General features: G+C 39.9%; 1 protein-coding gene across 3 annotated transcripts; it reads right to left on the bottom strand.

Moving 5' to 3' along the window:
- Nucleotides 1–47,186: 47,186 nt before the first annotated feature.
- Nucleotides 47,187–111,393, bottom strand: SFXN1 (sideroflexin 1). 3 transcript variants are annotated; one of them, XM_077137687.1, is made up of 12 exons: nt 111,305–111,337; nt 110,711–110,821; nt 88,499–88,671; nt 78,707–78,877; nt 71,279–71,377; nt 69,324–69,399; nt 68,655–68,740; nt 67,588–67,715; nt 64,754–64,803; nt 54,965–55,014; nt 54,395–54,442; nt 47,187–49,931 (listed from the first exon to the last, which is right to left on the bottom strand). In XM_077137687.1, the coding sequence occupies exons 2-12, from the start codon at nt 110,714–110,716 to the stop codon at nt 49,835–49,837; spliced, it is 984 nt and encodes a 327-aa protein (XP_076993802.1). In that variant the 5' UTR covers nt 110,717–110,821; nt 111,305–111,337; the 3' UTR covers nt 47,187–49,834. The 3 variants fall into 3 exon arrangements, 2 of the variants coding, with proteins under 2 accessions (XP_076993802.1, XP_076993803.1); XR_013166345.1 differs by lacking the exon at nt 47,187–49,931 and adding an exon at nt 55,888–55,958 and having other exon boundaries at nt 54,399–54,442; nt 111,305–111,338; XM_077137688.1 differs by lacking the exon at nt 110,711–110,821 and having other exon boundaries at nt 111,305–111,393.
- Between the last annotated feature and the right edge of the window lie 32,786 nt (nt 111,394–144,179).

Genomic DNA, 144,179 nt, shown 5'->3' with positions numbered 1-144,179 from the left:
CTCACACATAAGTTAAAGTTTTAAAATATGAAATACCATCTATTTTCAACACCCTGCAATATTGAGATTCCTTTGTTCTTCCTCATGCAAAAACATTTTTTAATTTGTACATTTAGTCACTATCATTGTACACTCTAGGCATTCCTAGATAACATCATCTGAGTCTTTATCATCTATCTTTCCTTCTGGTTTCATTTGTGCCCCCAGCCCTCCTTCCTCTATCATTCTCACATTCAGCTTTATTCAGTGTACTAACGTTATTGTACTACAGTTAGGTGGTATTGTGCTATCCATTTCTGAAATTTTACAATCAGTCCTGTTGCACAATCTGTTTCCCTTCAACTCCAATTACCCATTCTCTACCTTATTTCTATCTACTGATGGTCTCTGTTCTTAACTGAAATTCTCCAAGTTCATTCATCAATGTTAATTCATATCAGTGAGACCATATAGCATTTGTCTTTTTATTTCTGGCTAATATCACTCAGCATAATGTCCTCAAGGTCCATCCATGTTGTTACATATTTCACAACTTTATTCTGTCCTACAACTGCATAACATTCCATTGTATGTATATACCACAGCTTGTTTAGCCACTCATCTGTTGATGGACATTTTGGCTGTTTCCACCTCTTCTCAATTGTAAATAATGCTGCTATAAACATTTGTATGCAAATGTATATTCATTTTCTTGCCCTCATGTCCTCTGAGTAGATATCTAGCAGTGGTATTGCCAGATCATATGGCAATTCTGTACTTAGCTTCCTGAGGAACCGCCAAACTGCCTTCCACAGTGGTCATACCATTTGACATTCCCACCAACAGTGAATAAGTGTGCCTCTTTCTCCGCATCTTCTCCAGCACTAGTCATTTTCTGTTTTATTGATAATGGCCATTCTTGTGGGTGGGAGATGATATCTCATTGGGGTTTTGATTTGCATTTCCCTAATAGAAAGGGAAGTTGAGCATCTTTTCACGTGCCTTTTGGTCATTTGTATTTCCTCTTCTGAGAAGTGTCTGTTCATGTCTTTTGCCCATTTTGTAACTGGGTTGTTTGTCTTTTTGTTGTTGAGTTGAACAATCTCTTTATATAGTCTAGATACTAGACCCTTATCTGATATATCATTTCCAAATATTGTCTCCCATTGTATAGGCTGTTTTTTTTTTTTTAACTTTCTTGACAAAGTTCTTTGATGCACAAAAGTGTTTAATTTTGAGGAGTCCCCGTTATCCATTTCTTTCTTCAATGCTTGTGTTTTGGATGTAAAATTTAGGAAACCACCTTCTATTTTAAGATTTATAAGATATTTCCCTACATTTTCTTCTAAAATTTTTACGGTCTTAGACCTGATGTTTAGGTCTTTGATCCATTTTGAGTTAATTTTTGTATAGGGTGTGAGATATGGATCCTCTTTCATTCTTTTGCATGTGGATATCCAGTTCTCTAGGCACCATTTATTGAAGAGACTATTTTGTCCCAGGTGAGTTGGCTTGACCGCTTTATCAAAGATCAGTTGTCTAAAGGGGAGAGGGTCTGTATCTGAACACTCTATTTGATTCTATTGGTCAGTATTTCTAGCTTTATGGCAGTACCATGCTGTTTTGACCACTGTAGTTTCATAATATGTCTTAAAGTCAGGTGGTGCAAGACCGCCAACTTCATTTTTCTTTCTCAAGATATTTTTAGTGATTTTGGGCACCCTGCCCTTCCAGATAAATTTGGTTTTTGGTTTTTCTATTTCTGAAAAGTAATTTCTTGAGATTTTAATTGGTATTATGTTGACTCTACAAATCAATTTAGATAAAAGTAACATTTTAACTATATAGAGTCTTCCAATACATGAACATGGTATGCCCTTCCATTTATTTAGGTCTTCTGTGATTTCTTTTAGCAAGTTCTTGTAGTTTTCTTTGTATAGGTCTTTTGTATCCTTAGTTAAATTTATTTCTAAATATTTTATTCCTTTGGTTGCAATTGTAAATGGATTTTTTTCTTGATTTCCCCCTCAGATTGCTCATTATTAGTGTATAGAAGCACTACAGATTTTTGAGTGTTGATCTTGTAACCTGCCATTTTTCTGTACTCACTTATTAGCTCTACTAGTTTTGCTGTAGATTTTCCGGGATTTTGGACCTATAGTTCCATATCGTCTACAAACAGTGAGAGTTTTACTTCTTCCTTTCTAATTTTGATGACTTGTATTTCTTTTTCTTGTCTAATTGCTCTGGCTAGAACTTCCAACACAATGTTGAATAACAATGGTGATAGTGGACATCCTTGTCTTGTTCCTGATCTTAGGGGGAAAGTTTGTAGTTTTTCTCCATTGAGGATGATGCTAGCTGTGTGTTTTTCATATATTCCCTTTATCATGCTGAGGGAATATTTTTTGAAATGTTTTCAGCAAGAAAGGATGTGAATTTTGTCAAATGCCTTTTCTGCATCACTCGAGATGATCATGTGGTTTTTTCTGCTTTGATTTGTTGATATGGTGCATTACATTAATTGATTTTCTTATGTTGCACCATCTGTGCTCATTTGAAAGGATGTTTTAATTCTAATCCAATTTTGTAAAGGCAGCCATTTCTTCTAATACCTATTCATCACTGTAAGTTTGAAATTATAATTAGATCATCTCCCTGGAGATGAGACTCAATCAAAAGTAGTCGTTAAACTGGATTCGGTGGGGATGTGTCTCCACACATTTGGGTGGGTCTTGATTAGTTTACTGGAATCCTATAAAAGAGGAAACATTTTGGAGAGTGGGGGAGAATCTGAGAGAGTGGAGAATTCCACAACACCATGAAGCTGAGATTCCACCAGTCAGTGACTTTTGGAGATGAAGAAGGAAACTCCCTCCCAGGGAGCTGGAGAGGAAGCTAGGATATGATGCTGTGTTTGCCATGTGCCCTTCTAACCAAGAAAGAAACCCTGACTGTGTTTGCCATGTGCCTTACCAGATGAGAGAGAAAACCTGACTGTGTTCACCATGCACCTTTCCACTTGAGAGAGAAACCCTGAATTTCATCGGCCTTCTCAAACCAAGGTATCTTTCCCAGCATGCCTTAGATTGGACATTTCTATAAACTTGTTTTAATTGGGACATATTCTTGGCCTTAGAACTGTAAACTAGCAACTAATTGAATTCCCCTTTTTAAAATCCATTCCGTTTCTGTTATATTGCATTCCAGTAGCTTGCAAACTAAAACACCACCCTTGCATATCTGGGATGAATCCTACTTGGTCATGGTATATAATTCTTTTAATGTGCTGCTGCATTCGATTTGCAAGAATTTTATTGAGGATTTTTGCATCTATATTCATTAGAGAGATTGGTCTGTAATTTTATTTTCTTGTAGTATCTTTGTCTGGTTTTGGTATGAGGGTGATTTGGGCATCATAGAATGACTTTGGTAGGTTTCCCTCCTCTTTAATTTTTTTGAAGAGTTTGAGCAAGATTGGTACTAATTCTTTCTTGAATGTTTGGTAGAATTCACATGTGAAGCCACCTGGTCCTGAACTTTACTTTTTTAGGAGATTTTTAAAGACTAATTCAATTTCTTTACTTGTGATTGGTTTGTGAGGCCATCTATTTCTTCTCAAGTCAATGTTGGTTGTTCATGCCTTTCTAGGAAGTTGTCCATTTCATCTACATTGTCTAGTTTATTAGCATAAAGTTGTTCATAGTATCCTCTCATTACCTCCTTTATTTCCACAGGGTCAGTGTTATGTCTCCTCTTCCATTTCTGATTTTATTTATTTGCATCCTCTCTTGTCTTCTTTTTATCAACCTTGCTAAGGGACCATCAATCTTACTGATTTTCTCATAGAACCAACTTTTAGTTTTGTTGATTTTCTCGATTGTTTTCTTTTTCTAAATTGCATTTATTTCTGCTCTAATTTTTATTATTTCTTTCCTTTTGCTTGCTTTGTGGTTAGTTTGTTGTTCTTTCTCTAGTTCTTGAAAGAGAACAGTTAATTCCTTGATTTTTGCTCTTTCTTCTTTTTTGATATAGGGATTTAGGGCAATAAATTTCCCTCTTAGCACTGCCTTTGCTGCATCCATTAATTTTGATATGTCATGTTTTCATTTTCATTTGCCTCAAGATATTTACTGATTTCTCCTGTAATTTCTTCCTTGATTCACTGGTTGTTTAAGAGTGTGTTGTTGAGCTTCCATATATTTGTGAATTTTCTGGCCCTCTGCCCATTATTGATTTCCAACTTCATTTCTTTATGATCCAAGAAAGTGTTTTGTATGATCTCAGTTTTTTTAAATTTATTGAGACTTGCTTTGTGACCCAGCATATGGTCTATTCTTGAGAATGATCCATGAGCACTTGAGAAAAAGGTATAGCCTGCTGTTGTGTGGTGTAATATTCTATAAATGTCTGTTAAGTCTAGTTCACTTGTTGTGCTATTCAAATTCTCTGTCTCTTTATTGATCCTCTGACTGGATGTTCTGTCCATTGATGAGAGTGGGGAATTGAAGTCTCCAGCTCTTCTGGTAGATGTGTCTATTTCTCTTTTCAGTGTTTGCCTCATGTATTTTGGAGCACTCTGCATAAATATTTATGATTGTTATGTCTTCTTGTTGAATTGTTCCTTTTATTAATACATAGTGTCCTTCTTTGTCTCTTTTAACTGTTTTACACTTGAAGTCTAATTTGTTGGATCTTGGTATAGCTACTCTTGCTCTTTTTTGATTGTTGTTTGCAAGAAATATCTTTTCCCAACCTTTCACTTTCAATCCATTTTTGTCCTTGGGTCTAAAATGTGTCTCCTGTAGACAGTATATAGATGGGTTCTGTTTTTTAATCCATTCTGCCAGTCTATGTTACTCCATTAACGTTTAGTGTTATTACTGTAAGAGAAGTACTTTCTTCTACCATTTTGTCCTTTGGATTTTACATGTCATATATAATTTTTCTTCTTTTTTACCTTTACTGATAGTCTTCATTTCTACACTCTTATCCACACCTCTCTCTTCTGTCTTTTTGTATCTGTCTCTAGTGCTCCCTTTAGTATTTCTTGCAAAGCCGGTCTCTTGATCACAAATGCCCTCAGTGATTTTTTTGTCTGAAAATGTTTTAGTTTCTCCCTCATTTCTGAAGGACAGTTTTGCAGGATATAATGGTAGTTTTTTTTTTAGTATCTTAAATATATAGTACCAGTGTCTTCTCGCCTCCACGGTTTCTGCTGAGAAATCTATGCATAGTTTTATTGGACTTCCCTTGTATGTGATGGATTGTTTTTCTCTTGGTGCTTTCAAAATTCTCATGCTCTTTGACATCTGATATTCTGTTTAGTAAGTGTCTTGGAGTACATCTATTTGGATCTATTCTGTTTGGGGTATGCTGCACTTCTTGGATCTGTAATTTGAAGTCTTTCATAAGAGTTGGGAAATTTTCAGTGATGATTTCCTCCATTAATTTTTCCCCTCTTTTTCCCTTCTCATCTCCTTCTGGGACACCCACAACATGTATATTCATGTGCTTCATGTTGTCATTCAGTTCCCTGAGTCCCTGCTCATATTTTTCCATTCTTTTCCCTGTATTTTCTTTTATAGCATTTTTTTTTTTTTTTTGGCATGGGCAGGCACTGGGAATCGAACCCAGGTCTCTGGCATGGCAGGCAAGAACTCTACCTGCTGAGCCACCATGGCCTGCCTTATATTTTCTTTTGCTTGTTGGATTTCAGATGTCCCATCCTCCAGTTCACTGATCCTATCTTCTGCCTCTTGAAATCTAACATTGTAGGTTTCCATTGTTTTGTTTTGTTTTTCATCTTTTCTACTGTGCCTTTTATTCCCATAAGTTCAGTGATTTGTTTTTTAAGACTTTCATTTCTTCTTTTGTTCATCCCTTGCCTTCTTTATATTCTCCCTCAATTCATTGATTTGATTTTTGATGACGTTTTCCATGTCTGTTCGAACATCCTGAATTAATTGTTTCAACCCCTGTATCTCATTTGAAATGTTGGTTTGTTCCTTTGACTGGGCCATAGCTTCAATTTTCTTGTATAGTTCATTATTTTTTGTTGGTGTCTAGACATTTAATTTCTTTAATTAATTTATTCTGGAGTTTGTTTTCACTTTTTTTACTAAGATTTTCTTGCTGGATAACTCTGTTGTCTATCTGTTCTTTGACATTCAGTTTAGCTTATTCTAGACTCTAGCTTAGGTTTTGTTTAACAGGTCAGAATTTTTCAGTCCTTGTTTTCTTATTTCTTGCCCTGCCTGTATGGTGCCTTTTTTTTCCCCTTAGGCCAGTCAGATTTTCTCAGGCTTCCTCTCAGGAGGAAAGAGTTACCTGCGTCAGTTTTCCTTGAGGGTGAGACCCAGCAGATTAAAAGGCTTTCCTATGAAGCCTCTGGACTCTGTGTTTTTCTTATCCTGCCCAATGCCTGGCACTCGTCTGCCTGTGGGTCCCACCAGCATAAAGTGATGCAGTGCCTCTAACTTCAGCAGACTCTCCCTGCTGGGGGCATGGTTGAGAGGAGGGGAGGTTGAGTCTGGCTTGAAGTGCTTCAGTTTTCCAGACCCTGGGGTCTGAATTCCTTTGGGGAAGGATTCCACCTGAGCTGGGCCCCACCCCTCTCTTGGGGAAGGCACAGCCTCCAGACAAACTCTCATACAAGCTTAATTCTGCCCATGCCTGGGGCAGTTGGAGCCTGAGAGGCCTTGCAGTTTTATCCAAAGAGCACTCAAGCCGTAGAAACACAACCACAAAAAAGAAAAGAAAAAAAATCCTTTTCAGAGCAGGACCCCTGTTCCTCAGATTTGCCAATCAAGAGCTTAAGTTGATATGTTGCTCTGTGTATCTCCAGGTTCTATGTGCTCCCTCCTTTCCTTCAGGGCCCAGACCCTTTTATGTGTTTAGTACTGTCTGATCCTAAACACCTCTTTTTTTTTTTTTTCTTTTTCTGTCAGCCCTGCCCACTCTGCACTGGGGCAAAAACCAGAACCTCAGCTTTTACTTTGGTTGAGCTAGGGCTTTTTTTTAGTAGTCAGAATTTTTAAATTAATTCCACAACTGGAGCTTTGTTGGGCTCAGCCCCTTGCTGCTAGTAAAATCTCTTTCCTTTCTTCTCTGGGAAGCAGCCTGTCGGGGAGGGGCACTGGCCTCCACAGCTTGGGGGACTATGGTTCTGGGTAGGATCGCAGCTGGTCCACCTTATCCAGACTGGTGTCCATTGTGTGTCCGGTCACTTATGTGGCCCCAACAGTTGGTCTGTACAGTTCCTGGCTATTTACTAGTTGCTCTGAAGGACGAACTAAATCCCACACCTCATTAAGCCACCATCTTCCAGAATGGCTTTTTAAAAGGGGAAATCTACTAAGTTGCAAGTTTACAGTTCTTTTCTCTTTTTTTGTTTGCATGGGCAGGCACTGGGAAACAAACCCAGGTCTCCAGCATGGCAGGTGAGAACTCTGCCTACTAAGCCAACCGTGGCCCACCCAAGTTTTCAGTCTAAGACTGTGAAAATGTCCAAATTAAGGCACCAACATGAAGTAACCTTCACTCAAGAAAGGCTGATGAATTTCGGGGTTTCTCTCTTAGTGAGAAGACACATGACAATGTCTGCTAGCTTTCTTTCCAGTCTTCTTGCTTCATGGAGCTCCCCCAGGGGGTGTTTTCCTTCTTCACCTCCAAAGGTCTCTGGCTTTGTGGACTCTGTTGGTTCTGCTTGCTCCCAAGCTTTTTCCAAAATGTTTTCCTCTTAAAGGGTGCCCAGTTGCTTGGTCAAGCAAACCCTTGTCCAGTAAGCAACCCCACTTTGAATGGGTGGAGACACATCTCCATGGAAACCATCTAATCAAAAGTTAAACCACCCAAAATTGGGTGGGTCACATGTCCATGGAAATAATAAAAAAGATGCCACCCAGAAATACTGAATGAGGATTAAAGGACATGGCTTTTCTGGGGTACAGAACAGATTTAAACTGTCACACAAGCTTTACCTGGTTTGCCCCTTTTGGAATCTCAGCCAAGAGTCTTTCATGGCCTATAGAAATCATAACCAAAATTCCTTATGTCATACACTAGGTATAGAGGACCTTTCTTCCCTCACAAACTCTCCCTCCAAGGGAGATCTTTCCTCCATGATCAGATCACAGTTCCATGGTCAGCCTCCTACATAAGCCTATGTACCCTGAACACCCACATTTAATCTCCCTTGCTGAGAAATTCCATTAAACTCCAAACTTGTATTTCCAACATGAACATGGCTACTTGGATGTCTAACAGATACCTACAAAGTAACACGTCCAAAACGTGTATCTGGGTTCCTATTCCCTTGCCCCCCAGAATAACCGTTTTCTCTCCTATCTCATTAAATGGTCTCACTATCCACCCTTTAGCTTAAGTTAAAGGTGACAGATATCATCTGTCAGACAGTTGTTATCTGTCTACTTTGTTCTCTCTGTATCCATCTGTGAGAGTTAAAGTTCATATGTGAACTTGTCTAAGTTATGGTGTCCAGTTGTTTGGTCAAGCAAACCCTTGTCTGATTGGGAGTTGCATCTACAATCAGTTGATTGCATCTATCATCAGCAAAGGAGATTGTCTTCAGCAACATGGGGTGTCTCTTCATCTAATTGGTTGGAGGTCTTAAAAGCCAGAACTGAGGATTTCAGAGATCAGAATTTGGACTCAACTTCAACATTGGTTCTTGCTGGAATTTCCAATCAGCCAGTTTTGCCTGGGAAGGCAGACTAAGGACTTTGGCCTTAACTTTGTTAGAATTTTTGGCTTATATCCTACCCTATGGAGTTTGGACTTGTCAGCCCCCATACTCATGTGAGCTAATTCCTTGCAATAAATTTTCTACATGTACCTATGTACACACACACACACACACACATCCTATTGGTTCTGGAGAGCACTGAATTGGGTATACACCACCCAATTTCAATCCTTCCTCATGTCCTATTGTTTCCACTTACCCCACCCTATACCACCTGCAACTAGATTTTGAGCCCATCATTTTCTTTCCATCTTGAGTCCACTTAGAATAAGGTAGCTTCTTCTACCTATGCCCTACTACAGCTTCTTAACTCCAGTCTTAGACTTCACTCCCTACAGACCTCTCCCCTCACCACTGCCCTGCTTAAAACCCTTCCAAGGTATCACCCTTGGGATACAATACAAATTGCCCCCCAAGGCCTGGAACATCCTGCTCAATTTAGCCCCTTCCCACCTCCCTGTCTTCACTTCCTCTCCTTCTTCCCTCATATTTGCCCTCAGCAGACTGGGCTTCCAGTTCCTTGAGCCCCTGGTGCCCCTCAGGGGCTTTGCACTGGAAGTTCCCTCTGCCTGGGGTGGGGTGTTTTTCTCCCCCACCTTTATCTGGTGGCCCCTCTCTGAATTAGGTCTCAGGTCTGAGGCCAATTCCTTAGTGAGGCACCGACTCCTCTGCCTCCACTCCAGGAAATCTTCATTTCAATCTATATTTCTGCGGGTATGAACCCACTGAAGATATTATTTTTAGTTGAGGTGTGGCCCAACTGAATGTAGGTGGGGTTTACTCCATTTTACAGGAGGCCTGTCATGGTCAGGTTCATGTGTCAACTTGGCCAGGTGGTGGTGCCCCGTCATCTGGTTGGGCAAGTGCTGGCCTGTCTGATGGTGTGAGGACATTTCTTGAATTTAAATCACGACCACGTTGGCTACATCCACAGCTGATTGCATTTGTAATCAACTAAGGGAAGTGTCTACCACAATGAGTAACACAATCTAATCACCAGAAGGCTTTTGAGGGGGATTCAGAAGAGACCACCACTCTTCCAGCTTCAGCCAGCCTCTTCTCAGAGTTCATTGAGGACCTTCATTGGAGCTGCCAACTTTGCAGACTGCCCTACAGACCTTGGACTCTACATCCCCGCAGTTACATGAGACTTTTATAAATTTCATATTTACAGATATCTCCTGCTGATTCTGTTTCTCTAGAGAAGCCTAACTAATACAAGGCCCTATAAAGAGAAGAAACCAAAACCAGAGAAAGACACAGGGAGAAGCCAGAAGTCAGTGGAAACTGGACAAGCAGACACAAGGAAAGAGAGATCTGCCATGTGAGGCATGGATGGAAGCCAAGGAACCCAAGGGGTTGAAGCAAGCTGTACCAGAAATGCTGAAAACTCCCAGAGAAGGCAGACCTTGCTGATATCTAGGTTTATGACTTCTTTTAGCCTTAAAACCATGTGGATATGTGTGTATGTGCAGGGAATTAGGTGAGGCCATGGAGTTTCATCTTATATACTTCTTAAAGTGAGCTCCATTTGATGCCCATTTGATGTCTGGTTTCCCTCTGTAACATCCCTCTGAAGGTTTTTCATCCCCCTTGTGATTTCCTGAGATGGGAACTCTGTCTTTGGACATCTAAGATGTTTAGAAAGTTTTTATTCCTTTTGAGTTGGGCTGTGGTGGGTCATTCAAGGCAGAGGCATGTATAAAAGCAAAAGGAAGGAAAACACATCGCTTGTCGCTGAAGAGCGAGTGACATAAAGCAGCTGGAGCTTTGTGTTTTTTTTTTAATATTTGTATAGAGAAATCATCACACACATTTAGTCCATACGTGGTGTACAATCAGTGGCTCACAATATCATCACATTGTTGTATATTCTTCACCATGATCATTTTTAGAACATTTGCATCACTCCAGAAAAAGAAATAAAATGAAAAAAAAAGAATTCATACATTCCATAACCCTTATCCCTCCTTCTCATTGACACTTAGTATTTACCCATTTTTTTTACCCTTTATACACCCCATTATTTATTTATTTTTTATTCCCATTAATTTTTTACTCATTTGTCCACACTCTGGATAAAAGGAAGTGTCAGACAAAAGGTTTCCACAATCACACAGTCACACTATAAAAGCTATATAGTTATGCAATTTGTCTTCAAGTCCCAAGCCTATTGGAACACAGCTCAACAGTTTCAGGTACTTCCTTCCAGCCACTTCAATGCACCATAAACTAAAAAGAATATCTGTGTAATGCATAAAAATAACCTCCAGGATAACCTCCCAATTCTGTTTGAAATCTCTCATCCACTGAAATTTTATTTTGTCTCATTTCTCTCTTTCCCCTTTTGGTCAAGAAGGCTTTCTCAGTCCCATGATGCTGGGTCCTGGCTCATACCCAGGAGTCAGGTCCCCATTGCCAGAGAGATTTACACCCCTGGGAGTCATGTCCCACTTAGGGAGGAGGGCAGTTTGTTCACCTGCCAAGTTGGCTTAGAGAAAGAGACCACATCTGAGCAACAAAAGAGGTTCTCTGTGGGGTGACTCATAGGCATAATTATAAGTAAGCTTAGCTTCTCCTGTGCAGGAATAGGATTGATAAGGACAAACCTCAAGATTGAGGGCTCAGCCTATTAAATTAGTAATCCCCAGTGCTTGCGAGAATATCAGGAATTCCCCAGGTGGGGAAATTTAATATTTCCATATTTTTTTCCAGTTCACCAAGGGGACCTTGCAAATACTTTTTTATTCTCTGCCCAAATTACTCTGGAATATATCAGGACATCACACTAATTTGCACAAGCCAACAAGATCTCATACTCTATTCAAGCGTCCATGTAATTATGGTATTCAAGTAAACTGGCCATTCAACTCAAGTTAGATAATGTTCTACCCAAAATATAAATTTTGCACCAAATAAACAAATCTCCCTTTGGTCTCACAAAAAGGTTGAAGTTTGAAAATACGAGCCATTATCATCTGTCATGGTTAGGGACAGGTGTCAACTTGGCCAAGTTGTGGTACCTGTTCATCTGATTGGGCAAGCGCTGGCCTGTCTGTTGCAATGAGGACATTTCATAGGATTAGGTCATGATCACATCAGCTACATCCACAGCTGATTCCATTTGTAATCAGCCAAAGGGGAGTGTCTTCTGCAATTAGTGATGCTAAATGCAATCATGGGAAGCCTTTTAAAGAGGACTCAGAGGAGACAGGTCCCATTCCTGCTTTGGCTGGTGAGCTTTTCCTGTGGAGTTCATCCAGGCCATCCATCGGAGTCATCGGCTTCGCAGCCTGCCCTGTGGATTTTGGACTCTGCGTTCCTATGGTCACGTGAGACACTTTCATAAATTTTATATTTGCAAGTGTTCCCTGTTGATTCTGTTTCTCTAGAGAACCCTAACTAATACATCATCCTTTACCCAGTATTCTCACTTACCTTAGTCTTATCCAGATCAGCTTCATTCATATCTTTGGTGGATGTTTGATCACTTTTTCAGCTTTTTAAACAGTTGTTGAATGGGGTAATGCTGACTTTCATAGCTTCAGTGCTCTAGCTCTGAGTCTCAGGAATCACGTAAATACCTGAAGTTTCAGGGAACAACCTGGTTATATACAAATAGCCGCTGGGTTTTTTGTTTTTTTCAGATTTTTTTTAAACTTTTTTTTACTAATTAAAAAAATTAAACAAAACATTAAGATATCATTCCATTCTACATATACAATCAGTAATTCTTAATATCATCACATAGTTGCATATTCATCATTTCTTAGAACATTTGCATCGATTTAGAAAAAGAAATAAAAAGACAACAGAAAAAGAAATAAAATGATAACAGAGGAAAAAAAAGATTATACATACCGTACCCCTTACCCCTCACTTTCATTTACCACTAGCATTTCAAACTAAATTTACTTTAACATTTGTTCCCCCTATTATTTGTTTTTATTCCATATGTTCTACTCTTCTGTTGATATAGTAGCTAAAAGGAGCATCAGACACAAGGTTTTCACATTCGCAGAGTCTCATTGTGAAAGCTATATCATTGTTCAATCATCATCAAGAAACATGGCTGCTGGAACACAGCTCTACATTTTCAGGCAGTTCCCTCCAGCCTCTCCATTACATCTTGAACAACAAGGTGATATCTACTTAATGCATAAGAATAACCTCCAGGATAACCTCTCAACTCTGTTTGGAATCTTTCAGCCATTGACACTTAGTCTCATTTCACTCTTCCCCCTTTGGTCGAGAAGTTTCTCTCAATCCCTTGATGTTAATTCTCAGCTCATTCTAGGGTTTTTCTCAGTCCCTTGATGCTGAGTCTCAGCTTATTCCAGGATCTCTGTCCCATGTTGCCAGGAAGGTCCACACCCCTGGGAGTCATGTTCCACGCAGAGAGGGGGAGGGTGGTGAGACTTCTCGTCATGTTGGCTGGAGAGAGAGGCCACATCTGAGCAACAAAAGAGGCTCTCTTGGGGGTGACTCTTAGGCCTGAATTTTAAGTAGGCTTGACCTATCCTTTGTGAGGTTAAGTTTCATATGAACAACCCCCAAGACTAGGGGCTCAGCCTATAGCTTTGGTTGTCCACACTGCTTGTGAGAATATCAAAAATTCAACTTGGGGAAGTTGAATTTCTCCCCACTCTCACCATTCCCTGAAGGGGGCTTGCAAATACTTTTCCAGTCACTGATCAAATCATTCTGGGATTCATCGGGGCATCACTCTGGACAAACCAACAAAATCTCATGTCCTACCTGAGATTCCAAGCACTTATGACATTCAATCAAACTATCTACATGAGTTATATTAGGAAATGCTCTAGTCAAAATATAAATTTTGTAACAAATAAACATTTTTTTGCTTTAGTCTCATGCATAAGGTGACATTTTAAAGTATTAATTATCATCTATTTTCAGCACCCTGCAATAATGACATTCCTTTGTTCTTCCTCATGCAAAAACATTTTTAAAGTTTGTACATTGTACATTTCACTATTATTATACACTCTAGGCATTCCTTGATTATACCATCTCGATCTTTACCATCTATCTTTCTTTCTGATTTCATTTATGTCCCCAGTCCTCCTCCCTCTATCATTCTCACATGCAGGTTCATTCAGTGTTTTAACATAATTACATTACAGTTAGGTAATATTGTGCTGTCCATTTCTGAGTTTTTATATTCAGTCCTGTTGCACAATCTGTATCCCTTCAGCTCCAATTACCCAATATCTCACCCTATTTCTATCTCCTGATGGTCTCTGTTACCAAGGAGATATTCCAAGTTTATTCACTAATGTCAGTTCACATCAGTGAGACCATACAGTATTTGTCCTTTTGTTTCTGGCTAATCACACTCAGCGTAATGTCCTTAAGGTCCATTCATGTTGTTACATACTTCATAACTTTATTCTGTCTTACAGCTGCATAATATTCCATCTTATGCAAATGTCACAGTTTGTTTAGTCAACTGTCTGTTGATGGACATTTTGGCTGTTTCCATCTCTTGGTAATTGTTAATAATGCTGCTATAAACATTGGTGTGTAAATGTCCATTTGTGTCCTTGGCCTTGTGTCCTTTGAGTAGAGACGGCATATAGATGGGTCCTGTTTTTTAATCCATTCTTCCAGAGTATGTCTTTTGATTAGAGAGTTTAATCCATTAACATTCAGTGTTATTACTGCATGGGTAGTACTTTCTTCTACTATTTTGCCTTCTGGATTTTATATGTCACATCTAATTTTCCTTCTTTTTACCTTTACTCATAGTCTTCCTTTCTGCACTCTTCTCCACACCTCTCTCTTCTGTCTTCGTATCTGTCTCTAGTGCTCCCTTTAGTATTTCTTGCAGAGCTGGCATCTTGGTCACAAATTCTCTCAGTGATTTTTTGTCTGAAAATGTTTTAATTTCTCCCTCATTTTTGAAGGACAATTTTGCTGGATATAGAATTCTTGGTTGGCAGTTTTTCTCTTTTAATAATTTAAATATATTATCCCACTGTCTTCTCGCCTGCATGGTTTCTGCTGAGAGATCTGCGCATAGTCTTATTGGGCTGCCCTTGTATTGATGGATTGCTTTTCTCTTGCTGCTTTCAAGATCCTCTCTTTCTCTTTGACCTCTGACATTCTGATTATTAAATGTCTTGGAGTATGTCTATTTGGATCTATTCTCTTTGGGGTACGCTGCACTTCTTGGATCTGTAATTTTAAGTCTTTCATAAGAGTTGGGAAATTTTCAGTGATAATTTCCTCCATTAGTTTTTCTCCTCCTTTTCCCTTCTCTTCTCCTTCTGGGACACCCACAACATGTATATTCATGCGCTTCATATTGTCTTTCAATTCCCTGAGTCCCTGCTCATATTTTCCATTTTTTTCCTATAGTTTCTGTTTCTTATTGGATTTCAGATGTTCCATCCTCCAGTTTTGAAATCCTATGTTCTGTCTCTCAAAATCTACCATTGTAGGTTTCCATTGTTTTTTTCATCTCTTCTACTGTGTCTTTCATTCCCATAAGTTCTGTGATTTGTTTTTTCAGACTTTCAGTTTCTTCTTTTTGTTCTTTCCTTGCCTTCTTTATATCCTCCCTCAATTCATTGATTTGGTTTTTGATGAGGTTTTCCATGTCTGTTTGTACATTCTGAATCAGTTGTTTCAGCTCCTGTATGTCATTTGAATTTTTGGTTTGTTCCTTTGACTGGGCCATATCTTCAATTTTCCTAGTGTGATTTGTTATCTTTTGCTGGCATCTAGGCATTTAGTTACCTTAATTAGTTTATTCTGGAGATTGCTTTCACTTCTTTTATCTAGGGTTTTCTTGCTGGATGAATTTGTTGTCTATCTGTTCTTTGACATTCCATTCAGCTTTATCTGGACCTTTAGCTTAAGTTTTGTTTAACAGAGGAGAATTTTTCACTTCCTGTTTTCTTGTTTCTTGCCCTGTTTGTGTGGTGCCTTCCTCCCCCACCCCACACTTAGGAGGGTTACTTAGATATTATAGACCCCAGCCAGATTTTCCGAGACCAAACTGGCCTCCTATCAGGAGGAAAGAGTCACCTGCGTTGGTTTTCCCTGAAGGTGAGACCCAGCAGGTTGAAAGACTTTCCTGTGAAGTCTCTGGACTCTGTTTTTCTTATCCTGCCCTGTGTGTGGCGCTTGTCTGACTGCAGGTCCCACTAGCATAAGATGATGCGGTACCTTTAACTTTGGCAGACTCTCCCTGCTGGGGGCGTGGTGGAGACGGAGGAGAGGTTGTAGGCTGGTTTTAATGGCTTCAAATTACCAAGCCCTGGGGTCTGAATTCCTTAATGGAGGGATTCTACCTGAATTGGGCTTCACCCCTTCCCTTGGGGAAGGCACAGGCTCCAGACAAGCCCCCAAAAGAGCTCACTTCTGCCTATGCCTGGGGCTGTTGCAGCCTGAAAAGCCTTGCCCCTGTATCCAGAGGCAGTCAAGCCTTTGTAGATACACAGCCACAAAAACCTGTTTCCTTCTTTTTTTCCCCCTTTTTCTGTCAATCCTGCCCCCTTGGCTCCGGGGCAAAAATGAGCAACCTCCACTTTGATCGGGTTCACCTAAGTTGGGGACCTATTTTTAGTAGTCAGAATTTGTTAATTAGTTCCACAATTGGCGTTTGATTGTGCCCAGTCCCTGCTGCTGGTAAAGTCCTTTTCTTTCCCCTCTGGGGAGCGGCCTGTGGGGGAGGGGCACTGGCCGCCACAGCTTTGGGAACTCATGGTTTTAGGGGGTGCTCACAGCCGGTCCAGCTGGTCCAGACTGGGGTATGCTGTGTGTCTGGTCACTGACATGGCCCCAGGAGCTGTTCTGTACTGTTTCTGGTTATTTAGTAGGTGTTCTGGAGGACGAACTAAAATGCACATGTCGTTAAGCCGCCATCTTGACCTGGAAGTCCCTAGCAGCTGGGTTTTGACTATAGGAAGGTGTGGACATAGCTTCAAAGCTGAAATTGCAGGTTGAAGTCAAATCAGAGAGGTCTTGGATGCCAAAAGGTAGAGTTTAGATGTTGAGACCATACACTGAGGACCTGAAAATTTTATAGTAGAGAACATTTTACTCTGCATAAACAAGGTATGATTACTGTTTGGCATGGCTTGACCCTAGGCTCAGTTTCTTTCTCTTCACTTCCTCAGCATTTACTCTACTACCAGGCCTCATGTCACAAAGCAGCTGCAATAGTTTCAGCCCCTCCACCTTCTCTTCCATTACCATCCTATGTGGAAAGTGCTGCAGTATATTTCTTTTTAATTTTATTTTTAAAATATGTCTCCCTACATATATATGTATTTCTATATCTATACATGCTCACACACAGGCACAAATATGCATATCATAGGGAATTTTGTCCACAACTTTTTGTGGAGGGGTTGTGGTGGTGCATGGACTGGGAATCTGGGAATCGAACCCCAGTCTCCCACATGGCAGGAGAGAATTCTACCACTGAACTACCTGTGCATTCCTTGCATTATATTTCTTAAAGTCACAGAAAAGATCTAAGTTTATTTCATTGGCTCTAGTGAAGTCAGGTACCCATTTTTGGCCCAATCATCCTATTAACAGAGTGTGATGTGCTTATTGGCTGTCTTCAAGTCTCATGTCCATTACCAGAAGCAAGAGTGGAGCCATCTCCGGAGGGAACGAAGATGCTGACAGTCGAGGGTTGTCCCCCAGAAGGAGACAGAGGAATCATTTTAGAATCATTTACAACCTCTGCTGAGAACTGCTCCACTCTTAGCTGCACTTTGGGTGAGACACTTTCCAGGGATTTTCTTTAACTCTCTAAACTTCCAATTTCCTCATCTGTAAAACAGAAAAAATAATAAGCCCATGAAGGACTTTGAGAAGATTAAGTTGATGGTGGATAATTGATGCAATTTTTTGCTTCTCCAGCTGGTCATAACATTGACACAGAAGTACAATGTTTAAAGTGTTTTGTTTGCATTTGTTGAACACCTCATGGTCCTTTTTGTTTTTTCAAAACAGATAGATATTCAGCATGTTTTAAAATTCCTCTTTTAAGAAACACCTTCATCAAAGGAAAAAAGAAAAAAAGAAATGACAAAGAAGACCAGGAATTCAGTGGCTTTTTACTTCTGCTACATCAGTCACTGCTCCCTTTTTGGGTGAGGGCCCCTCACGGAAAAGAAAAAGAAAAAGAAAAAAAAGCTTTCGCCCATGACTCAAATTAACCCCTTCGATGACCCTACTTTCTTTCTCCTGAATTGATATCTCTGGGTGCCACATTTTTTAGCCTTTTAAAAAACTGCTAGAAATGATTAGAAAGAGGAACAAAAGGGATTGAAGGCTGTGAAAGGTAAAGTCTCCACACATTTGAATTCAATCTCCTTTTTTATGATGCAAATATGCGCCCTTTGATTCTGCCTTCAATTTATGACTAAATGGAGACTCTTACGGTAAATGGGGCACAGATGCAGAACTAAAGTTTCATTTCCCAAGTCCCCTTTCCTCAGAAGCCAAACAGCTGTCTCCCCACAGCCCAGATTTTCTCACCAATGTGGTCTGTATTCCCGGGAGAGGCAATAATTTTTTGAAATATTGTTCCTGCCTACCAGCTGAAAACAAAAGCAAAGTGCACATCCTCTGTTTCCCTGAAGCTGACTCCATTACCCAGATTCAAATCTGGGTGGTGTTTCCTGTCTGATAAAGGAAATAAGGGCTCTCCTTTCTTCTGAGGGCTTCCTTTGTATGAACCAGGCACAGAGCCAAGCTTTCTCTAAGCCTGATCTCATTTTATCCAACACTGCACAAGGTGGAGGAAATACATTATCTTACTTTGCAGATGAAGAATCTGGTATTTGCCCAGGTGGAGTCCCTCAGCTAGCGGGTAAACACCAGATCCAGGATTAAACCAGAGGTGGGTTTAGAGAGTCACAGCTACTACAGGACATGTGCAGAATCTCATTGGGGCTTCAGGACAGGGACCCAAACCCAGTTATTGTGTCATTCTAGACTCCCAGCTTCCAGAAGCAGAGCCAAACATGAGGACTGATACAACGTGCTCAAAGCAAAACATGGGGGCCGATACAATGTGTTCAAAGCAAAAAGAATAATTTATGAATGAATGAAAATGATTGGAATCCAGAGAGGTTGGCAGCTTTAGCCTTGTGAAAAAAAAAAGGGTCTGGGTCTCTCTTTTGCTTCTGTCCATTGGGGGCAGGCACATTGACCTCTCTGGGCTGCAGGGAGAGTTACGTCAAACAGCCAGCCTGTTTGGGGAGACATACATTTATTAGCCAAACCAGGACAACTGAGACTGGTGATGCCAAGTCAACCTGAATGCGTTTTGGTTCTAAGTGTGTAGGTTGTTACCCTGGATTCCCCAAGAGCAGAAGAGAAATCCTTCAGGGGAGGACACTTGGGAAGCATGTAGAAAGGTCATCAAATCAGCCAAACTGGTGCTCTCGTCAAATCTCTGGACAGTTTCATAGATTATTGCTGTTTTCAGTTTAATCCAAGAAAGGTGGAGGTGATTGATGCCAGAATCTTGTTTTCTGTATCTTCCTGCCAATGTGGGACAGAAATCCTGGGATGAGCTGGGACGCAGCATCAAGGGATTGAGAAAACCTTCTTGACCAAAAGGGGGAAGAGAGAAATGAGACAAAAAAAAAAAAAAAAAAAAAGGTTCAGTGGCTGAGAAACTTCAAACAGAGTCGAGAGGTTATCCTGGAGGTTATTCTAATGTACTATATAGATATCCCTTTTTAGTTTATGGTGTATTGGAGTGGCTGAAGGAAAATACCTGTAACTGTTGAAATGAGTTCCAGCAGCCTTCATTCTTGAAGATAGTTGTATAACAATATGGTTTTTTTTAAAAAAAATTTATTAATAAAACCAATCAACATACAATATGAACATTCTTAACCTGTGAACATTCCATACTTGGTGTGTAATCAATGGCTCACAATATCATCATATAGTTGTATATGCATCACCATGATCACATGATCATTTCTCAGAACATTTACATCACTCCAGAAAAAGAAATAAAAAGAAAAAGGAAAAAACTCATACATACCATACCCCTTAACCCCCCTCTCATTGACCCCTAGTATTTCTCTCTACCTAATTTATTTTTTATTATTTTTATTGACCCCCATTGTTTATTTATTTTTAATCCATATTTTTTACTCATCTGTCCATATCATTGATAAAAGGAGCATCAGAACAAGATTTTCACAATCACACAGTCACTTTGTGAAAGCTCTATCATTATACAATCATCTTCAAGAAACACAACCACTGGAACACAGCTCAACAGTTTCAGCTATTTCCCTTTAGCCTCTCTAATACACCTTAAACTAAAAAAGGGTTTTTATATAATGCGTAAGAATAATCTCCAGGCTAACCCCTTGACTGTGCTTGAAATCTCTCAGCCACTAACACTTTATTTTGTCTCATTTCTCTCTTCACCCTTTAAATTGAGAAGGTTTTCTCAATCTTTTGCTGCTGGGGATTGCAGCTCATTCTAGGATTTCTGTTCCATGTTGCCAGGAAGGTCCACACCCCTGGGAGTCATGTACCATGTAGAGAGGAGGAGAGCAGTGAGTTTGCTTGTCAAGTTGGCTTAGAGAGAGAGGCCACATCTGAGCAACAAAACAGGATCTTTGGTGGTGACTCTTAAGCCTACATATATATTTTTTAATTTATGAAACATAACCACATACAAACACAAACATTCTTACCATATTTTACTTGTCTGTTGATAAGGTAGATAAAAGGAGCATCAGACACAAGGTTTTCACAATCACACAGTCACATTGTGAAAGCTATACCATTATGCAATCATCTTCAAGAAAACATGGCTACTGGAGCACAGCTCTACAGTTTGAGGCGCTTCCCTCCAGCCTCTCCATTACGTCTTAACTAAACAGGTGATATCTATTTAATGCTTAAGAATAACCCCCAAGATAACCTCTCAATTCTGTTTGGAATCTCTTAGCCATTGACACTTTATTTTGTCTCATTTCAATTTTCCCCCTTTTGGTTGAGAAGGTTTTCTCAATCCCTTGATGCTGAGTTCCAGCTCATTCTAGGATTTCTGTCCCACATTGCCAGGAAGGTCCACACCCCTGGGAGTCATGTCCCACGTAGACAGGGGGAGGGCAGTGAGTTTGCTTGTTGTGTTGGCTGAGAGAAAGAGAGGCCACATCTGAGCAACAGCAGAAGGTCTCTTGGGGGTGACTGTTAGGCCTAAATATAAGTAGGCTTAGCCTATCCTTTGTGGGGATAAGTTTCATGTGAAAAAACCTCAAGACCGAGGGCTCGGCCTATTGATTTTGTTAACCTCACTGCTTGCGAGAATATCAGGCCTTCTCTAAATGGGGAAGTTGAATTTTCCCCCTTTTTCACTATTCCCCCAAGGGGACTTTGCAAATACTTTTTTATCCACTGTTCAAATCACTCTGGGATTTATTGGTGCATCACACTGAACAAACCTACAAAATCTCATGCCCTTCTCAAGGTTCCATGCACTTATGGTGTTCAATTAACCTGTCCATATAAGTTATATTAGGAAACGCCCTAGTCAAAATATAAACTTTGTTCCAAATAAACATTTTTTGCTTTAGTCTCACACATAAGTTAAAGTTTTAAAATATGTATTACCATCTATTTTTAACACCCTGCAATATTGACATTCCTTTGTTCTTCCTCAAGCAAAAACATTTTTTGATTTGTACATTTAGTCACTATCATTGTACACTCTAGGCATTCCTAGATTGTACCATCTCAGTCTTTATTGTCTATCTTTCCTTCTAATTTCATTTGTGCTCCCAGCCCTCCTCACTCTATCATTCTCACATTCAGCTTCATTCGGCATACTAATGTTATTGTTTTACAGTTAGGTAGTATTGTGCTATCCATTTCTGAAATTTTACAATCAGTCTTGTTGCACAATCTCTGTCCCTTCAGCTCCAATTACCCAATCTGGACCCTATTTCTATCTCCTGATGTTCTCTGTTGTTAACTGAAATTCTCCAAGTCCATTCATTGATGTTAGTTCATATCAGTGAGACCATACAGTATTTGTCCTTTTGTTTCTGGCTAATCTCACTCCGCATAATGTCTCAAGGTCCATCCATGTTGCTACATGCTTCATGACTTTATTCTGTCTTACAGCTGCGTAATATTCCATCATATGTATATACCACAGCTTGCCTAGCCACTCTTCAGTTGATGGACATTTGGGCTGTTTCAATCTCTTGGCAACTGTAAATAATGATGCTATAAACATTGGTGTGCAAATGTCCATTTTTGTCCTTGCCCTCATGTCCTCTGAATAGATACCTAGCAATGGTATTGCCAGATCACATGGCAATTCTATACTTAGCTTCCTGAGTGTGCCCATCTGAGTCTGTGGTGGACCCCAGAAAAGCCATGCCCTTTAATCCTCATTCAATATTGCTGTGTGGGAGCATTTTTTATTGTTTCCCTGAAGATGTGACCCATCCAATTGTGGGTGGTAACTTTTTTTTTATTATTAATTAACAGAAAAAAAGAAATTAACCCAACATTTAGAAATCATACCATTCTACATATGCAATCATTAATTCTTAACATCATCACATAGATGCATGATCATCGTTTCTTAGTACATTTGCATCGGTTTAGAAGAACTAGCAACACAACCGAAAAAGATATAGAATGTTAATATAGAGAGAAAAATAAAAGTAATAATAGTAAAAACAAAACAAAACAAAACAAAAACCTATAGCTCGGATGCAGCTTCATTCAGTGTTTTAACATGATGACTTTACAAGTAGGTATTATTGTGCTGTCCATTTTTGAGTTTCTGTATCTAGTCCTGTTGCACAGTCTGTATCCCTTCGGCTCCAATTACCCATTATCTTACCCTGTTTCTAACACCTGCTGGTCTCTGTTACCAATGACATATTCCAAGTTTATTCTCGAGTGTCGATTCACATCATTGGGACCATACAGTATTTGTCTTTTAGTTTTTGGCTAGACTCACTCAGCATAATGTTCTCTAGGTCCATCCATGTTATTACATGCTTCATAAGTTTATTCTGTCTTAAAGCTGCATAATATTCCATCGTATGTATATACCACAGTTTGTTTAGCCACTCGTCTGTTGATGGACATTTTGGCTGTTTCCATCTCTTTGCAATTGTAAATAACGCTGCTATAAACATTGGTGTGCAAATGTCCGTTTGAGTTTTTGCCCTTAATTCCTTTCAGTAGATTCCCAGCAATGGTATTGCTGGGTCGTATGGCAATTCTATATTCAGCTTTTTGAGGAACCGCCAAACTGCCTTCCACAGTGGTTGCACCATTTGACATTCCCACCAACAGTGGATAAGTGTGCCTCTTTCCGCATCCTCTCCAGCACTTGCCATTTTCTGTTTTGTTGATAATGGCCATTCTGGTGGGTGTGAGATGATATCTCATTGTGGTTTTGATTTGCATTTCTCTAATGGCCAGGGACATTGAGCATCTCTTCATGTGCCTTTTGGCCATTTGTATTTCCTCTTCTGAGAGGTGTTTGTTCAAGTCTTCTCCCCATTTCGTAATTGGGTTGGCTGTCTTTTTGTTGTTGAGTTGAACAATCTCTTTATAAATTCTGGATACTAGACCTTTATCTGATATATCATTTCCAAATATTGTCTCCCATTGTGTAGGCTGTCTTTCTACTTTCCTGATGAAGTTCTTTGATGCACAAAAGTGTTAAATTTTGAGGAGTTCCCATTTATTTATTTCCTTCTTCAGTGCTCTTGCTTTAGGTTTAATGTCCATAAAACCGCCTCCAATTGTAAGATTCATAAGATATCTCCCTACATTTTCCTCTAACTGTTTTATGGTCTTAGACCTAATGTTTAGATCTTTGATCCATTTTGAGTTAACTTTTGTATGGGGTGTGAGAGATGGGTCTTCTTTCATTCTTTTGCATATGGATATCCAGTTCTCTAGGCACCATTTATTGAAGAGACTGTTCTGTCCAAGGTGAGTTGGCTTGACTGCCTTATCAAATGTCCATAGATGAGAGGGTCTATATCTGAGCACTCTATTCGATTCCATTGGTTGATATATCTATCTTTATGCCAATACCATGCTGTTTTGACCACTGTGGCTTCATAATATGCCTTAAAGTCTGGCAGCATGAGACCTCCAGCTCTGTTTTTTTCCCTCAAGATACTTTTAGCAATTCGGGGCACCCTGCCCTTCCAGATAAATTTGCTTATTGGTTTTTCTATTTCTGAAAAATAAGTTGTTGGGATTTTGATTGGTATTGCACTGAATCTGTAAATCAATTTAGGTAGGATTGACATCTTAACTATATTTAGTCTTCCAATCCATGAACACGGTATGCCCTTCCATCTATTTAGGTCTTCTATGATTTCTTTTAACAGTTTTTTGTAGTTTTCTTTGTATAGGTCTTTTGTCTCTTTAGTTAAATTTATTCCTAGGTATTTCATTCTTTTAGTTGCAATTGTAAATGGGATTCGTTTCTTGATTTCCCCCTCAGCTTGTTCATTACTAGTGTATAGAAATGCTATAGATTTTTGAATGTTGATCTTGTAACCTGCTACTTTGCTGTACTCATTTATTAGCTCTAGTAGTTTTGTTGTGGATTTTTCTGGGTTTTCGATGTATAGTATCATATCGTCTGCAAACAGTGATAGTTTTACTTCTTCCTTTCCAATTTTGATGCCTTGTATTTTCTTTTTCTTGTCTAATTGCTCTGGCTAGAACCTCCAACACAATGTTGAATAATAGTGGTGATAGTGGACATCCTTGTCTTGTTCCTGATCTTAGGGGGAAAGTTTTCAATTTTTCCCCATTGAGGATGATATTAGCTGTGGGTTTTTCATATATTCCCTCTATCATTTTAAGGAAGTTCCCTTGTATTCCTATCTTTTGAAGTGTTTTCAACAGGAAAGGATGTTGAATCTTGTCAAATGCCTTCTCTGCATCAATTGAGATGATCATGTGATTTTTCTGCTTTGATTTGTTGATATGGTGTATTACATTAATTGATTTTCTTATGTTGAACCATCCTTGCATACCTGGGATGAATCCTACTTGGTCATGATGTATAATTCTTTTAATGTGTTGTTGGATACGATTTGCTAGAATTTTATTGAGGATTTTTGCATCTATATTCATTAGAGAGATTGGCCTGTAGTTTTCTTTTTTTGTAATACCTTTGCCTGGTTTTGGTATGAGGGTGATGTTGGCTTCATAGAATGAATTAGGCAGCTTTCCCTCCACTTCAATTTTTTTGAAGAGTTTGAGGAGAGTTGGTACTAATTCTTTCTGGAATGTTTGATAGAATTCACATGTGAAGCCGTCTGGTCATGGACTTTTCTTTTTAGGAAGCTTTTGAATGACTAATTCAATTTCTTGTGATTGGTTTGTTGAGGTCATCTATGTCTTCTTGAGTCAAAGTTGGTTGTTCATGTCTTTCCAGGAACTCGTCCATTTCATCTAAATTGTTGTATTTATTAGCGTAAAGTTGTTCATAGTATCCTGTTATTACCTCCTTTATTTCTGTGAGGTCAGTAGTTATGTCTCCTCTTCCATTTCTGATCTTATTTATTTGCATCCTCTCTCTTCTTCTTTTTGTCAATCTTGCTAAGGGCCCATCAATCTTATTGATTTTCTCATAGAACCAACTTCTGGTCTTATTGATTTTCTCTATTGTTTTCATGTTTTCAATTTCATTTATTTCTGCTCTAATCGTTGTTATTTCTTTCCTTTTGCTTGCTTTGGGGTTAGTTTGCTGTTCTTTCTCCAGTTCTTCCAAGTGCACAGTTAATTCCTGAATTTTTGCCTTTTCTTCTTTTCTGATATAGGCATTTAGGGCAATAAATTTCCCTCTTAGCACTGCCTTTGCTGCATCCCATAAGTTTTGATATGTTGTGTTTTCATTTTCATTCGCCTCGAAGTATTTACTAAATTCTCTTGCAATTTCTTCTTTGACCCACTCGTTGTTTAAGAGTGTGTTGTTGAGCCTCCACGTATTTGTGAATTTTCTGGCACTCCACCTATTGTTGATTTCCAACTTCATTCCTTTATGATCTGAAAAAGTGTTGTGTATGATTTCAATCTTTTTAAATTTGTTAAGACTTGCTTTGTGACCCAGCATATGGTCTATCTTTGAGAATGATCCATGAGCACTTGAGAAAAAGGTGTATCCTGTTGTTGTGGGATGTAATGTCCTATAAATGTCTGTTAAGTATAGCTCCTTTATAGTAATATTCAGATTCTCTATTTCTTTATTGATCCTCTGTCTAGATGTTCTGTCCATTGATGAGAGTGGTGAATTGAAGTCTCCAACTATTATGGTATATGAGTCTATTTCCCTTTTCAGTAATTGCAGTGTATTCTTCACGTATTTTGGGGCATTCTGGTTTGGTGCGTAAATATTTATGATTGTTATGTCTTCTTGTTTAATTGTTCCTTTTATTAGTATATAGTGTCCTTCTTTGTCTCTTTTAACTGTTTTACATTTGAAGTCTAATTTGTTGGATATTAGTATAGCCACTCCTGCTCTTTTCTGGTTGTTATTTGCATGAAATATCTTTTCCCAACCTTTCACTTTCAACCTATGCTTATTTTTGGGTCTAAGATGTGTTTCCTGTAGACAGCATATAGAAGGATCCTGTTTTTTAATCCATTCTGCCAGTCTATGCCTTTTGATTGAGGAATTCAGTCCATTAACATTTAGTGTTATTACTGTTTGGATAATATTTTCCTCTACCATTTTGCCTTTTGTATTATATATATCATATCTGATTTTCCTTCTTTCTACACTCTTCTCCATACCTCTCTCTTCTGTCTTTTCGTATCTGACTCTAGTGCTCCCTTCAGTATTTCTTGCAGAGCTGGTCTCTTGGTCACATTCTCTCAGTGACTTTTTGTCTGAAAATGTTTTAATTTCTCCCTCATTTTTGAAGGACGATTTTGCTGGATATAGGAGTCTTGGTTGGCAGTTTTTCTCTTTTAGTAATTTAAATATATCATCCCACTGTCTTCTAGCTTCCATGGTTTCTGCTGAGAAATCTACACATAGTCTTATTGGGTTTCCCTTGTATGTGATGGATTGTTTTTCTCTTGCTGCTTTCAAGATCCTCTCTTTCTCTTTGACCTCTGACATTCTAACTAGTAAGTGTCTTGGAGAACGCCTATTTGGGTCTAATCTCTTTGGGGTGCGCTGCAATTCTTGGATCTGTAATTTTAGGTCTTTCATAAGAGTTGGGAAATTTTCAGTGATAATTTCTTCCATTAGTTTTTCTCCTCCTTTTCCCTTCTCTTCTCCTTCTGGGACACCCACAACACGTATATTTGTGTGGTTCGTATTGTCCTTGAGTTCCCTGATACCCTGTTCAGATTTTTCCATTCTTTTCCCGATAGTTTCTCTTTCTTTTTGGAATTCAGATGTTCCATCCTCCAAATCACTAAATCTATCTTCTGTCTCTTTAAATCTATCATTGTAGGTATCCATTGTTTTTTCCATCTTTTCTACTTATCCTTCACTTCCATAAGTTCTGTGATTTGTTTTTTCAGTTTTTCTATTTCTTCTTTTTGTTCAGCCCATGTCTTCTTCATGTCCTCCCTGAATTTATCGATTTCATTTTTGAAGAGGTTTTCCATTTCTGTTCGTATATTCAGGATTAGTTGTCTCAGCTCCTGTATCTCATTTGAACTATTGGTTTGTTCCTTTGACTGGGCCATATTCTCAATCTTCTGAGCATGGACCATTATTTTCTGCTGGCGTCTGGGCATTTAGTCAGATTTCCCTGGGTGTCGGACCCAACAAGGTTGTAAGATTTTTCTGTGAAATCTCTGGGTTCTGTTTTTCTTATCCTGCCCAGTAGGTGGCGCTTGTGGCACACGTTTGTCTCACGTATTTGGAAGGGATCCCCCCAGTCACCGTTCTCCGCGGCCTGGGGATTTTCGATCCAATTCTCTCAGTTGGTCCGGGGGGCCGCGCGTGGTGGGGGCGTCAGCCGCCGCAGCTTGAGGGGACCCTGTGGCTCCTTTATTAATTCCCTGTTGGTGTTTGGTTGGATCCAGTCCCTGCCACTGTCGGAAATTCCCTCCTCTCCCTGGAGGGGTGTCAGTCGCCGGCCGCAGCGGGCCCGGGGAATTCGCCACCGGACCAGGAAGCCGCCCGTGGGGGAGGGGCGTTGGTCACTGGCTGCCGCGGCCTGGGGAATTCCCCACCGGACCAGGAAGCCGCCTGCGGGGGAGGGCCACCGCGGCTTGGGTAGCCCTCTGATCCGAGACTCATAGCCGGTCCAGGAAGCCGCCCGCAAAAGAGGGGCGCCGGCCGCCACGGCTTGGGAAACTTGCCTCTCCGAGACTCTCAGCCAGCCCGGGAAGGAGGGAGGGAGGAGCTCCGGCCGCCAGCTGCCGCAGCTCGGGGAATCGCATGCCACTCAGGGATCTCACCGCAGCAGAGTCTTGCAGTCAGACTAGCCAGTCCAGACTGGGGTACGCTGTGTGTCCATTCCCTGTTGTGGCCCCGGGAGCTGTTCTGCACTGTTTCTGTTCATGTAGTAGTTGCTCTGGAGGAGGAACTAAGATGCACGTACCTTACTAAGCCACCATCTTGGCCCCGCCTCCGTGGGTGGTAACTTTTGATTAGGTGATTTCCATGGAGGTTTGTCTCCACCCACTGAAGGTGAAGTTGCTTACTGGAATCCTTTAAAAGAGGAAACATTTTGGAGAGAGTTCCTTTTTGGTAGAGCCATGAGAAAGCCAACAGATGCTGCCATGTTCACCATGTGCCCTTCCAGCTGAGAGAGAAACGTTGAATGTCATCGGCCTTCTTGAACCAAGGTTTCTTCCCTGGATGCCTTAAATTGGACATTTCTATAGACTTGTTTTAATTGAGACATTTTCTCAGCCTTAGAACTATAAACTAACAACTTAGTAAATTCCCCTTTTTAAAAGCTATTCTGTTTCTGGTATATTGCATTCTAGCAGCTAGCAAACTAGAACACTGAGGAACTGCCAAACTACCTTCCACAGTGGCTGTAGCATTTTACATTCCTACCAACAGTGGATAAGTGTGCCACTTTCTCCACATCTTCTCCAGCACTTGTTGTTTTCTTTTTTATTGATAATGGCCATTCTGGTGGGTAGGAGATGATATCTCATTGGGGTTTTGATTTGCAATTCCCTAATAGAAAGGGAAGTTGAGCATCTTTTCATGTGCCTTTTGGCCATTTGTCTTTCCTCTTCTGAGAAGTGTCTGTTCATGTCTTCTGCCCATTTTGTAATTGGGTTGTTTGTCTTTCTGTTGTTGAATTGAACAATCTCTTTATATATTCTGGATACTAGACCCTTATCTGATATATTGTTTTCAAATATTGTCTCCCATAGTGTAGGCTGTGTTTTTACTTTCCTGACAAAGTTTTTTGATGCACAAAAAACAAAGTTTTTTGATGTTTAATTTTGAGGAGTTCCCATTAATCTATTTCTTTCTTCAATGCTTGTACTTTGAGTGTAAGATCTAGGAAACTACCTCCTATTATAAGATTTATAAGATATTTCCCTACATTATCTTCTAAAAGTTTTATGGTCTTAGATCTAATGTTTAGGTCTTTGATCCATTTTCAGTTAATTTTTGTGTAGAGTGTTAGATATGGATCCTCTTTCATTCTTTTGCATGTGGATATCCAGTTTTCTAGGCACCATTTATTGAAGAGACTGTTTTGTCCCAGGTGAGTTGGCTCGACTGCCTTATCAAAGATCAATTGCCCATAGGTGAGAGGGTTTATATCTGAATACTCTATTCAACTCCATTGGTCAATATATCTATCTTTATGGCAGTACCATGCTGTTTTGGCCACTGTAGTTTCATAATATGCCTTAAAGTCAGGTAGTGTGAGACCTCCAACTTCATTTTTCTTTCTCAGGATATTTTTAGCTATTTAGGGCACCTTGTCCTTCCAGTTAAATTTGGTTATTGGTTTTTCTATTTCTGAAAAGTACGCTTTCAGGATTTTAACTGGTATTGCATTGAATCGATAAATCAATTTGGGTAGAATTAACATCTTAATCATATTTAGTCTTCCAATCCATGAACATGGTATGCCCTTCCATTTAGGTCTTCTGTGATTTCCTTTAGCAATTTCTTGTAGTTTTCTTTGTATAGGTCTTTTGTGTCCTTAGTTAAATTTATTCCCAATTATTTTATTCTTTTGGTTGTAATTGTAGATGGAATTTTTTTCTTGATTTCCTCCTCAGATTGTTCATTATACTTTATAGAAACACTGCAGATTTTTGAATGTTGATCTTGTAACCTGCCACTTTGCTGTAGTCATTTATTAGCTCTAGTAGTTTTGCTGTGCATTTTTTAGGGTTTTCGACATATAGTATCATATCATCTGCAAATGGTGAGAATTTTACGTCTTCCTTTCTAATTTTGATGCCTTGTATTTCTTTTTCTTGTCTAATTCATCTGGCTAGAACTTCCGAAACAATGTTGAATAACAGTGGTGATAGTGGACATCCTTGTCTTGTTCCTGATCTTAGGAGGAAAGTTTTCAGTGTTTCTCTATTGAGAATGATGTTAGCTGTGGGTGTGGGTTTTTCATATATTCCTTTTATCATGTTGAGGAAGTTCCCTTCTATTCCTATCCTTTGAAGTATTTTCAACAAGAAAGGATGTTGAATTTTGTCAAAGGCCTTTTCTGCATCAATCGAGATGATCTCGTGGTTCTCTGCTTTGTTTTGTTGATATGGTGTATGACATTAATTGATTTTCTTATGATGAACCATCCTTGCCTACCTGGGATGAATCCTACTTGGTCATGGTGTGTAATTCCTTTAATGTGCCGCTGGATTCGATTTGCAAGAATTTTGTTGAGGATTTTTACATCTATATTCATTAGAGAGATTGGTCTATAATTATCTTTTCTTGTAGTACCCTTTCCTGGCTTTGGTATGAAGGTGATGTTTGCTTCATAGAATGAGTTAGGTAGGCTTCCCTCCTCTTCAATTTTTGAAGAGTTTGAGCAAGATTAATAATATGGTTTTTACAATGTGATTGTGTGATTGTGAAAACCTTGTATCTGATGCTCATTTTATCCACGGTATGGACAGATGAGTAACAAATATGGATGGAGAATGAACAAATAATAAGGGGGACAAAGGTTAAAATAAATTGGGTAGATGGAAATACTAGTGGTCAATGAGAAGGAGGGGTAAGGGGTATGGTATGTATGAGTTTTTTCTTTTTTTCATTTTATGTCTTTTCCTGGAGTGATGCAAATGTTCTATAAGTGATCATGGTGAAGAATGCACAACTATGTGATGACATTATGAACTATTGATCATACACCATCTATGGACTATATGTGTATGAAGATTTCTCAATAAAAAATATATATTTAAAATTTATATATTATAATATATATATAAAAGTCAAGTCCCCAAGGTGGGACTACCAATGAAACTCTACTAAAGGAAAGCCCTTAAGTTTAGTTCTTACCGGCGAATTTATAACCAGATTACCGGGAAACATTATTAGAAAATCAGACAGATCCCAGGAAAAAAGAGCCTTTTATTCCCACCACTAAATCTGGAGGAAATTAGAGTCTAGAAAACATCCAGGTGAGAGGACAGAGCGTGAGTGTGCTGAAGAGCCACTTTTCCCCTTTGCAGGGAGGGGTGTGGCCCTGATCTCTCAGCCCAGTCCTGGATTCCTCCTCCCACTGGCTGTGGGTGTTCCACCGAGTCACATAATCTTTCTGCTCCTCAGTTTCCCATTCCAGGCAATGGGGATGATCATGCTTCCCACTCGTAAGATTGCCAGAGGGGACTCAATGGTGTCAACCAAGAAATAACAAGCTAAGCTGTGAGGAAACAAAGGCATTTACATGGGGTCTTGGCATTGCAGTTTGGGGCCCACAAGATTCATTAGATAGTTAAGTGAGTTGTTTATTTGGCAGTTTAGCTAAATGGTGTCCAGATGTCCTTAAGGTTTTCAGGAACGCTGCTGCTTGAGGCTCTCCATACTGCTGCATTTGGTGATATGTGGCTGAGACCTGCCTAGGAATAACCTCCAGAATGACTTCCAGACTCTCTGAAATCTCTTACCCACAGAAACTCTTATTTTGCTTTATTTTAACCATGGCAATATACGGAGACCATTTAGTGCAGTGCCTGGTACACAGTAAGTGCTCAATAAATGTAGCAGAGTGAGAGGCTGGTTGGACATAATGCCTGTGAGAGAGAGATAGAGGAAGAAGCAGATTGGGCTGAGAAAACCTTCAGACTGCAGAATAGACCTGGTATCTGATCAAAGCAACATGATGTTTCAAAGCAAAGATTGGTTTTTAGAAGGATCCCCCATAGGCTGAAATGGCCAGGCCCGTGAACCCCTATCACTTTGGGGGACTGCGGGAACAGTATGGCCTCGGCTGGAACTCCAACATGGATCCTGAAGTTTCTCACAGCAAGAGGTGGGCATCTGCCTGCTCTTCTTGTAGCTGGAAGGTGAGTTCTTTCCTGAAGGGAGGTTGGGGCACACACCTCCAAAGATGCCCATGGAGTTTCCTCATAAATGCACGAGGGGCTGACCTCAGTCAGGTCTGCAACTTCCAGAGAGACAGTGTCTTTCTTCTAGTCTCTATGCAGCTTTTGGCAAACCCCACCTGTGTTAGGCCCTTAGGACCCCATGGGCATAACAAATGACCACAAGGGCTGCTTAGAACCCCAGGAATTTATTGTCTCCTAGTTCTGGAGGCTAGAAGTTGGCAAGGTTGGGCTCTGTCTGAAGCCCGTAGGGGAGAAATCTTCCTTGTGTCTTCTTTGCTTCTGGTGGTTTGCCCGCAATCCTTGTTCCTGGAATGAAAACTAGTACTGCCTTTTAGGACAGCAGTCCATTTGCTAGCTGTGTGGCTTGGGGAGAGAGATTTAACCTCTCTGGGCCTCAGTTTCATTGCATGCAAAATGAAGATAATAAGAATTATAGGGTTGATGAGAAAATTAAATGGGATAATAAATGTGATGTGCTCTTAATGCCCGGCACATCAAAACAAGCTTTAAATAGTTAGCTATCATCATCAGCATCACAATTTTAAATGCTCACATCCCACGACCTAGCTCATCTCAGTTCTAGTAATCTTTCATTCAGAAGCTACAGCACAAGAATATAAAGCTACATATAAGGATATTCATGATGGCAGTTTTCTCTTAGAAATAGCAAAAACATGGAGTAACTGAAAGGCACATCAATAGGGGAATGATAAACTATAGGAATCAATATCTTGGAATTCTATGAAGCTATTAACAGGAATGAGGAAGGCCCATATAGTGCCTTGGAAAATATTCATGTTATAGCTTTAAAGGGTAAAAGGAGGTTGTAGCACCATATATAATAGGATTCTATTTTCATAGGCAAAATAAATCCAATTGCATTTGCAGGCATGTGTTTGCGTAAGCATATAAAAGGTCAGAACGAACACATACCCAGGTGTATGTCGTGGTTCCCCCTGGGAGACGGTGGTGTGGAGGGTGGGATTAGGGGAGGAGAAGAGGAAAGCTACTTGAATGGCATCCTACTTTATCTTATGAGCATGCATTCTTTCTGTAATAAAATAAAGAGCTTTTTAAGCAAAGCAAGTTCAGATCAGGGAGCGTGGGATATGAAGTAAAGCAGAGGGAGGAGGAGAAGTGCAAGGCACAGCCGGGACCGAGCTAGGATGGGAACGAATGGAGGAGGCAGGTACGTGTGTCCAGAATAGAGCCCATTGCAGGTCTCTGAACACTGCATCCTTCAGATTGCAGATTCCATTCATACCAGAACTTTTCAGAGCCACGTTCTCCAGAAACAGAAGCATCTGTTTGTGTACAGCTCTGTTCCACGTTCCTTCTCCCAGGCCCGCCTCCATGGAGTCGTGGCTGTGGTTACCTTGAGGTGGGAGGCAGGTGGAAGGGAGCCCCTATGCAGGATGTGATGGGTAGTCGGTGCCAAAGTTAGTTGCTCAGGCTCGGTCTCAGCTGCCTGATCTTAGACAAGTTACTTACACATTGTGCCTCAATCTCACCTGCAAAACGGGGATAACTATAGTAGTTATTTCATAGGGGTGCTGTGAGAGTAAATGAGGTGGTGTCTGGAGCAAAATAACTGCTTGATAAATGACAGCCATCACTATCTGTAAGTTGGGGCACCTGGGAGTTTGGGTGGATTTAAATGAGATAATACACATCAGTACTGTTAGCTGGGTGCTGGGCATGGGCACCATTAGAGTGCTTCAGAGCACTACTACATCTCTAGAGCAGCGGTTCTCAACCCTGTCTACACCTCAGAATTGCCTTGGGAGCTTGCAATGCAGATTCCAGAGCTGCCCCCAGTCAGTGCTGTGCGAATGGTTTGGATGGAACCTGAGCAATGGGGTTTTTGAAATGCTCCCCTGCTGATTCTGGAACGCAGCCAGGAATGAGAAACCTGGCTCTAATTCACAACGAGACCCACCCCCGATGGCTGGGTCCTCCCACTTTTAAGTTTGGTGTCTTCACTTTGCTGCTCACTCCGCCAGCTCTCTCTCTCCCACTCTCAGCTCCCAGACTTAGAAAATGCTGCGGACACCCAGTCCAGGCAGTTTTTTTGGGACATGAGCTCCTCTTATTCCAGTGTGATGCTCTGCAGATATTTAGCATCTTGGGACTCCTTTGTTTCCACCCTCCCATCCCCCACCGTCCAGACTTTGCCTCTCAAAGGGGCACCGTGGAAGCCGAGGTTCACTAGGGAAATGGGATACAGTTCTAACTTTTCTCCTGGTTGCAGCATCCTTTTCTTCCTCCTCAGATCCTTACTGCTGAACTTTTCGGTGTGATTTGGGTGGGAAGAAAGCTTTCTGCTTGGTCAAGCATTCTCCCCGGGGACTGGGGTGGGGTGGGGGTGGGGGGAGAGGGCTGCTGTGCCAATGGGGGACCCGGGAAGGTGTCAATTACCAGCCTGCACCTGAGCGTCCCTCCGACCCACCCCGAAAGCCATCCAGTGTTTACACACTTCTCCTGCTTCACCCCATGCAACTTCGCTCAGGAAATGGGTTCCCAGCATCCTCCTTCCTATCGTCTGAACCAAAAATTATTATTCAGCATTCACATCACATGGTCGGATCCTCAACAGAGTAGATGTTTACATTTCTATTTTTAGAGTTTTAAAAATTGTGCTCTGATGCTACTATCTTCCCTGGAGATTGCACATTATTTGAATAATCAGAATAAAACACCTATTTTTATTTTAGAAAAAGGAGGAATAAGAGGGCAGAACTTGTTGATTGCAATCAAACATGATGAAAATGACTGATTGGCCCCTGGAAACCAGCTGAGAAGATTCTCCTGGACTACTAATTTTTGCTGAGCATACTGGAAAGAGTCTTTTTCCATTTGGATGTTACAGCAGAGAAATAAAAGGATAAAGTAAGGGAGGGATTGAATGTCAACTTAGGATTCTCCATTTGTCCGTTTTAATTTTCACCACAGTAAAATTAAAGGTAGGTTTCATTGTCCCCATTTTACTGATGAGAAAACTGAGGCTCAGAGAGGGAAACCAGCTTGTCTCATTTCACCAAAAGAGCAAGTGGCAGGCAGAGCTAGGATTTGACCCTATTTCCTCTCTGCACAAAACCCTTCACAGTGCCTCTTGCTTTCGGGGTGAAGCCCATGCTCCTTCTTTGGCCACTGACGAACCCTTACGATTTGGTGTCCTTCCTTCTGGGCCGGCCTTCCCCTTAGAAGCTCTGGTGTCCTTCCTGCCTGTTTCATCTTCCCATGGAGTAATTCTGGCTCATCCTCTGGTGTCAGCTGTGGCATCACCTTGTAAAGCCCTCCTGGACTCCCTGCTCCGTCTAGTGTCATTGATCGCCCCGAGAAAAAGGGCCGGGTCTCCTTCACCCTTGTCCCACATTCTGCACCCCCTCCCTTCACACACCCCGAACCAGGTGCTCTGTACAATGCACCCCCAAATAAAATGCAGATGAAACGGATGCATCCTTTTCCTCCTGTCTGATGCCAAAAGCAGGGCATGTTTCCAGGTTGCTGCTGCTGGGGAGGTCACTCTCTCCCTTAGCTTCCTCCGCCCTCTTTCAGCCTTTGCCTCCAAAAGCCACAGATCCACGGTCACTGGCTCACAGTCCACGGCGCGGTGCGCCACCTGCCGGTAGCTCTCGGGAGCGCCGGCTCCAGCCGAGCAATCTTGCGGGCAATGCTGACCCCTGGCGTCGCCTTGCAGCACTGCGGCTGTCTCAGAAACCAGAACCTGTCTCAGTCTGACTACGATCCTGTGAGGCAGGTATCATTTTCATCATTTCCAGGTGGGGAGCTGGACTCCAAGGAAGACTCGATGATGATTGGCTCAGGATCTATGGCCTGTAAACGGGGATGCTGAGAGTCAGGCCCTGGACTACCTGCTTGTAAGGCTGAGCTGGGTGACTGCCCATGTCTTTGGGAAGGAAGGACTAAAAATGTCTCATTACTCAATGGCACTGAATTTGACTTTCTTTTGTTTATAAAACAAGTGCATTTAGAAGCTCCGAGAAACAGAATATTGTAAAGAAAATAGTGATTACCTGTAAGCCTGGAGAAAGCAACTGCTAATCATTTTTTTATTCATTAAAAAAAAATTAACACAACATTAAGAAATCATTCCATTCTACATATGCAATCAGTGATTCTTAACATCATCACATAGATTATGATCATCATTTCTTAGTACATTTTCATCGATTTAGAAAAAGAAATAGCAAGACAACAGAAAAAGAAATAAAATGATAATATAGAGAAAAAAATAAAAAAAATACAAAAAATATATTAAAAAACAGAAAAAAACATACAAAAAAACTATAGCTCAGATGCAGCTTCATTCAGTGTTTTAACATAATTACATTACAATTAGGTATTATTGTGCTGTCCATTTTTGAGTTTTTGTGTCTAGTCCTGTTGCACAGTCTGTATCCCATCAGCTCCAATTACCCATTATCTTACCCTATTTCTAACTCCTGCTGGTCTCTGTTACCAATGACATATTCCAAGTTTATTTTCAAATGTCGGTTCACATCAGTGGGACCATACAGTATTTGTCCTTTAGTTTTTCGCTAGTCTCACTCAGCATAATGTTCTCTAGGTCCATCCATGTTATTACATGCTTCATAAGTTTATCCTGTCTTAAAGCTGCATAATATTCCATCGTATGTATATACCACAGTTTGTTTAGCCACTCATCTGTTGATGGACATTTTGGCTGTTTCCATCTCTTTGCAATTGTAAATAATGCTGCTATAAAAATTGGTGTGCAAATGTCCGTTTGTGTCTTTGCCCTTAAGTCCTTTGAGTAGATACCTAGAAATGGTATTGCTGGGTCGTATGGCAATTCTATATTCAATTTTTTGAGGAACTGCCAAACTGCCTTCCACAGTGGTTGCACCATTTGACATTCCCACCAACAGCGGATAAGTGTGCCTCTTTCTCTGCATCCTCTCCAGCACTTGTCATTTTCTGTTTTGTTGATAATGGCCATTCTTGTGGGTGTGAGATGATATCTCATTGTGGTTTTGATTTGCATTTCTCTAATGGCCAGGGACATTGAGCATCTCTTCATGTGCCTTTTGGCCATTTGTATTTCCTCTTCTGAGAGGCGTCTGTTCAAGTCTTTTTCCCATTTTGTAATTGGGTTGGCTGTCTTTTTGTTGTTGAGTTGAACCATCTCTTTATAAATTCTGGATACTAGACCTTTATCTGATATGTCGTTTCCAAATATTGTCTCCCACTGTGTAAGCTGTCTTTCTACTTTCTTGATGAAGTTCTTTGATGCAAAAAAGTGTTTAATTTTGAGGAGCTCCCATTTCTTTCTTTCTTTCTTCAGTACTCTTGCTTTAGGTTTAAGGTCCATAAAACCGCCTCCAATTGTAAGATTCATAAGATATCTCCCTACATTTTCCTCTAACTGTTTTATGGTCTTAGACCTGATGTTTAGATCTTTGATCCATTTTGAGTTAACTTTTGTATAGGGTGTGAGATACGGGTCCTCTTTCATTCTTTTGCATATGGATATCCAGTTCTGTAGGCACCATTTATTGAAGAGACTGTTCTGTCCCAGATGAGTTGGCTTGACTGCCTTATCAAAGATCAAATGTCCATAGATGTGAGGGTCTATATCTGAGCACTCTATTCGATTCCATTGGTCGATATATCTATCTTTATGCCAGTACCATGCTGTTTTGACCACTGTGGCTTCATAATATGCCTTAAAGTCCAGCAGCGCGAGACCTCCAGCTTCACTGTTTTTCCTCAAGATACTTTTAGCAATTTGGGGCACCCTGCTCTTCCAGATAAATTTGCTTATTGGTTTTTCATTTCTGAAAAATAAGTTGTTGGGATTTTGATTGGTATTGTGTTGAATCTGTAAATCAATTTAGGTAGAATTGATATCTTAACTATATTTAGCCTTCCAATCCATGAACACGGTATGCCCTTCCATCTATTTAGGTCTTCTGTGATTTCTTTTAACAGTTTTTTGTAGTTTTCTTTGTATAGGTCTTTTGTCTCTTTAGTTAAATTTATTCCTAGGTATTTTATTCTTTTAGTTGCAATTGTAAATGGAATTCGTTTCTTGATTTCCCCCTCAGCTTGTTCATTGCTAGTGTATAGAAACACTACAGATTTTTGAATGTTGATCTTGTAACCTGCTACTTTGCTGTACTCATTTATTAGCTCTAGTAGTTTTGTTGTGGATTTTTCTGGGTTTTCGACGTATAGTATCATATCGTCTGCAAACAGTGATAGTTTTACTTCTTCCTTTCCAATTTTGATGCCTTGTATTTTCATTTTCTTGTCTAATTGCTCTGGCTAGAACCTCCAACACGATGTTGAATAATAGTGGTGATAGTGGACATCCTTGTCTTGTTCCTGATCTTAGGGGGAAAGTTTTCAATTTTTCCCCATTGAGGATGATATTAGCTGTGGGTTTTTCATATATTCCCTCTATCATTTTAAGGAAGTTCCCTTGTATTCCTTTCCTTTGAAGTGTTTTCAACAGGAAAGGATGTTGAATCTTGTCAAATGCCTTCTCTGCATCAATTGAGATGATCATGTGATTTTTCTGCTTTGATTTGTTGATATGGTGTATTACATTAATTGATTTTCTTATGTTGAACCATCCTTGCATACCTGGGATGAATCCTACTTGGTCATGAAGTGTAATTCTTTTAATGTGTTGTTGGATTCGATTTGCTAGAATTTTGTTGAGGATTTTTGCATCTATATTCATTAGAGAGATTGGTCTATAGTTTTCTTTTTTTGTAATATCTTTGCCTGGTTTTGGTATGAGGGTGATGTTGGCTTCATAGAATGAATTAGGTAGCTTTCCCTCCACTTCAATTTTTTTGAAGAGTTTGAGCAGAGTTGGTACTAATTCTTTCTGGAATGTTTGGTAGAATTCACATGTGAAGCTGTCTGGTCCTGGACTTTTCTTTTTGGGAAGCTTTTGAATGACTGATTCAATTTCTTTACTTGTGATTGGTTTGTTGAGGTCATCTATTTCTTCTTGAGTCAAAGTTGGTTGTTCATGCCTTTCTAGGAACTTGTCCATTTCATCTAAATTGTTGTATTTATTAGCGTAAAGTTGTTCATAGTATCCTGTTATTACCTCCTTTATTTCTGTGAGGTCAGTAGTTATGTCTCCTCTTCCATTTCTGATCTTATTTATTTGCATCCTCTCTCTTCTTCTTTTTGTCAATCTTGCTAAGGGTCCATCAATCTTATTGATTTTCTTATAGAACCAACTTCTGGTCTTATTGATTTTCTCTATTGTTTTCATGTTTTCAATTTCATTTATTTCTGCTCTAATCTTTGTTATTTCTTTCCTTTTGCTTGCTTTGGGGTTAGTTTGCTGTTCTTTCTCCAGTTCTTCCAAGTGGACAGTTAATTCCTGAATTTTTGCCATTTCTTCTTTTCTGATATAAGCATTTAGGGCAAGAAATTTCCCTCTTAGCACTGCCTTTGCTGCGTCCCATAGGTTTTGATATGTTGTGTTTTCATTTACATTCGCCTCGAGATATTTACTAATTTCTCTTGCAATATTTTCCTTGACCCACTCATTGTTTAAGAGTGTGTTGTTGAGCCTCCACGTATTTGTGAATTTTCTGGCACTTCGCCTATTATTGATTTCCAACTTCATTCCTTTATATCCGAGAAAGTGTTGTGTATGATTTCAATCTTTTTAAATTTGTTGAGACTTGCTTTGTGACCCAGCATATGGTCTATCTTTGAGAATGATCCATGAGCACTTGAGAAAAAGGTGTATCCTGCTGTTGTGGGATGTAATGTCCTATAAATGTCTGTTAAGTCTAGCTCATTTATAGTAATATTCAAATTCTCTGTTTCTTTATTGATCCTCTGTCTAGATGTTCTGTCCATTGATGAGAGTGGGGAATTGAAGTCTCCAACTATTATGGTAGATATGTCTATTTCCCTTTTCAGTAATTGCAGTGTATTCCTCACATATTTTGGGGCATTCTGGTTTGGTGCATAAATATTTATGATTGTTATGTCTTCTTATTTAATTGTTCCTTTTATTAGTAGATAGTGTCCTTCTTTGTCTCTTTTAACTGTTTTACATTTGAAGTCTAATTTGTTGGATATTAGTATAGCTACTCCTGCTCTTTTCTGGTTGTTATTTGCATGAAATATCTTTTCCCAACCTTTCACTTTCAACCTATGTTTATCTTTAGGTCTAAGATGTGTTTCCTGTAGACAGCATATAGAAGGATCCTGTTTTTTAATCCATTCTGCCAGTCTATGCCTTTTGATTGAGGAATTCAGTCCATTAACATTTAGTGTTTTTACTGTTTGGATAATATTTTCCTCTACCATTTTGCCTTTTGTATTATATATATCATATCTGATTTTCCTTCTTTCTACACTCTTCTCCATACCTCTCTCTTCTGTCTTTTCGTATCTGACTCTAGTGCTCCCTTTAGTATTTCTTGCAGAGCTGGTCTCTTGGTCACATTCTCTCAGTGACTTTTTGTCTGAAAATGTTTTAATTTCTCCCTCATTTTTGAAGGACAATTTTGCTGGATATAGAAATCTTGGTTGGCAGTTTTTCTCTTTTAGTAATTTAAATATATCATCCCACTGTCTTCTTGTCTCCATGGTTTCTGCTGAGAAATCTACACATAGTCTTATTGGGTTTCCCTTGTATGTGATGGATTGTTTTTCTCTTGCTGCTTTCAAGATCCTCTCTTTCTCTTTGACCTCTGACATTCTAACTAGTAAGTGTCTTGGAGAATGCCTATTTGGATCTATTCTCTTTGGGGTGCGCTGCACTTCTTGGATCTGTAATTTTAGGTCTTTCATAAGAGTTGGGAAATTTTCAGTGATAATTTCTTCCATTAGTTTTTTCTCCTCCTTTTCCCTTCTCTTCTCCTTCTGGGACACCCACAACACGTATATTTGTGCGCTTCATATTATCATTCAATTCCCTGAGCCCCTGCTCAAATTTTTCCATTCTTTTCCCTATAGTTTCTGTTTCTTTTTGGATTTCAGATGTTCCATCCTCAAGTTCACTAATTCTAGCCTCTGTCTCTTGAAATCTACCATTGTATATTTCCATTGTTTTTTCATCTCTTCTACTGTATCTTTCATTCCCATCAGTTCTGTGATTTGTTTTTTCAGATTTTCTATTTCTTCTTTTTGTTCATCCCATGCCTTCTTCATGTCCTCCCTCAATTTATTGATTTGGTTTTTGAAGAGGTTTTCCATTTCTGTTCATATATTCAGAATTAGTTGTCTCAGCTCCTGTATCTCATTTGAGCTATTGGTTGTTCCTTTGACTGGGCCATATCTTCAATTTTCTTGGTGTGATTTGTTATTTTTTGCTGGCATCTGGGCATTTAATCAGATTTCCCTGAGTGTGAGACCCAGCAGGTTGAAAGACTTTCCTGTGAAGTCTCTGGGCTCTGTTTTTCTTATCCTGCCCAGTATGTGGTGCTTGTCTGTCTGTGGGTCCCACCAGCAAAAATGTCGTGGCTCCTTAACTTTGGAAGACTCTTGCTGCTGGGTGTGTGGTGGAGACAGAGGAAAGGTTGTAGGTTGGTTTTAATGACTTCAAATTGTGAAGTCCTGGAATCTGAATTCCTTGAGAGAGGGATTCTACCTGAGTTGCATTTCACCCCTCCCGCAGGGAAGGTTCAGGTGGTAGAGAGCCCTGAAAGCAGGCCGCCTCTGCGTTCGTGGCAGTCGCAACCTGTGTAATCCCAGTGCTGAACCCAGAGGCAACCAAGCTTCCGCAGAAACAGCCGCAGAAGGCTCTGTTTTGCCCCCTTTCCTCTTTTTTCAGTTATCCCAATAGGCGACTTCTGCCTTGATCAGTTTTGCCTGAGCTGAGGGCCTATTTTTAGTAGTCAGAAGTTGTTCATTAATGCCACTATTGGTGTTAGTTTGGACTCAGTCTCTACTACTGTTGGAGACTCTTTCCTTTCCCTCCGGGAAGTCGCCTGTAGGGGAGGGGCGCCAGCCGCTTGGGGAACCGCTGATCCGAGGCTCCCAGCCGCCCGGGAAGCCACGCATGGGGGAGGGGCGCCAGCCACTGCGGCTTGGAGAACCACTGATCTGAGGCTCCCAGCCGGCCCGGGAAGCCGCATGTGTGGGAGGGGCTCCGGTCGCCGGCCGCCGCGGCTTGGGGAACTGCCGATCCGTGTCTCTCAGCCAGACCGGGATGGAGGGAGGGAGGGGGGCCGGCCGCCAGCCGCCGCGGCCCGGGGAAGCGCGCACCGCTCAGGGACCTCACCGCAGCGGAGTCTCGTAGCCGGTCCAGCCGTTCCAGACTGGGGTACACTGTGTGTTTGGTCTCTGTCGTGGCTCCGGGAGCTGTTCTGTACTGTTTCTAGTTATTTAATAGTTGTTCTGGAGGAGGAGCTAAGATGCGCACACCTTACTAAGCCGCCATCTTCTCCGACTCACTGTTAATCATTTTGTATATCTTCTCCTAATGTGTCTTTTATGTATATTAATGCATTTATTATTACAAATTTCAGATTATAAGGGACATACGTTTCTTAAAATAACTTTTCTGTTCTGAATTCAGAAGCAGAAGAAAATCTGGAAAATCAAAGCTGTGTAAAGGAGACAATTTAAAAATCACCTTTAGTCCGCCAGCCAATTCTGTTCTTATTTGTGATAATTGACTGTTACCTATATCTATCTATCTATCTATATTTTTTGAAAGTATCGAAATAAAAAATATAGAAAAAATTTCCAAGGCAAAGATTGTTTTCGTATATCCTGAATTACCCCATAATAGTGCATATTTAAGCTTTTTCTTTTTCCCCTGCCCAGAAATCTCTCGCCATCTTCGGGAAACACCCTCTCCCCCAATTCCCTCCCTCAGTCCCACTCCCCCCATCTCACCCCTATCCTACAGCTTCCATGGCTGTAGCCATGATTCTTGTGAATCTAAATACATCCATCCATGGGGTTAGTTCTCAGACCTGGCCTTGATTTAAAGGAGGCCTATGCTTTGTAAATTTGGATGGATCCAGTCAAACAATCCGGCAGAGAAATTGTAGCAATTTGCACTCCCACCAAGAAATCAGGAGACTGCTTGTTGCCAGTAGGATCACCGAAGATTGTCACTGAACTTGGTTCCTGGGATCACACATCTTAGATTTAGCTAAATTATATTGCATGCATACTGTGCTAGGTATCTGGCAAAGGGTTGTCCATGAATCTAACTCACTGAATCCTTATAGTAAGACCCAGTGAGGGAAGTGGTATGATCTTCATTTTGCAGATGAGGCAACGGAACTTTGGAGAAGTTAGTCTGTTTCAATTTAGGCGCTGGGCTGAATTCAAGCCTGGAAGGTCTGACTTTGGCACTCATTCTTACCAGCAGTTCTCAAACTCACATGCTCATCGGAACCACTTGATGAGCTTGTTTAAAGTTGGCTGGGAACTCTGCCCGTAAACTCACCGCCTTCCCCCCTATGTGGGACATGACTCCCAGGGATGAGCCTGGCCTTGACCTCATGGGATTGAGAAAGCCTTCTTGACCAAAAGAGGAAAGAGAAATGAAACAAAAAGTTTCAGTGGTTGAGAGATTTCAAATACAGTCAAGAGGTCATTCTGGAAGTTATTCTTATATGTTATGTAAATATCCCTTATTAGTTTTTAGTGTATGACACTAGCTAGAAGAAAATACCTGAAACTGTTGAACAGTAACCCAGTAGCCTTGATTCTTGAACATGGCTGTATAATTATATAGCTTTTATGCTGACTGTGTGATTGTGAAAACCTTCTAACACTCCCTTTATCCAGTGTATGGACAGATGAGTAAGAAAATAAAGACAAAAAGAAATAATATTTGGGGGAGTGAGGGAGTATGGGATGTGTTTGGGTGTTCTTTTTTATTTTTATTTATTTGAGTCATGAAAATGTTAAAAAATTGTGGTGATGAATGTACAACTATATGATGATACTGTGAACCATTGATTGTATACTTTGGATGATTATATGGTATGTGAATACATCTCAATGACATTGCATTAACAAAAAAGTTGGCTGTGTCCCACCCCCAGAGTTTTGATTTGGTAAGTCTGAGGTAGACCTGAGAATTTGCATGTTTGCAAGTTCACAGTGATGCTGATCAGCTGCTCCAGAGACCACACCTTGAGAATCATTGCTCCTAACTATTTCTCTAATCATAGGACCTAGCTGGAAATGACCTTGCTGATCTACCTTTGACCTTGGCTGAATCCTCATTTGGACTCCTTGTGATCTATGAACCTTGAACGTATGAATGGGGGATACAGGTGAATAGAACCTCTTTCCATGGTCCTGTTGAATGCCTCAAGTAAGCTTTGTGGCTCTGGCAAGTGATATCATTTCTTCAAGACTCAATTTCCCCACCTTTAAAGGGCAATGATGTCTCCAAGGAGCCTGGGGATGGTGGGGCGGGGGTGTGTGTGTGGCAGAATTACAAAGAATACTGTATGCCAAGAAACTCTTTAAAAATCATAAAATGCTATCCAAAACTCAGTCACAGTTCTTCCTATTGCTTCAGAAGCTGGGAGGTACAGTGCTTTGGAATTGGCCGGGCCTGGACCAAGATTGTGGTTTGGTCACTGTGTGACCCTAGGCAGACCAGTCCACTTCTCTGAGCCTCCGGTTCCTTCTCTTTAAAAAAAAAATGGAAGCATTATGGGCTCCTTGACCCCATGTGTACTGCCCCAGGCACTTTTTCTATTCCAGAAGCTCCCTGAGGCAGTGGTGCCTAAGACAGGGGACCCCGAGTGCCTCCCCTCAGCGAGGAAAGGGCTCACTCCAGAACATTCTAGAACAATAGTGACAAGTTGGTTGTTCATGGTCACTTCCCCTCCAAATTCCCAGGGAAGCCCCAGAACATTCTAGAACAATAGTGACAAGTTGGTTGCTCACGGTCACTTCCCCTCCAAATTCCCAGGGAAGCCCCAGAACATTCTAGAACAATAGTGACAAGTTGGTTGCTCACGGTTACTTCCCCTCCAAATTCCCAGGGAAGCCCTAGAACATTCTAGAACAATGGTGACAAGTTGGTTGCTCACGGTCACTTCCCCTCCAAATTCCCAGGGAAGCCCCAGAACATTCTAGAACAATGGTGACAAGTTGCTTGCTCACAGTCACTTCCCCTCCAGATTCCCAGGGATCATGTCCATTTCCAGCTCAGTCTCCAGAAAATATCATAGTCCCATTTCTGTCCATATCCTAGGGATGGTCTCTTCATGACACAAAATGGATTATTTTCAACCACTAGACGGGATATGGGGAAAATTTTCAGATTCCTGGAGAACAACCCAGTTTGAACCCAATGGTCTCCATGGACCCTTAGCTGGTTCTGGTGCCCACAGTTTAGGTGCTGGAAATATGGCAATGGCCAAATAGAGTCCCTGTCCTCTTGAGCTTGTTCCTGAGTATGCCGACACGCGACCCTGATGCTTTTTTGGAATCTGGTGAGGGGAAAATCTTCATAAGCTGATCTCAGATGGACCCAACGAAGCCTACTGAGCTCTGGAAACACCGGAGATACAGCGGCGGCAAGCACTTCACAGGTCTGATGGGGAGCGGCATCTCCAGAGGCTCCTGTTTCGTGCACGTTCTGCCTCAGTGAGTCTGGGGAGTGCCCTGAGAATTTGCATCTCTAACAAGCTCCATGCTGCTGGTCCAGGACACATGGAGGAGCTGCCGTTGAAATGAGGGCTAAACTCTCATCATGAAATGCATCTTAGCTTTGCTCAGCTTTCCTGGAAATTAGGAAGATGCAGGGGCAGACGCAGCCGTATTAGAGAACAATTAGAGCTGTCTACGCTTTTGGACAGAGCTGTGGGGTTGGGGTCAGATCTGGGTTCCCCAATAGTGCTAAGTGATGGGGAGCTGCCCTGAGTGACCCTTCAGGTGGCAAAGGTCCAGCTTTCTCACACCCGGGTCTCCGGCACGGCAGGTGAGAAGTCTGCCACTGAGCCACCATCCCACCGCCCAGCCACAGACATTTTTAAGGGGTGGATGCACGTGTCTCCACTTGACCATTTTAATCCAATATTTGTAGTTAAATTGTGGACTATCTGGGGCAGATGAATGATGAACAATGACATGCTGGCGTTTTGAATGCATGTCCGGTGTCTCTAGGACAAACAGATGTTTCCTATGTGCTGGGCTACATGCTAATGGGGAATACGGGGATTAACTTGTTTAAGTGCAGATTCAATTATTTTCCCTAAATGTCAGCCAAAACAAACAAAAAAAGCAACAAAGCTGAAGGTCACAGAGAACGTTCCCAGCCCAAAGGCAGATATTTTCTATGCAGGTACAACCAGCCTCGGTTATGGCCCTAATGCCCACACCCTTGACTTTGAATGGATTTAAATGGTTTAAGTGATCTCGTACATCTTAATTTGAAGTTACTACTGGAACAAAACAGATGCAGAGACATGAACAAGTTGGTTCAAACGCTCAGTTCTTTATTAAGTCTGGGAATCAGGCATTCTCCAGTCTTGGGTTAATTTAGACTTTTCTCTGTGAACTACGGCAAGAGCTGGTCCTGTTTTAAAATCTCATAAACAATATAAAAGCAGATTTGTCACACCCTGAAGTTCGATTTTATTAGTTGTTAGGGTAGGTGGTGGAACCACATGTGCCCCCTGTGCTCATCGTAAATGTTTCTGGAATGACACTCCCGTGGGGCTGGGGGGGTCTCTCTGTGTATGGTATTTCAGGAAGTGGAGGGAGACCAATGGCCAAAGCGAGAAATATATTTCTTGCTGAAGGCATAATATAAAATGATCTCTTCCTTAGGAGTTACTGATGGCACCAAAGTTATTAAGGTTGAATGGGACGTGCCATCGACTATGACATAAAACTGCATTTATCCTTTACATACAAATAAAAGAGAGAATTTAATTTCAGTCTGAGTTTATTTAACACTCCATCAGGTGAACTGAAATAATACATTGACTCCAACACACTGGCAAGACACTGTGCTAACACTGAGATAAAAACTGCCAGTCTGTGAATACTTACAACCAGAATACTTTAGGTCATCTTAATAGAAATATTCATGACTATTTACTTTTACAAGCGTATTGCACTTCGTGGGGATGTTTCCACAGAAAAGGTATTTCTAAACCATCAGCCAAGATTGCCAATCTTGGTTCATTTGTTCTTTTTTTTATAAACCATGATTAAACGGTACAGTTGATATTCCTATATAAAAGCATTAAGAGTCTGAAGCTTTAATAAACCATCCTTAAAAAGATACATCTCCAGGTTCATTATCCCCCCTTCTAACTCTGCTTTGGTTATATCTTTCTGGTGTGCATAAAATATTAGTTAGCTCATCGATTTTTTAACCAGTCGTCAACCTTTGGTTAAAGGTTCTGAAACGGAGCTTCAGGGTAACTGGAGGTAAGAATTCTGATGGGGTAAGTGAGAAAACTCAAGGGCTTGGAGTGCTGCTTTTATTTATTTATTTATTTATTTATTTGCTAAAAGTGCCCTTTTAGCACCTCATGGAGATCTGCCTCAAATTTCAGGCTTCTATCACTTTTTAAAGAGAAGCACCTATGGCCACAAAATCCGTTCAGAACATCATGGGGAAACCATCTTGCTTTCAACGGTTTATGACAGAAAATTCTAAATGAAAAAATTCTGGCAGCATATAAAGGCAGGCTCAAGTCACCCAAAGCTTCAGATCCATTAATCCTTTCAGAGAAAAGAGAAACACGGACACAAGGCACACCATTTTTTCTTTATGAGGAAATTCAGTCTGGTCACATTGTCAGGAAAAAATCTGTCAAAACTAAATAGTTTTCTACATTTCTTCACTTACAGGTCTCTGAATGATAGTGAGCTATACTCCATGAAACAAAAACCCTGTATATCACTCTGAGTATTTACTTGACACCTAATCTCTCTGTGCTATTACACGAATTATATGTGAAATGACAGATGATGTAAACAGTGATACATGGATTCATTATTTTCAAACACAGTAATATACAATATTCAAGTAAGATTCATTTCGTTACTGTTTCACAAGCACGTGATCTCTGCATCCTCCTGAAAGCCAAAGGGAAACAAGAGAAGACACAGGAGCAACTGGACTTGGGCTCTTGTTTCTAGAAAATCAGACAAACCAGATCAACCCCATCACAGGGCGTTGAGTGCTTTCAAACGTGATTTGTAAATTTCAGTTGTTTGATTATTTAAAGTAAATGAGTGACTGCAAAATCAATAAATTACAAGGTAAGATTAATACCTGTGCTGGTTGGAAAGGATGTATGTCCCCTAGAAGAGCCATGTTTCAATCCTAATCCCATTTTGTAAAGGCAGCCACTTCTTTGAATCTCTATTCAGTATTGAATGCTTGAAACTGTAATGGGATCATCTCCCTGGAGATGTGATATAATCAAGAGTGGTTGTTAAACTGGATTAGCTGGAAGTGTGTCTCCATCCATTTGGGTGGGTCTTGATTAGTTTCTGGAGTCCTATGAAAGAGGAAACATTTTGGAGGAAGAAAGAGATGCAGAGAGAGCAGAGCAGAACGACATAGCCATGAGAAGCAGAGTCCACCAACCAGCGACCTTTGGAGATGAAGAAGGAAAACGCCTCCCGGGGAGCTTCATGAAACAGGAAGCCAGGAGAGAAAGCTAGCAAATGACGCTGTGTTCGCCATGTGCCCTTCCACTTGAGAGAGAAACCCTGAACGTCACCAGCCTTTTCGAACCAAGGTATCTTTCCCTGGATGCCTTAGATTGGACATTTCTATAGACTTGCTTTAACTGGGACACTTTCTCAGCCTTAGAACTGTAAATTAGCAACTTATTAATTTCCCCTTTTAAAAAGCCATTCCGGTAGCTAGCAAACAAGAACACCACCTTTGTGGGAACCTGAAATAGAGTGACTTTAAAAGGCAACCAAAGTGATCCAGCAACAACCTGAAAGCCTGTGTGTGGTCAGGGAGGGGCTGTCCCACTGCTCTACTACTATGACTTTCAAAGGTGTGCGAAGGAGACTTCCCTCTACAGATCCCCCAGAACTCATTGTCTACTTTGGACCTGCTCATTACCACAAACTGGAAACAAACTACCCTTCCTATAGAAAGGTACATTTTACATTTGGCCTCAGAAGTGGGTCTTTTCCCAAGCCCCTGCTGGGATTTTCCTAATCTGAAACAAAGGTGGGATGAAAACTTGGCATTTTCAACAGATTTCTTTTTCTCTGATTGAGAATCAATAAATACTCTATTAAGCACCTACTCTATGCCTAGCAGCATTTTTTAAAACCCTGGGTGAGAGTGGGGATACTGTGTTTAAAAAAACAACTATAAAAGCGAACGGAATGGTATTTCTGGAAATTGAAATATGATTCAAATGTAGGGGCCCACAGGTGCCAGGTTCCTGGCCCACAGCAGGTGCTGTGCTACAGGTAGCAGCTTTTGTCCCTGTAATCAGGAGAACCCAGGTGGAGCAGGGTTTCCCACACCAACATTGACACCGGGTTTGCAGGCTGCAGGATTAGCCTTAGAGCCTCCGCTGCTCCTCCCTACAGTCCCTTGTTAAAGTACACGCGTCGTAACTCAGGACAGGTCTCTTGGATCTTGGCTTGCAAGTCGGCCTCCAAACTTGTCACAGACATGGAGCTGGAATAAGGGAGGAGAAACGTCAAAATTATCACATGATTGGAGATGGGAGCAGGGAAAGTGGGGACAGGTGGGGAGAGGATGGTAAGAGATGGCTGGAGGCAGTAAAACAGAGCCCAACCGGAAAAAAAAATTCGCATGCCTGAAAACTGAGCATCCTATTTCTTTTAGAAAAGGACCTGTTGCTAATCATCAAAGACATGCATATTAAGAACCTGACAAGGAGATACCCTTTTTACCTCTCATATTATTAAAAGCTTACATCATGCTGGGAAGGACGAGTGCCGAAAGAATTCAAAACCCTGCGGGTGTGAGGTTTCCCACACCAAACTGTGGTAAAATACTGTTATCAATTTGTGGTAAGTTTGCTTTATAAAGAATACAATATAAATGTTCATCATTACTTTAAAAAAATGCACTCAATGGAATTGAAATACCAAAAATTCGTTTACACTAGAGTGCTGTTTTTCTTTGTCAAATAACACATGATTAATTATAAAACTTGTAGAGAGATATTAAAATGTATGAGATAGTGGCAGAGAGAGTTCAAATAGAGTTGAGAGGCTACTCTGGAGGCTGCTCTTATACAAGTTTCAGGTAGACTTGCTACCTATCATAACCTGCCAACCCCCAACCAGGACCATTCCAGCCGATCCTAAAGAACACCTAGGGCAATATATAAGAGTCCACAAGGGTTCCAGGTACTAGAGTAACTTTTCAGAAACCTACAACCTCCAGATGGGCCCCTGGTCCAGATAAGTCCTGAAACCTGGTCCAGATAAGTCCTGAAACCTAGCCCAGCTCTCCAGAACATCAGATAGTTCCATCTCCCTACCCCATATTAGTGACAGATCCTTCCAATATCAAAAATTCAGAAGTGCCATAGCCCAAACAACCCCAATGAGAGGTATGGAAAGATCAAAGGTGATGGTGGAATTATACGTAGAAGATAAGACTTAACAAACGAATATGAATGCTGAATCATTAAACTTATCTCTTTTAGTCTCCAATATTTTAGAGCAGCTAGAAATAAAAACCTAAAATTGTGAAATTGTAGCCCATGTCAAAGTCTGAAATACGTTCTACAACTAACTGTGGTGCTGTGCTTTGAAATTTATAGCTCTTTTGCATACATGTTATTGTTCACAAAAAAAAGTAGAAAAAAAGTCAATTGTGATGATAAAAAAGTATTTAAGTCTTCTAGCCTCCTATATTCTGGAGCAGCTAGAAGGAAAAATATGAGAGATCGTATGGTAGCCCATGACAAACTCTGGGATCTGTCCTGTAACCACTTTTTGAAGAGTGCTTTGAAAACTATTGCTTTTTTATTTTTTGCTTTGTATATATGCTATAGTATTCAGTAGAAAAAGTTTTTAAAAAATGTATGTGATAAAACATCATTCCTAGAACTACCACTGAGAGATAATCACTATTAATCTGTTTTATACATTTAAAAAATGCATTTGAAAATATTATATGAGGATACATCTTAAGCCATGTTTTTCTTGCAGATACATATTCATTGTACAGAAAATCAGAAAAAAAATTTGTCCAGAATCCTTACTACCAAGAAAACTGTTAATAGTTTGTTATGTAAGTACACTTATAACAATATTAGGCTTATAATATAGTTTCACCTCACCAAGTGAGGTGAAAAAAGTCAGGATATAAATTTGTATAAAAATATGTAAAACAGGGCAGGTAATGGTGGCTCAGTGGCAGAATTCTTGCCTGCCATGCCGGAGACCCAGGTTTGATTCCCAGAGCCTGCCCATGCAAATAAACAAAAAAACAAAAAAACAAAAAACAAAACATATATGTGTATGTGTGTGTGTGTAAAACAAACAAAAGGAAAACTATGAATATAGGAAAAAAAAAACTACAAAAAAATACTACACTTTCAACAGTGCCTCTTTTCCATAAGGAGTATTTTCTTTTTTATCTTCCAGGAGTTTTTTAAAATTAGAGTTCTCCCTTTCATGACAGTTGGGTAAAAGCCCTCTGCCAAACCACCTGGTTCTTTGTGGAGGAAGTTTTAATAATACTTCAGCTTCCTTCTTGGCTATAAGCCTATTTCTAATTTTTCAGCTTTGCTAGTTTTTTTCTAGGAATTTGACCATTTTGTCTGTTTTTAAGTCTCTTAGTGTGCTGCTGCTGATAATATTCTCTTGTCTTTTTACTTTCTGCTGACTCTAGTTACATGTGCCTTCTCTCTTTGTTTTGGTTGATTTCACCTGATGGTTGTCTATTATTATTTTCAAAGAACCAACTTTTTATTTTGCATGGGCAGGCTCCAGGAACCGAACCTACGTCTCTGGCATGGCAGGCGAGAGCTCTGCCACTGAGCCCCTGTGGCCTGCCCTAAAGAACCAACTTTTGACTGTGTTGATTCTCTCTTCTTTCTTTAACCATTTTATTTATTTCTGCTCTTATTTTCATATCTCCTTCCTTCTGCTCTTATTATTTTGTTCTTTTTTTTAAAAACTCAAGTTGGACATTCAATGTGTTGATTTTCAGCCATTCTTCTTTTTGCATATAAACACTCCAAGTTTCTCTCAAAGCAACACTTCTTGATTCCCACAAAGTTTGATAAGGAGTGTTTTATCACTTAGTCATTCAGGAGAATGGATAATTGTGGTCCCCATACCTCAGAGTATCAGAGCAATAAAAACGAAAGAACTACAGCTAAATGCAACAATGCGGGTAAATCTACACTATGATGTCAGTATGATACCCTGCTCTAAAAGGTCCCAAGAAAAGCAAAACTAAACAACAATACTAGGCATACCTATATATATTATAAGATTTTTAAAATGTTAGAGTAAGATAAACATGAAATTCAGATAGTTGTGAATCTGCAGGCAAGATGCAGAGATGGGATGGGGAACCTACCAATAGATGTAACTTACTGGTAATATTTTCATGAGTTGGCAGAGGATTCATGGATGTTCATTATGTCATTAAAATAAAATAAATGAGATAAAATAGGGTCATGCTTGGACTGAGAGGGTAGTGTGTTAGGAACCAAGGAAGAGGACCCTATACCACGCAACTGAGGTACAAGAAATAAAAAGAAAACTAAATGCGTAAGCAAGACAAATTAACTGACTAATAAGCTTCATTTTTAACCAGAGGAAGGCAAAAGATTTTTGGTCTCCCAAATGGAAAACCACATGCTCTCCCAGGGCATGTGACCTTGTGACACAAGTAGAAATAGAAAGTCTTTAATTTCTATATCTAGAGTTAAAATTAACCATAAAAATTAACATTAAAAAGAATATACTGTTTTACTCATAACACTTAAAATCAAGGCCTACCAAAGTAGGCGCTACCTCGTTGATTTTCAAAACTAAAATCTTTTAATCTCAAATTAAGATGCTACATTTATTAAACGTTGGTGCTCTATCAGAGAATCTTCTCAGCATTCTAGATAATCTATTTCTAAATCACTGTGTCTGAGCCCAACTGCTGAACACTGGTGCTCAACTGTTATTCACTGGAGAAATAAACTTTTCTTATATTAAACCCTGAGATTCTGGGGTTTGAACAACTAAACAGGTACAAACTCCGCCCCTTAAAAGGTGGGCAAACTCATCTCATTGGGAGTAAGAGAAGAGATGGCTGGTGCTGTCCTGTCCAAGGGGACCCTCTCCGTGAGATTTTAATCTGCATTCGAGAACAGTGGGGGTCAAAGACAGAAGGAGAAGCAGATGAGAGGTGGAGTTCTGTACTGAAGAATCCCAAAATCTTGGTTCTAGAATAGACCATGTCAGCCAAACCCACTTTGAAAGGCTAGGAGAGTCAGGACCCTGTGTCTGGGACCTGCTGACTCATGAAGGAATGGGCAGCACAAGGGAGAAGGCTGGTAACATTAAGAGCAATGAAATGCTGTTTCTCTGTGCCCTGGCATCAGGCCTAGGGTTAGACAAAGTCAGTTTAACGCCTGTCAATCCAATTATCTCACCAGAGGCAGGATTCTAGTATAGCGTCTGATGAAAGACCCATGCACCATAAGGCTTTTAGGACTCAAAAAATAAGCAGGTAAAAGGGAAGCAAACACAGCAGCTACCTAAGCTAAGTGAATAAACTGCTGTCCCTGAGGGGGAAACATAATTCCTAACATATCCTTATAACAGATGCATCTGTCAAAGGATTCGATGACAGTAAACTATATTTACATTTTTGTAGAAGCAAATTTGTTCCACAGTTAACCTCTTAGAAAAGAATAAAAGCATATTCAGATGTCACGGCAGGGGTTAGAAGAGAGCTGAGTAAAGAATTTTGAAATTTCACATGGTTGGGTTTGATTTCTGCCTCTACCTCTGTTCTTTTAGGGATCTCACGTCATTAATCTTTTTGAGCCTCAACTTTCCTACCAATGAAATGGGATAACAGCACTTGCCTCTTCGATGGGGTTTTAGGATTAAAACCCATGATCACTCTAAAGAACAAGAAGTACATACCTTTTCTGAGGAAAGAGAGCACAACACAGGGGTGTAGCAAACACCAAACTTAAAAAAAGAAAAGACAAAATCAGAGCATGTTAGAAATGATAGAAAAAATTTTCTCTTTTCTGTCATGACAGCATCATATTGCCACTCTCAAATTTGTCCTATTTGTATAATTTTATAACATAAGATGGCCAAAATCATGGGGGAAAAGAAATCAAAAGAGCTAACAGGAGTTTAAAAATGAATTACACAGATAAGAGCCCCAAATTTGGAAGGTATCTCTAAAAAAGTTTACTTCTAATGGCTGGGACCCTGAGTTCCAGATGTGCTTGGATGGTCTCATTTTCCAAACATGCTGTATATTTAATCTTTAAAAAGAAATGATTTTACTTTTATCTTTTTTTTATTGGAGTAATGAAAATGTTCAAAAATCTATTGTGATGACAAATGCACAGCTATATGATGACACTGTGAGCCACCGACTGTACAATTTGGAAGATCGTGCAGTATGTGACCATACGTCTCAATAAAACTGCATTTAAAAAAAAAGAAATGAACTATGTAAAAGTAATTTCTACTCACCAGAAGCCAACTAATCCAACCTGAATAGGTGCGCTCATCCACGGGAATCTCTGTATTGAGAAATAAATTGTTTCGAGTACATTTTAATATGGGCTTTAAGAGGCAAGCTCTTCCATTGATTAATAGAAGGAACCTGATCATACTCCCAGATACAGCAGTAAATGTGATTAGAGAAATTTTGGGGTAACACTGTAACCAGTATGTTAGTTCTGACCTCCATGCATAGATCAGGCAGGTTTGAACTGTTTTCCTCTTGCATGTATAATCGAGTGATGCTTGGCCCAATACAGGAGGTAGAGAAATAGCTATCATTTAATTATAACTGATTTCCTGGCTGAAGGGGAAGTCCAGCCGTTACTCAGGTTTGGAGCCAAACCAACCTGCATTCAAATCTCTTCTGCCTTCCTGGTTGGTTAGTTCCTTCCTGCAGGGAGAGGGCAGGCAGAGCCTAAGTCCTCTAAACTCTGGTTTCTGTTTCTGTAAAATGAGGCTCCTAACAAAGGCATGCAGGTAAAGATGTACCAGGTAATGCTCACAAGGCACCAAGCGCAGTGGCTGGCACACAGCAGAAACTTTTCCCTCGTGCCCAGCCCTAAACTTTCTGTCTTGTTCGCTGTCAGTATGGTTATAACTATTTCTGGCATAAAACACTTTCGCTAACCACTTTTTTTTTTTTAATGGAAATGAAGGAGTTGGTTGGTCTTTTGGAAAATAAATGCTGTTAGATTTTTAGAGGAAAAAAGGAGTGGTACCAAAAACATGTTATAAATAGGAATACGATACATCGTTGCCATACACAGAAGGCTACAGAAATAGCTGCAACCAAGTGGTGAGCTGCTGGGGGTGAAATCAGCCAAGTTAGCGAGGCGTCAACACATGCCGTTAAAAGATAACACTCCCAAGAAGGCTTGCGTGAGAGGTACCCTGGTCCCTGAGGAGACTCCTCTGGCCAAGTGGTGCATCGCAAGGGTCAGCCTGGGGGGAGAGGCATGGGCTGGAGAGGAAGGAAGAAGTGTTATCAGAGCAGAAGTTAGCCCTTTGAGGGGCTCCACCCCTCAGGGGAGAGAAGGAAAGGGGCATATTTTATCTTGGGCAACTGGCTCTTCTGATGGTGAAGGATTTCCACTAGATTCCCCAGACAGATCATCTGGTCTGGTTACACTGGACCAATGAGGGAACTGATCCCAGAGGATGGTATCAACCTCATTTCAAGTGGACTCTGCCTGTAGCAAGCAGGGCTGCTCTGTTACCCCAAAACGAAAAGCTGTGCATCATCTCAAAGAAGGACATCTCCTACAAACGCTGGCTGAGGCTTGTGTAGAGGGTTTTGATGGAAAGACCTGTTCCCCATCTCCTGGGAAATGACATGGACCTTGGAGAATTCTGATTTATCTTGCCAAACCCAACCTGGCTGTCATCCTCTAGCACCCCATCCTGCCAAACACATCCCTCTCTCTCACATGCTCCGACAACACTGTAAAACAGACACATCTTAAAGAGAATTTAACTGGGGACTACAGTAGTGAGATGCAGAGGTCTGCTCGTCTACTATATACTGCCAGGACTCCTGAGGGCGAGGGCATATCTTGCCTAGCACAGAATGGTGCATACAGAGGGCATTTTACATAAAAAGTTTACCTGAATTAAAGACAGTGATTGTAAGCTTAAGACTATAGTCAATGAGATAAAAAGCTCAAAAGGTTGCAAAGACTCTAAATACCTTCTCCCCTGATGATCTTTAATGACATAAATTGAGATAATTAACATGTCCATCCTTCCTAAAATTCCCCTTGTTGTGTTCCTTGGCAATCCTTCCCCTTCCCTAAACCTTCCATCCCATTGGAAATGGCCAAACTCCTCAGCAAACATAAAACTAATTGAATAGGGCAGGCCATGGTGGCCCAGTAGGCAGAGTTCTCGCCTGTCATGCCAGAGACCCAGGTTTGATTCCCGGTGCCTGCCCATGTGAAACAAAACAAAACAAAAGAAAACAAACAAAAAAACAATTAATTGAGCATTCTTGGCTTTTTAAAATGACAACAGATCTCTTTTAGTCTCTATAGATTAGTATATATTTCCTAAAATTCTATGTCATCTACTGTTCTGGTTTGCCAGCTGCCGGAATGCCATATACCAGAAACAGAAATGGCTTTTAAAAAGGGGAATTTAGTAAGTTGCTAGTTGACAGTTCTAAGGCCAATGAAGTTCAGGGTTCCTCTCTCGGCTGGAAGGGCACATAGTGAACACGGCGTCATCTGCTAGCTTTCTCTCCTGGCTTCAGGTTTCATGAAGCTCCCCAGGAGGCGTTTTCCTTCTTCATCTCCAAAGGTCACTGGCTCGTCTCTGCTTCGTGGTGCTGCAGCATTCTCTGCTCTCTCCAAATCTCCTTCTTTCTTCAAAATGTTTCCTTTTTTATAGGACTCCAGAAACTTGTCAAGACCCACCCAAATGAGTGGAGACATGTCATCACCTAATTCAGCTTAACAAACACTCTTGATTAAATCATATCTCCAGGGAGATGATCTCATTACAGTTTCAAACATACAGTATTGAATAGGGATTATTCTGCCTTTACGAAATGGGATTTTGATTAAAACATGGGTTTTCTAGGGGACATACATCCTTTCAAACCAGCATATCTACTCTTTTGTGTTAGTATTTTGAGATGCATGTCTCAAAATTTCACCTTTTTTAATGCTAAGTATTCCATCATATGGATGCACCACAATTTGTTTATCTATTCTCTGGCTACTGAACATCTGGGTTGTTTCTGTTTTTGGCGATTATACATAAAGCTGCTATAAGTATCTGAATAGGTGTCTCTTACTGATACATAGTTTAACTTCTCTTGAATAAATGCCTAGAAGTAGAATGGTAAGATCACATGTTTAGCTTATTAAGAAACTCTCAAACTCTTCCAAAGTGGTTGTATGATTTTTCATTTCCCCCAGCAGGGTCTGAGGCTCCAGTCCCCCAACTCTCCCTTCTACCTGTTATGGTCAGTACTTCTAATTTTAGCCATTCAAGCAGGTATGTTGCAGTGGTAGCTCGCTGTGCCTTCAATTTGAATTTCCCCAATGACTAAAGTCAGGGAGTAACTTTTCACAGGCTTATTTCACATTTGTATTTCTTCTTTGGTGACACATCCTTTTGCCCTTAAAAAAAATTTTTTTTAAAAAAAATGAGTTTTGAGGGTTCTTTATTCTGGATACAGGTCCTTTACTAGATATCTGCTTTATAAATTTTTTCTTCCAATCTGTGGCTTATCTTTACATAGCGTCTTTCAAAGAATGGACATTTAAAATTTTGAAGTTCAACGTATCATTGTTTCTTTGACACACTGTGTCTTTGATTGTGTGTCTAGTCCTAGATTGCAGAGATTTCCTACTACATTTTCTTCCAGAAGTTTTAGAGTTGTAGATTTTTCATTCAGGTCTATGATCTATTGGGAGTCAATTTTTGTACAATCAGTTATCCATATATAGCCTCCATTCTGGCCAACCCAATATCCCCAAGCCTCCCATCAGCCACATTCCGTGTTCTCCTTGGGCTTCTGTCAAATACATGACCTTTTTTTTAAAAGTCATCACAAGAATTTATTTCAAAAGAACATTTTAAAAAATAAGAAACACATGTAAGGGAGAGGTAAGAGATATGGTACGCATGAGTTTTTTTCTGTTGTTTTTTTATTTCTTTTTTCAGAATTGATGCAAATGTTCTAAGAAATGATCATGATGATGAATATACAACTATGGGATGATATTGTGAATTACTGATTATATATGTAGAACGAAATGATCATATGTTAAGAATGTTTGTGTTTGTTTGTTGTTATATATTTTTTTAAATTTAAATATTAATATTTATTTATTAATAAACATAGGTAAAGAAACAGAGGTAAATTTCCAAAACAGAATATAAGCATTAAAAAAAAAAATCATCACAATCTTTTTTTCCTTTTTTGTGAAAAATAACATATATACAAAAAAGCAATAAATTTCAAAGCACAGCACAACAATTAGTTGCGGAACAGATTTCAGAGTTGGGTATGGGTTACAATTCTACAATTTTAGGTTGTTACTTCTAGCTGCTCTAAGATACTGGAGACTAAAAGGAATAGCAGTATAATGATTCAGCACTCATACTCATTTGTTAAACCCTACCTTCTCTGCATAACTCCACTATCATCTTTGATCTTTCTCTCACTCTTTAGGGGTATTTGGGTTATGCCTGTTCTAAGTTTTCCATGTTGGAAGAGGTTGTTGATAATACAGGATAGGGGGATGGAACTTGCTGATGTTCTGGAGAGGCTGGGCCCTCTGCATTTCAGGACTTATCAAGCCCACAGACCCGTCTGGAGGTTGTAGGTTTCTGGAAAGTTACTCTAGTACATGGAACCTTTGTAGAATCTTACACAATGCCCTAGGTGTTCTTTAAGATTGGCAGGGATGGTTTTGGCAAATTCTGATAGGTACCAATGTCTAACTGAAGCTTGCATAAGAGTGACCTCCATAGTAGCCTCCTGACACTATTTCAACTCTCTCAGTGACTGATACCTTATTTATTACACTACTTTTCCCCCTTTCGGTCAGGATGGCATTTTTGATCCCATGCACCCGAGCCAGACTCATCCTTGGAGGTCATCTCCCATGCTGCCAGGGAGATTTTTATCCCTGGATGTCACACCCCGTATAGAGGGGAGGGCAATGATTTCACTTACGGAGCTGGGCTTAGAGACCACATCTGAGCAACAAAAGAGGTCCTCCAGAAGTAACTCTTAAGCATACCTATAGGTAGGCTTAGCTTCTCTACTACATATATAAGCTTCACAAGAGCAAGCCTCAAGATCAAGGGCTTGGCCTATTGATATGGGTGTCCCCAATGTTTGACACAATATCAGGGGTTTCCCTGGTGGTAAAGTTTAATAGTCCCATATTTTTATCTCCTATTCCTCAGGTTACATGCCCTTTTTGGCAAGTCCTCTTCAAATCTGTCCCCACCATCCAAGTGGGTGAGATCCTCCTCTATGCTCCTCCCTCTTCACCGTGCTCCCAGTGATGTGCTCCCCAGGTATTGTAACCTTTCGATCCTGCACCTCTTTCCCCCATGCTATGTGGTCCCTGAGTTTCTGCTCTATTTCTGTGATTCTGGTGCCTAGCACAATGCATGGCACACAACATGCATTCAGCAAAGGACTGATGAATTAATAAATAATTTTTACCTCCACATTCAATTAGTAGTCAGTCCCGAGCATTTATTAAGTAGTCACAGAAGGCAACCTTTATTAGAGAGAAATATGACAGAATGAAAACTTAACTAATGGGGAGAACTAAAATCTGACCAAAACCTTATCAATTTCACTGCCAAAGAAAGTGCCAGCAAAGATGACGTAAAGTCAAAAGACCACAGGAACTATTTTTCAAGAAAACTGTTCATTAAAGCACAAGAGTTTAGGCAGTTGAAGTTATGGGTTTACTGTAAAGATTTCAGTGAGTCACCTGCCCACAGTTGATGTATTTTTTTCCAGCACACCACTTGGGGAAACATAAGGTGTGGGGGAGAGATGAGTCATGCTGAATGTTTCCCAAGTGTCACCGTTTAAAAAAGACAAGAATGATTAATCAGTTCTACGTCTACTGAGTTTTGTCTTTTCCAAGGAAAAAGCCCAGATAAGTACATCACAGCAGAGAGACATGTGGGCTGCTGGAGCTGGGGGTTCAACCAGGGGGTTGACCGTGGCTGCCACCCAGATGAATCCATGAGTTACAGAGCAACGGATCCCTCAAGCCTTTGTAACAGGGGTATGGGAAAGGCTGCCTTCCAAAACAGGATGTGAAAGTGCTCTGAAAACAGAAAGAAGTACATAGCAATTTAAGCTACCTTGGTCTATGTTTTCATAGTGGCTGTATGTGCAATTAAATCGCATGGCCCTCTACCTGGACACATTGCAATATTTAAGTGTAATAGCAACCCTGAGCTTGGCAATGTGATGGGGTATGGGCACCGAAACGATACTGAGCCATTACTTTTTCAAAGCAAGATCTTTCCCCAAAGAAGTAGAGCTACTCCGTTTGGCCACAGGGGTGCCAAAGCCAGGGGCCCCTTCAGCTCCTGGTGAGACCCTTTGGTGTGTGTGGGGAGCAGGCAGAGGGTTGCTGTAGGAGCGGTAAGGATGGCAGCACACTACCAATTATCACCGAAGGCTACAGGAACAAACAAAACTAAGAATACCCAAATTAAGAGGAGGAAGCTCAACACAGTAGGCATCCCTTTCATTCTTTTGAGAAAGCCTGAACTAGTGTGGCAATGGTAGGAAAAGATGGAGCTAATTGCCCGGATCATTCTCCAGTTTCTTCACGTGAGAAACTGCCAGGCTATATCTGTATCAGTTTCCATCTCTCATGGAAGCTGCTAGGATGTGATATGCTAGAACTGGAATGGCTCTTAAAAAGGGGAATTTAATAAGTTACAAGTTTACAGTTCTAAGCCTACAAAATTGTCCAAACTAAGCATCCAGGGAACGATACCTTAATTCAAAGAAGGCCGATAGGTCAGAAATACCTGTCAGCTGGACAGTCACGTGGCTGGCATCTGCTGGTCCCTTGCTCCTGGGCTCCTTGCCCCTTCAGCCTCGGTTCCTGTGGGGGTTCCTCACTTTGCTTCTCCAGGACTGGCTTTCCTCTCTTGGCTTCCCTTGATTCTCTCCAGGTTGTGGTTTAACACTTCATGGTGACATCTGCTGGACTCCAAGCATCTCAGATCATCTGTGTCTCTGTTCTCCAAGTGTTAGCATCTGTATCAGCTCCACTCTGAAGTTTCTGTCGGCTCTGTCATTTCTGTCAGCTCGGACTCTCTCCAAATGCTTCCCCTTTTAAAGGATTCTAGTAAACTCATCAAGACCCACCTGGAATGGGTGAAGTCACATCTCCACCAAATCAAATGTCACACCCACAATGGGGTGTGCCACATCTCTGTGGAGATAATCTAATCAAAAGATTCCAACCTACAGTACCGAATCAGGATTAAAAGAAACAGCTGTTTCCCCAAGACCGAGTTAGGATTAAAACATGGCTTTTCTGGGGTACATAATATTTTCAAACCAGCACAACGCCCAACTATGTCTTCTGTCCAAATGAGAGAACCTGCAGCAACTGCTCCAACACTGAAACCCCAGAAGGAGTTCAAAGGCATGACTGAGTAGTGATAATGAAGTAATCACCATATTCACGTGTTTTACCCCAGTAAACTAACTTTTCAGCATTAATGTTGATTGAATGCAGACTTTCTCATAAAATTTCTAAACTCCAAGCCATGATCAGGACATAGGCTAGAGAGCAGAGTGGGTTCAATGTCCAAATGCTGAAGCCAGATGCCGAAAATAATGTCCCCCCTACAGTGGCAAGTGGACGAAGATTCTGAGCCCATGTTTTCAGCCAAGCTGCTAATCGGGAATTGCATTTAAGAAAGAAAGGGCTGGGAGAGCTTAAATAGGGGGGACGTTTCTCCTGAAACCGGCCCCCAAATGTCTCCACAATCTCCTGCAAATTTACGACAGTCATAAACTCCTATTGTTGGCAGAGGGACCCACATTTACTATTTCTCTCTTCCAGATGCTGTCATTTTTATGTCAGACAAACAGAGATGATGACAGTTTCCAAGCTTTTTAATCTACTTAGAATTTAACAATTAACTCGCTTTAACAATATGATTTTGCTTAAATTCAGCAGGAAGGGAGGGTGGATTTATAAAATACGTTTTTTGATTTTTGGTTGCTTCTAAAGTTATTCGTGCCAATGCCATAAGAATTTAAAATAGTCTAGAAGTTGGACAAATATCAGGGAAGTCTAAAGGTTGCCTGGGCCAACAGGTTTTAGTGGCAATAATATAAACGTAATGACTTAAACTGGGTCAAGAGTCAGCAGAGAATGGCACAGGTGTCAGCTCGATGTCTACAGAGTTATGGGTCCACTTGGTTTGTCATTTATTAATTAACAAGGTTATGGAGAATGATGACAATGGTCTCTACTCTAAATCCATTTTGTAAGGTTCCTCCTTCAAAGTCTAAATCACTCCCTATAAATTGAGACATGAGAGAGACAGAGGGAGGCTGATCAATTATTTTCAGATAATTTGAAAATCATTAGATGTCAGATTTGGTGAATGCTCACATAGTTTGGTGATGCTCACATAATTTGGTCATTTCAAGATATACAGTTACTGCACCAGTACCAATCCCTTAGAAACTTTAAACAGTTGTTGATCTTTCATAAACTAAGCACCAGAAAGAGACTTCAGCAAAACTTTTCATGAATCTTCAAAAAAGAGCTTATTGAAGTGGGCAAAATGTCAAATGAGGCCATAGTTAGATTTTGGTCTACTACTTAAGTACAAGTAACTGATTAATACTTTTGAAATCTGCATTTTGTTTAAACCTATGATTAAGGCTACCAGAAATCTATAAAGAATGTGGATGAGGAATCCAAGGATTCCCAAGAATGCAGTTTCCTGGAAGCAGAGGCATCTGTGGATTTCCCCTGGGAAGTCTCCCAGGAGCTAAGGGACAGTGCAGTCACTACCAAGCCACCAGGACACTCTATTGGCATGTCAGATTGCCAGAGGCAGCAGTTCCAAAAATTGCAGTTCAGGGATTATAATTCTCCCACATCCCCAAAGCTCCCAAGAAAGACTATAAGGGAGATGCTTTAGAGAATGACCCTATCCCCTCCCAGGGGGCTGGTATGTCAATGTTTAACAACCTGGCCTCGTCCTCGTAAGGTGCTCTGTGGCTTCATACCATACTTTCTTAACTTCTTTTTTCTAAGAATATAATTGCACTGACAGTGTTTCCCTAGGGTTCTTTTAGCATTTGCTTTGGTGTTTCTATTCAGTGTCCTTGGGGAGCATATGAGTCCATCAACACACCTACCAGGCAGGGCATTTAGAATTCTACTAATAACTGAAATTACTTAGAAGTGCTTGGTCTGTGGATGAGGCCCTTTTTTTCACAGCTTCACTGTGTCCCCTCAAACAGTTCTGCTTCTAGGACCCAAAATAATTTGTTCCAAGAGATCTGCTGTCTTCCCTCTTCCAGCAGGAAAACAGACCCACTTCTCCTAGGAGGTTGAATGATGTAAGTTTCCAAACACCACACGAGCCAAATGAGTCACCCTGCCCCACTATTATTTATTCATAAGAATAAATAATATTATAAATAACATCACATTAAATTAATGGAACCTACAAAAACGATGTTGAAAGAATGCAGATAGTGCAATGAGATTTCTTGGTTACCATTTTGTCCTGTCATATTTTCAAACCTTGAAAATTAATTAATATAGATTAATTAATAAGACATAACAAATTATGAGATATGATTCTGAAATAAAAATACATTGGGGCACTAATTCAGGGCTCTATGACACTACTCCTCCAAATGACTTTTTCATTCTTCCTGGTAAGGATAGTGACTTGTAAACGCGTTTCCAAAATCACACCATCTCTTCACTTTTAATCAGCGAGGTGTCTCAATAATGACTAAGACAAGAGTGTAACTGAGTTATAGCTTCTCGACAAAAGCGGGCAACAGCCTTCATTTATGAGAGCTTTTCAAATTTCTGAGATGAGAAATAGAACATTCTCAGAAACATCGTTTTATTTAGGTAAGTGCCCAAGAAAGACTGGTCTTTGAGTTCTTTTCTCACTATTTTGGTAGGAAATATTCTGCAGAATTTGAAGACTTAAAAAGGAATTGAAAGGAATGAATCGATGGCAAACAGAACTCGGGCTTACCTTTAAGAAGGCTTTCTTTTCCAAAGTGTTCATGATAAATGGAGGGATGGCTAGAAGTAAAGATAAATCCACTTAAATCTTTATTTTGATGCCTATTTTCAGCTCAGATTTTTTTGACGAAAAGCTTATGCCACTTTTAGGCTATGTTCACACTGGCAGTATAAAAACCATTTGCAATAATTATTTTAAAAACCTAAGTATTTGAAAAAATAGTCTCTTATTCTTATTTTTCAGATTTTTGAAAACTAATGTAATGCCCTTTGCCAGCCCCAAATTTTCATCATCTGCAAGAGAATTTTACATTTAACTTTAAACATGCAACAGTATAAACACCAGGAATTTTTCCTTCCTGTGCTAAATAAAATAAATGCAACCTTCCTGGGCACCCATCGCATGTGGAGTTTGTGTGCAGAATCCCAGCACTGGACCACTTTCTAGGTAGGCGATCCTGGAAAAGTTATCTAACTTTTCTGAGCTTCAGCTTCCTTATCTATAAAATGGGGAAAAAATGTATTAAATTTGGTGCGATGTTTAAAGTGCATTATGATCATATTTGTGAGGACTAAATGGTGTTTACAATGACAGAGTCACTGGAAACAAATTTACTGGACTGCCTGAACTCTCAAGAGGAGTAAAGCATTTCCAAATGGGGTGGGGGTGGGGTGACGAATGCAAACCTGGGGTAGAAGCTGGAATTGCAACCTTAATATTAGCATAGGGTCAGCTGTGTGAGACCCACGGCCTCCTCATAGTGACAAAAGTGCTGTTCCTGGATACTGGGGACTCTACCTACATTCCTAGGCTGTGGCTTTGCAGCCACTCAGTCCCATGGAGCACACGGGGGTCCCAAGAGAGTACCCAGGAGCTCCTCTCTGAAGCCACATAATGGCGGTTTTCCTAATGAGCAGGAATGCACATACGATGCCCCTCGAAGTTTCCCACATGCATTTGCCTTCAACTTCTGGTGTGTATTCCCACTTGTCTGCTAGGAGCATTCAGTCACAAAAAAGGATTTAAAAACAGCAAAAAAAAAAAAAAATGTTAGTGGGAAAGCTTGAAAGTAATTAATTATGCTTCATTGGGGGGTTCATGTTAATCGGCCCTTGCCACTTTCGTATGGTGTCAATGATGAAATGAAACATACCAATTTCTGTTTTTGGTTTTCTTTTTGTGAAGCACAGTGTAACTCTTGGGTATTCGGACTTCTGAATAAGTCTGAGCATAGTCTCTAGTCCCTTAGTCTCAGGGTAGCTCTATGCAGTCCTAGGAGTATACCAGAGATTCTCGGAGGAAGGAAACCAGGGTAGATTTGGCTGATTTTGGTCATGCTGACCCCAAGCCCTATGGACAAACTAAGTAGCCACTTGGTGTGCATTTAACAATGGCTGCTAACTGTCCCAGCCTGGTCTGGTTCCAACTGTTTCCAATGGACATGCAGAAATTTTCAGTAGAAATCATTCCTATCCAAGGACTTTTGGAAATGTCTTTTTGAGATTTATAAAAGGCAAATTCTCTCCCGGCAAATTCTCAACCCCTCCACCGCAACCTGCCACCCTGGCCTGACCCACCAGTGTGTCCTGCCTGGTGAACTGGGATTGCTTCCTAAGTAGGCTCCGGCCATCTCATCCGCTCCCCTTCCCCACTCTGTCTGTTCTCCACATGGCAGCTGGAGTCACGCAGTCAATATCTAAATTGGAATATGTCACTCTCCTGCTCAAAACCCTCATGACTTCCTTCTTCTTGGACAAAAAGCCAGCGGCTCCAAATGCTGCAGGGCCATTCACACCCTGCCTGGCTGGGTCCTCAGTGACTCCCATCCTACTGCACCTGCCTCCTTATGCTGCTTCTAAACCACCAGGCAAGCTCCCACCTCGTTTACTTCCTCTGTCCAGTGTCTTCTTCCCTAACGCTCACCTGGCCCACTTACTCATCCCCATCAGGCCCTCTTCCCTGGCCATCCTATCTCCTTCCATCACAACATTCCTATTCCTCTTTTTTTTTTTTTAACCTTAGCCCTTATCACCCCGTCATGTGCTATGTACAGCTGGTTTTCATCTGCAGTACTTCTGTTCTAAGAAGTCACTGCAAACACTGAATTAGTGAATATCGAGCCACTGCTCCCAGAGGAAGTACAGGTTAGTTTCCTATAAGCCTTTGGTCACAATATGCTTTCAACTGATCAATGTATACCTTGTCTTAAGTGTACTTCTGTTTAAAGACAACTTATTTAACACATACTGTAGATTCATTAACATTGACTTCACAGCCAACAGCTCTGTAACTCATGCCTGGACAAGGTTTATCTATCACAAATTTTCTCTATAAGGCACAGCACAGCCTTCTGCATGAAGGAGAACTAGATGGCACTTCAGTGCTACACTTGGAGGGCAGTTTAAACAGCAAAATCAACAATAAAAAGTACAAAAAATGTAGAAAGTGTGGCAGTAAATATGCCATGAAAAGCATGCTCATTTATAGTATGAGAGCCTTGTTCAACCTCAGCTGGGAAAGGGCATATTGGGCAATTCAAATTGCTCGTGTCTGCAAATGACTGAGAAAGTGCCATGAGTATCCACTATAACATAACCAATATATTTTAGTGAATAGGTGAATTCACAAATATGGAATCTGCAAATAATGAGGATCAACAATATTTTACTTACTTATTTTATTTATTATCTTCTTAACTGAAATGTAAATTCCACTAGGAGGGGTGAATTTGTGTGTGTGTGTGCAGGTATGTGTGTGTGTAGTCACTGATTTGCACAGAAAGTTGTCCAGCATGTATTTATGTGTTTACCGAATAAATGAATAGATGGCAAAGTTTGACTCACCCATGCCAGGGGCAGCCATGAGAATCCTGGAGACAACAACTTGTGTGATGGCCTGTTTTGCAGCATTTGCCGATTCGCCCAAGCGGTTTCCATTTTCATCCGTGACAGGGATGCCAACTTTGAGTTCCCTGCAGAACGAAACACATGCAGAGAAGCTCATGAATGCCTTGAAGAAACGACTTGAGATATTACTATGCTGGGAAGAATCAAGTCCCTTCTTAACCCAAATACCCACTCGAGTGCCATTTTTGGCAATGACACAGCAACTGAATCATGAGCAAGTTTAATCCTTGCGTGATAGACACACAAAAGCAAAACAACACTAGTACTTTAAAAAAAAGGTGTGCCTTTTTCAACAACTGTGGTTCAAAGGGTGGATATGGCGACCAAAAGATAGAGTTGATTCCTATGCTCATGTGCAAATCTGAGCAACTTTTCAAATGAGAAATAGATATGATATGCAGCATTATGCGGAAACCGTATTGAAATAGGAGTTACTAGTATGTGATGCCATCAGATGTTCATTAACTACAGTTACTAATGTTATAATGATAACTCCTATTTTTACCCTGTTTTTCGTTATCCATTCCAGAACACTTTTTCCCACTCTTTCTTCTTTAATTTTTGCCAGTTCTAAAACAATCCTTCCAAAAATAGAGATTATTATTATTTTAAACCCAAAAAGAAAATTTGGGGGAAAGAAAATGAACCTAAAGAGAACAAATGTTCTTTGCACAGACCTTCCTTGTCTATGCTATGTCCCTAGCACAACTAAAGGCAAGATTTAAGGCATATCTTATAAATTTTTTATTAAGCAGAAGTAGAGGGAAGAGTATGTTAAACCCCCATGTATCTGTCACTCCACTTCAAAAATTAGCAATTTATGGCTAATCCTGTTTCATCTATGGACCCATCCCTTTCCTCACTCCCAATCCCAGATAATTTTGAAGCAAATCCTGGATCTCATATTAAACTAAAGAAATAAAAAAAGAATCAACAAAACGAATTATGAAAACTACCCTATTGCCAAACCCAGATGCTTCCTAAAAGCACATATTAAATCTTACCTTTGCCTCATTAATGGAATATTTATGCAATTAGCAGCAGCTACGGCAGCAAAAGGGACGAAACGTCCTATCAGTGGTGAGACGTGCTGCAGAAAAGACAATTAGAAAACGTGATCTTACTTTTCCTGGGTTATTGAATGGAAACATTTATCTCTTCATGAAAACTGTTAAAATGTCAGAGTCCTATGTGTGCTGAAACACAGACCGGGATTACTTTCAAAAGTTGTTTCCTAGTGGTATTTTTACATTTCTAGCCTGGACACACTGGGACAATGCAGACTTCTAAGATGTTTTCACAGCTCAGTGGATTGAGGAAGCATGGACTTTGGGGTCCCAGGGTCTGAGTGCAGATACTGGCTCCTCCATCTCTTGAGGGGTGTGGCCTGAGGTGGACTGTCCCCCTCCAAGGCCACTGATGGGTCATAGGGTGGGTGAGCCATTAGCATTTAATGCACAGTGCCAATACAGAGGAGGTCTTGTGGACATAAGTGGTCAATGACTCTTTCCAGGCTTACTGGAAGATATAATTTAAAAATATGCAGGTGAAGATAATGACCATAAAAAGAACACCCTATGACTTGAACTATCTTGAGAAATAATAAAGGAACTTGGAGCCAGCAGGTGAGAATGAAATAAGATGCTTTCCCATGGAGATAAAAATCAGCATACCTTGGTTATTGCATTAAGTCCTAGGGCTGTTGCTACAGCACCAGTTGTTGCAGAAACATAGGCTGTTCCCAATTCACTGAAAAGAATAAAAGTATTACCTAAATATCAGGTGTATGCCAGAAAACTCAAAGGGCAGAGAGGTAAAAAGAGCATGGTTAAGAATGGAGAGTCCATAAGCTTGTGGCCCTGTAGAAAATGTGATTCTTCACATATAACCTGACAACAAACCCCAAACAGGCAGACACTGAATGTGCGTGCTCAGGGTAGGCAATGGAGGGCAGCTGTGAGTACGTAGGAAGTTATAAATGTAGGAAAACGCATAAATGGGTTAAATGTTTATAGTATATTTGCTTACGTCAAAGAAATTACTTCTCAGAATATTAATATACATACTGAAAGTAAAGGTACAATACTGTTGTTCCTGAAATTATGTCTTACTGCATAAAAATATTAAAAGTCTCATCTTCGAATTACAATGAGCAAAGGCAATTCTCTTTTACTTTCAAAAGAAAAGTTAAGTCTGAGGACTGCATGACGTGGATGGAAGATTTCAATGCGCTTTGTTTCTTATGGGATGACAGAAGAACTTGGACCATCAAAGCAATTTTAAGTGATAAACAAGAAAAAATAAAACACTTTTAAGTGCTCTATGATTTAATGCTAACATTTTTGGCTAAGGGATCTCTTCAGCCTGTCTTCTTCTTATTTTTTGTATGATATATGGAGGGGTCACATTTCATTATTTTTTCCATGTAAGTATCCTATTATTGCACCACCATTTTGTTGAATTTTTGTTTGTTTTTTATTTGTCTGTTTCACTTGTTTGTTTGTTTTTTGGGCAGTGCATTGACCAGGAATTGAACCCAGGTCTCCCACATGGCAAGTGAAAATTCTACCACTGAACTACCCTTGTACCCACTGTTGACCCCCTTTTGACTGGTAGCAAAACTTTAAACCACTTGCTTTCTTTTTTGGCTTCATAAATGATCCATTTAAAAAATGAATCTGATATGGGAAAATACTGTATGATCTCACTGATATGAAATAATTAAATAATCAAAGTCATAAAGCCGGAATCTAGAATACAGGTAACAGGGTAGGCTGAAGGTAGGTGGAGAGTTAATGTTTAATTGGTGCAGAATTTCTGTTTGGGGGTGATGGAAAGGTTTTAGTACTGGATGGTGGTGATGGCAGCACAACATTGTAAATGCAATTAACATTAGTGAATGACATGCTTGAATGTGGCTAAAAGGGGGAAGTTTTAAGTTGTATACATGTTACTAGAGTAAAAATTTTAAAAAAATAAAGCAACACAGTGAACCCTAATGAAAACTAACAGATAAATAGGATGATTACAATATAATTCTTTCGCCCACTGTTACAAGTTACCCTGCTAATACAAGGTGTTAATAATGGCTGACAGGGTGGGTGGCGAATATGGGAACTCTGTATTTTCGGCATGATTTTTCTGTAAAAATCTATAACCTCTTTAATAAAAAAATTAAGGACAAAAACAAATCAGGTATAAATGCACATTCTCACTGTCTCCCTTTGGTTTCTGCAGTGACCACAGGGCACTGACTGAGCTACTTCTGATGCTGGTGGCCATGTGTGCGTGTGGGGTAGACGGAGGTGTGGCTCGTACTACACCACATGCCAGGTTTAAGCTGCCTGCTTAAAGGGGAGACGCGCTGGAGGGTGTGGAAGAGGCTTCCTCATCCTGCCCATGCCACTCCAAAGGCATGAGGGAGGACTGAGAAGCCAGGCTGGAAGAAAGGGGCAGTTATCCTGATAGAAAGAGAGGAAAAGAAAACACTTGGCTTAAAAATATGCTGCATAATAGTCTAAGCAATATAAGTAATTGGTTATTTTTTGTTTTTTTAAAACAGAATATCGCCTGTTAACCAGATTGAAAACGTAGACCTGCAAAAGATGGTTAAATCTTACAGTCTTACTTTACAGTGAGAGGAGCGTCTCCACTTCGATTGGTGTAATTGACCACAGCATTGAAGGACTGGTTAATCCATTGCCAGAAAAGCACTGCTGGAGTAGTCCTGAAACAGAACAATCCACGGTCACCTACACAATCCACTCGTAATTTAGCAGCACTACAGAACGGAACAAGTGAACACCAGTAACCAAGGGGAGGTATACTGGATAAGGGAGAATACTGGGTCAAGACTGCATTTAGGCTCCACGTGGCATGTCTGTGGCTGGGCAGGTTTTTAACCTCTCTGACCCTCAGTTTCATCATCTATTAAAAAAGGAGAACACCAAGCTCAGAGGTCTAACTCTGTGTTACGGTGAGGTATTACCATGAGGATGAAGTGAGATAAAATCTGTAGAAAGCCTGGCACAGAGGAGGCACTCAATAAAGTTCAGGTTTCTAAGTCATTTGTTGGGTAAGCAATCTCAGTCCTTCCCAACCTTACAAGCAATATCCTATATATCTATTACCTAAATTTATATGAATGGATTAAAAAGAAAATTTGCTTAGAGTCTCTTTTATTATCTTTCTTCAGCTCATTTTCTTTTGGTTCTACGATTTAGGGGAAAATTCAACTTTCTTTTTTAACTTTATTTATTGTATAGTATAACCTATATACAGAGCAAAGTAATAAAAAAGCAATAATTTTCAAAGCACTCTTTAAATAGTGCTTTTTTGGAGTTGTTATGGGCTACCATACGATCCTCGCAGATTTTTTCCTTCTATCGGCTCCAGAATACAGGAGGCTAGAGGGCTTAAATACATTTTTATCATCACAATCAACTTTTTTTCCTTCTTTTCTTTTGTGAACAATAACATATACACAAAAAAGCTATAAATTTCAAAGCACAGCACCACAATTAGTTGTAGAACATATTTCAGACTTTGACATGGGTTACAATTTCATAATTTGGGGTTTTTACTGCTAGCTGCTCTAAAATACTGGAGACTAAAAGAGATATCAATTTAATGATTCAGCATTCATATTCATTTGTTAAGTCCTATCTTCTATGTGTAATTCCACCATCACCTTTGAACTTTCCATACTCTCATTGGGGTTGTTGGGCTATGGCAATTCTGAATTTTTGATATTGGAAGGGTCTGTCACTAATATGGGGTAGGGAGATGGAACTATCTGATCTTCTGGAGAGGCTGGGCTAGGTTTCAGGACTTATCTGGACCAAGGACCCATCTGGAGCTTGTAGGTTTCTGGCAAGTTACTTCAGTGCCTGGAACCCTTGTGGAATCTTATATACTGCCCTAAGTGTTCTTTACGATTGGCTGGAATGGTCCTGGTTAGGGGTTGGCAGGTTATGATAGGTAGCAAGGTCTACCTGAAACTTGCATAACAGCAACCTCCAGAGTAGTCTCTCGACACTATTTGAACTCTCTCTGCCACTGATATCTTAGCATTATTTTTAAATTTATTTTATTTATTAAACATACCAGCATACAAACACAAACATTCTTATCATATGATCATTCCATTCTACATATATAATCAGTAATTCACAATATCATCATACAGTTGTATATTCATCATCATGATCATTTCTTAGAACATTTGCATACTGAAACTTTACTAATTACACTTCTTTTCCCCCTTTTAGTCAGGATGGAATTGTTCATCCATGGTCCCAGGTCTGGATTCATCCCTGGGAGTCCTCTCCCACGTTCACCAGGGAGACTTTCACCCCTGGCTGTCATGTCTCATGTAGGGGGGAGGGTAATGATTTCTCTTGCAGAGTTGGGCTTAGAGAGACTGAGGCCACATCTGAGCAACAACAGAGGTCCTCCAGAAGTAACTCTTAGGCATAGGTAGTCTAAGCTTCTCCACTACCTACAAAAGCTTCACAGGGGTAAGCCTCATGATTGAGGGCATGGCCTATTGCTTTGGGTGTCCCTAAAGTTTGACAGAGTATCAAGGGATTCCCTGATGGTAAGGTTTAATAGTTCCATAGTTTCTCTCTTCCCTCAGGGGACTTTGCCAATATTTTTTGATTATCTGCTTAATATACTCTAGGACGTTTCCAGGCATTACAATAATCTACACAGGATTAAAGAACCTCTTTCTCATTCTGTGCTCTCTGTCGTATCAGTTGTTCAAATGAACTATATAGATAGGTTGAAGTAGATCATGCATTACAGAAAATTTCAGTTCCACATCAAATAAACCTTTCTTCCTTTGGTCTCAAAGAGTATGTGAGGTTCTAAAATATAGACACTGTCTTCCTTACCCCATGTTCTGAATTACTTTAACCCCAACCTGTTCGGCTTCATTCTTATCTCTAAATATCAGGTTATATATATATAAAAGCCTCTCAAAACCCAGAAACAATAATCACCACCCAGACTTAATGTGTCTGCTCTAAAAGCTTACAATCTAGGCCCCTGTTTTCTTATAAGCACTTTCTGAAGGTGGCCGTACCATCGTTCTTTTTTTGTCTCTTGGCTTATTTTGTCTCACCAAACGTCTTACATGTTCATTCACATCGCGGCATGCCTCATGACATTGTTCCTTTTTGTAGCAGCACAACCTTTGTTCATAAGTATACACCATCGTTTGCCATTCTGCTTCTCTATCGGTGCATCCTTCAGCCACCTGCATTCATCGGGCATCATGTAGAGGGCCCAAAGTCCACAGTCCATCAACAGTCTCAATTTTAGATAATTTCATTGTTCCCAAGAGACAGAAAACCAATAAACACACCCTCACCAAATAGGAGCTCTAAACCTCCTCTTAAATCTTGTCCCTCACTCTATTATTTACCTCTGCTGTTGCTGTGGTGGTGCTGATGGTTTCCTTTTGAACATAGCTCATAGCATGCAATAGCCAGTTTCCCCCCTGTACCATGGACTTAAACACTCTTTGTACAAGAATCATATCTTCAAAGTAATTCTTACAAGAACTCATTCATATTTCTAGTGTGAGTTAGTGGCACATGTAGGCCTATACAACCCCTTTCAATCTTGTTCATCTTCAACATGGTAATATTACTTCTAGACCCACTAGAAAATCACCTTCACTCCTATCTATTCCCTTATATTGGAGTTCAACCTCATTAGCTAACGGTTGACCCATCTCTAGCTTCTATGTATCTCTAAGTTCCCTGTATTCTGTATTACAAGCTTCTGATTATACCTTTATGCTGGTCATGAAAGTGGCATCATGTAGTATCTGTCTTTTTGTGTTTTGCTAATTTCACTCAGCATTATGTCCTCAAGGCTCATCCATCCTGTCATGTGCTTCAGGACGTCATTTTGTCTTATGGCTGCACAATATTCCATCATATGCATATACCACATTTTGTTGATCCACTCGTCTGTTGATGGGCATTTGGTTTGTCTCCATCTTTTGACAATTGTGAATAATGGTGCTGTGAACATCAGTGTGCAAATGTTTGTGTCATTGCTTTCAGTTCTTCTGGGTATATACCAAGTAGTGCTATTACTGGGTCATACAGTAACTTGATATTTTGTTTCCTAAGGAACCCACAAACAATCTTCCATAGTGGCTGCACCGTTACACATTCCCACCAGCAGTGCATAAGTGTCCCAGTTTCTCCACATCCTCTCCAACATTCATAGTTCCCTGTTTGCTTAACAGCAGCCATTCTTATAGGTGTGAGGTGGTACCTCATTGTAGTTCTTGATCTGCATTTCTCTTATAGACAGTGAAAATGAGCATCTCTTCATGTGCTTTGGAGCCATATGCATTTGCTCTTCAGAATAATGCCTATCTTTAGCCCATTTTATAATTGGATTGTTTGTTCTTCTGTTGTTGAGTTGTATGATTTCTTTGTATATACAGGAAATCAAACCTTTGCCTGATATGTGATTTCCAAATATTTTCTTCCATTGAGTTGGCTGCCTCTTCACCTTTTTGACGAAGTCTTTTGAGGTGCAGAAGCATTTGATTTTGAGGAGTTCCCATTTTTCTGTTTTTTCTTTTGTTGCTTGTACTTTGGGTATAAAGTTTAGGAAGCTACCTCCTATTATTAGGTCTTGAAGATTGTGGTAGTTAGGTTCAGGTGTCAACTTGGCCAGGTGAAGGTGCCTAGTTTTGTTGCCGTGGACATAAGCCAATGGCATGTGAGCCTCATCTGTTGCTGATTACATCTGCAGTCAGCTAGGAGGCGTGCTTGCTGCAATGAATGATGTTTGACTTAATTGGGTGGAAGTTTAAATGAGAGAGCTCAGTGTAGAACAGCCCAAGCAGCTCAGCATACCTCATGTTAGCACTCGAAGCTCAGCCCAGGTCTTCGGAGATACAGAAAGGAATCACCCCATGGAAAGTTGTTGGAAACTAGAGGCCTGGACAGAAGGCCAGCAGAGATGGCCCTGTGCCTTCCTGTGTAACAAAGAGCCTCAGTTGAAAGTTAGCTGCCTTTCCTCTGAAGAACTATACATTTTTAACTAAATAAATCCCCTTTTATTAAAAGCCAAACCATCTCTGGTGTGTTGCATATTGTCAGCTTTGGCAGACTAAAACAAAAATGTTTCCCTACATTTTCTTTTAGATGCTTTATGGTGTTAGTTCTTATACTTAGGTATTTGATCCACTTTGAGCTAATTTTGTGTAGGGTGTAAGACAGGGGTCTTCTTTCATTCTCTTGGCTATTGATATCCAGTTCTTCCATGCCCAATTATTGAAAAGACTATTTTGTCCCAGTTCAGAGGATTTGGGGGCCATGTAAAAAATCAGTTGACCATACATTTGGTGGTCTATCTCTGCACTCTTGATTCGATTCCATTGGTCAATACTTCTGTCTTTGTGCCAGTACCATGCTGTCTTGACCACCGTGGTTTTATAATAGGTTTTAAAGTCAGGGAGTGCTAATCCTCCCACTTTGTTCTTCTTTTTAGGATTAGGATGCTTTTAGCTATTCAGGGTCTCTTTCCCTTCCAGGTTAATTTGGTAGTTAGCTTTTCCAACTCTTCAAAGTAGGTTGTTGGAATTTTGATTGGTACTGTGTTGAATCTGTAGATCAACTTGGGGAGAATTGACATCTTAACTATATTTAGCCTTCCTATCCATGAGCCAGGAAATGCCCTGCCACCTATTTAGAGCTCCTTTGATATCTTTTGGCAATGTTATGTAGTTTTCTGTGTACAAGCCCTTTATGCCCCTAGTTAAGTTCATTCTTAAGTATTTGATTCTTTTTGTTGCTATTTTGAATGGAATTTTTCCTTAACTGACTCCTCAGCCAGGCCATTGCTTGTGAATAGAAATGTTACTGATTTCTGCATATTAATTTTATATCCCGCCACCTTGCTGAATTTGTTTATTAGCTCAAGTAACTCTGTTGTAGATTTCTCAGGATCTTCCAAGTACAGTATCATATCATCTGCAAATAATGAGAGTTTTACTTCTTCTTTTCCAACTTGGATGCTTTTTATTTCTTTGTCCTGCCTGATTGCTCTAGCTAGAACTTCTAATACAATGTTGAATAATAGTGGGGACAGTGGGCATCCTTGTCTTATACCTGATTTTAGGCGGGAGGTTTTCATTCTCTTTCCATTGAATACGATGCTGGCTATCAGTTTTTCATATATTCCCTTTATCACATTGAGGTAGTTGCCTTTGATTCTTATCTTTTGGAGTGTTTTTATCAGAAAAGGATGCTGAATTTTGTAAAATGCTTTTTCAGCTTCAATCAAGATGATCATGTGATTTTTCCCTTCTGATTTGTTAATGTGCTATATTTCATTAATTGATTTCCTTGTGTTGAACCATTCTTGCATTCCTGGTATAAATCCCACTTGGTCATGGTGTATAATTATTTTAATGTGCTGTTGGATATGATTTGCTAATATTTTATCGAGAATTTTTGCATCTATGTCCATTAAGGAGATAGGCCTGTAGTTTTCCTTTCTTAAAGCATATTTACCCGGTTTAGGTATTAAAATGATATTAGCTCCATAAAATGAGTTAGGTAGAGTTCCTTTTTTCTCAAATTTTTGGAAAAGTTTGCACAGGATTGGTGTTATTTCTTTCTGGAATGTATGATAAAATTCCCCTGTGAAGCCATCTGGCTCTGGGCTTTTCTTTGTAGGAAGATATTTAATAACTGATTGAATCTCTTGTGATTGGTTTGTTGAGATCGTCTATTTCTTCCTGAGTCAGTGTAGCTTGTTTGTGTGTCTCCAGGAATTTGTCCATTTCATCTAAGTTGTCTAGTTTGTTGGTATATAGGTGTTCATAGTATCCTCTTATGATTTCTTTTATTTTTTCAGGGTCTGTCGTAATGCACCCCTTCTCATTTCTGATTTTGTTAATTTGCATCATCTCTCTTTTTTTTGTCAGTCTTACTAGTGACCCATCAATTTTATTGACTTTCTCAAAGAACCAACTTTTGGTTTTATTGATTCTTTCTATTGTTCTTTTGTTCTCCCATTCGTTTAGCTCTGCCTTAATCTTTGGTATTTCTCTTCTCCTATTTGCTTTGGGATTAGTTTACTGTTCTTTCTCGAGTTCCTCCAGGTTTCCTGTTAAGTCCTCAATTTTTGCTCTTTCTTGTTTTTTAATATAGACATTTAGGGCAATAAATTTCCCTCTCAGCACAGCGTTTGCTGAATCCCATAAATTCTGATACGCTGTATTCTCATTTTCATTCATTTCCAGATAGCTACTGATTTCTCTAGCAATTTTTTCTTTGATTCACTGGTTGTTTAGGAGTGTGTTATTTAATCTCCATATATTTGTGGATATTCTCATTATTTGGTGATTACTGAGATCCAGCTTCATTCCACTGTGATTAGAGAAAGCACTTTGAATAATTTCAATATATTTAAATTTATAAAGACCTTTTTTGTGCCTCAGCATATGATCTATCCTGGAGAATGTTCCATGAGCACTAGGGAAGAATGTATAACCTTGTGCTCTGAGGTGCACAATAATAATGACTTAATATGTTTGTTAAGTCTAATTCATTTATCAAGTTATTTAACTTCTCTATTTCCTTGTTGATCTTCTGTCTGGTTGTTTTATCTATAGGGGTAAGTAGTGTACTGAAGACTCTTACTATTATTGTTGAAACAGCTATTGCTACCTTCAGTTTTGCCAATGTCTGTCTCATGTACTTTGGAGCTCCTTTATTGGGAACATAAACATTTATGATTGTTATATCTTCTTGGTGAATTTACCCTTTAATTAGTATACAGTGTCCTTCTTTGTCTCCTATGATGGCTTTACATTTTCAACTTCTTTTGAACAATGATTCTATTTAGCAGAGGGGAAAGATAAAATAGATGCCTAGAGTTGCAGCATATTTACAAAATGGAACCAAAAATGAAGTGACATTTTATTTCCCCCAAATTAGTTACATACTTAAAATGTACTTTAAGCTTCTATCATACGAAATGAACTTCCTGTGGCTACATATCCATAACGTACCTATAAAATGTCATCATACAACCTGTGATGGTCATGTTCATTGGAACTTGAGCCGACATTCTTCCTATCAAGATCATCTTTTCACCAGTGTCGGGATGAAAAGCTGAATCATAGATGTACTTTGCTCTCCATAATTCATTTTCTGTAAGAGCTGGAGGAATGATTCCTTGTCTAAAAAAAACAACCAACAATTAACATGGCAATTGCCCACTGCAAATCACACCAGTATGCAGGAGATAAGTAGTTACTATGCTTTTAAAAGTTTATATGTATCTAAAACACAGTGCCTGAATGGAGTAACACAAATCTATTATATATGATCAATACAATTATAATAACACAGAGGACAATAAATTCAACAAATATTTCAAACTCATACATCAGATTATCTGTAATTTGGGAAAAAAAGAGAGAAATATCTTATATAATAGAAAAGTATTCAATTTTGAAATATTCTTTGTTTTAAATTACATATTAAAAAAAGTACTTTGAACTTTGTAAATTCTAAAACAGCTTTAACCAATTGGTGAAAAGCTATCGCAATCAAGAATATTAATTCATTTTTAAATAAGTAGTTTGAAATTCTAGATCAGAAAGAGTCATTAATAAAAAATAAAAATGTGTTAGGTCCATCATTCATTACGTTTTCTCCTATTCAAAGAAATACACGTTCATTGTTAGAAATTTGGAAATTATAGAAATGCATGTGAACAATTAAAATTACTCAAGCCATTACTTGCTTATCACCACTGTTAACATTCTGGCGAATACATATGCAATCTCTCTTTTACTTTCAGTACATGTATTCCAAAGCATCCTACAGTACCTGCTGCTTTGTAACCACCTTTTTTTGCTCAGTAATATATTGAGAACATCTCGGTATCATTAGATGTTCTTTTATATCATCCCTTTAAATGCTGTACAGTATGCTACTGTATGATCAGAAAATATTATTTCAATCCCCTATTGCTGAGTGTTTTAATAGCTTCTTCTTCTTCTTTTTTTCTACATTTGTAAAGGATGAGGAGGTAAGTATCTTATTGAATAAATCTTTGCCCACAGTCAAGATTATCTCAGAAAGAAATGAGTAAATTTGCTGAGACAAAAGTTATATAAAATTTTAAGGCTTTACATATGTTTTTTTTTTTTTTTTTGCCTTTTTTCTCTACTGGATTGTGTCATTTTCATCTTCATTATCAGCAAGAGTATAATTATTATCATTACTGTCTGTTTAGGTCATATACTGTGTATAGTTAATACAGTATTTAAATTTTCTTAGTTGTGTTATCTGCTATCCTTTTTTTTTTTTTTTTAATGTAGTTAGGTAAGAACAGAGTGGTGCAATGGTGGCTCAGTGGCAAAATTTTCATCTGCCATACCAAAGACCCAGGTTCGATTCCCGGAGCCTGCCTATGCCACAAAAAGAAAAAAATAGAACAAATGAAGGTTCTATTTTCAGAGTCACACTTAGAAAGGTCTGGCTTGCCTCAAGATTATGCAAATGCTCAACTAACCCCCTAGCATTTTCGTCTTTTATCCCTTAACATTTTAATCTATAAAAAATATAATAAGGAATATTATCTCTGCTTTGCAATATTGCTGCATCTCATCTCTTTTTATTTTCTGTCTGAATGAATTAGGATTTCAGGAGCAATGTTATATAATAGTGAAGACACAGGCATCCCCAGTTTGCTCCTTACTTTAAGGAGAATGCTTCACATTACAACATTTCCAGGGGATAGTTTGCTCAGATGTTAATAGATTTTATGGGAAAAGAAAGGGTTCAAGTTCTAGCTGTACAGCTTTCACTACCCCAGGAATTCTGCAACCTTTCAAAAGGTAACATGGGATAGGAATTTTTCAAATTTGACTACTGAAAGAAACTTTCCCTACTTTCTTCCTCTCTCCCTTTCTTTTTTTAGTAAATTACCCACAGGATTACTCTTTTGGGAAATTCTGCTCCAGTTATTTACTGTGATGCTAGGTCCTGATGTGGGATATATATTCATTATCACAATAATGATCGGTACCTTATTCCTAGCTGATTAACTACTTTATGAGAAATTGATGTGCAATTTACCTTCTTTTGGGCATCTATCAAGAGATCACTTTTATGCTTTGACACGTCGATGCAAGAAATTGCATTAATAGATCAACAATTTAAATACAGTAAAATTTATATATTTTAAGTGTACAATTTGATGGATTTTTTGTAACCACCTCCAGAATCAAGGCAGAGAACATTTCTATTTTCCCAAAAGTTTTCTTAGGCTCCTGTGGAGTCATTCTTCCATCTCCTGGTAACCAAGGATCTGTTTTGTAGCACTACAGTTTTGCCTTTTCTAGAATTTCACATAAATGGAATCATACAGTGAGTAGTATTTTGTGACTGTCTTCTTTCAGTTTGTGTAATGTTTTTGAGATTCACCTATTTTGCTGTTTGGATCAGTTGCTGTTCTTTTATTTTTATTTAAATCACTGCATAAAGTAGTATTCCACTCAATGAATGTATCATAATTGGTTCTCCATCTCTTTTTGCCATTCTAGTGGGTATGAGGTGGTATCTTATTATCATTTTAATCTGCATTTCCCTATCCACTAATAATGTTGAGCATCTTCTCATAGCTTACTTGCCATTCCTACATTTTCTCTGCAGAAGTGTCATATGTCTATTGAAATCTTTTCTGTTTTTTAAAAATTAAGTTGTCATTATTAAATTGAAAGAGCTCTTTACATATTCTGGACACAAATCCATTATGAGATGTAAATCTTACAAATATTTTCTTCTAGTCTGTGAATTGCATTTTTGTTTTCTAAGTTGTGTCTTCTGAAATGAAAAAAACTTTACTTTTTATGAAGTACAATTTATCCATTTTTTCCATTACTGTGCATACTTCTTATGTACTAAGAAATCTTCAACTATACCAAAGTCATAAAAATTTTCTGCTTTCTTACAGATGTTTTATATTGTTAGTTTACATATTTAGGGCTATCATCCATTTTGGATTTATTTTTGTTTATGGTAGGAAGTAAGTAGCAAGATTTCTTTTTTTTTTTTTTTACATGGGCAGGCACTGGGAATCGAACCCGGGTCCTCTGGAATGGCAGGCAAAAGATTCCTTTTTTTTAATTTGACTATCCACTTTTTTCAGAAACATCTGTTGACTTGAATATCCTTTTCCCACCAAATTATCTTGGCACTTTTGTCTAAAACCAATTGATTATGTGGGTTTGGGTCTATAATTTAGGAATCTCTATTTTGTTCCATTGATTTTTATGTTTATCCTTACAACAATGCTACACTGTCTTGATTACTAGAGCTCTATAGTGAGTCTTGGAATCAGGTAGTTTGAGTCCCTCAGTTCTGGTCTTTTAAAAAATTATTCTGCAAAGCCGATCAGGCTGGGGTTAAAGTAATTCAGAATACAGGGGTAAGGAAGACAGTGTCTATATTTTAGAACCACACATACTCTATGAGACCAAAGGAAGAAAGGTTTATTTGGTCTGGAACTGAAATTTTCTGTAGTGCATAATCTAACTCAAACCTATTTGTATAGCTCATCTGAACAACTGAAACACAAGGAACCCAGAATAAGAAAGAGCTCCTTAATCCTGCATAGATCAATATAATGCCTGGATATATCCTAGAGCATATTAAGCAGATAATTAAAAAGTACTGGCAAAGTCCCCTGAAGGGTGGGGGGGTGGGGAAAGACTATGGAACTATTAAACCTTACCATCAGGGAATCCCGATACTGTGTCAAACTTTAGGGACACCAAAATCAATAGGCCATGCCCTTGATCCTGAGGCTTACTCTTGTAAAGCTTATTTATGTAGCAGAGAAGCTTAGACTACCTATAGGCATGTCTAAGAGTTCAGGAGGACCTCTTTTGTTGCTCAGATGTGGGCTCAGTCTCTCTAAGCCCAACTCTGCAAGTGAAATCACTACCCTTCCCCCTACGTGGGACATAATATCCAGGGGTGAGAGTCTCCCTGGCGACGTGGGAGAAGACTTCCAGGGATGAATCTTGACCTTGACCTGGGATCAACAATTCTGTCCTGACCAAAAATGGGAAAAGAAGTGTAACTAATAAAGTATCAGTGGCAGAGAGAGTTCAAATAGAGTTGAGTGGCTACTCTGGAGGTTGCTCTTATGTAGGCTTCAGGTAGACCTTGCTACCTATCATAACCTGCCAACTCCCAAACAGGACCATTCCAGACAATCCTAAAGAACACCTTGGGCAATATATAAGATTCCACAAGGGTTCCATGCACAAGAGTAACTTTCCAGAAACCTACAACCTCCAGATGGTCCCTGGTCCAGATAAATCCTGAAACCTAGAGGGCCCAACCTCGCCAGAAACATCACATAGTTCCATCTCTGTACCCCATATTAGTGACAGACCCTTTCAATATGAAAAAGTTAGAATGGCCATGGCGCAAACAACCCTAAAGAGAGTGATGGAAAAGAGCAAAGGTGATGGTGGAGTTATACAGAGAAGATAGGATTTATCAAATGAATATGAATGCTGAATCAATAAATTGATACCTCTTTTAGCCTCCAGTATCTTACAGCACTTAGAAGCAGAAACCTAAAATGGTAGAATTGTAACCCATGTCAATCTCTGAAGTATGTTCTACAAATAATTGTGGTTCAGTGCCTTGAAGTTTATTGCTTTTTTGTATTTATGTCATTTTTCACACAAAAAAGAAAGAAAAAAATTCGGCTGTGGTGATACAAAAAATATTTAAGCATTCTAGCCTCCTATATTCTGGAGCAGCTAGAAGGAAAAATCTGAGAGGATCTTATGATAGCCCATGACAAACTCTGGGATCTGTCCTTAACTACTTGTTGAAGAGTGCTTTGAAAACTATGGCTTTTTTATTTCTTTGCTTTGTATTTATGCTACACTATACAATAAAAAAGTTAAAAAAAAATAAAAATAATAAATAAATAAGTAATGGGGGATAAGGGGTGAAATAAATTGTGTAGATTGAAATAGTAATGGTCAATGAGAGGGGTGTACGAGTTTTTCCTTTTTATTTCTTTTTATGGAGTGATGTAAATGTTTTAAAAATTATCATGATGATGAATACACAACTATGTGATGATATTGTGAGCCACTGATTTTACACCATGTGCATGATGATTTGTTAGTAAAAATAGTTTTTTAAAAAATGAAATACTATTACAAAAAAAAAATTGTTCTGGCCATTCTAGATCCCTTGTATTCTGATATAAATTTTAAAATTTACTTGTCAATTTCTATGAAAAAACCTGCTAGGATTGTGATTATTACATTGAATCTATAGATCAATTTGGGGATAAATGACTTCTGAACAATATTGGCTCTTTTAGTTCATGAATATGGAACATTTCTCTACCTTTTTCTTTTTTTTAAGTCTGATTTCTCTGAGTATTATTTTTGGATTTTGGTATACAGGCATTTTACACATTTTGTTAAATTTATCTTCAAGAATTTAATATTATTTTTTGATTTTTTTGTAAATCACATTGTTTTTAAAATTTCAATTTTCAATTGTTTATTGCTAGTATATAAAAATACAATTGATTTTAGTATATTGATCTTTATCCTATGACATGACTAAATTCACTTATTAGTTCTAGTTATTCTTCTGATAGACTCCTTCTGTAGAAATTATTGTGTTATCTGTGAATGAAGACCACTTTACTTCTTCCTTTCCCATCTGTATGTCAGTCATTAATTTTTGTTTATTTGTACTAGGTAGGACTTCCTGTACAATGCTTAAAAAACTCAGTGAGAGCAGAAATCCTTGACTTGTTCCTGATCTTTGGAGAAAACCTACAACTAATATCACACCATAAGTGTGTAGGTTTTTTGTAGATATACTTTACCCCCTTTATTCCTAGCTCACACAGTTTTATCATAAATGGATGTTGGATTTTGTCTTCTTTTTCTATATCTATTGAGAATATCAGATGGTTGCTTTGCTTTATTTTGCAGATATGGTAAATTACACTGATTTTCAAATGTTAAACCAAACATGCATTCTTATAATGAATTCCACTCCAGTTCTATTTATTTTAAGTATTATCCTTTGTATATATGGCTAGATCTAACTTATTAAATTTTATGATTTATGTCTATATTTCTGAGGATTATTGGCCCATACATTTTCTTGAAATTTCTTTGTCTCATTCATCTATCAGAAAATTGGCAGCCTAATAAATCAGGAAGTGTTCCCCCTCTTCTATTTTCTGGAAGAGTTTGTGGAAGAATTGGTATTATTTCTCCCTATGAAGAAGTTATTTCTTTCACCTGTGAAGCCATCTGGACCTGGAGATTTTTATGGGTAGGTTTCTTACCATCTTGTTATTTGTTTTCTATTTGCTCCATCTCTTCCTTGTTCCCCTTTCTCCTTCCCACTCTTCTAGATTGCCTTCTTTTGGACTGAGTCAATTCTGGTAATTTATATATTCATAGAAGCTTATATATGTCACTAAGATTTTTAAGAACTTTACAAAAAGCTAGATAATAGTCTGAATTTTTATTTCTATTTCTCTTTTAGCTACTTTCTTTTTCCTCTAGTTACATATTTTGAATTTTTAAAATTTTATTTTTACATTGATTAGATGTGCCAAGCAAGGTTTATATATAAAAAATAGTTCTTACATTCAATTTTCAATTCTACTGTTCTCTAATTCATTCATTTCTGTCTTTCAAAAGTTAATTCTTCCCTGTTTTTCTTGAAAGACAGCATATGCATAGGTTTACATGTCACACTGTCTGGGGTCTAATTCAGGCTCCACCACTTAGTAGTGGGGTGACTTCGAGAAAATGAAACTCTTTAAGTCTGAGGGTTTTCATGTGAATGGTGGGGATAACAACCAACCTACCTCCTAGGTTGCTGTGGGGATTAAATGAGTTCAAGAATGTAATATGCTTAACCTCATGTACATCATTAGTCATAGCTAGCAACCCTGTGTATTCAAACTGGAATGCCATGTCATTGTTGGGGTTTTAATGTGTTTTTACCCAATTTCAAAGGCTTTGATTAAATAGATTTTAATCCATTTACACACATCCTCAGCTATCTGGCTTTTGCCATCTTTTTTTAGTTACTTTTAAAGCTTCCACATTAGTTCTTTGGTTTTTATCATTACACTTACACTGTTATATTTATTGTTACACTGACTAGTTTTTCTCTGCTTTTATGTCCTCCAGAGTTTTAGAAGACATATAACCTTAGTATATATCTTCTAACCACTACTTGAGTAGTTGTTACTTTTAAGATGCTCAAAATGCATTTCTATAATACAGTAAAGAGCAAAATCATATATATTTTTTGAGTTTCCTTTCTATTTAAGACAAATTGTTTGATACACTCTTAATTCCTCCATCTTCTGGTTTTTTGATGCTATAATCTACAGCTTTTAGGTTCAGACAGCTATAGTACTATTTTTTACAACATTTTAAAAGTTTCTTTTTGCCATGCAATTTTTTGTAACTGATGTGTATAACAATTATCTCTATTTTAATAGGTTTGAACATAATCTAGTTTATTATTCCCTAATCCAGTTTATGGTTTTATTTTTAAACTCAATTTCGCTTCATTTCCTGGTCACTCAAGAAATATTTATGAGTAGCTTGTGTCTGATGCTCTCGTACCTTTCTGCTGCCTTTATAAATAAAGATAACATGGAATAAAAAACTTAGGTCACACTCTTTCTCCTGAAAACTTTGCACAATTGCCTCACCCTTTTCTGGCATTCAAGGTATAGATTAAAAGTTTGAGACCTATCTGATTTTTGTTCTTTTTGAATATATAACTTTTTCTCCTGTCCTTATAGATGCTTACAGAATCTTAGAATTTGTAGAAAATGTATTTTTTTTTTAATTGCCATATGTCAGTCTCTTTGCTTGGAACCGGGTGAGTTTCTTTAATTTTAGACAGGTTTTCCTCACCTGAGGAAAATTTCTTTCTGCTATTTATTTAATATTGCTTCCTTTGCATTTTTTTCTAGTTTATCTTCCAGGAGCATCAATTTGTTATATTTTTGTGCTCTATTCTCTATTTGCCTTCAATGTAATTTTTTTTTCATGGTTTTCTCCTTTTCATCTATATCAGGGGTTGGCAAACTGCACCCCATGGCCTGTCACTGAATAGCCTGCCAGCTAAGAACGGGTTTTAACATTTTTAAAGGGTTGTAAAAACAAAGAGAGAATATTCTACAGAGATCCTATGTGTTTTGCAAAGCCTAAAATATTTATCATCTGGCGTTTTACAGAAGAAAGCCTGCCTTTAATCTGCATCCTTGGAGAGTGTCTTGGATTTATTTTCCACATCTGGGGATCTACTGATTCACTGTGCCATTTCTTCTGTTCAGTATTTGTCTTAGTTTCCTGGCTGCTATGACAGATACCACAAAATGGGTTGGCTTAAATAATGCACTTTTTTTTTTTAGCCTCACAGCTTCAGAGGCTGGAAGGCTTGCTTCCCCCTGGAGTCTGGCTGGCTGAGCATTTTTGGAGTTCTCTGGCTTTCCCGTTCCCTGGCAATGTCATCTCCTTTCTCTCCAGGGTTCCCTGAACCTCAGCTCCTCCCTGTGGCTTTCTCTCTATCATCTCCAGTCACCCAGATTGACACCTCATTCAATGGGGTTACACCTTAACTAAAAATAGCGTCTTCCAAAGGCCCTGTCTACAGTGGGGTTCACACTCAGAGGAATCAGATCAAGTTAAGAACATGTGTTTTTCTGGATTCCATAACAGTCTGGCACAGTTCTTTACCTTTGCCTCTGGTGAAGATTTTATTTTTGCTCTTACACTTTTAGGCCCTTTGCAATTTATCCTTCTTTCTTTTTTTTTTTTTTAATGTCATCTTTTCTTCTCAATTTCTCTTTTCACGGCTTTGTGCTCCAGACTCATCTTCCTGAATTCCTGAAGTATGCTTCTGATGAACCGTCTCCATCTCTCTTGCTCTCTGCTACTTTTTCTCAAGGCTCTGATGTTCTGTTGTCTGTGTGTCCCCACTCTTTATTCCTACTGACACATGGTACGATGTGGCCAGACTCAGCGTTTAGCAACCATAGATTGCCCTCGGCTCCCTCTCTAACTACCTGCACGACAGTCAATGCCTGTCTCAGGTGAATTACCAGTTATTACCAATGCATAACTGTCACCAATCCAATTCCCAGCTTTTGCTGATTTTTTCCTGGAACAAGAGTTAGCAAACCATTGCCCCTGGCCTCTAAGCCTCCCAATTTTTCAAGGGTTGTAAAAAAAAAAAAAAAATACTAAGAAGAACACATGACAGAGACCCTTTGTAATGTGCAAAGCCTGAAAATGTATTATCCGACCCTTTCCAGAAAAAGTTTGCTGACCCCACCTTATAGTATATCTATACAGGGAGGCAGCCTCTTGGAAGCAACTAATCTTCCTTCCATAATTCTTGCCAAACTTGGCATTTTGCATGACTTTGTCTCTATCTGGATATAGAAGGATGCACAGGGTGCTTGTGCTGGGGAGAGAGGCAGGGTGCTGGGAAAGGGCAACCACGCAGTTTGGTACCTATGGGTGGGAAGTAACCTGTCTCATCTGCAGGTTACTATGAACCCTGCATATCTGCATATGGGACAGCAATGGGGGTTAACACCTGGCTTCCTACTTCCTACTTGTTTGTAGGAAAAATTCCAGTTTAGAAAAAAATACAGTTGTAAATCACGAGGTAAAAGTTTGAAGACAATAGTCTAATGTGATGGTCTATTAATACATGGGGTTGAAAAACATTATGATCATTATAATTACCTGTAATCATGCACGGTTTTTCTTGCATCCTCTAGTTGTTCGTTGGTTAACAGAATATTCCTGGGGTCAGTTACGGTGAAGAAATGTTTGGCTCGTCCAACAAAAGTGCTCTGATCCCATCGAGGCTCCCTGATGTTAAGATCTGGTGGCAATTCTCCAGACATCGTCCTGGACTGCAGAGGGTCAAAAAGGCAAGTTCATCTAAGGGCTACAAAGTCACTACACATTTTAAATTTTTGCAGGCACACTAATCTTCAGCTAAAGGAGTACATACTTGTACTATCTACAAAAATGATTTTGTTATATATCCCAGAAAGATGATCTAAATCTAAAGTGAACTTTATCCATATATTCCCATGGATCGTAACCAAATTTCAATAATTTCCCACAAAATTCTTGTTGCAATAACATAGTATTTCATCATTCCTTGCTTTCTGGAAATGCAGAATTACTCTAGAAAAATAGAGACATAAAATTTTAAAAACAACATCAACAGAAATGGAGTCTGAAGTTTGAAATTCTTTTTCTGCCTGCAACAGCAGTCAATTAGTTAAAAATTCAAAAACCATTGTCAAGCTACTACTGCTACTGCATTCTGGTGTTCTACATTTTTTATTCCTAATAGTAGAAGTGATTAATTATGTTAAAAGGCTTGGGTGCTAAAAATTATACAATCAAAAAAGATTTAGATTCATTCAGCCTTGTTTGGACATAAACCACTAATCAACAATTAAAATTGTATTCTTTTACCTACCAGGAACATGGTGGGAGAAATACATTTTGATAGCACTGTGAGCCACACACTTAGGAGTAACACTGTAGCATATAATTTCCCTCATAAAATGTCTACTTCATGGCTGAGAACCATTACTTTTTTCCCCAAAGTAATTAATTTCTTTTTCTGAGTAATTCATGCTTATTTTAGAAATGCACTGGGCTGCTTTAACACACGCTTACTGCGGTATTCTGAATAATACAGGCTTATTGTAGAACATAAAGAATCAAGCAACAAAATCACCAATCATTCAGCCACTCTGAAGTAATTATTGTTCACGTTTTGGTACATTTCCTTGCAGGCATTTTCTATACATGCTATCATATGATTTCCTTCAAATAAAGCACATTAAGTTGAATCACTCAAATATCTGCACTTCGTTTATGAGCACTTGGTTATACAATGATGACTAACGTTTAGGTCATTCTCAGATTTTCACCCTTGTAAGCAAAGCTGCATCCTTGCATATGACTCTTTCCCTCATAGCTGGTGCTTCCTTATACTGGATCTCTCTACATGAGATGAGCAGGTCAAAGGAGCTAATTGCTTTTAAGGCATCAAACATTGCTTTCTTAACTTCTTCTCCTTTCCTATTTTTCAAGCACCAGCTCCTGTAGCTTTCTTTTCCAGGTCATCTTTCATCAAGTTATTTTTTGGTATTTCACATGTCATTAAATATGTTAACATTTCAGATGTGGATACTAGGCAGTTTGGGAATCTGTACTTCATCAAAGTCTCAAATGAACACGTATCACAGACCAATGGATCAAAATTGTATGCATGAGGTCCACAGACTGAGCAATCTAGCATAGGGGAAATGACAGCTGGTCAGGGTATAGAGCGAGAAAGTAAAAATCAGCGCTGCCAATTCATAAATCTGGCTGGGATAACAAACACAGATAAAAGCCAGTTTGCAAAGTTAATAGGGAACAATATTTCTCCCAAAGTCATTATGTTCCCTCTTTGCAATGAGCCAATAAATATGACTTCATTGGACTGCAGGTGGTCACTGGCAGACTGGGCCATGAGAAGCCAACTGTCTAAATTCCAAATTAGAACACATCAAAATTGCGCCTATTGTACTGATGTACGGCATTATTCACAATCACCGGAAGATGGAAACAACCCATGTGCCTGTCAATAGATGAATGGATAAACAAAATGTGGTATATACATACGATGGAATATTATGCAGCAGTGAGAAGGAAAGAAGTTGTGAAGCATGTGACAACATGGATGAATTTTGATGGCATGACATTCAGTGAAATAAGTCAGACACAAAAGGACAAATATTGTATGAGCTCATTGATATGAACTAATTATAATATGTGAATTCACAGACATAAAATATAGAATATAAACATGGGACAGAAACCCTAGAATGAGCTGAGACTCAGCATCAAGGGATTGAGAAAACCTTCTCGACTAAAAGGGGGAAGAGTGAAATGAGACAAAGTGTCAATGGCTGAGAGATTCTAAACAGAGTTGAAAGGTTATCTTGGAAGTTATTCTTACACATTAAGTAGATATTGCCTTGTTAGTCAAGAGGTAATGGAGAGGCTGGAGGGAACAGCCTGAAAATGTAGAGTTGTGTTCCAGTAGCCATGTTTCTTGAAGATTGTATAATGATATAGCTTTCACAGCGTGACTGTGTGATTGTGAAAACCTTGTGTCTGATGCTGCTTTTGTCTACCCTGTCAACAGACCAGTAGAACATATGGATTAAAAATAAATAATAGGGGGAACGAATGTTAAAATAAATTTAGTTTGAAATACTAGTGATCAATGAAAGTGAAGAGTAAGGGGTATGGTACATATAATCTGTTTTTTCCTGTTTTCGTTTTATTTCTTTTTCTGTTGTCTTTTTATTTCTTTTTCTGAATTGATGCAAGTGTTCTTAGAAATGATGAATATGCAACTATGTGATGATATTGTGAATTACTGATTATATATGTAGAATGGAATGATCATGTGTTAATGTTTTAGTTCGTTTCTTGTTAATTTTTTAAATTAATAAATAAAAAATATATAGAGAGAATATAGGTTACTAGGCTATAGAATGAGGCTGAAAATGGCCTCAGTTGCTAAATATGTGCAGAATGTTTAACTAGGGTGAATGTAAACGTTTGGAAATGGATAGAGGTGATGGTAGCATGTTATCGTGAGAATAGCAGCGCTGAATGGTGTGTGACTGCGGTAGAAAGGGGAAGTTTGGAGTCATGTATGTCATCAGAAGGAAAGCTGAGGGTTACAACCTGGAAATGCATAACACAGTGAATCTGTGTGGACAATATCCAAGATTAACCGTACAAATATTAAAAAGCTATGAACTAGAGTAGATGTATGACTCTATTATTAGAAGCTAATAATAGAGGGGTATATGCGGAAAATACACCTATTGTAAACTATGGACTATGGTTAGCATGGTATTTTAATACTCTTTCATTAACAGTTACAAGTGTACTACACCAACACCATGGATCAATAATAGGAGGAAAAAGAGAAATAGAAGGATGTGGGTTTTCTTTTTTATTTTTATTTCTTTTTTGGAGTAATGGAAATGTTCTAAAATTGATCATGGGGATGGAGGCACAACTGTGTGATATATTATGCGCCAGTGATTGCATACTTCGGATGGTTTGTACAGTGGGTGAATATATCTCCATAAAACCATTTTTAAAAAAGGCAATTAGGAAAATTAAAAAAAAAATTGCACATGTTAAATCCATGGATACAAGGATTGGATGTGAAAAAGCTATGCTGGCATACAGAGAAAGATCGAAAGTTCAAATTAGAATACATCAAATGCATTATTTACAAAACAAGACAAACACTCCAGTTCACACACAGGGTTGCAGTTTTCAGCCTTCTTTACAGAGACTAGGGTGCTGCCGATGTACTTTTACTCCAAAGGAAATGGGGTGTCATCAGAGGATTCCAATCAGAAGAATAAACTGATCTGACTGATAATTTGAAAGGATCTCTCTGGCTGCCATTTGGAGATGCGAAGCAGAAAGAAGACTTGTGAGAGTGTGGCAGAAATCCAGGAGAGCTGACAAGGAAGAGGTGGTGAGAAGGGCTGGATTTTTAAATGTGGAGCCAGCAGGATTTCCTAGGAGCTTCCAAGTGGGGTGTGAGAAAAAGAAAAAGCAGGACAGCGAAGACATTTGATACAGCTGGAGGAAGAGCACATCTTAAGGAAACAAAAGGAAGGTCAGATTTGGACGCATTAAGTTTGAGGACGCATTAAGTTTGAGAAGATACCAAAGGAAGACGTCCAGGAGGCAGCTGGACATGTGAATACGGTGTTCAGGGGAGAGACCTAATGTGGAGATAAACACTTGGGAACTGTCAGCTGAGAGACTACATTTAAAGTCGGATGGGGTGAGAAGGCCAAGGAGGTGAATGTAAATCGAATAAGGAGCTAAGCCCTCAAGGCAGGAAAAGATGAGGTTAGAGCAAAGGAGGCTGAGAGCATAGTGCCCAGAAGGTAGAAAATCTGCACAGTGTGGCTGGAAGTCAGGTAAAACCAGGCTATCTGTGGATTAAAACTAAAAGGAAGGGCGGGCCTTGGTGACTCAGGAGGCAGAGTTCTCGCCTGCCATGCCGGGGACCCGGGCTCGAGTCCCAGTGCCTGCCCGTGCCAAAAGACAACAAGAAAATTAAAAGGAAGAACACTTCGTTGGCTGATTTCTCCCGCGGTCAGGTAATGAAGAAGGGAGGGGTTAGATCTCCTCAGGAGTCAGTGGTGGGGAGGGGGGCACTGCAGCGATAATCCTCCTGGCAAGATCTAAAAATTCGAACCAATGCTGGTAGCAAGAAGGAGAAACTGCACAGCAGATTAAATATCTCCTCTGCAGGCACTTGTTTATTGGTGCACAGGTCACAGGCACACAGAGGGGCTTCCTCGCCCAGGGAACACTGCAAAACCACTTAGAGAGCTTTTTAAAAAGACAACTACAACCCCACTTCTAGTCTGACCCAGCAGGCCTACCATAAGGTGGGCATGTGATTGTGAGTGTGGACCCCCAGCTCTCGGGCACCAGACTTAGGAGTCCGTGAGCCACTTCCTTCTCTGTCCCACCCGTCCCTCGCTCAGGCCTGAGTAAGCCACAGTGTTTCCCAGTGGGGGCCTAGTACCTACTTTTTTTCCAAAAAAAAAAGTGAGTACCAACTTAACAATTCCAAGGGATTGCTCTTCCCTTTGGTAGAATTCTCACTATCACTCTTTCTCCTTTACACCCGATATAAATAATTCCCCCTAAATTGAAAATGTAGCTTTCATATAATTCTAGTCCTTAATGATACACCATCTTCAGCTTACCACATTAAAATAAAGAAACCACATTTAGGGTGAGTTGTCACAAACCATGGTCTCATTCAAAAGTTACAGTGACTTCACAAAATGAATATTCTATAGTTGTGGAAGAGCTGGACAAGATCTTGAAAATAATCCAGTCCAATGTGCTGCTCCTATGGATGGGGAAACTGAGGCCCCCAGGGAGAAACAACTACTTGGGCTGTATGACTGGGGCTGGGGGTGGAACCAAGTCTAGGAGAGGTCCCAAAGCAGGTCTGGACTCCAGGGCATTAGTCTACCAAATTCACTCTTTTGACTCTTTTTTGCTATTTTTTTCACCCAATGTGCAATATCAATTAATGTCTGTACAGAACTGCTATCTTTGAGGCCTCCCTCCTTTTTCCCTTTAAATAAAACCCATCTACTCACGCAACCAAGTTCTGCATTACAATAACCTCAGGGCGACTGCCCAGCACCAGTGAGCAAGGATGTGGCAGAAGCCATGTCCTAGAATGGGCTGAGACTCAGCATCAAGGGAGTGAGAAAACCTTCTCGACCAAAAGGGGGAAGAGTGAAATGAGACAAAGTGTCAATGGCTGAGAGATTCCAAACAGAGTCGAGAGGTTATCCTGGAGGTTATTCTTATGCATCAAGTAGATATCACCTTGTTATTCAAGATGTAGTGAAGAGGCTGGAGGGAACTGCCTGAAAATGTAGTGCTGTGTTCCAGTAGCCATGTTTCTTGATGATGATTGTATAATGATATAGCTTTCACAATGTGACTGTGTGATTATGAAAACCTTGTGTCTGATGCTCCTTTTATCTACCTTATCAACAGATGAGTAAAACATATGGGATAAAAATAAATAATAGGGTGAATGAATGTTAAAATAAATTTAGTTTGAAATGCTAGTGATCAATGAAAGGGAGGGTTAAGGGGTATGGTATGTATAATTTTTTTTTTCTGTTTTCATTTTATTTTTCTGTTGTCTTTTTATTAAATCTTTTTCTGAATTGATGCAAATGCTCTAAGAAATGATCATGATGATGAATATGCAACCTATGTGATGATATTGTGAATTACTAATTGTATATGTAGAACGGAATGATCATATATTAAGAATGTTTGTGTTTCTTGTAATTTTTTTTAATTTAAAATTTAATAAAGAAAATTGGAAAAAAAAGTATTTTCTTTAATAGGAACAAAAAAGGAGGGAGATGGGAAAGGAAACACTACATGTTTTGGAGTTTCTACTACAAACAAGGAATTGGGCTAGATGCTGGCCTGAAAGTGCAAGTTCCTGATATGCGCCGAGACCAGACCAATCTCAGTTCTCACAAGGACCACAGGCCTCAAGTCTAAGATGTACATTTTACAGACCAGAGGACATTAAGATTCTGAGATGTCACTCACAGCCACCCCTCATCCACTTGGGGAGGGCGCAGGGGAGCTGACTCCAACTGCTCATCTTCAGACTCTTCCTGGTCAAGCCCCACAAAACCGGCACTAAAAGCTCATTTTGACTGACCTTGAATGCATTTGTGGATGTCAAAATAATGCCCCCTCCCCTAAGACGTCCACCCTGAAACCAAGGACCTTACCAAAGAGGGCTCTGCTCAGGTGATGAAGGAAACTACCCAAGGTGGGAAGACTGCCATGGATTCTCCCGCTGGGCCCAACATACCCATGAGGGTCCTTATAAGGGAAAGCAGGAGGCAGGACAGGCAGAAGTAGACAAGGAGAGGCAGCCATGAAAGCCGAGGGTGGAAGTCATGCAGGACCAGGGGTGAAGGAATGCAGGAAAAGGCCAGGACAGGGATTTTTCCTCAGGAGCCTCCGTAAGGAATGCCAACTCATTCTAGACATCTGACCTCCAGAACTGTGAGATACTAAGTTTGTGTCGTTCTCAGCTATGAGTTTGTGGTAATATGCTGTGGTGGCCACAGGAAATTCATATGGCACTAGGTCCCCTACCTGAGAAGGCTTTCAAACAGCAGCGTACTGTGTTAAGGAATACCAACTGGGCTTGGGGACTTCCCTCCCCACCCCTAGAATTTCAAAAACATAAAGACTCATCGGCAAGCCGTATTAACATTCTTACAAACACAGATGATCTCCAACCAGATAACATGTTAAATGATTAACTATGGTTCCCATGTTTCAATTAAACGGGTCTTTTCTTCACGCATGAACTTCCACTTTCAAGGACACAACCAGGTCCTACCTTCTCTACTCTAAAACAATACTGGACGGTTTCTATAATCAAGGGAATCACTTTAAAAAAACCCACTTATTTCCTAGAACAAAATAAGGGATCAGTGGCTAAGAGAGTCAAAATAGAGTAGAGAGGCTATTCTAGAGGTTACTCTTATGCAAACTTCAGTGAGATACTGCTAATTGACGAGCTCCAACCAACAGCGTTCCTGTAAATACTACAGAATCCCCATGGCTCTGAGACTCTATTAAAGTTTCATTTTTCGGAAACCTGAAACCTCCAGATGGTTCCTAGGCCAGATAAACCCTGGAACCCAGAGTTGCCAATCTCTCCAAGAGCACGAGTCAGTTGCATTTCCCTATCTATAATGCTGATACCCTTTTCCAACATGAAGTTAGAATGGGCACAGCCCAATATCCCTAAAGACTGGGAGAAGAATCAAAGGAGAAGGAGAAGTTATAACTGAGAAGATAAGATTTAACTCATGAATATGACTGCTGAATCATTATTTTGTTATTTCTTTTTAGTCTCCAGTGTCTTAGAGGAGCTAGAAGGAAATACCTGAAATTATGGAACTGCAACCCAGACCATACTTCGAAATTTGTCCTAATTACTTGTTAAAATGCACTTCAAAATTTATCGCTTTTTTATAATAAAAAAAGTTAAGCAGGGAGGGGGTGCCCTAAGGCTGGCTGGGGTGGTAGAGCCTACAGGAGGTGATGCCCCTGCACCATGGACAGGTCCACTGTCCCCCGGGGCCCAGCCCACAACAGCCACTGTGGTGGGCAGGACGGGAGGTCCCCAGTACTGGCACTAAGGGGTGGATTTGCTCTTCCCACAATCTAACAGACTATATAGTCCCTGGACTTGACCCCATGACCCCAAGGCTGACACTGGGCCAGATAGTTTTAGAGATTTTTTTTTTTAATGTCATTTTATCAAGATACATTCACATACCAAATAATCATCCAAGGTATTCATTTCTCTTCCCTCTTTTGGTCAAAAAAAGCTTAGAAAAATGTCCTTTTTTTTCTTTAAGTATTTATTTTGAAATATAACATATAAAAACAAAAAGCAATAAATTTCAAAGTACATTGTAACAAGGAATTATAGAACAAATGTCAGAGTTCTGCATGGGTTACTGCATGGGTACAATTTTAGGTTTTCCCTTTTAGCTGCTCCAAGACATTGGAGACTAAAAGAAATACCAATATAATGATTTAACAGTCATACTCATTTGTTAAATCCATTTTTATCTGTTATAACTCCTCTTGTTCTTTTGATCCTTCTCCCAATCTTTAGGGGTATTTGTGCTATGTCCTTTCTAATTTTTTCATCTTGGAAAGGGGTGTTAATAATATGGGATAGGGGGATAGAACTAATTGGTGTTCTTGAAAAAACTGGCCTCTCTGGGTTTCAGGACTTACCTAGACTAGGAATCCATCTGGAGGTTGTAGGTTTCTTGAAAGTAATCTTAGTATGTGAAACTTTTGTAGAATCTCAGAAAGAGCCCTAGGTGTTCTTTAGGGTTAACAGAAATGGTTTGGGTTGGGGTTTGGCAAACTGTGGTAATCAGCAATAACGAGCTAAAGCTTGTGTAAGTGCAGCCTCCAGAATAGCCTCTCAACTCTAGTTGAACTCTCACAGCCATCGATACCTTATTTTGCTACATTTCTTTTCTCCCTTTCGGTCAGAAAGGCATTGCTGATTCCACAATGCCAGGACCAGGCTCATCCCTGGGAGTCATCGCTGGAGTCATGTCCCATGTAGGGCAGGAGGGTAATGATTTCCCTTACAAGGAGTAATGATTTCCTTTACAAAGGTGGGTTGAAAGAGAGAGAGAGAGGCCACATCTGAGCAACAAAAGAGGTCTTCTGAAAGTAACTCTTAGGTGTAAATACAGATAGGCTTAGCTTCTCTGGTACATAAGTAAGCTTCACAAAAGCAAGCCTCAAGGTCAAGGGCTTGGGCTACTGACTTGGGAATCCCTAACATCTGAGACAGTATCAGGGGTTTCCCCAGTGGTAAAGCTTAATAGTTCCATATATTTTTTTACCATCCTTCAAGGGACTTTGCCAATACTTTTTGTTTGTTTTTTGGTCAATACTTTTCTTTTTTTTTAACTTTTTTATTGTATAATATAACATACATACAAAACAAAGAAATAAAAAAGCAATAGTTTTCAAAGCACTTTTCAACCAGTAATGACAGGACAGATCTCAGAGTTTGTCATGGGCTAAAATACAATCCTCTCAGATTTTTCCTTCTAGCTGCTCTAGGAAGCTAGAAGGCATAATTGTTTTTTATCACCACAATCGACTTTTTCTTCTTTTTTTGTGAAAAATAACATACATACAAAAAAGCAATAAATTTCAAAGCACAGCACCACAATTAGTTGTAGAACATACTTCAGAGTTTGACATGGGTTACTATTCCACAATTTAGGTCTTTACTTCTGGCTGCTCTAAGATACTAAAGATAAAAGACATATCAATTTATTGATTCAGCAATTATATTCATTTGTTAAATCCTATCTTCTCTGTAATAACTCTACCATCACCTTTGATCTTTCTATTCTTTTCTTTAAGGGTGTTTGGGCTATGGCCATTCTAAATTTTTCATGATAGAAGGGTCTGTCACTAATATGAGGTAGGGAGATGGAACTATCTGATGTTCTGGAGAGGCTGGGCCCTCTAGGTTTCAGGACTTCTTTGATCCAGGGACCCATCTGGAGGTTGTAGGTTTCTGGAAAGTTACTCTAGTGCATGGAACCTTTGTAGAATCTTATATATTGCCCTAGGTGTTCTTTTAGGATTGGCTGGAATGGTCCTGGTTGGAGGTTGGCAGGTTATGATAGGTAGCAAGGTCTACCTGAAGCTTGCACAAGAGCAACCTCCAGAGTAGCCTCTCGACTGTATCTGAACTCTCTCTGCCACTGATACTTTATTAGTTACACTTCTTTCCCCCTTTTTGGTTAGGGTAGAATTGTTGATCTCATGGTGCCAGGGACAGTCTCATCCCCGGGAGTCATCTCCCAGGCCGCCAGGGAGACTAACACCCTTGGATGTCATGTCCCACGTAGAGGGGTATGGTAATGATTTCACTTGCAGAGCTGGGCTTAGAGAGAGGCCATATCTGAGCAACAAAAGAGGTCCTCCAGAAATAACTCAGGCATACCTACAAGTAAGCTAAGCTTCTCCACTACCTACCAATACTTCTTAATTATCTGCTTAACATACTCTGGGGTGTATCCAGGCGTCACCCTAAGCTATACAGAATTACAAGCCCTCATTCCCATTTTGGGCTCTCTGTTTGGGTCGTTTAAATGATCTTTCCAGACAGGTAGAGTTAAATCATGTGTTACAGAAAATTTAGGTTTTGGACAAAATAAACCTCTCTTTCTTTGGTCTCATGCAGTAGGTGAAGTTCTAAAATTCAGACAATGTAGAGACATGGTCTTAAGTACCACTATCAACACAGTTCTGACAGTACTTCATGACAATGGATGGTGGTCATTGCACAACAGATGCTCCTTAACCAGGGATTTCTGCTAACTACCCTAAAAGAAGTCACGTGACACTGTCTTATGATGGCACCTAGCACAGCCCGAACCATCACAAGATACAGTGGTCCAAACAGAAGTATCAGAGAACAACATATGTATTTTCTGATGGATGTGACAAGGATGAAAAAAATGTCATACTGCCACTGGGAAAGAGCGTAGAAGATACCAAAGAACATGTTCAAGGTGGCATGAGTTCCTCAGCTTTCTAACATCCAAAGAAAGTGAAGGATGCAATCAAGAGAAAGCAACAACCAATGGGAACGATCTCTCCTTGCCATATCTGCCCCAGGGCTGGACATTTATGGAGAACCTTTGAAGTGGTGCCTGTGGAAATCAGAGAGGCTGTGAAAACAGAGGCAGGAGTGGCTGGAGTGGATGCAACTTCAGATGGATGAAGTGAAGGGCTTATAGAGGAGGCATTTACTAAACCAGCTGGCCAACTGGTTTTTGACAAGGTTGTCAAGTCCACTTGTTGGAGAATGAACAGCCTCTTCAATAAATGCTGCTGGGAAAACTGGATATTTACAGGCAAAAGAATGAAGGTGGATCCCTTACCTTACACTGCATACAAAAATTAACTCAAAATACATCAACATCTTAATTTTAAGAGCTAAAATTATAAAATGCTTAGAAGAAAACAAAGGGAAATATTTTTAGGACTTTGTATTAGGCGATGGATTCTTAGACTTCACACCAAAAGCACAAGCAACAAAAGAAAAATTATATAAATTGGACTTCATTAAAATGAAAAACTTTTGTACATCAAAGGCCATTATCAAGAAATGAAAAGATAGCTAAAGTGATGGGAGAAAATATTTGGAAATCCTCTAGCTGATAAGGGTTTAATAGCTAGAATATATAAAGAGCTTTACAATGCAACAACAAAAAGAAAAACAGCCTGATTTTAAAAAAATGGGCAACGGTGTGTTGGCCAGGACGGAGGCAACACACATATGTGACACTTCCAGAGAATCTGGATATGTCGTGTGAAAAACATTAGAATATTGGGACATATGTAAAAATAACTGCCAGCAAAGAGGCGTCAGCAAGCAAATAACTGAGCTCAACCTCTCAAATGAGGCTAGAAAACCTGATAAATGAAGCACCAACCAAACAGAACCTGGACCCACTGCATCACCCAAAAGAATTTACCAGCATGTCCTGACCTAAACACTGTGATTTTAAGCTGTGAATGGAGATGAAGCTTCTACACTGGCCCCATGGGCTGAGGAACATCAGGGTATGCCAGCCATGGAATACTATGGTTATTCTGGAAGCTCTGTGTTTGCCACCACGCTTGAGGCCATTTCCGTTAATTGTCTGCGGGTCTCCAAAGCTGCTGATCTTCAGAGGGGAAGAGGGGAGGGTGTGCCAGAGGTCTGGAAGTGGGGGTGGCTGGGGGGGGTCACAGCTGGGTTGTGCATGAATCTGCCTCAAGCTCAGGGATTTGCTTCAGTCTGAGACACAAACACCTGGGGGTTGTTTTTAAGTTCACAGGAACAGAGTAGATTTTACTTAAAATGTGTAATGTGTTACAGGAAGTTTAAGCAATGCAAATCACATTTTGTTATTTATTAAAACCAACTCCAACTGTCCTCTGGCTATATGTTTCCTAGGCTGTTGCCTAGTGAAGTACTTATCTGCCTTTTGAAATAAAATATTAAAAAAAATAATAATAATAACATGGGCAAAGGACTTGGACATTTTTCCAAAGAGGATTTCAAATGGCTAATAAGCACATGAAAAGATGTTCAACATCATTAGCCGTTAGGGAAATGCAAATCAAAACCATGATGAGAGGCCACTTCAAGGCTATTATTTTCAAAAATGGAAAATAAAAAATGTTGGAGGGGATGCAGAGAGATTGGAACTCTAGTGCATTGTTGGTGGGAACGTAAAATGGCGCAGCCACTACAGGAAGCAAACTAACAGTTCCTTAGAAAGTTAAATATAGAATTATTATATGATCTAGCAATTCCACTCAAGGTATATGCCCAAAGAAAGTGAAAACAGGGTCTCAAACAGATACTGGCACTCCAGTGTTTACAGCAGCATTGTGAACAACAGCCAAAAGGCAGAAATAATCCAGTGACCATCAATAAATGAGCGGATACACAAAATATGGTGTATACATACACACAACGGAATATTATTCAACTCATAAGACGGAATGAAATTCTGAGGTACGCTGCAATATGGAAGAACCTTGAAAACATTATGCTTAATGAAATAGGTAAGATACATAAGGACAAATATTACATGATGACACTTATAAAATAAACCTAGAAATAGCAAATGTGCAGAGACAGAAAGTAGATTAGAGATTACCAGGGACTGGGAGAAGGGGATGAAGGGGGAGTTTTGCTTGGTGGGTACAGAATGTTTACAAATAAAAATTAATAATATTTTTGCAAAAAATGGAAATTAACAAGTCTTGGCGAGGATGAGAATCCTTCTACATTGCTGGTGGAAAGGTAAATGGTGCAGCCACTGTGGAAAACAATTTGGAACTTCTTAAAAAGTTAGACATAAAATTACTGTATGATCTGGCAATTACACATCTAGACATATACCCAAAAGAACAAAAGACGGGGATTTGGACAGATATCTCTACATCAGTGTTCATAGAGGCATTATTTGCAAGAGCCAAAAGTTGGAAGCAACCCAAGTGTCCATCAAGAAATGAATGGATAAATTACATGTGGCATATCTATGCAATGGAATATTTCGCAGCCATGAAAGAAATGAAGTTCTGATACATGCTACTACATGGAGGAACCCTGAAGACATCGTGTTGAGTGAAATTAGACACAAAAGGACATATTATATGATTTCACTTATACGCAATAACCTGGAAACATGCATATTAATAGAGACAGAAGTAGAGTATAGGTTACCAGGGACTGGAGGGGGGATGGGAAGTTATTACTTAATAGATAGAAAGTTTCTGTTTAGGGTGATGGATACATTTTGGTAATGGATGGTGTAGATGGTAACACAACATCTTGAATGTAACGGACACCTTTGAATTGAATGCTTAAAAATGGTTTATAGTGGAAACTTTATGTTGTATGTATATTACTCTCACACCCTACCCCCAAATAAAAAAATGAAAACCAAATGGCCTACCAATTAAGGGAAGATTCTTTTCCTCATACAGGGGCAATTCATTTGGATTTGACCTGTTGTTTCTGGCTGGTTCCTTTCCAGAGGTACTCCCTGCCTGTAGTAGTCCATTCTCTTGAGTCCCTATTCTGACAACCTAAGAATAGAGAACAGGACTAGAACAAAAATAGTCTGGGTTTGAGTTCTGATTCTTTCACTTCCTTTCTAGGCATGAAACTCTGGGCAAGGCACTTTGCATTCCTGAGCCTCAATTTTCTCATCTATAAAATAGAGATAAGAGTTGGCTCATTGAGTTAGTAGGATCAGCATGCTGAGGTATATACCAGGGCTTTATTAACTTTTATGAATGGTGAAGTGTTACACTAGGGTAGTATCATCTTTAACAAGCTGGTTTTCTAGGCAGTTTGGGAAGAAGGAGGGGGTGATGGAGTTTGGCTGCTCAGCTTCCTGAAGACAATTGGAAATGTCTAAGAAAAAGACATTTTCTCCAAGATAAGCTTTATCTCTAGTTTTCAGCTCCATGCCAAGAAAATGGGGGAGGGGGAAATTCCATGTTTCACAGAAAAGAGGTTAGCAGGTATAATAATTTGAAGTGATTATGTACTCCAAAAAAAGGGTCATGTTCTTTTAATCCATTCTGTGGATGCAGATCTATTGCAGGTTAGAATCTTTTGATTAGGTTATTTCAGCTGAGATGTGATGCTCCTCATTTAGGGTGGGTCATGATTCTTTTGCTGGAGTCCTTTGCAAGAGGATAAAGCACATACAGAAGCAAAGAGATTAAATTAAGTGAAGCTCATGGAGAAAAGCCCTGGAGAAACTGAGAGGACCCACAGAAGCACAGAGAGGAAGACGCTGAAGCCAGAAGTTGAAAACAATGAAACTGGGGAAAAAGGACTAGTAGATACCAGCCATGTGCCTTCCCGTGTGACAGAGGTGTCCCAGATGCTGGCAGCCTGTCTTCAGAGTCCAGGTACCATCCTGTTGATACCTCGAGTTGGACATTTCCACAGCCTAAGAACTGTAAATTATAAGTTAATAATCCCCATTGGTAAAAGCCAGTCAATTTCTGGCATGTTGCATTCCAGCAGCTTTAGCAAACCAAAACAGCATGGAATGTGCTTTATCAGGGAACTATTAACAATCTCCAGCCCTGGGGTTGAAAGAGTAACAGTGGCAACTAAGTTATTAAAATGCAAGTTTAGTTCTGGTTACAACTGTTGCCTTTGAAAGAGGTTAAGAGAAGGCTTCATTGCCGGGTTTGTTTAGTTAGGGCAGGGTGGGTGTGAAATAACCTGTCACAGTCTCTGGTGTCCTTATCCAGCGGAGTTACATTCTAGACACTGGGCTAAAATGCAGTATTGCTTTTAAATAGCCCTCCAAGATATTCTCCCCGGTTTTGCAAATTACCCAGACAAATTTAGTTTCACGACCAAAGTGGCATAACCTGGAAGTAGTGTTAATGTCTGACTTTCCATGGCACTTCTAACCCTTTGGATGTCAGAGAGGATCTGTCTCCAAATGACAGCCACAGTTGCCTAAAAAGTGAATTTATTAATTTCTGCTTGGCTTCCGGCTGGCCACCTGCTTAATTTCTCGCAACATCCCTTTCTTGTGGGTTTGGCCACAAAGGAGATGAAATTACAGTTCAGAAAAGCAGACTCCTGTGCAGACAATTAGACCTTTTCAAAGGTTCTTTCCATTCAGCATGGCTTATGTTGGATGTTCCCTTGACAGTTTTGTGTGAAAAAGCTGGGCCTGTCTAGAAAACAGGAAGCTATGGAAAATTATTGCTTTTTGCCTTTCTCCTCTAACCCCCTTAATGAAGGGCCCGTCGTTCTACTAGCTTTAAAAGCTCCATGTACAAGAGAAATTAGTAAATATCTCGAGGCGAATGAAAATGAAAACACAACATATCAAAACCTATGGGACGCAGCAAAGGCAGTGCTAAGAGGGAAATTTATTGCCCTAAATGCCTACATCAGAAAAGAAGAAAGGGCAAAAATTTGGGAATTAACTGTCCACTTGGAAGAACTGGAGAAAGAACAGCAAACTAACCCCAAAGCAAGCAAAAGGAAAGAAATAACAAAGATTAGAGCAGAAATAAATGAAATTGAGAACATGAAAACAATAGAGAAAATCAATAAGACCAGAAGTTGGTTCTATGAGAAAATCAACAAGATTGATGGGCCCTTAGCAAGACTGACAAAAAGAAGAGAGAGGATGCAAATAAATAAGATCAGAAATGGAAGAGGAGACATAACCACTGACCTCACAGAAATAAAGGAGGTAATAACAGGATACTATGAACAACTTTACGCTAATAAATAAAACAATGTAGATGAAATGGACAAGTTCCTAGAAAGGCATGAACAACCAACTTTGACTCAAGAAGAAATAGATGACCTCAACAAACCAATCACAAGTAAAGAAACTGAATCAGTCATTCAAAAGCTTCCCAAAAAGAAAAGTCCAGGACCAGATGGCTTCACATGTGAATTCTACCAAATATTCCAGAAAGAATTAGTACCAACTCTGCTCAAACTCTTCAAAAAAATTGAAGTGGAGGGAAAGCTACCTAATTCATTCTATGAAGCCAACATCACCCTCATACCAAAACCAGACAAAGATATTACAAAAAAAGAAAACTATAGACCAATCTCTCTAATGAATATAGATGCAAAAATCCTCAACAAAATTCTAGCAAATCGAATCCAACAACACATTAAAAGAATTATACATCATGACCAAGTAGGATTCATCCCAGGTATGCAAGGATGGTTCAACATAAGAAAACCAATTAATGTAATACACCATATCAACAAATCAAAGCAGAAAAATCACATGATCATTTCAATTGATGCAGAGAAGGCATTTGACAAGATTCAACATCCTTTCCTGTTGAAAACACTTCAAAGGATAGGAATACAAGGGAACTTCCTTAAAATGATAGAGGGAATATATGAAAAACCCACAGCTAATATCATCCTCAATGGGGAAAAATTGAAAACTTTCCCCCTAAGATCAGGAACAAGACAAGGATGTCCATTATCACCACTATTATTCAACATTGTGTTGGAGGTTCTAGCCAGAGCAATTAGACAAGAAAAAGAAATACAAGGCATCAAAATTGGAAAGGAAGAAGTAAAACTATCACTGTTTGCAGACAATATGATACTATACATCGAAAACCCAGAAAAATCCACAACAAAACTACTAGAGCTAATAAATGAGTACAGCAAAGTAGCAGGTTACAAGATCAACATTCAAAAATCTGTAGTGTTTCTATACACTAGCAATGAATAAGCTGAGGGGGAAATCAAGAAACGAATTCCATTTACAATTGCAACTAAAAGAATAAAATACTTAGGAATAAATTTAACTAAAGAGACAAAAGACCTATACAAAGAAAACTACAAAAAACTGTTAAAAGAAATCACAGAAGACCTAAATAGATGGAAGGGCATACCGTGTTCATGGATTGGAAGACTAAATATAGTTAAGATGTCAATCCTACCTAAATTGATTTACAGATTTAATGCAATACCAATCAAAATCCCAACAACTTATTTTTCAGAAATAGAAAAACCAATAAGCAAATTTATCTGAAAGGGCAGGGCGCCCTGAATTGCTAAAAGTATCTTGAGGAAAAAAAACGAAGCTGGAGGTCTCACGCTGCTGGACTTTAAGGCATAATATGAAGTCACAGTGGTCAAAACAGCATGGTATTGGCATAAAGATAGATATATCGACCAATGGAATCGAATAGAGTGCTCAGATATAGACCCTCTCATCTATGGACATTTGATCTTTGATAAGACAGTCAAGCCAACTCACCTGGGACAGAACAGTCTCTTCAATAAATGGTGCCTAGAGAACTGGATATCCATATGCAAAAGAATGAAAGATGACCCGTATCTCACACCCTATACAAAAGTTAACTCAGAATGGATCAAAGATCTAAACATTAGGTCTAAGACCATAAAACAGTTAGAGGAAAATGTAGGGAGATATCTTATGAATCTTACAATTGGAGGCGGTTTTATGGACCTTAAACCTAAAGCAAGAGCACTGAAGAAATAAATAAATAAATGGGAGCTCCTCAAAATTAAACACTTTTGTACATCAAAGAACTTCATCAAGAAAGTAGAAAGACAGCCTACACAATGGGAGACAATATTTGGAAATGACATATCAGATAAAGGTCTAGTATCCAGAATTTATAAAGAGATGGTTCAACTCAACAACAAAAAGACAGCCAACCCAATTACAAAATGGGAAAAAGACTTGAACAGACACCTCTCAGAAGAGGAAATACAAATGGCCAAAAGGCACATGAAGAGATGCTCAATGTCCCTGGCCATTAGAGAAATGCAAATCAAAACCACAATGAGATATCATCTCACACCCACCAGAATGGCCATTATCAACAAAACAAAAAATGACAAGTGCTGGAGAGAATGTGGAGAAAGAGGCACACTTATCCACTGTTGGTGGGAATGTCAAATGGAGAGAATGTGGAGAAAGAGACACACTTATCCACTGTTGGTGGGAATGTCAAATGGTGCAACCACTGTGGAAGGCAGTTTGGCGGTTCCTCAAAAAGCTGAATATAGAATTGCCATACGACCCAGCAATACCATTGCTAGGTATCTACTCAAAGAACTTAAGGGCAAAGACACAAACGGACACTTGCACACCAATGTTTATAGCAGCATTATTTACAACTGCGAAGAGATGGAAACAGCCAAAATGTCCATCAACAGACGAGTGGCTAAACAAACTGTGGTATATACATACGATGGAATATTATGCAGCTTTAAGACAGAATAAACTTATGAAGCATGTAATAACATGGATGGACCTAGAGAACATTATACTGAGTGAGACTAGCCAAAAACTAAAGGACAAATACTGTATGGTCCCAGTGATGTGAACCGACATTAGAGAATAAACTTGGAATATGTCATTGGTAACAGAGACCATCAGGAGTTAGAAATAGGGTAAGATAATGGGTAATTGGAGCTGAAGGGATACAGACTGTGCAACAGGATTGGATACAAAAACTCAAAAATGGACAACACAATACTACCTAATTGTAATGTAATTATGTTAAAACACTGAATGAAGCTGCATCTGAGCTATAGCTTTTTGTTTTTTTTATATATTTTTTGTATTTTTTTTAATTTTTTTCTCTATATTATCATTTTATTTCTTTTTCTGTTGTCTTACTATTTCTTTTTCTAAATCAATGCAAATGTACTAAGAAATGATGATCATACATCCATGTGATGATATTAAGAATTACTGATTGCACTGTAGAATGGAATGATTTCTAAATGTTGTTAGTTAATTTTTTTTTAATTAATAAAAAAAATCTAAATTTGTAAATTTATCAGAGTATAATCCTATATTAATCCAATATACTTATATTACACTTAAAATATAATCACTTAAATTCACAGATTATTTTGTTAAGAAGTAACTAAAGGAATATAGCAGTTTGATTTTGCGTGGGAAGTTTTTCATTATTTGGTAAAGCAAAATAGAATTTTAAGTTTAAAAAGTTCATACTTGACATAGTTTAAAGTTAGACTATGTTAAGATCTTAAGGCAGGTCTCCCCTCATTTTTTTTTAACTGCTCACTACCCCCACACATGCACCCAATGAACATGCTCCATTTTTGACATATAGTAAGGGATCAGTCATTGTTGGGTTGGGTTAAGCTGAGCTGAGCAGATTTAAGAGTAGATTTAAATAAAGTTGAATTGAATCTACAGGGCAAGAATTAAACTTGTACTAATGCAAAAAAAAAAAAAACTCCATGTGACATTTACTGGTCACATTCCATTCCTTAGGATCAACTCTGGGCTGAGTTTCTTTAGCAATAGCTTAAGGTGTTGGAGGTTATATCTATTAAAAAAAAATTCTCTATTAGTTTTCATTTTAGATGGTGGCATTGGCTTGTAAAAACAATAAAAAATACTACCAACCTGTAACAGTTTGGATGTATTCAGTAGAACATTTTACCACCCACTCACAGACTCAACGAAAATATTATATATTCCAAAATCTATGAAACCATTTTCTAATTAACAGTAGTTAAACTGGTAAAGTTAGTAACTTTGGACTTTGTTTCAATGAGTAATTTGATATATTCTAGTGATTTTTCATTTTTTAGACAACAGCCTTTTTTTTTTAATGGTTTGCTGATGATGATTTCTTACCTTTACCCTCCAAATGAAAGATCAAACTAACCCATGTTTATACTCCAAATAAATGTAGCTCACTGCTGCATAGTAGGGTGTAGATGCCATATTGTATTCTAAGGCGTCAGACAGCAAAGCACTTGGGTGCTGGGTCTGCTGTAATGGTTACTGCTGCCAATCTTACCTTGGCTGTCCTCTCAGCTTTCTGTGTAGGGAGTGAGGAATGGGCAAGGGAAAAACCCTCTCCAATGGCAATTTTCATTCATCCTCATGGAATTTCATAACACTTTCATAGAATATTGAGAGCATTCTAAGCATTTTACTCACCCTGCATTATAGCTACCATCAGGTTTCCTCCATTGCAATCACAGATACCCAGTTTCTGAAGGCCTATAAACCCTAAGAGTGTGCACATTCAGTATAATCCCTGAATATATATCTAGAGCAACTTTATATTATAGCTGGATAGGAACGAATAGACCCAGCTCTCCAAACACCATTATTTTTGCAAGTGAGACAGCTGCAATTCCTAGGGAGAAAAGGCCCTTTCAAGGCACTGGTAAAGCCTCCACTTATCCCCCCTACAGTTTTTCTCATCCTACATGCCATGTATACCAAGTGTGCATCCAGCATCATACGAAATATGAAGCCTCCTAATTTACCTGCACTCCTCACCTTGCCCCTGTCATTACAAAGCCTGGAACACAGAAGGCACTCAGTTAACTGAGAATGGACAAAGGAAGATAAAATCCACAGGCACCCAAGTGAAAATCTAGAAGGTATGGCAGAAGAGGGATTAAGAATGTGAGAAAAGTACACAAACAAAACGCCATGTGGCTTCAGGTCATCGTCCATGGAGTGGTTTAGTGCCTGGGCTCTAAAGTCAAGGAGAGCTGGGCTTTTTCATTCAACAAATATTCATTGTGGGCCTACTTTGTGCAATCAACTGCAGGCCTACTTTATGCACGCAATTGCTAGGGGAACAGACAGGTGAACAGTATAAAATTAGGCCTTGTTCCAACCCCTCCCAACATGAAAAAGTTAAAATGGTCATAGCCCAAAAGCCCCTAAAGAGTGGGAGAGAAAGATCAAAGATGATGGTGGAGTTATACAGAGAAGGTAGGGTTTAACAAATGAATATGACTGTTGACACTAAATTGATATTTACTTTAGTCTCCAGTGTCTTAGAGCAGCTACAAGTAAAAACTTAAAACTGTGGAATTGTAACCCATACCAAACTCTGAAATCTGTCCTACAACTAACTGTTGTGCTGTGCTTTGAAATTTATTGCTTTTTTTGCATATATGCTATTTTTCACAAAAAAGAAAAGGAAAAAATCTATCACGATGATAAAAAAATACTTATTCCTTCTAGCCTCCTATGTTCTGGAGCAGCTAAAAGAAAAAATCTGAGATGATGGTATAGTAGCCCTTGACAAATTCTGGGATCTGTCCTGTAACTACTTGTTGAGAGTGCTTTGAAAACTATTGCTTTTTTCTTTCTTTGCGTTGTATAAATGTTATATTATACAATTAAAACAAAGTGAAAAAAATTATGCCTTGTTCACATGGGTGAGAATAAAAGAAGCCAATAAGCACAGTTAATTTCAACTGGTGACAAATGCTACAAAAGAAAAAAAAAAAAACACCACAGGGGTAATGTAACAAAGGATGTGTGCAGGAGAGGGACAATTTTAGACAACACAGGCAAGGGTAGGCATCCTCGGGGAGGTAGTACTTAAGCTGAGAGTCAGCTGACCTGACTCTAAACATGAACGGACAGCTGTGTGACCTTGGGCAGGTTACTCAACCTCTCTGAGCTCCAGTTTCCTCATCTGGATTAAGAGACTGGAAGAATGTAAAAATAAATGGACCCAAATCACCTAGCACACACACACAGCAGATATTGTGATTATCATCACTCAGGGAAGGTTCGAGATCTGAGACACTTGAAAGATCGGGGAAAAGCACGTTAACGCAAGGGCCGCTAGCGACTACCACTACTCCAAGAATCCACTTACTTGCATCTCTCTTGCCTGCTAGACAGCGAATTCTAGGGCAGGGGCCGGTGGTCTCCTCTCTGTCCTCGCGCCCAGCTCGGCATCAGGCAATGCAGCCGAGAGCTAGGGAGCCTGGGGGTCGGGGACCACCTGGTCACTTAGCAATCGCTTGCGCCCACCGCGCTGTCGCCCTTTCCCGCGGCAGCCATCTTGGGTGTCCTCCCCACGGCGAGTTCAGTCACGCCGCGGCCGGGGACAGCATGGCACGGCGCGCGGGCGCGTGGAGCATCTGTGACCCCCTCCTTCAGGGGCGAGACTCGCCACCCAGTGGGGCCGCCAGGGCGCGCGGAGGGTGTGCTGGAGGTGGGGTGAGCTGTCAGGCAGCGGGATCCCGGGGCCTGCAGGGTGCAGGAGTCCCCAAGATGCCGGGGACCCCAAGCCCGCGGGGTCCCCGGCTCCACGCGGGGACGTCCGACCTCCGAGCCTGGGGGTGGGGGGCCTCTTTCTACACAACCGGTCCGTGGGCGGGCGCCCCCCGCCCCGCCCGCGCGCCTCGGCGAGGCTCCCTGCTGCGCTCCCCACCCCCCCTGGCCGGGGCTCCCACCCGCGACTCACCGCTTCCCGGGGGCCGCCGCCCGCGCCGCTCGCAGGTCCCCCGCTCCGCGCCGCCTCCGCCGCCACCGGAAGCGCTGCTCCCGCCACGGCGGCCCTGCGCGCCCCCGCCGCCCCGGAGCGCGTCCCCGGAGCGCGTCCCCGAGCGGGCGGATGCGCGCCCCGGCCGAGATGCCACGAGGCCTGGCTGGACCAGGTCTGCGGCCGCGCGCGGGAGGCCAGGGGGCCCCGCCGTCCGCGGCCCTGCGCGCCAGCCCCGCGTCTGGGCCTCGCCTAGGCGTCAGGTTCCTCGTCGGCCTCTGGTCTCCACCAGGAACTCCCGAGTCCATACTCACAGTGGCGCGGAGACCTGCTCAGACCAAGGCCATCGTTTTCTGTTGTGCTTTCTTCCATTGGAGTACTCCTCCAAATCATTCATTCACTCGCTCCGTTAGTTCCCTTAAAGCAGCGTTTCCCAAAGTGTGGAACCACTGATGCTACAAGGTGATTTTTAGGTGGTACAAGCGGAATGTCCTGATTTAGGCCTTTAAAAGAATCGCTCTGGCTGCTGTGGGGACAACAGGCCTGAGGCCAGTCGGGAGGTTGCTGGGGTGAGCCAGGGGAGAGATGATGGTGGGTTAGACCAGGCTGGTAACGCTGGAGATGGTAAGAAGTATTGGATTCTGGGCATATTTTTGAAGGCAGATGGAATCTAGTGAACGATAAAATACATTATGTTCATGATAGGAAGATACCATGTTTAAAGATGTTGTCTCCCCAACTATGTGATGATATTGTGAGCCACTGATTATACACCACATATGGAATGTTTGTATGTTAAGAATGTTTGTATTTTGTTTTATCGACAGAAATATTTTTTTACAAGATGCTGTCTCCCCAAATTAGTAGAATTACTAATTACTCGTAATGTAAAGCAATTCCAAACACAAGTCTAGGGTGGGTCAGGGTGGCTCAGCAGGCAGAGTTCTTGTCTGCCATGCAGGAGACCCGGGTTTGGTTCTCGGTGCCTGCCCATGCAAAAAACAAGCAGACACAATTCCAACAACACTAGCGTAGATGACGGGGTGTGTGGATAGCTGGACAATTGACTGTAAGATGCACATGGAAAAATAAAAGGCCAGAAATAGCCAAGATGGTTTGGAAGAAAGAGCAAGGTGGAGTGACTCAGCCTGCAAATACAAAAGTTGTTATAATTTGATGGTAAATAAGAGAGATGGTGTGATTGTGCAGGAAAAGCAAAGAGCTTACTGAAACCAAGTTGAGATTCTGGATGTGGGCCTCTGCATACATAGAAACCTGCTGTGCTCTCCCCTCGTAGATCAAGAGAGGTCATTCTAAAGGTTATTCTTAGGTAAGACCCAGCTAGATATCACAAACTGCTGCAAGCAACAATGCAGTCTCAAGCCACAATGTAAAGTCTCAAGCAAGAATGTCTCTGAAAACCCTAAGGACATCTGGGTACCATAAACAAACCATAAGATAATGAACTCAGTTAACTATGTAATCTGAAGGACAATTAGAGTACCCAAATACCATTAACCACAAATAACTTGTCAAATGTTCTTTTCCATTAAAAACTCTTGCCTAGGAACGTCAAGATGGGACACAATCTGTGTTGCTACCTGAATCTATGATCCCCAAATTGAAATTCTAACACCTCAAATAAATGTCTTTGTTGCCTTACAGCCTAATTTGTTATTTCTAGGTTGATAATGTACAAGCAAGATCACTAAGTGAAAAATCATTAAGATGGAAAAACTCACACTCCTACGTGGGACATGACTCCCAGGGGTGTAAATCTCTCTGGGACAGAACTCCCACAATGAGCCGGGACCTGGCATCAAGGGATTGAGAAAGCCTTCTTAACCAAAAGAGGGAAGATTGAAATGAGACAAAATAAAGTTTGGGTGGCTGAGAGATTTCAGGGTCAAGAGGTTATCCTGGAGGTTATTCTTATGAACTATATAGATATTCCTTTTTAGTTTATGGTGTATTGGCTGGGGGGAAGTGCCTGAAACTATTGAATTGTGTTCAATCTAGTAGCCTTGGTTCTTGAAGACAATTGTTTAATGATAGAGCTTTTACAATGTGGCTATGCGATTGTGAAAACCTTGTGTCTGATGCTCCTTTTATCCACGGTATGGACAGATGAGTAAAAAAAAAAATTTGATAAAAATAAATAAATAATAAGGAGGATACAGAGTGTAGTAAATTGGGTGGCTGGAAATACTAGTAATCAATGAGAGGGAGGGGTAAAGGTTATGGTATATATGAGATTTTTCTTTTTATTTCTTTTTCTGAAGTGATGCAAATGTTCTAAAAATGATCATGGTGATGAATACACAAGTCTGTGATGATATTGTGTGCCATTGATTGTACACCATGAATGGACTTTATGTGCGTGAAGATTTGTCAATTAAAAAAAAATATATATATATATGTATAAAAAAATCACCACCTCGGACAGTGCAATGGTGGCTCAATGGCAGAATTCTCTCCTGCGGTGCTGGAGACCTTGACTTAATTCCCAGAGCCTGCCTATGCCAAAAAACGAACAAACAAAACACCTGACAGTCATCAATGATGTCATAATAAAAGACTGTTCACAGATGGGGAGGAAACGTTGTTAACATATGGATCTGGCAAACAATATGTAGCCAGAAAATATAAGAAGCATTTACAAATTAATAAAAGGACAGAGAAACCACCCAACAGAAAAACCTGGAAAATACATGAATATAGGCGGTGCACAAAAAGGGAAAACATATGTTCTGGAAGTATAAGGAAAGATATTCTACCTGGTTGGTGATTTGGGACCTTTGCACAGGTTTCACAGATGCTTTGGAGTGGGTGTCCTCATCCTTAACTTTTTTATGAATGTTTACCAGCTTCTGCTTTTTGCTATGCCCTGTGCCAAGTGCTGAGTTCACATAATAAAAAAGGAAAAAAGGTTCCTCCCTTCCAAGAGCTTATGGGCAAGAGGAGATAGACATGCAAGAAAGTAATTACAATAAATAATTACATTTATTATATTTGTATATTATACTGTTGCAATATACAATTGCAACAGTATAAATGTGAGGTGTTTACCTAAGTGTTATGACAGCACAGAGAGGGATTGACTAGGTTTCCTGCTGAATGGGGATGGCAGGGATGTAAATTAAATACAAAGTACATTACGGATCAGTGGCCAGAGAAAGATACATGGCAAATGTGATGGTTCAGTTCTGGTGTCAACTTGGCCAAGTGATGGTGCCCAGATGTCTGGTCAGGCAAGCACTGGCCTAACCATTGCTACAAGGATGTTTCATGACTTGTTGATAAACTGGAAAGCTGGTGTGTTAAATCAGTTGATTGCATCTGTGGCTGATGACATCTGCGATCAATCAAGCATGTTTCCCACCAATGAGATAATCCAATCAGTTGAAGGCCTTTTTTTTATTTAAGGTAGAAAAGAGACTTTTTAACTGCTTCTTCAGCCGATGAGCTTCTCCTGTGGAGTTCGTCCAAACCTTTCATCAGAGCTGCCAGCTTCTCAGCCTGCCCTGAGAGGAATGTACTCTTCCATTCCCATGGTTGCATAAGACACCTTTATAAATCTCATATTTACAGATATCTCCTGTTGGCTCTATTTCTCTATAGAACCCTGACTAATATAGCAAACAAGCAACAAACCACAAAGGCATGCAGCAATGAACTTTATTTTTATTGGGTTCACTGGATGGGTTTGCTGATCTTCACTGGGCTCTCTCGCTGGGTAGGGGGCTTCAGCTAGTACAACTGGGCACACTCGGCTCTGTTTCGCTTTCCTCATTTGTCTAGCCGGCTGACCAGGTATATGCACATGGCAAAAGCAGAGAAGGGAGAGTGAGCATAGACATGCTTGAGAGCTTTTGAGCCTTGGAATTGGTATGCTCTCATTTTTGCTGCAACCTATTGAGCAAAGCAAATCACAAGACTAGCCCAGAATCTGGGGGTGGGGAAATAGATTCCATCTCTGATGGAAGGAATGGTGATATGATCTTGTAAATAGATAGAGATATTTAGAGAGGTGGAGAATTGGGGACACTATTTCTTGGGCTCCCCCATCCCCAATTCTGCCACAAATGGTTTTTGTATTTCCAGCATTCCCATTTCCTTTGGGGAGCTGCCCCTCCCTCACTTCATTTGATGCTGGTCAGTTGTCAATCACGAGACCTTATCTTCCCATATTTGTCACAATCCTGGGTACCGTAACCCAACCTGGGCCAAACAGAATCTTGCTCTGAATTATACACAGACACTGGGAAAGAGAAGCCTTTAATTTTTTTTCCCCATTAGGGTTGTTAAGCTGGGAGAATGTAGATCAGTTGTCTGGGCTGTCCCTTTTGCAAAAATGAAACAGCAGAGTTGGATGACATCATTTCAAGCCTGGGGCTCAGCCCAGCTTGAAGTGAGATCCATCACCACCACACAAGGGCTTTGCAGTTATATGAGCCAATAAATCACACCCACCCTCATACTTTTAAAATTTTAAGCTCTTTGAGTTGGCTTTCTATCCCTGATTGACTGAAGAATCCACAGAGGAGGTGACATTTGAGCTGAATTGAAAAAAGTGAGAAAAGGAGGTTGGACAAAGGAAGAACAAATGAGAAAGAATGAATGAAAAATAAAAGGCAGATGTCTACATTTTGTGTTCCCATCATTGTTTTAAATGAAGATTTTTCAGAAACAGCTTCCGTGAAGCTAACATTGTATATTTCAGCTCTGTTGATAAGGAAACAGAGTGCTTGGGAATTCTTGCTAAGCTTGAACAGACAAAGATTGCAAAACCCTTTCATATTAATATGGACTTTGAACCTTTTGGGACAGAGAAAAACAAAACGATGCTAAGTCAGCAAAGATGGGGGTCATTTCTGTGCATAGTATAAGTTCAGTGACCCAAGGAGAGATCTTGCTGAGTATATCACAAGACGAAGGTTTTCTCATGGTGGAACGGGAAAGCTGGTGAGAATTAATTTTTTTTGTTTTAAATAAACATTTTTAATGAAAGCTTTGAATTTCCAGATAATATTAGCAAAGTCATTTTGATGATAAAAGAAATACATAATCATCATATGAATTTGAAAAGTACATGCATGCATTCAACCCCCACCCCTACCTCCTGATCTTCCTGTTAGATTTTGAGTATATTTCCTTCCAGTATTTTATTTCCTGACCCATCAAACTTCCATTCATCCGTGCTTGAGTTTCTGCTCTCTGTTCAGTGGCACAATTCCTAAAGATACAGCGATGGGATAGAGCTAATCTGGATTTCTGATTTCACCTCTATCCTGTCTGGCCATGCAACCCTATACAAACTAGTTTCTTAACCTCTCTGTGACTTGATTTCTCTATCTCTAACACCAGCTAAGGATAACACCTGCTTCACATAGCTATTGCAGAGACTGTTTGAGTTTATGGATGTGTAGAGATTAGCATGGTACCTGACCCACAATGAGATACCATAAAGAAAAGCTGTTATTATTAGTGTCCCAGCTTCCTGATTCCCATCACAATTCGTATATCTCTCTGCTGGTCTTTACCTCATTGCACGTAACCATATTATGTAGTCCTGTCTTCTCTCTACATCGTGAACTCTTTACATTAAGAAACACCATCTTATTTGACTCTCTCTCCTCAGTGTCTACACAATGCAGGGTATCTGGCAGATTCTTTTTTCTTTTTTTTTAACCTTATTTGGAAATAGGGTCTTTGAAGATGCTATTAGTTAAGATAAGACCAAACTAGGTGAATGTGTCCTTATAAGAGGGGGAGAGGAGACACAGACAGACACAGAGAGAAGACAAAGTGAAGATGGAGGCAGAGATTGGAGTGATGCTGCTGCAAGCCAAGGAATGCCCAGAATTGTCTGCTGCCTCCAGAAGCCAGGAGAGAAGCGTGAAACAAATTCTTCGTTAAAGACATCAGAGAGAGCATGGCCTTGCCAACCCCTTGATTTCAAACATCTAGCCTTTGGAAATGTAATAATATATTTTTTGTTATTCTAAGATACCAGTTTGTGGTACTTTTTAATGGAAGCCTTAGGAAATTAAGACAAAAGATTTCCTGGCAGAGGTGACAGACACACGAAAGCAAGATGATGAGTCGGGGAAAGGTCATTTGTTGCAAAGACAGCAGTATGTACATTGGCATAGAGGTACACCAGGTTGGGTGTAGGAGGGTGTTTTAGTTTGCTTGATTGTGCATGTAAATACCATGCAATGGACCGGCTTAAACAATGGAAATGTAATGGCTCAGGGTTTTGGGGTTAGGAAAAAAATTTCAAATCAAGGAGATGCCATCTCCCCAAAGACTGTGGTATTCTGGGCTGGCAGTCCTTGGTCTTTAGCTTGTCACGTGGGGAGACACATGGTGGCATCTCCTGGTGTCTCCCTTCTTGTGCTGATTTGAAAGTATTATTACCCCAGAAAAGCCATGTTTTAATCCTAATATAATCTTGTGGGAGCAGCCATTTCTTTTAATCCTGATCCAATACTGTAGGTGGAACTTTGATTAGATTATCTCCGTGGAGATGTGGCGTGCCCAACTGTGGGTGAGACCTTTCGTTAGATGGAGAAGTGGTGCCACCCATTCTAAGTGGGTCTTGATTAGTTTACTGGAATCCTTTAAAAGAGGAAATAATTTTGGAGAGAGTCAGAAATGACAGAAGTCTCAGAGCTGACAGAGAGAGCAAATGTAGATGCTTGGAGAGCAGTTTCTTCAGTGACAGAGACAAGGATGTTTGGAGATGTCTGGAGCCCAGTAGAAATCATCATGAGATGTTAAGCAAGCTGGAACCTGGAGAGAGCCAAGGGAAGCCAAGAGATGAACACCAGTCCCAGAGAAACAAAGTGAGGAACCCCCGCAGGAATAGAGGCTGAAAGCAGCAGAGCCCAAGACCAAGGGACCAGTAGATGCCAGCCAGGTGACTTCCCAGCTGACAGAGGTGTTCCTGACACATCGACCGTTCTTGAGTGAAGGTAACCTCATGTAGGTGCCTGAATTTGGACACTTTCACTTCCTTAGAACTGCAAACTTGTAACTTATTAAATTCCCCCTTTTATAAGTCATTCTGGTATATTGGATTCCAGCAGCTTGCAAACTAACACACTGGGTTCCTCCCACTGTGGCTTTCTCTCTGTTTAAATTTCATTGCACTTATAAAGGATGCCAGTAATGGATTAAGACCCATCTTGATAGAGGTGGGCCACACTGTAACTGAAGTAACATTATTAGAAGATCTTATTTACAATGGATTCACACCTATAGGAGTGGATTAAGCTTAAGGACACATTTTTTGGGGGGAAGCTGAGATCCTTGGGGGGGGGGGGGGCTGATGGGAATGGGGTGGGCCTGGTTAGTTGGTCCCAAGGGATGGGTGGGGGCAGGAGACAGGGGTAACCACCCCTTACCTAAATGGGGGTGTGTATAGCTAGAGGTTGAGTTGGAATTCTGCCTGGGAGACAAGTAGAGGTCAAAACTGGAGGGAACTTCCTGATGCGTTCCTTCATTGGCGAGGTTAGGCAGAGAGTGGGATTTGGGCTAGAGGCCGGGGTAGGGGGGGGGGAGGGAAATCAAGGGAATAGCAGAGCAGAGAAGCTGGAGGGTCAAAGGGGACAAATGAACAATCAAGGGTGTTTCTCAAGGCATAGGGCGGGAGTCAATAGGTTTTCATGGTGACTTGCCCAAGTTTTATCAAGGATCCTTTAATCCAGTATTTCTCAATCCTGGTTGCACATTAGAATCTCCTGGGCACCTTTAAGAAAAACAAACTCCAATGACCAGGCCACACCCCAGACCAATTACATAAATTTCTTAAGGGGTGGGCCCAAGAATCTGGATTTTTAAAACTTCAGTGTATAGCCAGGGATGGAAACCACAGGTATAAAGGGATGAATCAGAAGCCAATGAACCAATAGAACCTTTCTTCAATTGATCCAGGATGGTGCTTTCTGTTCTCGAGCTACAGGTTTTGCTTCAGGATTCGGTGGTCATCACAGAGTGGACCTGCCTTTCGCTGCACTAATGGGCACTAATGGGTAGACTGGCCTTCATCCTTTGTTCCTCAAATATGCAGACAATCACCCTAAAGCATTCCTGTTTGGGAGTGAAAGCCAGGTATATCACACACACACAGAGCATCAGGAAACCACCACATCAGGAATCTGCTCTTTGTTTAAAAATAAAGCCATGCTAAATACCGCTTAGAAGTCTTGGAGGCTATAGAAAATGTTGATTATACTGAGAAGGCTGAGTCACTCCATTATGGGTTTTCAGGGACTGATTCATTAGTCAAATTAATCTCAATATAATAGCACAGAAATAAGGGAGAAATAATATCTCACATTTCTTTTTGCTCTGGTTAAGCACTCACTGTTCTGATTCCTTGACTCTTTTGAAAAGAATATGCCATGCTTGCTGTTTGGATCCAATCCATTCATTCATTTATTGACTGAGCACCAGCTCTATGATGACATTAGACATGGTGGCATTAATGAAAGAGTCCCTCTCTCCGTGGAGCTTACATTCCCAGAAGGGTGATGGACAATAAATGATAGCTCCACGACTGCAGAGAGTTGCAAGTTAATGGAAGAAAGCTGGATAAGAGAATAGAGCAAGATGGGGCGGGGGCAGTATTTAGAAGGGACATTCAGGGAAAGCCATCCTGAAGAAGTGACAGCTGAGCTGGATGAAAGGAGGGAAGAAACTATGCAGAGATCCAGGAAGGAGGCTTCTGGCAGAGGGAAGTGCAAGCAAAATTGCTTCCTGACTGTCGTAAATGCAGAAGCTGCAAAGGAACTTTGCAGTTGTATGAATTTCTGATAGGAAAAATCAGACCAAGACCGAGTTGCTGAGGTTTTAACTAAGTCAGGATTCCAGCTGGCTCATATAATGCCTTTTTGGGAATTATGAAAGGACACCCTCTTTGGCAGACAAGTTACAAAAAGACACTTCTCCCTATGACTGAAGCAGTCCCAGGTTGTCCCAGGGTGTAAGCAGAAATCCTATTGGATTCTAGTCCCCACTTGGCTTTCTTGCCTGGGGGTGTCTTTGTGCAGTGCACGGACTGTGCAACCGAATGTAGCAGCCCTTTCTGAGATTCATTTTAAAACAGACTGGCTTAAGTTATAGGAAAATGGCAAGACGGAAGAGATTTTCTTTTTCTGTCTTTTTTGTTTGTTTTTTAATGGTTTTGAAAACTCTTACCAGGAAACCTGAAACATTTGTGTTAGGACAATACTTTGAAATATTAACTAGTTAACTGATTAACTGGTCTCTGTCTCAACACCCTTTTGCTCTCTCTTCCTTTCCTGCTAAATAAGTAGGTTGTTCTGGGCTGATTTCCTCAGCGGAAAGTTGTTACAATACAGAACGGAAGTCTCTAAGCTCTGGCCTTCAAATAAATCTTAGTCCTTTGCAAACCACATTTCTGCTTTGCAGCCTAGCTCTTAGGGGAATGGAGAGGGATTGGATGGAGACAAAATGTTTCAAAGAAGCATTATATGTGAGAGCATACTTATCCCTTTTCTTCTTCTTTTTTTTTTTTTTACCCCTCCCTCTCATTGACCACTAGTATTTCCACCTACCCAATATATTTAATCTTTGTTTCCCCTATTATTTGTTTATTTTTTATCCAAATTTTTCACTCATCTGTCCATACCCTAGATAAAGGATACATCAGATATAAGGTTCTCACAATCACACAGTTACATTATAAATATTATATCTTCATACAAGCATCTTCAAGAAACAAGGCTACTGAGCACAGCTCTACAGTTTCAGGTACTTCCCTTTAGCCACTCCAATACACCATGAACTAAAAAGGGGATATCTATATAATGCATAAGAATAACCTCCAGGATACCCTCTTGAATCTGTTTGAAATCTCTCAGCCACTGACATTTCATTTTTTTTCTCATATTCTCTCCCCCCTTTTGGTCAAGGTTTTCTCAGTCCCTTGATATCAGGTCCCAGCTCATCCTGGGATTTCTGCCCCACATTGCCAAGGAGATTCATACCCCTGGGAGTCATGTCCCACGTAGGAGGGGAGGGCAGTGGGTTCCCTTGCTGTGTCAGCTTAGAGAGAGAGGCCATATCTGAGCAACAAAAGAGGTTCTCTGGAGATGACTCTTAAGCCCAATTTTAAGTAGGCTTAGCTTATCCTTTGCAGGAATAAGCTACATAGGGGCAAACCCCAAGATCAGGGGCTCCGCCTATTGATTTGGGTGCCTCCACTGCTTGTGAGAGTGTCAGAAATTCTTCAATGGGGAAGTTGAATCTTTGCCTCTTTCTCCTCATTCCCCTAAGGGAATCCTGCAAACACTTCTTTATTCATTGTCCAATCACTCTGGGATTCATCAGGGCATCACACTAACCTGGACAAATCAACAAAATCTCATGTCCTATTCAAGATTTCATGTACTTACAGTGTTGAACTAAACTGACCATAGAACTTATATTAGGAAATGCACTATCCAAAATATAAATTTTGCACCAAATAAACATCTCTCCCTTTAGTCTCACACAAAAGTTGAAGTTTTAAGATATGAACAATATCATCTTTTACCCAGTCTTCTGATATACCTTAGTCCTACCCAGATCAGCTTCATTCATATTTCTACTCGATGTCTGATCACTTTTTAACAGTTCCTGTATAGGGTTAGTGCTGCCTTTGTTTTTTTTCTTTTTTTTTACTTTTTATTAATAGAACCAATCAACATACAATATGAACAGTCTTTTTTTCATCACATAGTTGTATATTCATCATCATGAGCATTTCTTGGAACATTTGCACCAATTCAGAAAAAGAATTAAAAAGAAAACAGCTAAAAATTCATATATACCATACCCTTACCCCTCTCTTTCATTGATCACTAGCATTTCAATCTACTAAATTTATTTTAACATTTGTGCCCCCTATTATTTATTTATTTTTAATCCATATGTTTTACTCATCTGTCCATAAGGTAGATAAAAGAAGCATCAGACACAAGCTTTTCACAATCACACCGTCACACTGTGAAAGCTATATCATTATACAATCATCTTCAAGAAACATGGCTATTGGAACACAGCTCTACATTTTCAGGCAGTTCCCACCAGACTCTCCATTACACCTTAACTAAGAAGGTGATATCTATTTAATGCATAAGAACAACCTCCAGGATAACCTCTTGACTCTGTTTGGAATCTCTCAGCCACGGACACTTTGTCTCATTTCTCTCTTCCCTCTTTTCTCAATCCCTTGGTGCTGAGTCTCAGCTCATTCTAGGATTTCTGTCCCATGTTGCCAGGAAGATCCACACCCCTGGGAGTCATGTCCCACATGGAGAGGGGGAGGGTGGTGAGTTTGCTTGTGTTGGCTGGAGAGAGAGGTCACATCTGAATAATAAAAGAGGTTCTCTTGAGGGTGTGAGTCTTATTTCTAAGGGTAGTTGGGAGAAGGAAGCAGAATGGAAAATTAAGGCCAAGAGACTACAATGCGTGTCCCTTTCTTTGTCTCTGAAGGGCTACAGTGGAGAGTCATTATTTCCTTATGACCCTCCAGTAGACAGAGTAATGGGATCTTTCTGGTATTATTCCCTGAATGGCTGGGCAAACAGAATGCTATTGTAAAGGAGTTGAGATTAGGAATTGGGGCTCCTAGATGGGGCCCCTCACTTGCTCCTTGATCTTGTGCCTCCTTCTCTGCTTGCTTAGTCAAAAGTATATCTGGCCAAAGACAGTTGTTGAGATCACTGCAGAAGCAAAAGTCAGAGCTCAGTTTTGAGCAGTTAGGGCATTCTGGGAAGAGGAAAGTAAATTCCCCAAATCAATGGGATCTTCCCCTAAGGAAGGACATCTGTGGGCCGCTTCAGAAGGAACTTTGGTTACCCTAGAGGAGTTAACTGCCTATGAAAGGAAGAGGAAGGGGAGAGACTGGTGATCGCTTCCTTTCCTATTCTCCATAGTCACGCATGCATATGAAGGTTCTTCCCAGTCAGACAGATCCTGGTTTGTATCTTGGCTTTCTAACCAGCTAAGTGATCATGGACTTAGTTATGCAACTACATGCTCTCCACCCCCCCCATCTATACCTCAAAAATCTCCATGGAGAAGTCTAGGGAACGGAAGAGCTGCTGTAAACAGAGGGAAGAAGAAATAAAAAACATTGGCAAGAGGGGAATATTGGGCTAAGAGGAGGAGAGATCACAATTTGTTGACCTTATACCTACATGGCCTGCTGGTGTTTCCAAGCTCGTGAGTCTTTGGGAACAGAGAAGTAAAGGAGTTCAGAGACAAGCACTTCCAAATCAGGCAGTGCTGCCTTTCATAGCATCAGAGCTCTCACTCTGAGTCTCAGGTGTCACATAAATACCCAAAGTTTCTGGGAAAGACTATGTTATATACAAACAGCTCAGTATCTCAGAATTTAGAATGAACAGTTCCACCTCCTGACTATATGTAGATTGCCTTAAGAGCCTACAATCTAGGACCCTTTACAATAAGCCCCAACCTGATAACATGCTCTCAATTTTAGTTCACCGAGTTTTTATATTACAGTTAGTCCATATAATTGAGGCACGATAATATTTGTCTTTTCGTTCCTACCATTTCATTCAACATACAATTCTTAAGTTTCATTCATATAGTGGCGTGCCTCACAACTTCATTCCTTCTCAGGAGGCTCAGTGGTCCATTGTATGGATACACCATAGTCCCCCCTTCCATTCCTCAGCCATTGTAATCTTAGGCCACCTCCATTCATTGTGGATTCTGATCACTGCCATCAGAAACATCAGTGTGCGAATGTCCATTCCTGTCCCCACACTCAGTTCCTCCAGGCATATACTGAGCAACCGGGTTCAGGATCATATGACAACCCCACCCCTAGCCTCCTATGAAACCACCATTCTGCTTTCCAAGGGGCTACACCTCTCATTTCCCTACCGACAGTGAATAGGTACATCTCTTTCTCTGCATTTTCTCTAGCACTTGTGTCTGTCTGACCATTTTTAAATAGTTTTATTCATACATCATACAATCCTGCCTAAGTGTATAGACATGCCTTCACCACCATCCTCTAACTGAAAACATTTCCTTTTCTTCCACAAAGAATCCATACCCCTTTCCTAATGCCCCCCACTTGTTGATCTTTAGTTTTGGCATAATGCCTTTGTTCATTCAGTGGAGGCATATTACAATGTTACTGTTGACTATAGACCCTAGCTTACATTGATTGTTCTTTTTCCCATATACCATCTATTTTCAACACCCTGCAATACTGAAATTCCTTTGTTCTTCTTCCTGCAAAAACATTTTTTAACTTGTACATTTAATTACCATCATTGTACACTATAGGCATTCCTAAATTATACTGCCTTGTTCTTTATCCTGTATACTACCTTCTGATTTCATACGTGTCCCCAGTCCTTCTCCCTCAACCATACTCACATTCAGCTTCATTCAGTACTTACATTATTGTACTATAATCAGGTAGTATTGTGCTATCCATATCTGAATTTTTACAATCAGTCTTGTTGCACAATCTGTATCCCTTCAGCATCAATTGCCCAATCTCTACCCTATTTCTATCTCCGGATAACCTCTGTTCTTAACTTAAATTCTCCAAGTTCACTCATTAATATTAGTTCGTATCAGTGAGACCATACAGTATTTGTCCTTTTGTTTCTGGCTAAGTTCACTCAGCATAATGTCCTCAAAGTCCATCCATGTTGTTAATCCCTCTTCTTCTTGTATTTATTCATTCCCTTTATCCCCACTCTTCTTTTTTTCTCCTCTCCATAGGCGGCAGCTTGAACATTTTACTATATATCCTTACAGAGAACATAATGTTTGGGTGAAAGCCTTTTTTTCCCCCTTAGATGCAAGCTTTTAAAATTATAAAATGATATTCTCCAATTCTGTGGATCTCATTTGGTTTCTAACTTTTTTATTAATCACCAGGTTTCTTGAGATCTATTCACATTGCTTTGTGTACATCTAGTTTTCTTCTTCTAACTCCTGATAAAATTCCTTGGTATAGGGTCACTGCATTTTACTTATCCACCATGTGTGATGGACATCCAAGATGCCTTCCACCACTCAGTACTGTAAATAACTCTCTGTGTTGAACATCTCAACACATGCCCACGTATAGTCCTGTTTAATAAAGACTCTGGGATACACACCCAGGATTTAGATTTCTGCACATATGTGCACTGTTTATGCATTGCTATAGAGCATTCCAGAATGGTGGCGAGCACTCACAGCTGTGTGCAAGTGTTCCTGTTACCCCACATCCCATCAAGACTTTCGGTCAACCTGATGGGTGTAAAATGATATATTATTGTTTTAATTTATAAAAACAATAAATTAATTGTTATTAATTAATTTATTAAGATTATGGGGTTATTAATGAATTTGACAATCTTCTCATCTATCTGTTAGACTTGATCATATTCTTTTCCTCTTTTCTGTTGGGTTTCCCCCTCTTTGTTTATTTGCAGATGTTCCATGTCAGGTGTAAGTATTGCAAATTTTTCTCCCAATCTACGTTTGTCCATAGTGTCTTTTGTTGAGCAGAAACCTTTAATGTTAATGTAATTAAATCATCAATTTGTTGCCTTATGTTCTGAGTTTACTTGCAGCCAAAACGTTCCTGTGTTGATATCCTGATGATGTGACTGGTTTGTGGGCTGGTTACTAAGTAATTGGCTCTCAGCTCCAAACCAAATCTTCTGACTCTGCATTGTGATTCCAAGACTTTGCAACCTAGCTCTCTGCTTGGCTCTGCCAATAGGGGACGTAGAGGGTGATGGAAAAAGCGAAAGCAGTAGGAGCAACATGCACGCCCTTCTCAGGGTTCTGGTCCCAGACTCCTGGGGCCTCTCCTCCAACCTCAGAGACACGAGCACCAGCCAAGCCATGCCCTCTCCTCCCAGTCTCTAAGATTTCATCATCCCAGCCTCTTCCCTTCGCTCCCCAGCATTAGGGATGGTAGTTGCTTCCTGCAGTTGCTACATGGTGATATCTTAGCGATCCTCTTCCTACATTGCTCCAATACCTGTTTAAACTGTCCTTTAGATTAAATCCTGTTAAAATAATGCAAAGCTTCCATTTTCCTGACTGAGACCCTGACCAATAGAATGTGTTCAGAGGAATTCTGTCGATTACCTTAAAGCATCCATTATCCCCCTCCTTCTGCATCCCGATTTGGAGCAGTTGCCTCTCTTCCATTTTGTAGCAGTTATGTGGTTTAGGTGGAATTGAGCCCAGATTTCAGCTCTGGGGTGAATGATTTAATCCTTCAACACATCCCGGCCCCTGAACTGAAGTCACTGGCTCAGGGATCAGGATGTGTACTAATTTGGGTCAGTGAAAGTGCCTCATCCCAGAGCTGTGTGCTCTGAAAACATTCAATGTAGAAATGTGGAGTCCAGAGGGAGAGGCTGGAGCTGCTGGGGCTGAGGGCAGCAGGGAATGTCTTAGTTTCCTAAGTCCGCCATAACAAGTATTACCAATCAGGAGGCTGAAGACAACAGAAATCCATCATCTTACAGTTCTGGAGGATAGAAGTCTGAAATCAAGGCTGTGTAAGGGCCACACCCCCTTGAAGTCTGCAGGGAAGAATCTGTTCCTTGCCTCTCTCCTGGTTTCCGATGGTGGCCAACAGTCCTTGGCATTCCCGGTCTGTAGATGACTTCTGCCTCTGTGTCCACATGGCCTGCTTTCTTGTCTTCACCTTCACATGGCCTCCTTCCCGGTGTCTGTCTCCTTTCCCCTTTTAAGACGGGCACCAGTCATATTGGATTAAACCCACCCTAATCTCGCTTGGCCTCATCTTAACTAAGCATCTCTTCAAAGACCCTATTTCCACATGAGGTCACATTCATGGGAATTAGGACTCGAACTTATCTTTTTTTGGGACACAGTTCAACCTATAACATATACCATGTGGAGGTAGAGGATGAGGCTGACATGGCAGAGCAAAAAGATGGAGAGAGATCCAGGGGTTGGTGTCAATTCTGAGCGTCTGGATCAAGCCTTCCCTGAAGCCAGCACAAACTCTGAGGTCTTCAGCTCTTCAGCCACTCAACTCCCCTTTGCTTAAATCAGTTTGGCTCACATTGTCTGTCACTTGAAATAAAGGGAATCCTGTTTTAGTTTGGTAAAGCAGATGAAATTATATTGATACCAGAAATGGGTTGGCTTTTACAATGGGGATTTATTAACTTACAAGTTTACAGTTCTTTAGCTGTGAAAATGTGCAAATCAAGGTATCAACATGACGATACCTGGACTCTGAAAATTCTGCTGGCATCCTTGGCTCCTCTGTCACATGGCACATCTGCTGGTCTCTTCATTCTCTCCTGGGTTTCGTTGCTTCCAGCTTCTGGCTTCAGTGGCTTCCTCTCTGAATTTCTGCATGTTTTTGTCTTTTAGCTTCTGTGAATTTCACCTCTTATGAAGAACTCTAATGAGAGGATTAAGAGCCACCAGGAGCATGGCTCAACTGAAATAACCTAACCAAAGGGTCTCACCCACACTAGGTCTACACCCACAGAAATGGGTTCACTTTAAGAACATGATGTTTGCTGGGGTACATAAAGATTCAAACCATTACAAATTCTAACTGAAAGAATGGAGAAAGGGAACAAATGCTTATTGGACCCCCAATTATGCTCAGCTCTGGACTCAGCACTTTCATATAAACTTAATATAACCCTGCCTGTATTAACACTGTTTCCAGGTTGCAAATGTGGAACTGAGTCTGACAGAAGTGAGGTCTATTATACTAAAAGTTACACAGAAAGTTAAGTGGCAGAACCTACATCCTTTTTTGCTTTTTCTCAGAAAAATATTAACCCCTCACTTTTGTGATAAGAATAACAATAATTCAGGTTTACCTAGCAGCAGAACTCTCTACCTCCTTAGAGAGGTGAAGGGGCATGGATTTGAAAAGGAACAAGTAGAAAAGGGGTTTTTGCATAGAAAGTGCTAGTTATCCTGATCAGATTTTTAAAGTCAACTTTATTGAGGTAGGATTTACATAAGATAAAATATAGACTTCATGGTGAGTTGTACAGTTCATTGAGTTTTGACAAATTTATACACTACAAACATCAAGATAGACACTATTTCTATCATCCTAAAAAAACCCCCCTTGTTCCCTTTTGTGGTCAATGCACCCCCAGGACAACCACTAATCTGCTTTCTGTAACTATAAATTAGTTTAGCCTTTTCTAGAATTTCAAATAAATGGAATCCTACAGTGTTCAGTCTTCCGTGCGTGGCTTCTTTCATTCAGTGCAAAAACTATGAGATCTGTGATATTGTGTGTTTTGGCCCTTCATTCCTTTATAGTGTTGAGTAATGTTCCATTGTACAGTTACATTGTAATTTGTTTATCCACTGAACAGGAAGGAGTTTTTTTTTTTTAACTTTTTAAATTGTGAATATAACATATATACAAAAAAGTGATACATTTTAACAAGTAGTTTTAGAACAAATTTCAAAGTATGGTATGGGTTATAGTTTCATTATTACAGGTGTTTCCTTCTAACTGCTCTAACGTACTGGAGACTAAAAAGAAACATCAATATAAGGACTCAATAATCATCACATTTATTAAATCCTATCTTCTTTGATACGTCTCCTCCTTCTCCTTTGATCCTTTCTCCCACTCTTAAAGGATATTTGGGCAATGGCCATTCTAACTTCTTCATGTTGAAAAGGGGTGTCGACATTACGGGATAGGGGAATGCAACTCGGATAGGGTTTTTTAGAAATTAATTTATTTATAAATATTTTTATTGAGAAATCTTCATACACATACAGTCCATCCATAATATACAATCACATGGCTCACATTATCATCACATAGTTGTGTATTCATCACCATGATCATTTTCAGAACATTTGCATCACTCCAGAAAAGGAAACAAAAAGAAAAAAAACCCATGCATACCATACCTGTTACCCCTCCCTCTCATTCACCACTTGTATCTCAACCTACCTAATTTTTTAACCCCTTATCCTCCACTATTATTTGTCTATTTATTTTTCCTTATTATTATTTTTTTTTACTCATCTGCCCATACCTTGGATAAAAGGAGTGTCAGACACAAGGTTTTCACAATCGCACATCAGGTAGGATTTTTGAGACCAGGTTCTTGGTAGGCAGGAAATGCCACCAGTGTTGCTCCACTGGGGTGGGACTTTTGATGAAGAGGACTTTGGGAACAGGTATTTCTGGGATGTCCTGAGGATGACTTAGGGTGGTGTGTCAACTGGCTGGCTGGGCATTCTTTTGTGCAGGTGGCTCCTCCATGCCTCAATCCAGTGGCCTCTCCAGACCATCCCATCTCAGCTGCCTGCTCTGCCAGCCACCATGCAGCTTTTCAGGACAATCCTGGGAAGGACGAGCTTACTCAAAGTTAATCAGCCTGATGTGGCTGGACCAAAACCTGGGTCCAGGTTTTTTTTCCCTCTGGTGACTTTGTCATTCTCCCCATAATATCCCCTTCACAGGAAGAAGACCCTGATGTGACTGTTGGCCATTGCACAGTATGGAAATGGCTTGAGGAGAACTGCTTTGGATTTTGCTGTTGGTGGGCATGAAGGGAGGAAGAAATACACGTTTTTGGCTTTACATTACAGACTTAAAAGGGGTGTTTTTCAAAGGGTCTTGAATACAAAAAACCGCGTGAGCAGATTTTCTGTGTTGTTCATAAGGCACTCAAAATTTTCAGCACCATTATTTGACTTTGATTAAAGATTCTGATAGTTAATTTGCATACAGCTGGGGGAAAAATTCTGATTTTTTCAAGGCAATTTGTAGCGGATCTGAAAGTATCTAGACTCTCTTAATCAACACACTGCCTTCCTGGGGTGTATTTGATATTTAGACATGTTTACATGCTATAAAGGCCAAAATGTGCTTGATTTATTTGGAGGTAAATGCCGAGCTGAAGTGTGGCAGAGTTTAGAAAATGCATTTGTATTCAAATTCTGTTTCCCTGCTGAATGGTGCATACATTGCCCTTTCAGGCCACTATATGCTATTTAGCATCACATCATTCAGGGTCTCTGTTGCTGACTACAGAGACCCATCCTCCTAGCTTAAATGGACAGGAATTTCTAGAAGGGTGCTATTGCTTGCAGACCTCCAGGGTGCTTGGAGAACCAGGCTTGGGAGTTGTTCAAATTTGCCAGCTGCTGGAATACAATATATTTCAAAAAGAGGAATTTATTAAGTTGCTAGTTTACAGTTCTAAGACCATGAAAATGTCCCAGTTAAAGCAAGTCTTTAGAAATGCCCAAATTAAGGCACCAATAGGAAGTTACATTCACTCAAGAAAGGTGATGAAGTTCATTGTTTCTCTCTCAACAGGAAAAGCACGTGGCAAACATGGTGACATCTGCTGGCTTCCTTTCCAGGACTCTTGCTTCATGAAGTGCCCCTGGGGACATATTCTTTCTTCATCTCCAAAGGTTGCTGGCTGGTGAACTCTGTTGTGTCTCTAAAAGGGACTCTATCCAAATGCTTCCTCTTTTAAAGAATTCCAGTAAACTAATAAAGACCCACGTGTAGTCACATCTCCCTCTATTCAAAAGTTAATACCCACCATCAGGTGAGTCACATCTCCATGGGAACAATGAAAAACTCCCAGCCAGCAATATTGAATGAGAATTAAAGGACATGACTTTTCTGGGGTCCACCACAGATTCAAACCGGTACAGGAGTGAATGGCCAAGAATAAAGTAAGTTGGAGAAATAGTTAATTACACAAGGACTGTGTGATCGCAAAAATAATGCTGCTATTGCCACCTGGTGCTCAGCACCCATGGTGTGGGAACTGAAGCCTCTGCCACAGAGCTTGCCAGATGGTCTTCACTTCTCGGCAGACCTGCCTTCCCTCACTCATTGCCACATCCCAGTCTAGTGATGCAACAGACAGGCTGAAAGCAGGCCACAAACCTGGGAAGGGAGCCTAGCTGCAAGGGAACCTGGGAAATATGGTTTTAACTTTTACCTCCTAGTGCATAGTGAGTGGGCAAGCTAGGAGGGGCTGGGAATAGATGCTGAGTGACCCAGTTTTCAGTCTCTGCCTCAAGTACTAACCTGAATTCGGCAGACTATGATATTAAAAGATCAGAGCCAAAAACTGTTGTCCCAGAACAGTCTCTTCAATAAATGGTGCCTAGAGAACTGGATATCCACATGCAAAAGAATGAAAGAGGGTCCATATCTCACACCCTATACAAAAATTAACTCAAGATGAATCAAAGACCTAAACATTAGATCTAAGGCCATAAAACTTTTAGAAGAAAATGTAGGGAAATATCTTATAAATCTTATAATAGGAGGTGGTTTCCTAGGCCTTACACCCAAAGCACGAGCATTGAAGAAAGAAATAAATGGGAACTCCTCAAAATTAAGCCCTTTTGTGCATCAAAGAACTTCGTCCAGAAAGTAAAAAGACAGCTTACACAATGGGAGATGACATTTGGAAATGATATATCATATCATTTAGTATCCAGATTTAAAGGTTTAGTATCCAGAATATATAAAGAGATTGTTCCATTCAACAACAAAAAGACAAACAATCCAATTACAAAATGAGCAAAAGGCATGAACAGACACTTCTCAGAAGAGGAAATACAAATGGCCAAAAGGCACATGGAAAGATGCTCAACTTCCCTGGCTATTAGGGAAACGTAAATCAAACCCCCAATGCGGTATCATCTTACACCCACCAGAATGGCCATTATCAATACAACAGAAAACGACAAGTGCTGGAGAGGATGTGGAGAAAAAGACACACTTATCCACTGTTGGTTGGAATGTTAAATGGTACAACCACTGTAGAAGGCAGTTTGTCTGTTCCTCAGGAAGCTAGGTACAGAATTGCCATATGACCTGGCAATACATTGCTAGGCATTTATGGAGAGGACATGAGGGCAAGGACACAAATGGACATTTGTACACCAATGTTTGTAGCAGCAATATTTACAATTGTGAAGAGATGGAAACAGCCAAATGTCCATCCACAGACAAGTGGCTAAATGAGTTGTGGTATATACGTATGATGGAATATTATGCAGCTGTAAAACAGAATAAAGTAATGATGCATGAAACAACCTGGATGGAACTTGAGGACAGTATGCTGAGTGAGATTAGCCAAACACAAAAGGACAAATACTGCATGGTCTCACTGATATGAACTGACGTTAGTGAATGAACTTGGAGAATTTCTGTTGGGAACAGAGACCATCAGGAGATAGAAATAGGGTAGATATTGGGTAATTGGAGCTGCAGGGATACAGATTGTGCAACAAGACTGATTGTAAAAATTCAGAAATGAAAGCACAATGCTACCTAATTGTAAAAAATAATGTTAGTATGCTGAATGAAGTTGAATGTGATAATGATAGAGGGAGAAGGGCTGGGGGGACAAATGAAACCAGAAGGAAAGATAGACAATAAAGACTGAGATGGTATAATCTGGGAATGCCTAGAGTGTATAATGATAGTGACTAAATGTACAAATTAAAAAATATTTTTGCATGAGGAAGAACAAAGGAATGTCAATATTGCAGGGTGTTGAAAATAGATGGTAATTCATATTTTGAAACTTTATGTGTGTGACTAAAGCAAAAAATATTTATTTGGTACAAAATTTATATTTTGACTAGTACATTTTCTAATATAATTTATGTGGACAGCTTAATTGAACACCATAAGTACATGGAACCTTGAGTAGGGCATGAGATTTTGTAGGTTTGTTCAGAGTGATGCCCCAATAAATCCCAGAGTGATTTGAAGAGTGAATAAAAAAGTATTTGCAAAGTGCCCTTGGGGGAATGGTGAGAAAGGGGGAAAATTCAACTTCCCTAAGTGGAAAATTCCTGATATTCTCACAAGCAGTGGGGACAACCAAATCAATAGGCTGAGCCCTCAATCTTGGGGTTGGTTTATATGAAACTTAACCCCACAAAGAATAGGCTAAGTCTACTTAAAATTAGGTCTAAGAGTCACTCCCTGAGACCCTCTTTTGTTGCTCAGATGTGGCTTATCTCTCAGCCAACGCCCCAAGCAAGCTCACTACCCTCCCCGTCTCTACATGGGACATGACTTCCAGGGGTGTGGACCTTCCTGGCAATGTGGGACAGAAATCCTAGAATGAGATGGGACTCAGCATCAAGGGATTGAAAAAACTTTCTCGACCAAAAAGGGGAAGAGAGAAACGAGACAAAATAAGGTGTCAATGGCTGACAGATTTCAAACAGAGTCGAGAGGTTATCCTGGAGGCTATTCTCACACAGTATATAGTGTCATGGTCAGGGGTTCATGCGTCAACTTGGCCAAATGTCCTCTGTTACAATGAGGACATTTCATAGAATTCGATCATGATCACATCAGCTGCATCCACAGCTGATTCCATTTGTAATCAGCCAAGGGGAGTGTCTTCTGCAATGAGTGATGCTCAATCTAATCACTGGAAGCCTTTTAAGGAGGATTCAGAAGAGAAAGGCTCTCTTTCTGCTTTGGCTGGTGAGCCACTCCTGTGGAGTTCGGCCAGACCCTCCTTCAGAATCGTCGGCTTCACAGCCTGCCCTGCAAATTTTGGACTCTGTGTTCCCGCGGGCACATGAGACACTTTTATAAATTTTATATTTGCGAGTGTTCCCTGTTGATTCTGTTTCTCTAGAGAACCCTAACTAATATATATAGATATCACCTTTTAAGTTAAGGTGTAATGGAGAGGCTGGAGGGAGCTGCCTGAAAATGTAGAGCTGTGTTCCCAGTAGCCATGTTTCTTGAATATGATTGTATAATGACATAGCTTTCCCAATGCAACTATGTGATTGCAAAAACCTTGTGTCTGATGCTTCTTTTATCTACCTTATCAGCAGACAAGTAAAACATATGGATTAAAAATAAATAAATAATAGGGGGAACAAATTTTAAACTAAAACAAACAAATAAGCAAACAAAAACAAAAAAACTGTTGTCCCATTCAAGGCAAAGTTTCAAACTAGGCTTTCTTGAGCCTCCGCTTCTTAATTTGTAAAATAGGTTTCCATACACTGCCTGCCCCAGGGGTTATGGTGCACTGCTTTCATCTTGCCTCAAGGAAGAATTTGCTGTTTGGCTGCAAGCAATGCAGTGAGTTAGTTGACAGCCTCTAGCCATAAGAGCCTCCAGTATCTGCCAGACTCTTTTTGGGTAGCCCCCAGCCAATGACCAAGCTCTGTGGAATCCTAGAGCCTATCTGTTTCTGCTCAGTGCAGGACTCCTGTGAAGATTTCCTCTGGAGCTCCTGATTTGATTGGGTTGGCCAAAACTTTTGTTGGATCTGTATCACAGCCCTTTCCCTCTCCGATCCTACTTCTTTCCCTTTTTATCTTACACAGGCATTACATTCCCAGTAAACCTCTTGTATTCCTGTCTCCCTCTCAGCATCTGCTTCCCAGGGGAACTGACTGACACAGAGGGCTTTTTTGAAGATGAAATGAGGCAAAAATCCATGAAAGCATTCGACAGAGAACTCAATACACTATTTCAATAATTTCATCTTTGAGTCTTCCCTTTCCATTTTAAGTTATGTCTAATCCAACAGCAAATTCTGTCATTCCTACTTTCCATAATGCATCTAGTATTCACCCGCTTTTGCCCACTCCTGATGCTATCATGCCAGTCCGAGGCTCCATTGCCTCTGGCTTGGACAATGCAGCATCCTCTCAGCTGGTGTCTCTGCTTCCTTTCTTGCCTGACCACACAGATGCCAGGGAATTAATTCAAATATTTGCAAGTAATCACTTTATCCCACTTCTTGGAACCCTTCAATGGCTTCCAGTCACACATGGAATAAAATCAGACTCCTTCCCATGGCACTGAGGTCCTTATGCTTTGGCCCAGAAACCTGTCCAGTTTCATCTCTCACTACTATTGTTAGCCCCAGCCACTCAGGCCTCATTTCCTCAACTGTGTCAAGTTTTTCCTACCTCAGGGCATGTGCATTGGCTGTTTGGTCTTGTCTGAAAACCTCTCCTTCCTGCTGTTTACCCAGATAGATCCTTCTCTTCATTGGGTCTCAGCTCAAATGTCACTTCCTTGAGAATTCTTACTGACCGCTCTATGAAGATGATCTATCAATCAGGATAGGTTGTATCATGCTGCAATAACAAATGACCCCCACACCTCATTGGCTTATAATAGAAATGTGTCCATCAGGGGTCAGCTGCAGCTCTGTTCTATGATGGCCTCACTCCAGGACAGGCTGATGCACGGCCTCTATGTGGGACGTTGCTGGACATAATGGCAGAGAGAAGAGAGGTGGTATAACCATGTGCTGGATATAAACTTTCTGCCTGGGTACATATTACTTACCACCACATTTTGTTGGTCAAAACTAGTCATATGGAAACTCCTGAGTTCAATGATATGTGTATGTGTGTGTGGGGGTGGGTGGGTATGGGGGGTGGATGTAAAATGCTCCCACAGGTTGGGGTATCACAAAATCCCTGGCCAAACCTGCAGTCAATGAGCTGGAGAAGTATGATATTCTCCCAGGGAGGGGCAGCAAATATTTGAACTAACAATCTATCAAAGAGGTTATCCCCATTCTGTATTTTCTCTCATTTCCTTTTGTTTGCTTTATTTCATAGTACTTACTACACTTGCAAATGGTAAATAAATCCACATTTACTTCAAATCTGTGTATCACGGAGCCCTGGCTCATGGTAAGATTTTGTTTTTAGAATTTCTTATTTTGAAATGATTTTCAAAATAATAATACAAAACCCATACAGAGAACTCCAACATACCCCCCAACCCAGATACTTATGCCCACCAACTTTTAACATTTTGCTACATTTGTCATATCATACTTTCTTTATATTATCTGTCTTTATCAATCAATCTATTTATCTATTTATCTATCTATCTATCTATCTATCTATCTATCTATCTATCTATCTATCTATCATCTATCTACCTATTGATCTGTCATCTACAGAATCTATCTGTATTGATCCATCCCTCTATCTTCTAAACATTTGAGTGTAGTTTGTATGCATCATGCTCCTTGAACACTGAATATTTCCACATATATTTCCTAAGAACAAGGATATTCATTTATGTAGCCACCTTAAGCACAGCTACCAAGTTCAAAGAAAGTTAACATTGATATAAACCTGACAGTCTATGCTCTATTTTTTTTTCAGATGTCCCAGCAGTGTCCTTTCAGGGCTTTTTGCATCCAGTATTAGATTCAGTCCAGCATCACGTATTGCATTAAATTGCCATTGTTTCTTTAATCATTCATTTTTTTTAATTGTGGAAACATATATACAATTTAGACTTTCCCAATCCAACCACTCGCCACCATACCATTCAATGGGATTAATCACATTCACACACTTAACGGTACCCTCACGACCCACCATTACCAGAACACTTCCAGCACCCTAAACAGAAACCCCTTACCCACTGTCACGGCCAGGTTCATGTGTCAACTTGGCCAAGTGGTGGTACCTGTTTGTCTGGTTGGGCAAGTGCTGGCCTGTCTCTTGTGATGAGGACATTTCATAGAATTAAATCATGATCACATCAGCTACATCCACAGCTGTTTCCATTTGCGATCAGCCAAGGGGTGTGTCTTCTGTAATGAGTGATGCTTAATCTGATCACTGGAAGCTTTGTAAGGAGGATTCAGAAGAGACAGTTTCCTCCTGTTTCGGCTGGTGAGCCTCTCCTGTGGAGTTCATCCAAACTCTCTATTGAAATCGTCGGCTTCACAGCTTGTCCTGTGGATTTTGGACTCTGTGTTCCCGCAGTCACGTGAGACACTTTTATAAATTTTATATTTGTGAGTGTTCCCTGTTGATTCTGTTTCTCTAGAGAACCCTAACTAATACACCACTATGCATTAACTTCCCATTTCCTCTCTCCCTATCCCTGGTAACTTGTACTCTACTTTCAGTCTCCATGAATTTTCATAATCTAGATTCTTCATATAAGTGGAATCATACAATATCTGTCCCTTTGTGTCTGACTTCTTTTACTCAAATGATGCCTTCAAAGTTCATTCATGTAGTAGCATGTATCAGAATGTCATTCTTCTTTAAGGCTGAATAATATTCCATTGCATGTATATATATATATATATATATATGCCATATTTTATTTACCTACCTCTTGATAGACACTGGTTTGTTTCTGCCTTTTGGATATTGCAAATAATGCTGCTGTGAACATTGGTTCATAAACATCTGTTCCAGATCCTGCTTTAAATTCTTTTGGGTATATACTGAGAAATGGGATTGCCAGGTCACATGGTAATTCTGTGTTTAACTTTCAGAGGAAACTCCAAATTGGTTTCCACTGTGGCTGCACATTTTATGTTCTCACAAAAATGCACCCATTTCTCTATATTTTCACCAACATTTGTTATTTTCTGTTTTTCTTTTCTCAATAGACATTCTAGTGGGTATGAGTTGGTATCTCATTGTGACTTTGATTCACTTTTCTGTAATAGCTAATGAAGTTGAGCATCTTTGCATGTACATATTGGCTGTTGCAAAGAAAAATATTTTTTGGAGAAATGACCATTTCAATCCTTTGCCCATTTTTAAATTGGATTGTTTGTCTTTTTGATGTTGAGTTATAGAAGTCCTTTAGATATTCTGGGTATTAAACCCCTATCTGATGATTTCCAAACATTTTCTCCCATTCTGCTGGTTGTCTTGTCATTTTCTTGATGATGTCCTTTGGTGCACAAAAGTTTTTAATTTTGATGAAGTCCAATTTATCTGTTTTTTATTTTGTTACTCGTGGTTTGGTGTAGGTGTCTGATAAGTCAACATTGAGTTAATAAATGAATAACAAACTTGAAGGAAATCTGGCTTTAAGTGGCCAGATTTTAGGATTAGGTTGCGCAAGATTACAATGTTATAAAAGGCTAACCCTGCCTGTTATGAGTATGTGATGTTGGGCAAGTTAGCAAATATAATTAAGTCCCAGTCTGTTCATATTTAAAACAAGGGTGAAAAAACTTTCCTCAGAATTGGCTCATAGATGGCACTAAGAAAACGTTAATTTTCTTCCCACACTGTTGCTTTAGTAGATATCCGTATTTTTTGGTATGTTTCATTTTAGCATATATGAGTATAAATGTGACATTTATTACAGATCAAAATACAAAGTAACATTTTTAATACTGGCTTTGATTCAGAAGCCCAATCCATTTGGGATTGGCTCCATTTGGCAGTAATTTTAATACAAGTGACCTCTGATTCTGCCACTGTCTCATATTCTCTAATTACTGTGCTGAATCTGGCATAAAAAATAACATCTGTTGATATAGTGACTGCTTTATTTCAATTTATGAATTTGTTTTTCATATCTTTAAGTAGGTAAAAAAAGTTAATTTTTAAAATGGAATCAGAATGAGTCCTACTCCCAGATACATGAATGAGATTTGGAAAGTTATGCTTGGTTCTCTTGTGTTTGATTCCATCATGTTTGTTGGCACATCATCAGTTGTCCTCTAGCCAGTATATTGAGATTATGGTCTTTGGAACCAGGGAGACGTGGGAAAGACTTTTGCCTGCATTCATTATGTGACTTTGGACAAATCATGTCTCCTTCTCTTGGGTGAAATGGAGACTATGTCAGCACTAATTCCTCACCCAGATAGGATAGATGCAGACCCCTTTGTCAGGTCCAAGAATCAGGACTAGTGCAGTTGGTGGCTTTTACTGGACCAAGGGCTGTGGTGCATGTCACCGATGGGAGTGAAAGGGAGAAAAAATATTGGACAGAAACCGAAGCGAAAATGTGAATCTATTGCCAAAGGAATCCTCAATCTGAAAGGCCAAGATGGATAGTGTGAACCAAGAATTAGGTGTCAGGCACAGGTGGAAAATGGAAACAGAGTGCATAAGGGACACCAGACAAATGGCAGAGTTCTTTGTTCCATCTATTGCTACCTAGTAGGCAAACCGCTGAAGCTGCTTTTTGTGGAATGCCTGCATTTTAGGGACTGTTCTTTGGCAAAAAGAAGCCTACCCTGAATGGCTTAGACCCAAAGAGGACTTTAATGTGGGGACAATGGGTAACTCCCAGACTATAGAGGAAAGATGCTCCATCAGCCCCATGTGGAAGGGCCAGGGGAACAGAACCTTCAACTGCAGGTACCTAGAGCCCACTACTTAGGATGCTGCCATTTGATGACCCACCTCTGCCTTCTTGTGATCCTCTGTGTCTCCACTCAAAGTTCAGGTGCCTGAGAGAGACTTTGAGCAGGGTAGCATGCATCTCAGTGGGCCAGGAGAGTTGAGTCTCATGATGGGCAGTCCATCGGGATCAATGGCCTGTAGAAGGAGGCGTCTGGGTGAGCAACCACGAGAAGGCTTCTACAGCCAGGAATGGAAGTGTGATCATTATATGCAATCTGCCAGGCCCATCAATTTACTTACCTTTATGCACAATGGGAGAAGGGACAAGATTGGATTTTGGTCTCCTTTGTTTTCTGACAAAGAAAATGGCAGTTTACAAACCTTCTAGGCATGATAGATGCCAAAATCCATTCTTTGGGATGATGTCCAATCAGTAGGAAAGGACTTTAGAGATTACATTCCATAGCGGAGACCCTGAGCCCACCTACAGGGAAAGAGAATTTCATAGACAAACTCTTGAGGACCCTTTGAAGTTTCTAAATAGAGAACTGAGTACTGTTCTCAATAGCATGTTTCCTGTCTCCAATTTTATCTAATTGTTTTCCCCAAAAGGCTGTATTGTTTAGGATTTCCTGTCCAAATGCACCTGCACCAGCTTTTTATCTTCCTTCACCTACAATTAGGAGGATTTCTTTTCCAAAGCTGAAGACAGAATTCTTTTTATTAGAATTGAATCCAAAAGGGCAAAGTTTTAAGAAATCTTAGATCTACTGAAAGAATATATAAGAAATAAGTGCTTTTAAGGAAGGGAACAAGTAGCATATAAAATTTGCCACCATACCCAGTAATTTCAGATAGGAACCCAGAAGGAGCAATTAAGCCTGACTGTTTAGGCTTGGTTAGCCCTACTTTACAATATTAAAGACCCAGAACCCATGGCATAACAGTTCATATGCTAGACAAATGCCCTTGAGAAAGCTCAGATAACGGTTGGGTGAGAGCTGTTGTGATCCAGATTAGAATTGTAGTTGAGGGAACAGGCAAAATTGGGCAGACACAAGAGTTCAAGAGAAGTGTGGGCACTGGTGATTGAGGCCACAATGGACTGTGAAGAAGAACCTTTGTTGAAGCCCAGGTTGTTGACCATTCTTTTGGACCCCTTGGAAGTTTCCCATCTCCTTAACATGGAATCACTGAGAAACGTGGTGGCTTTTGCCTCTAGCTCCTCAGCCCCATGACACAAGGTTTGTTGGGTATCCTTGAGACCCCTATAAGTCCCTGAATAAAAGCACATTGATCTTTAAAATATACGGATTTCCAAGGCAGGGGTACCCATTCCTGAGGTGTTGACCTATTGTGAGTGGGACATATTGATTAGGTTATTTCAACTGAAATGTGACCCATCTCATTCAAAGTGGGTCTTAATCTGCCCACTGGAATCTTTTATAAGAAGATGCAACACATACACAAGCTGAGAGATGAGACCCAGAGAGATCAGAGATAAGCCCCAGAGAAGCTAAGAGGGGATCCACAGAAGCGCAGAGAGGAAGCCACAGGAGCCAGAAGCCAAAAACAATGACACCAGGACGGAAGGACTAACAAATGCAGGCCACGTGTCTTCCCGTGTGACAGAGATGTCCCGATGCCAGCAGCCTGCCTTTTGAGTTCAGGTATCATCCTGTTGGTGCCTTAAGTTGGACATTCTCACAGTCTAAGAACTATTAACTGTACATTCATAAATCTCCATTGTTAAAAGCCAACCTATTCCTGGTATATTGCATTTTGTCAGCTTTGCAAACCAAAACAACCCACTTCTTTATCTTTCGTCCAACTTTGTAGCTTTATCTCCTACCATACCCTGCCCTTTGCATCCTTTGAGTCTTTGCCTATACTATTTCCTCTGCCAAGCACACCTCTCCTTCCTTCCTCCTTCATATGAGATTCTGAGTCTTTGCCTATATTGTTTCTTTTATTTAAAATCAGATAAAGTGTTGTCTTCTCTAGGAAGTCTCCCTTGATCCTTCCACCAGCCACTCAAAGATGGGATGGGGGCCTCTACTCTTTGGAGCTACATTCAATCAGGCAAATTCCAGTATCTAATATGTGGGGATTTGGTGCTTCCTGACTTCAAGGATTCCAGGCAGACGTGGTTAGGGAAACTCTAGGATCAGGGGTTAGGCAGTTGCCCACTGGAAGTACATAATATACTACAATGTTCATTTAATCTTTTCAGTATATATGTTATAGGGTATGAAAGTTGTAAATGAAATAAGTTATTGAGAGGATTCATTACTATATAAATATGTAGAGTCTTCTATTAGTTAAGAAAGAAACTTGAGACTTCCTGTGTTTAATTTTTCTTCTATGCAAATTATGTAGACTCTTCTATTAGTTAAGGAAAAACCTGAGACCTGTGTGTTTAACTTGCTGGTCAAACAAGTTATTTTAGTTTGTTAAATGTGGTTGGAATGCAATATAGCAGAAATGGAATGGCTTTTAAAAAGGGAATTTATTAAGTCACAAGTTTACAGTTGAAAGGCCATAAAAATGTCCAAAACTAAGGCATCCAGAGAAAGATACCTTGACTCAAGAAAGGCTGCTGTATATCATATGGGAAGGTATGTGGCTGGTGCGTTCTGGTCCTTGTTTCCAGTTCCATTATTTACAGCTTCTGATGCCAGTGGTTTCCTCTCTAAGCATCTGTGGGCCTTCACTTGGCTCCTCCAGGACACAACTCTGGCTACTGGTTTGCTCAGCTTCTCATGGGAAGGTACATGGTGATGTCTCCTGGGCTCTGCCTCTCCAGACTTCTATGTTTAGTTGTCTTCTCTCTCTCTGTTGGCAAGCCAAACATATCCGAATATCTGCATCTTGGTCAGTTCTGAAGCAGCTGTGTTTTTCCAATATGTCTCCCTTTTTAAAGGATTCCAGTAGACTAATCAAGGCCCACCTTGAACGGGCAAAGTCATATCTCCATCTAATCAAAAGGTCAAACCACAATTGAGTGAATTATATCTCCATGGAAACAATCTAATCAAAGGGTCTCAACCTACAATTTTGAATCAGGATTAGAAGGGCAAGGATTTTCTGGGGTACATAATAATTTCAAGCCGGCACACAAGTAAAAATAGTGGTTCTAACTGATTTAAACCCAAATATAACATGAAATACATTTTTCTTTTTTATCAGATAGCGTGTTTTGGTTAAAAGCAATAGAAATTTACTACAACTAACCTAAGCAAAAGGAAATTCACTGAAAAGGTGACAGTGAGTGGACAGTAGGGAGGCTATAGAACCAGGCTTGGGAATCAATAGAGAACAAAGCACCTGTGGGTACTGGAAGCAAGAGTTACATGAAGGTATCACTGTCTTTCTCCTTAAGATTCAAATTCCTTGAAGATATCACATTGAGTGCAGCATCCAAATGTAAAAGGAACATATTATATTATTGCATAAAATAATTAGAATAAGCAAATTGATAGAATCAGAAAGTAGAATAGAGGTTACGAGGGGCAGGGGTAAAGGTAGAGGATAGGGAGTTAATGCTTAAGTTGTACAGAGTTTCTATTTGGGATGATAGAAATATTTTGGCACTGGATGGTGGTGATAGTAGCATAATATTGTGAATGCAATTAATAGCACTGAATTATATATTTTAATGTGGTTAAAAGGGAAAGTTTAGATTGTATATGTTATTAGAGTAACAATGTAAAATAAAAAATACCCATGTGAGCCTGTACAACAGAAACACTAAACCCCAATGGAAACCATGGACTATATTACTATATATATTAATTATAGTAATATCCTTTCATCAAGTGTAATAAATGTACCACACTATGTATAAGATGTTACTCATAGGAGGGTGGTATATGGGACTCTGTGTTTTCTGCATGATTTTTCTGTAAACCTACAACTTCTTTTTTGAAAAAGGCTCAAATTCCAGGAAAGAAGCATAAGGTCAGCCTACCTTAGGCCATGTGCCCACCCCTTTAGGTAGTGAGGGACAGGCTACCTTATCAGACCACCAGAATGTATTAAATAAAGTACAGGTAATTCTCCCACAAAAACCTGGGATGTTTTCACTCAAGAAAGTGAAATGGACACTGGGCTGACAAAAACGCAACAAATAGACACTTGACAAACAGCTTTTGCTAAGACAGAAAGTAAAGGGAGGTAACATTTCCTGATATCTGCCTACCTACCTGATATTTTATAGTCTGGATATCATTTAATCTTCTCAATGCCCATGCAAGGTAAGTAGTTGTATCCTCTTTCTAGGGGGGAAAGGGGGGGCTAAAAAGGTGAAGAGTTTCCACAGCTAGATACTAGTGGAGCCAAAATTCAAACCCAGGTCTGTGTGACCTAATGTTTCATCCATTGCAGTGTATCAAACAATGTGCTACCTTATCAATGAATCAGGACACCTGGTGCTGGGGGGAGGCAGCTAAGAAGGAATAGTGATTAAAAAGGAAAGTGACTTTAACCATTGGCAGAGGCAGGCTGGTAGAAAAGGCTTTTTGGCTCATGAATCCCTTGGTAAAGTGAAAGATATACTTTGGGGTCTTCTAATCTTACTTTGCCTCATGGGCCCAACAGGCAACTTAGCAGGTTTTGTTTCTCGACTCAGCAATGACTTCCAGCCTCAAGAGCCTACTTCAGCATTTTCTTTGCAAATATTTTCTCC

Source organism: Tamandua tetradactyla, chromosome 20 (assembly GCF_023851605.1).
Source record: "Tamandua tetradactyla isolate mTamTet1 chromosome 20, mTamTet1.pri, whole genome shotgun sequence".
Lineage (NCBI taxonomy): Eukaryota > Metazoa > Chordata > Mammalia > Pilosa > Myrmecophagidae > Tamandua > Tamandua tetradactyla.
This window is presented reverse-complemented; position numbering and strand designations above follow the sequence as displayed.

Bases quoted from the DNA above. Each gene is read 5' to 3' on its own strand.
- SFXN1 (XM_077137687.1), bottom strand. The intron at 54,443-54,964 runs GTGAGTAGAAAT...TCTTTTTTTAAG, and splicing joins GTTGGATTAGTTGGCTTCTG to TTTGGTGTTTGCTACACCCC. The intron at 49,932-54,394 runs GTATGTACTTCT...CCCTTATTCCAG, and splicing joins GCTCTCTTTCCTCAGAAAAG to CTCCATGTCTGTGACAAGTT.